Consider the following 103,303-nt stretch of genomic DNA (forward strand, 5'->3'; position numbering starts at 1 on the left):
GGCAATTTGAATGTGTTCCTTTTGGGTATATATCTAAATATTCACTGTCAAATGTGAGACTATATCTAGCTTCAAAAAGTGTAAGATTTGCATTTTGGCAGCTTTCCTTCACTGCAGTTAAGCTTTGCATGTATTTAAGTGTATGCATCCACCAACGCAGACGGAAAAAATACATCAAGAAAAACATCCAAACAGATGCAAATATTTTTTGAATGAAAGCATCAGTCTGATTTAATGAGCATATTTGTAACAGCAGTAGCTTTCCCTCTTTCTGTGTAGAAAAGGATCCTGTCACGATGAGAGGCCCAGGTACAGAGATGAAGAGAAATCACCAGCTGCTCTTCTCAGCTTTGTCATTGCCTATGCAAGACAAGTAAGAAATAACAAAAGGATATGTGATGATAAATAACCTGTCAATGACCACTGTTTTATTCTTAAAAATTACACCTGTGTGATGATTTCAAGGCTGCTCAGACCTCATGTAACTAGCAAATATTCACATAGCTGTGATCACATAAGAAGTAGTAAATTTTCAGATAATGTCCATGATGAAAAAAAAGCTGAAGATAGTTTATTTCAGATGTATAGAGCATTTTTTATTTATTCTTATTTCACAATTATGAGTTAAAACTCATATATTCTTTAAGGTTGGAGGCTTCCATAACAGACTCAGTGGAAATACTGAGGATTGGAAAAGCAAGTGAACAAAGACACAGGAAGAATTTGGTTTAGAACAGCACATATGTAATTTACACTGAGAGCATTTATGGATGAGTTAGAATTGTCTGTTTGCATATAGGTAGTTATACTTTTAACTCCTGAAAAAAATGTCAACGGTTAGGAAAAATCATTTGACTAATTCATTCTTTAGACACATTACCTTCATTCCAGCATTACCCCTATAGCTTTCAAGTTAAACCATGCAGCTTTCATCTTCATATACAATATCTTATATGTTTTGCATATTTTTTGTTCAAAAAATTACCAGTCTTTCGAAGCAACATGTTACCAACACATTCAAGTGTCTGTGCACTGGCTCTAATGATTCTTGGCAATATTTCGGCCAACAAAAAGGATTTTTCTGTTTACATGGTGTTAACCAAGTGAAGTCGTTGGGCTGACTCAGATTTTTGGATTACTATCTTGTGAGAGTGTTATGGATCTCAATTTAAGAAGCTTGTATTCTGGAAAACTGAGAGCATAGATTCCAGACTGAGGTCACACATTTGGGTACATTGCTTGGAGGAAGAGACAGCAAAAAGCTATTAGCCAGCAGCAAGACCATACTGGATAGGTGGACCACAGAACCTTCTCTGGGAACGTTCTCTCAAATTGCTTCATTGGGATTTATTTGGAGTTATAAAACTGCATTTTGCTCTAATGTTTTGTATTTATGAGAGAAGGCTCATTGAGGTGACTACTATAGAATCTTTCATTACTGTTCACCTAGTTCAAAATATTATTTGCCTTATTGAATTACTAAGGTGGTTCTAAGGGATTCTGACTAAGTGACTCAGAACTCAGGGGTCAGTCTGGCTTTATGTGATCTGCTAGTCTCTTCCTTCACAGTCTGCCATTCACACTCCTCTTTCTCTCAGCCCTTAAGGAGTGAAGAGATGGTTGGCTGAATTTATCATCTTACAAGTGTGCTTAGTCACTGGAGCATGCTTCTGTGAATCTGACATAGTGAGCTAGTGGAAGAATGCAGCTGATTTAGCAATCACAACAAAATAATCTTTCAAGCCAATCATGCTATTCCTCTAGGCTCCTGTTTCCAGAGGATCCCAACTAGAGGGTTTGCAACAAAACCAAAGCAAATGTGCCTTGCCAGGATGCAAAGCAGAACACCCTAATATGGGTCAGTACATCCACCACCTCATGGCAGTGCTGGGGCTCCCACTGCTTTAAGGTGTGTACCCTTTTATGTACCAAACAGCTACTCTGATTAGATATTCTACCTTGTGTGGTGATCTTCATTTTCTTAATAGCATCCAGATGTATTTTCACATTTTCCTTGAAGCATTTGCGAGAAGGAAGGGGTAATATAACCAACTTTAAAAGCAAAATTTGGAGCGAAACATTATGAAAAATATTTTATTTTTCAGATCTGCCAGGTAAGACAGACTGTCTTACCTTAAGCAGACAGTCACTTCTTAAAAACTGTGTAGCACCCCATTACCAAACTTCAGCATGGATAATTAGGGAAGAGCTACTCCAAACACACTAATTCAGCTGAAATCGTGTCCTGAGATCACTTAAATACATTTCTATATGAACCTAAGCACATCTTTTAGCCTCTTCAGGGCTTGGGATAGAATTCTGACTTTGGATTTTTCATTTTTCTCCTGTTAACAGTGGCTAAGCTGGAAGGCACATAGACCTGCATTCTGAAATTCACCTGACAATACTGGCAGCTCAAGACTAAACATGATTCTGCTTAAAAGCTGATGAGCTTTTACACTTCTTTACTCAGATTTGTGTAAGATAGGAAAAGATCTCTACCCCAAGGCTCCTTATACACTAAGAATAAAAAAATTAACATAGGAGCTGCCATCTATCAGAAGAGAAAAAAAAAGTCCTTTATTCCAGCTGATGATTTACACAATAATCATGGATTCTTCTTTCTTGTTTTCACATAGTATAGGATTCTTCTTTTTTTCACATGATGTATAAGCTTAACTTTCTCTGTATTTTCAAATACTTTGAGGACCCTCTTGAATAGACAGGCGGTATTTATTGTGAAATACAAATGTATAGAAATAGAGCGGGGGGGAAGAGCTGGTCATGACTTAAAAGTAGCTTTCACTGTACTGTGGAAAGACCTGGTTCTGCAATTGGAAGAGGACATCTCCGTTTCCTGTTTTGGTCCAGGTATACTTCCTATCCATGTATGCTCCCCTGTGGTCTGAGGCCTCCGGGGTGCTGCTTTAAGCAGAAAGGCAGACTAAGTGACCTGCAACACCCTTTCTGACCACCAGCTCTGTGATTCTGTCTCTCTATCATATTATTCCTTACCCTCTTCACCCTAGCCAAGCTTCTATGGCAGATATTTAATTTTTAAATTGTCCTAGAGCAATTTCCTTTGTCTGTTGCAACTATTATCAGCTGGCTGAATTGTCCAGCTGTGCCAGTTTGTCATAAACTGGGCTGGTCAGCAAGAGCAGAAGCATTGATCTGCACTAAGGTTCTGTTCATAAAAGAAGACCAGGAGGCACATAAAGAAAAGAAATTTGAGAGGCCAAAAAGAGAGGTCTGCTATAATTCATGAGGGACCTTGTGCAGTCCACCTGCTCGTCCTAACAAAAGCCTAAGGAATGATATGACAACAGCCAGCCAACATTAAGACATCATGAAGTAACTAAGGTCGAGGCATCTATGATGACATCTGTTATTATGATAAACTGTCTAACTAGAATAATCTCACTTAGATAAGTCTGTCTGTGCCATGAAAACCGATCTGACAGCAATCCCAGTTACTGTCAAGAACCTCACCATAAGCCTGTGCAATAAAAAATCAGTCACTGTCCTCCCTGCCAGTGAGATAAACACTGCTCCTCCCTGCTCCAGAGGTGACCAGTGTAAATCAAGAGCTTGCTGTATCACAGATGAGCTGAGTGACTTTAATGAGAAATCTCGTTCTTATGGATTACTGTTCCCCTGCCACATCTTGTCAGCCATTCTTCAGAAAATTATTCTACCATTCCCAATTGCAAGGAAACAGATGGCACATGGAGGGAACCTCTCTGATGTGTAATGTCTTGGAAAAACAAGAATAAATAAATTAAAGACCAGAAGCCAACACTAAAATTGTCTTCTACCAAAGTACAGATTAACTAGATGTCTTGGGTTTGTGTGTCAAGGTTTTGGTAGCAGTGGCTACCAGCAGCAGGGGCTGCAGGGGTGGCTCTGTGAGAAGCTGCTGGGAGCTTCTCCCATGTCTGCCATGCCAGCCAGCTTCAAGATGGACCCACTGCTGGTCAAGCCTATCAGCCATGGTGGGGGCACCTCTGGGATAACTGATTTAAGAAGGAGCAGAAAAACTGCAGCAGCAGAGGAGTGCAGGCAGAGAGAGGAGTGAGAACATGGGAGAGAAACAACCCTGATGCCAAGGTCAGTGGAAAAGGAAGTGGAGGAGATGCTCCAGGTGTTGGAGCTGAGATTCTCCTGTAGCCTGTGGTGACTGTCCCCCTGCAGTCCATGGAGGTCCCTGATGGAGCAGCCCTTGGAGAACCCCAGGTCAGAGCAAGGGGATGCCCAAAGGAGGCTGTGACCCCTTAGGAAGCCTGTGCTGGAGCATATTTCTGGCAGGACTTCTGGCTCCATTAAGAAAGGAGCCCACCCTGGAGCAGGTTTCTGCTAGGACTTGTGACCCCATGGGGGACCCATGCTGGAGCAGGCTGCTCCTGAAGGAGTGTCTCCAATTCATGGGGCTCCATACTGGAGCAGACAAAGAGTGTGAGGACTCGTCCCCCTGAGAAGGAAGGAGCAGCAGAAACAATGTGTAATGAGTTGACCACAACCCCCATTACCCATCCCCCTGTGCCACAGGGGCAGCAGTAGGTAGAGAATTCAGAGGTGAAGTTGACCTCAGGATAAAGGGGGGGATGGGGGAAAGGTGTTACAGGATTCAGTTTTTGTCATCATCCTGATCTGATTTGATGGTAACAAATTAAACTAATTTCCCCAAGTCAAGTCTGTTTTGCCTGTGACAGTAACAGTGAGTGATCTCTTCCCAGATCTTGACCCATGAGAGTTTCATTATAATTTCTGAGAGGAGTGATAGAGCAGCTTTGGTGGGCTCCTGGCATCCAGCCTGGGTCAACCCCACACACTAGGTTACAATTATTTTCTATTGAGCACTTAGGTAGGACAGTCATTGTTTGATCCACATTTAGCTGATTCCTGCAATAGCTGCCTAAGCAATATATGCTGTTTTTACAATGTGGAACAACAACAATATAACAATCTACTGTAAGGTATAGAAACAGATGAAATAATATTAACAGGAATATATGAATTTTCTTGGATTTTCAAGTATCTGAACAAATACCAGGGCATCTATATTGCAGTAATAATTTATACACTGGCATATTGCATATGTATCTATGCATATGAAATCCATCCATGATATAATAAATACTCAGTAAAGCATATTTATAACCACTCTTGCTAGTTCAATGAATCCAAAACCTTGAGAAGTAATACAGCATGTTACAATAATGAATATCTGAGTAGCAGTGAATGGATACCAAATGAAGTCTTCATTTTTTTCCATGCTTCTCAGTTGTGTAACAGAAGAAAGAAGGGAAAATTTTCCTAAAGGCAAGAGTTATACACAAACTTGCAAATAACATCTTTAGCAACTTACAGCTGGGTAATAAGCAGAGAAATAGCATTTTTGGTTTTGAGGTATTACGTGAAAGTTCAGTATAACTACAGAGCGGCTTCCCTAGAGAAGTAGTTTATTCAAACATACTTGGCACAGTGTTAAACAATCATTACTTCTGCAAGCTGCATCAAGAAAAGCCTCTGAGTAAAGCAACTGTATAGATGTGTAATTCATGAACATTCTAATAAAGCCATCAAAAGCATGCCACCTCTAGTAAGCTCCTGGAATGGTTGCTATACTAGTATGCTATTTCTTTGATCAAAACCACAGTGCTGTGGAAGGAGACTGGGTACTGTTATAGGATAAGTAATAATTCAGAGGATGCCCTAAGAACCTGCACCATTGACTATTGTGTAGCTGGTGTTTGGTTCTTCTGAAAAACTCTGCACCCTTGTAGACAGTGAAAGCAAACCAAGTGCTGGTGCAATCTTGCAGACTTTCATTCCCTCTCCAGGAATTCTCTTGGAGCTCATAAAATTGGGATAAATATCTGATTTTCCTTTTAGAGGTATTTCTCTTAAAGAACTGACAAGACTTTGACACAATGTTGAGCTCCTGCCTGGCTTGGGCTGATTTTATGATACACTGTATTCCCCTATCGTCTGCCCCCAGAAATGGGCCCCGCAGCTTTAAGCTGGGTCCGAGGGAAAGGGGGGAAGAGAAGCCGGGCGAATTCTTCAGCGCGGTTTGTGTTCAAGGACACACACACTCCCCTGTGTTCTCACCGCTGCAGAGCCGAGGGAGCACCTTCCTGCTTTTAGCTAACTTGTAAGCTGAGGCAAGAGGTTTTCTCCCAGGACTGCATATCGGCACACCGAAATCCTCCGGTAACAACTTCTTCCTTTTCTGGAGCTGTTGGGCCTAGCTGTGATCCAAGAACCAGATCACCAGACCCCGCGGACCGGCGGGGAGGCTGCAGGGACACCGCATCCTGGCTTCAGACCTCAGGAGGGGCCGAGCCAGCTACACAGGCAACTCTAAATCCACCAGCTTTCTCCTCATTGAGGAGGTTTAATATTTTAACAGTTAGTCATTTTTCCTGTGCCCTGCTGGCACTTTGTTTGTTAAATAAATAGTATTTTTCACTTTCATCCAAGAAATTCCTTTCACATCAGTGGGGGAGGGAGTGCTGAAAACCTGTCTTTGGGGGAGATGTTCATTCCAGAGCGTTTTCCTCCCAAACTTGTCTCAAACCGAGATACTGCCCCTCTATGCAAGCATCTCAGCAGGTATAGCCAACAACCTCCAGCTGACATAGCTGTCATTGGAAGAGTTCAGGTTCCCCAGCCAGTGGCAAGAAAAACAAAACAAAAAATACATTTGAGACACAAAAGCCAAAAAATGGGATACAAAGCTCTATCTGAAGTCTGCCAAAGCAGTGTTTATCTCACTGGCAATGCCACAAAAGCCAATACCAACTAAACCACACATGCCACCATGAATTCACTAGAAAAACTCCTGGACCTGCACAGACCATACACTAAAGAAAAAGACACAGCTTCTGCTAGAACCAGCCCAGTAGCCTAGCAGTTGTCATTAAGCCTGTGAAAGCTTTGATGAGAGCAGACTGTTTGCTCTTTGTGAAAAATGAACAGTTTTGATGCTACCTTTCATATTTTCATAAGTTTTAAATGAAGTAATTACATCCAGTCTTGCCTCCTATGACACAATCTACTACTTTTCACCTAAAAACAGGTCTGCTGACACCTTCAGCACATCAAAGAAGTTATTCTGGTGGCAGTTAAGATGACCATTACGTTCTTTTTTTTTGTGCTGGCTAAATGGCAGCTGCTATGATGCAAACCACCACTCGTCTTGCAGAGCCTTGCAGAGGATATGACTCAAGGCTTTCATACAGGTAGTTTATTAGTCATGACCACAAGACCATGGTTTTATGCTATGATAAGCTCTGACTCCTGCTATTCCTATTATGCCCATCAGTTTTTGAGGATGATACATGGGAACAGTCAATAGTGAATGAGAACAAGGTGCCCTCTACTGAGAAATTATCTGCTGTACTACTGTGCATTTCACAGACGGATTTCCAGAAGCAGCTGAGCTTTTCTTTTTTCTGACGTACATAATGTTTGTGACTGCAGGTGTCAAAGATCAGTTAATATGTAACTGAAATAAACATCATACAGTTCCCCTCCTACCTGTATATTGCTATCAACACTGGTGTTGGCCCAAATATGTCCCAGAAGGCATTCAAACTTGACTAAAGATACCAAGAGGTAGAGAATCCATCACTTTACTCAGTATTTTACTGTATTTGGCTCACTTTAATTTTTAAAGTTTGTTTCCAGTTAACCAAGTCATTGATTATTCTATCTTTCCTCATCAGGTCTGGATGAAGATGTGGGATAACAATAGCTTCAATGTCACTGTTGAGTTGTGTTCTACTGCCAACAGATCAGAGAAATTTGTTCTCCTCTTCCAGGAGCTGACTTTTGTTGAAGATTCCTAAGTTTTAATTGATACATTTGTTACCAAGAAATTGCAAAAATAAAGGAAGATCTTATTTGTGCCAATATTTATGACAAAAAAAAAGTACTGATAGCCACTATATTTATATCAGTTTACTGATTCTGCAGAAACTTAAACTTTCTACTCAACTTTACCCTTGACCATGGATTAGAAGGAAAGTGCATTAGGCAAGTGCACACTTAAATCTTTAGGGGTTTTGAGCAGATTATGTGTTAGGATCATTTGGCCTTTGGTCTATAAATTAGATAGACAGATTAGACAATTTCTCCTAAAGACAGTAAATTAATTTACTAGGCAATACACAACTGATGTCAATATTTCTTCAGATTTCACTCTATTGTCTGAGTGAGCTCAAAAAATCTGATGAAGGTTTTTATATAGATATGTAAAAAAAACCTGTTATTCTGATTATTTATAGTTGGCTTGAACTGCTAGTCTAGTACATTCAAATACAAGTAGCAGATTTAACAGAATTATTATATATATAATATATATATCCCCATAATGCAAATAATCATACCATCCTTAGATCAAAACTTAATGACTTTTATAAGAGAAATTGTATGAGCACAGTTGCTACTCAGTGGTTTGAGCTCTTCCTGCCACAGCAAGTCTTACTCTATTGACCCTATGTGACATACAGACAGATTTTTCTGAGGAGCCTTTTAGACTGGCTGTATATAAACTCTCATGCCCTGATACAGTTTCTAACAGCATCTTGGAGCGCTACAGCTACATGGTCAAGCAGAGACTTCACCAGAAAGGCAACATTCTTTAAAAAAATCAAATAGTCCAGATGTTCCTACTTGAGAAAGCAAGGAAGCAAATAAGAGCAGAAAGCTTACATCATTATTATATTATTCATAATGCTATGTATTATTGTACCTAAAACATTTTTGTACATTACTGTTATTAAAAAATCTGTAACATTTATTTGGATTGTAATGATTAAGATCGTAAATGATCTGTAAGATGGACAGCACTGATCTCAGCTGAAAAGGTTACACTTAAAAGATATGTCACTTTCTCAAATTGTTTCCACAGAAAGGATTATTCTCTAAGGGTTGTACTTGAAGAATATCAAGATACGGTGACAAGTTCTCTTCTAGGGAAGAAACAGCAATATAAAGAAATATAAATAGTCATGTATGAGCCAGCTAAAAAATAATACACAATGTTTTATTATGTGGCACATTTTAGGGAAGGTATATTATCTTTAACATGCCATACTTTATCATCTCAACTGCATATTTCTACTGCCCTCAAAGATGCAGTGCATAAGGGATTCTCATATCTTCCATTTGTTATCTAAAACTGAAATAATTGTAGATTTTAATACTTTTCACAGCAATCTCTGATTTTCTTCATTTAACAGAACAGAACCAGTTTCATAATTGATCTGTTATCTAAACAATGAACGTTTTAATACTTTCCAGTGTTGATCTGAGCCTCACCCTTAAGCAAATCAATCATACTGGTCCAAGTTTCCTTACGTGTGGAAAACAGTTTTTCAAATACAGTAGTTCAATGTACAAATTTACAGACTATATTCTTCAAATGGCAATAAACTGAAAGAACTGGAATATGAAGATGGACAATGAGATAATGAAATGTTTGGTCATGTTGTAATCCAAGATTTCTGAAGGTGAGAACATGTTCTCCTAATCTCTCATGACATAATAGTACTCAAATAATTAATATGCAGTTTTTTGTGAGGTTCCCACTTTCTGAAACATACACCATTCTTTAAGGGACTAGCTGAATTAGGCTAACATGATTTTATTCCCTGAAATGGAAGATAAAAAGATACTTGAAAGCTCACCTTTTAACTCCACTGTTTTAACCTCTCTTTGTATTTCCAGAAGAAGTTACAACAAATTTCTCATCCATTAACTTTTTTCCAAATTTACCTTTCAAGGAATGTGGAATGGCATAAATCTCAGTACACATAGTATCAAATTGTTTTAATTTTATGATCATAAAAAATTTAGCATATTGCAAAATAGAAACTAAGCAATTCATAAAGCACAAAACTACTTTTTGAGGACATGATTCAACACTTCTGTGTATTTAAATCTGACAAAACAAACACCTGTACTTTTGGAAAATGTTGGTAGCTAAGGAAGACTGATTGGTGATTGAAAGTTTTTATCAAGAAAACATCATACACCTTTACCAGTAACATCCATTGTTGGACCCTGCATTATAGACCCTTCAGCTTGAGCTCTACGATAGAATCAAACATTTAACAACAGCTACATTGCTTAGGCTGGCTAGGAACACTACGTTGGGTTGATAATTAATTACTTCACTCAGTATTCCCAGGAAAACCTTTAAAATAAGGAACTATGGTAACCTTCTCTCTCTAACAGTCATTGAAGTGCACAGAGTCCCAGGACACCAAACAGCCTATGGAAAGAGGGGTCCTGTGCAGCCCCCAACGTCTCTCGCATACTGGCTGCCATGGCCCAGTGCTGAATTAAGTGCCAAGGTATTCTGCAGATCTTTCATTCCTGTCTGTTCAGACCCTTCAGTCTGTGCAAGAGGTGATCTTTTAGGTAGCCTCATCATTAGTACCATCAAAGATACATTAGTACATTTCTATTAGTAACAGAAAAATATGGCATAAAATCCTCAGGAAGTCATTTTCAGCAGACTGTACCCTATCTCATCTGTTAATTACCTTAAAAGTTGGGCCCTTTAATAATAAATACTAGTATTAGTTGAAATTATTTTTTTCAATAGCAAACAACCCTGTAATTCACTTTAACAAAAAAAAAAAGTTATATTTTGCAGAATTTCCACAGCACGTACAAAAGAGTCTTCGTGGTTCAAAACGTTCTTCACCCTGTGGTCCCGAAATCACTGGCAGACCAGAACCCGCCCTAAAGTACTTTGTGAAAAGAATGCAAAAGAAACTATGCATACATATTCTCACATGTGCAAGGAAGCAAGCAAAGAAGCATAGGGAACAAACAAACTTAATAAATATTCATAGTTCAGTAGGTTGTGGCCATTATACAGAAGATACTCCAGTATGAAGAGAACAAGTTACTGTTGCACACTTTTAAAATACCAGCATCAAAATACCAATGTCAAAACAGCCATGGGGCAGGAAATCACTTTAGTTCCCAAACCCAACAGACAGTGATTAAGCCATTACATGCTGATTAAATCTCATTTTAATGTCTAATATCGTACAGATGGCTTTGTACTGGCTTTTCTGACCGTTGCAGGATGACCCTCACCAGGTAATGCCTTCAGTCTCTTTAGTTGCAAATTCTTTACTGGCAGAGCTAACTCAAAAGCTGGTCACTGTAAAATTTGTTTTTAAAAGGATCCCTAAGCTTTTAAATTCAAAACCAAGAAATATATTTGCTTCCACTCTTGTTTTGTTTCAAAATGCCAGAATACCCTAAAACTACAGTGAGGGGTTCTGTATAAGTAATGATGTCTGACTGTTTCAAAGGGTAAACAAAGGTGATAGGAAATAAAGCAAAGAGTTATATTTATATAATTGGGAAAGTTCCAGTTTTGGACTTCATTATGCTTTGCACTCCACGGGCCTTCGCTTGCACTGTAAGACATTGAAGGGACTTTCCTCTGGTACGGGATGTGTCTGTCCACCCTGTGTGAATCTGTTGTGATACATGACAGTGGCATAAATAGTCCTTTCCTACCTCTTGGAGCTTTGTGCTGCACAACTTGGCTGAACCTCAGAATCCTGCTGTTGGCATTCATATGGCACTGGAAACCATATCACACTAAACGGCACTGCTGTGTTTCCTGTGCTGCTTTAGAATGTCAAAGGAATCTTTTTATCGTTTTGTGTCTGATTGAAATGAGACAGGGAGAACTCTAAAGGTTTTATCTTGTGTTCTGTTCACAATGCTGACCTCCTTACCTCTTTTCCACTATTAATAGATTTGCATTCCTTAAGACAGTAATAAATTAGGCTAGTCTTGTAAGGGGAGTAGTATCTTTTAATAGCTGTACTGAAATAATGGAAGAAAACAGAGAAGCTTGCAGACCCTAAAGGAGTGGGTTGTATGCTGAATACTCCTCTGTTTTCTCCTGCTAGAGTAGTGGTCTAATAAAAATAGCACAATGTTACCACTCACAACTTATGCTTCATTTGTAGCTCCAGATCATTACAGCTGCAACAAATCTGCTTTAGACAGGTGACAGTTGAGGAGCCAGTTTAAAATGGAGAGCAATGGCTTAATACAAAGATGTATCTTTATCTTCCAGTTACACTGCAAAGTTCCTCCGGTTATTAAACAAATAAAATCCTTTCTGTAATTCTTTAAATACCAACTGATTCTAGTAAAAAAAATTGTAATTCAGATTTTCAGTTGTACCTTTAATTAAAGATGAGTTTTAGCTAGTTTTATCCTTGAGACTTCCCACAGTTCATCTATAGTGATAAATCTTAGTAACACTATGAAATCAAACTCTTTATATTAAAAGCCCATAATTTCCATTTTTTTTTTTGTTTTCAGAGGACGAGATTTACCATAACTGACTTCTGCCATCCACAAATTAGAAATCCTAAACTTACCTCATTGCCTGCACTCCCTGGTAAAAGAATACACAAATATTTTACTAGAATGACTGATTTGTCTCAATGCCTAAGACAGGCACTCACAACCATCTGCTGAAAGAGCCTCTCTCTTCTCTTGTCTGACCACACAAGAAGCCAAGACAATTTGTTTAGACTATGGACTAAATTCATGGGTCTGGTCCCATGTGAGATGCCCTAATATAACCACTGTTGCCCCAGAAGAGCAACAATTTGCCTTAGGTCCTGTATCATACCTGCCAGTGCTATGGCAGGACCTTAGGGCCTCTCAAATGGCAATACAGGTCTGTTTAGGCAACTGATTACTGCTACAGATATCTAACTAAGAGCAGCTAAAATTAAATGATATTTCAGCAACAGGAAAAATCAGTGAACTTAGTAATGTTAAAAGATCTTCAGGTTAATGGTGTAAAGATGAGACAGAGAAAAGCACAGAAAGCAATCAAGGTGGCTCCTTTTTTTTCTGCTAAGGCAAAAGGCCTTTTTCCCCTACCACGTTTATGCTTAAACCTGCCTTTCACCCCAGCATTACCTACTTTGCATTCTAAGGAAAGAGCTTTCCTTGTTTCAACCTGCTTTAACCAGGGTCAAACCAAACAGAGGAATGCCATTAATTTCACAGGGTTAGGACAAAATTTGTTTGTGTCCTGCAGCAGTCTTGCTGTCACTGCAAGTGGTTTCAGACACTTTACATTTGCAAATCCATAATTCCACACAAAGCCTTTGTGAGGCCTGGCCACTCCACCACAATCAACAGCATGTTTATAATCACATGTAATCAGCTGACCTTATGTGAATACACATGAGATGGCACATTTGCCTCTGCACTTCCAATTGCTTTCAAGGTTTACTTTTAGAGCAGGATTTTGCAAAAACACAGGATTGTGTACACAGTACACAAAAAAAAGAAGTACTGTTAGAATAATAAATAGTTCACATTTGCTCTGTTCTCTAAGAGGAAGAAGCATGGATTGATTGCACATTGCTTTATTTGAGAGCTTCATGGATGTACACTTCATGACTGCAGGAAGTTGGGTTCAGAATAGATTTCTTTTCATACTTTGGATACACATCTTGATTAGATTATTCTACATCTGCCTCATTTTAAAAGAGGTGTTAAACCCACTATCGTATTTCCAAATCTGGTTCACACCCTTTGGTATTCTAAGAATTTTAATATGTCTCACATTCTACACTTTACTGTAAGCATTAACAAATTTTGCACTCAAAATCCATGCTTGTTATAAGTATGTGATTTAATACTGAAAGAGAGAACTGTTCTATATCATTTTACACAGTATGAGCCATACAAGAAACATTTCTGCCCCAACTGTATCAGAAAAATCTGCTTTTACTCACTGAAACATGAGTGTTTGAGGGCTTTGGGATTATAATCCCACTTTTAGACCACGTTTATCTGAAGATATATTTCTTTTCTAATATATAAGAATGCATTAAATCTAACAGATAGTAAATAAAGCAGATGTGAACCATGAACATTTGCTTAGAAAATGTGACATGAGGTTGGATGAGATTATGCTATCTGTAAAGCTTCAGGCACACTTGCCCCAGATTAAGGATAGATGTTTTAAAATGCAAGAATTTGTTCTAAATTACTTGGTCCTCCTTGATCCTCAGACAGATTTAACTGCAGTGCAAACCTTTCATATGCCTCCATATGCTCTTTTAAAGCTAGCTTTACATCTGATGAACAGTACAGACCTGCTCCATTTGCGTAGTTGGAACATCTAAAATGTGAAAATCCATATTGAGCAGTAACAGGACAGGCAAGCCACCCACCAAAGAATATGTCCTTTTTGCCAAGAACAAAGAAAGTCTTATTTGAAATAGATCATGTGACAAGAGGGTCACAGGAAGGCACAGCACATAGATTTAGCCAGGCCACGTTTTCCCTCCAGAATCACACCTCCCAAGGTGAAATCAGAGCAGATCATTTTTTACCACAACTGTGCTCTAGAAGCAGTAACAACTACAAACTGACATTGGCAATGCACATATGGGCTGTTATCTGGTCAGCGAATATATTCAAAGTTAATGCCGATGCATCAAATACCTTCAGGCTCCATTACCCTTTCCTTTCACCCAGCTGCTGTTTACAGACAAAAGGAATCCACTCTGTTTTGCTGAGCAGATCAAAGTGTAACAGGCTATATATGGCCTGCAGTGGAAGAAAACAGTGACATGTCAAACCACTGCACTGACGTAAGGCCATTACACGCAGCGACACTGACCCATTGACTTTTGCACCTATTGCAACATTTTAAGTCTCTTTCCACCATGTCATCAAGTACAGAGTTCAGCCACCAACAGCCCCAGGCAAAATATGCCAGTGCCAGCCAAAGAGGACTGGGACACTGGGGACAACTCTAGACATGGACTTGCAAGCTGAGGTCTGACTCAGCTCTGCCTGGGCGAGTGACTGACAGGTAAGGATGTGCTACCAAAGAAAACTCAACACCCAGTAGGACACAGAAAGGAGAAACAGCAAGTTTCAACCATAGTTTACTGTTGATAGAAAACTTGTGTAAAATCCTCCCTTTGCAAATGGATTCTTAAAACACATATATTGCATGAAAGTTTTTAATTACTCTCAAAAATCCTAAATTTCTCAATTTAGCTAGTTTGGGTACTGCCAGAGTAGAAAGAGAACTGCGCTCAACTCTATGTCAGGTTATGTGAGCACAGAGGAGGAGGTGATTTATCCCACTTCCCATATCCTCATCCTGAAAGCAGAATTCCAAACTCTTTATCAGGCCTTGCAAAGCACAGGAGCAGACATGAAAAATCTACTGCTTCATCAACTATTGTCAGTGTCTTTCAGAGAAATAAGCAAGAAATATTTAGTTCACGGGCTACTTCAAACTCTTTCCTATAGTCCTGTGGGATAAACAGCACATCTTGGGAAGACCTGCTGTGGAAATGGAAGTGAAATTAAGAAAATTCACAGGAGTAAAGAATTTTGACCTGCAAATTTTCTGTTACTGAAGAATTATGAGGCATCTGGACTAGAGAACATGGACCATATGCAAAGTTAGCTCCGTAGGGGTGGGTTCACTCTTTTACTATTTGTAACTCAAAGATGGCATGGTAGTCAGAAATGATCATTACACTGCTGACACTTTACTGTGCCATAAATCAAGTCTCTCCTGATGGGAGAGAATTTACTGAAAGTCCTTGCAAGGAGTTTAAAAGATAAAGCAAGACGTCTTCTGTAGTTTCAATGCTTCTAGATAGTTGTTTATTAAGTCTTATCAGAGGAACTGAGCCACTAGCGTGACCCAGGTACCGCATAGAAGGAGGAAAAGTAGGAGTGAGAGCAAGAGAGAGCAATTATCAAGATTTACACAGCCTTTTAAAGACATTTTAACCAATAGTTACTAAAAACGTACGTTATTTTCACTTTCTTACCAATTATTCAGTAACATGACTAGGAACTGCGGAATGTTCTATCCAATCAATCCAAACTACTTTTACTGCAAAATATGGAGTAGTAGAAGAAGGAGAAGAAGGTCTAGAGAACAACAACAATCCTCCATTTTGATATTTTTTACTCTTATCTATTTACTATAAAGAGAAGCCTAAAACCTCTAAATTTTTCATCCTGTGACAATCTTACATAGTAGTCTATCACCTAATTCACACCACTGTATTTTCTAGTTCTTGTCTGACTGTTGGTAATTTTTTCCAAGGTTTGAAGCCATGCCAGTGTTGTTCAGGGGGGTAAAAACCCTTAAAAACAGGCAGAGAAATATTCTCGGCACTCTGGGTTCCTACACACTGCAAAATGGAATTATCCTCTTCCTTTCTTAAGGTGTTATGCTAATCACTGAGATACGTGACCCTTGCGCCTTTCAGTATAATTCTGTGCATGAATTATGGAAGTGGTTTGTTCATAGTCATGAGTATCATAACAAAAAAGTGTAACTGTTTTGTGCTTCATTTCATTTTCACTGGAAAGTCCTAAAACCTTGGGTCTACAGATTTAATGGAACATTATTTTATTAATTCAGTCCTTTTCAAATTTTTTTTTCTCCGCATCTGACCTGTCTTCCTGTCTTTTGAGGCTGGAACAGACTGTCATAATATGAAGCTCTCTTTAACAGTTGGACATACTAGTTTTGCAGTGGCAAAAAGCACTCACAACCACTGTGCATAAAGAGGGTACACTGCACTATTCTTTTACAATTACACCTGGTCCCTTCCTGAAGAGCATAAAGAAAAGTATTGTTGGCTTTGGAGAAGCCCAAATATGCATAAAGGAACAGAACTGTATCAATGAAGGTGAACCAGTATATACTCACCTGCCTAGAAATGCCTGAAAGATTTTAAAATACTTTAAACCTACCGATTTTTTTTTCGTTAGCACTGAATCTAAGAGGAAGAAAATATTTTTGATGATGATATCAGTAGATAGAGACACAGTTACTATCTAATGAGTTTCCCATCAGAACATTCAGGTTTTTAGGAACTGATCCAGACCACTCCCATGTATTTCTCATGATTTCCTATACTGTAAGGTACTGTGCTTTAACATGGTTCTTTGCAACAGTACCCAGCTTCTGCATATGCCTTCCATAAACAGAATATAACAGTTACCTACAGAAGGACAAGAATGTCAGAAGAGCATAAAAAAGGTGCAATAAAACAAAAGATGGGATGTGAAAAACACACCTCTTGAGGTGAAGTAGGCATTACTTTTAGATTTAGATCACTGGAGAATAAAGCTAGGCTAAACTCAGTGTCATTGGAAGCTAGTTAGCACACCCCATGCAGAGAAACATTGTTTTATAGACTGGCTTATGATTAATAACACTCTAGGAATGGTACATTCCAGCTGACATGCACAACTCCAGCTTAAAAGATTACCTTTTTTTTTTCCAGTCATCATTAGAGTAAAAGTTTATGTTAGTCAAGCTAGCATAAAGGAAAGAGGATTTGTTTTAAGGGAAAAAACCTCTTGCACGATGAATGTTTCAGAATGTTTCAGCTTTCTGTGTTTGATCTACATGACTGGTTTATAAACTGCTTTTAAAACTGACAAACAAATCTTGTCAGAGAATAATACAACACACCACTAAGCTGTAGCAAATGATTTCCCTTAGGGTTAGGTTTTGCTGTGTGTCTGGAAAAGACCAAATAAAAACATGTCCTTGCTAAAATAAAGCAGTTTTTCAAAATTCAGCATCCTTTCCATACACAAAGGTTTAAGTTTTTGTAGCAAGGCTTTGCTGTCTTCTTGGTTTATGTGCAGCATATGGCTTTCAACAAATGTCAGCAAGAACAGAGCAACTTCACTAGACTCCTCGGAGAGTGTTTCACCTGGCTGTGTAACAGCTGCATTTCCGTGAAAGCTGAGAAGCCCTAGGTTTATGATTAACAGTTTAATGTTAGTTACATCATGGGAGAGGCACTTTGTGCAATCATCTTACAAAATTTACTGTATACAGTACTAATTCCAGCGTGAGTTATAAGTCATCCATGAGTAAGTCCTGAAAAATTAGAAGAAGCTGTAAGCAATACACAGGAAAGCCTGACAACAATGGGCATTTGTGATTCGTTAATGACTGGATATTAACCTTTAATTTTTGGATTTTCAATTGCTACATGTAATCGTCAGAAACCTCCAGACTGATGTAATCTCTCACATTCCCAAGTTGTAAAATGGGCCTTTCAGACATTTTTTTTCCAAACTGCTTTCTTGTTAGTGCTTGCTGCAGAAAATTACTATGAAAGCATGAATATCTTTTGATGGCAGAACAATGAATTTCTGGCAAACCTGGTGTTTTGCATAATCATGATCACCATCACTTTATATGTGGGAATGATCTCATTTGACTCATCATTTGTGACTTCTTACTCTCACTCAACTGGGACTACTTTTATCTTATATATGTAAGGTTGCTAGCGCATTTGGACGATTGAAGACTTCATTGAAATTAGTAGTTTGCAGTGACATTCATAATACTGCAGATACTTCCTAAGCATACCAGTCACAGTCTATGCTTCATGAAGTTTAGTGTATGGGAACGGTACAAATAGAGGTAGACAAAAGAAAAACAGAATTTCTCAATTGCAGGAGTTGTGTCAGAGGCTTTCAGAGGGCTTTTGAATGGAGGGTTGTTCATGAACTGAGGGAGAATGATCCACACTTGAGGAATATGATTGCAAGACACAAATGTTTGCTATCAGAAATAAAGCCAGTAAATGTACCATTCAGCAAATCTGGGCACCTCTAATACAAGTGCAAAGCTTTAGCAGTTACTTCCTTTGAAAAAACCAAAAAAATTCTCACATTCCATCCCACATGCAGAGGACACGCTCCTACAGCCTCTTCCACTCATAGGCATGCACATTTTTTTGCTACTAGGTTTTGGATACACTTTAAATTACAAACCTGATGGAAGTAGGAGCTTCCTTTATCTCTGCTTACAAAAGGTGAATTACACATAGCAGTATCATAACTGCATTATATGCCTACTATATATAATGTGTTAAACATTACACTATAGCAGAGAAAGGCAATCTTTCCATTTAAAACCTGCAGGGAGACTCCAAATATTACTGCAGTTTTTAAATAGAAGCAGGAATAGTCAAAGTTGTTTTGATCTGTTGTGCCCTCTTCATCCATGAAGTTCTTAATTCAAGCATCTCTTTTCACACCAAATTTATCAGACCCTGGGGATCCCTTTCGCATCAGGAATCCTGGCTCAATAAAGCAATCAAATGGAATGGAAGAACTGGGTCACTGATCAATTTGTTCTCTGGGATGCTCAAAACATCCAGAAGTCTGGTGAATTTGACTGAGTGATCTCTGTTGTATAGAGGGAATTCTCAGAGGACATGGAGCTGCCAGAGTAGCTTCTTTCACCATCTCCTGCAACGAGCCTCTTTTCTAGCAAGAGGCACAGCCAGGAGCGGGCAATGTCACTCCCTGCTGGCACAGATCCCAAGGGCTGAGGCTGTTACTACGTGTGCTGGTGACCAGCCTGACACTGGGACGGGCACAGCTCTGCAGCCACAGAGTGGAGCTTTCTGCCAGCTGCAACCAGACTCTGGACTGCCCTGCTGCAACATCTGTGCAAGCTGCCTAACAGACAGTTCTCCTTTATACCCGGTCAATATTAATCATGGCAGGTGGGATTGTCAGGAATGACTTATGGCACACCTGCACAGCCAGAGTACAGTGACAGAAATCTGTACATGAAAAGGTGGCATTGAAGGTGTTTTTTTCAGGAAGCTCCAGATTGTCTGTGTATGGATCTATTTTTACATAACTACTTCAAATGTATTTTTTTTGGAAGAAGTTGCTACACACTGCAGCTACACACTGTGTTTCACAAAACCCAAATTCTGATTTGATAATTTTGCTCAATTTTCCACTGCCTGTTCATTGATCTATGTCTTTCCATATAATTTCTCTTAAAGGCTTAATGCACTTGTGATTTTACAGTATGTCTATTTCTACATAACAGTGCAGGTAGTGGAACCTCAAATGCATGCAGCAGAATATTCCATACAGGCATACCTAGAACACATGCACATATGCTAATAGCAGAACCAGGCATAGAATATAAGCCCTAAGAATCACAGCCAGGAATAAGTGATTGTATCAGTATCAAGGGGTCACACAGCCAGGCTTTGTGGTGGAGGAAGACTATATGACCACATTCAATGTTTTTCTTTGAAATGGCCTGATCATTATGGCAGAGATAGAAAACGGTCATCTTAACTTCTAACAGAATTAGATGCAAAACCTGCATCTCAAGGAAAGTATAAGCTATGTTCTTAGTCTACACTCCTGTTTCCAGTGGATCCCAAAGGCCATACGATATTCAAGTAGGACTTGTTCTTCTCCTGGGCTTGAAGTAATTCCCTATTTTGCATAAAAATGGCCTTTGTGAGTCTGAACAACTTTACTTTAGCATTAGTAATTAAGCAAGTGAGGAGACAGATAAGGCTACTACAGGTACAAAACATGTATGTGTTCTCTATATCTCCAGTGTACCTAAGACATTTAATTAGCTTTACCCTTATTAATAATGATGAGAAAAAAATAAGTTTGATAACAGATCCCCACAGCCACAAGTGCTTTCTGACCTACTACTGCAAGAGTTCCCTTCCTCATTATTTTGAACTAGGTTCTTTCCAAGTGATGTTATTTCTGTCCAGGCTCACAACATATCAAATGTGTAAGTGAGGAAATTACATGCTGTTTTATAGAGTGCCATTTGGAAAAATTTGATTTGGTATGTAATTTCAAGCTTATGGAGTCAACTTGCCATGTTCATTCTGGATTCATAAACACTGCCTTAGGTTTGGTTAATGTGGTTTTGTATTTTAATACAGAATAGAACAGTAATGTAGCAGCTCTTCCTGCGAGAGATTTAAGACTTAACCAGAAATTCATGCTAAAGAAATTCCCCATGGTGCAATGTGAGGCCACCTGGGCTGAGTAAAGATAATAGCCAGGATTCTGTAGAGCACCTTAATTTTGGGATGTCAAATTTGAGACATCTTGAAAAGCCTGGGGTTTCAAAGGACAAGTGTTCCACTGTTTCCAGAAAGAAGGTAGCTTGAGTGCCACTAAAAGCAATGAGCCAGTAAATCTTGGGAAAAGTGCTTTATTCCAGGAAGAAAAACTGTTCACTTTAAGGACAAATATCCTCTTTCCATTTTGCATTAGGTACTTGAAAACCCTGCCAGCATTTGCAAAACATGTGATTTAATGATTGTATGAGAAAAGGCAGCTGTAAGGAAACTGACAGCTATGATATCCTAAAGTAAATTCCATATAAGATACCTTTGCTAGTAGCTGTAAACTTCTGTATTTAGAGGACACTCTCCCTTGCTGTGTCCATTGAAGTAGACAGAAGTTTTCCTAAAGCTGCCTTAGAATCATGATATAGCAACAGCTACAGTGGATGTCACTAGACCTACACAGAGGAGGATACTGTTATTCCCCTAGTTAGTTCATATGTCCTTTCTGCTGTACTGCACCCAGTTATTGTGTGCAACTAAATAAAATACATGTAATCAAAGATCTCCTCGGTGATGGTGTTAAAAAGGTACGTAGTTCATTGGAGGGTGGGGAGGGGCAGGGCAGGCTGAGGGGTTCAAGCCACTTCTAACATCTTTCTAAGATAAACCATATTTACATTTCCCCAGTGTCTGGTGTGCAGTGACCTTGGAGCCTGACTGTTCTCACAGTAACTGTGTTAGGTATGACAGCAAATGTACTCAGATAGCTGCACTCTCTGCTGCAGCAAGATAGAAAGCAAAGGAGAGTATAGGCATCTTTCACTTTTAAGAGGATAATATACACATCACTTTGGGTCCATGCCTTTATTCTGAACCTCTTACTCCTTGTACAGAACTGCAAAACTGCTTAGGAGTGCATTGTCATCCACAGCTGTCTCATTGTCTCTGTGTCCCACCTTTCCTCAGATTCTAAATCACTCTTGGTATCCCTCTGAAGGCCTATGGAAATCTGAAGTTTCATGCGTCCTCTATTAACACCCTCCACTACCTCTTCTCCCTCAGAAGGACTTTTTGCCAATCAGGTATACATTTGTGAATGTAATGGCAAGAATATGAAATCTGTGCTAACCATTAGGAAGCTACCAGTATGCCGAGAGCACTTCACTGAAACGGTAACTGGAAAAGAATGCAAAGGGATTTTCTGTCTCTCGGCTTAAGGTTTAAACTAATTTCTTTTAGCTACTGTACAAAGATAGCTGTGTGGATACTGTTGCTAGAACTGGCCCATTAAACCCTGAACTCCATGCTGAACAGAATTTACAAATCACCCTTAGAATCTTCTTTGGACTATCTAAACATTGCCTTTCTTGTGTATTTATGAGTATCAAAATCTTTGATGCATTTCAGCATCTTACTGCAGAAAAAAATACCACATTTTCTTTCTTGTTGTACTCTCTTGCTTTGCAAGATACAACAAGATGCATAAAGCAAATATATTTGGCTCTTCTGTGACTATGCAAAGAAACAGTCACTGTTTCATAGGATACAGCCAAGGTCCTGGCTCCCTCCCCCTCTGCCTTCCACCTCAGGAAGAATGTGAACAGGGGGGTTCTGGATTCCAGCCCCTGTGTTCCTGAACACTTGGGCAAGCACTCAGCACATTCTCATACCTGCCAGAGACCCAGCTGCAGCCAAGAATCAAAGACCAGGTCTCTTTTTTTCCTTTTAATGCAATGTTCGAAAACACATTCAAGAGCCTTCCCTTCATCTTCCTCCCTTTTCTTCTCGCCATGACTGTCAGTTCTTTTGACTGAGTATCATATCACTGGGATTGATTGCACAAGAGTCACCTGAATACCAGTCACAATGTTTAACCTTCCACTCACCTGCACGCTCTGAGACATATGATCTTCTTCAAACACTCACCCTATGATTTACAGCTGGGGGAAAAGTGAACACTGAGGCAGCAAAATGCAGGGCTTAAAATGAACTTAAATGAAATGTTTCATATATGCAGGCATTGCTAAACAGTGAAGTCCTTGTTTATGATACACCTTATTTCACCTTCAACCCACAGTGACTTTATCACACTTCATTTGTAAACTCTGGGTATAAATTCTCACAAGCCCAATGTATTTCATTTATTCATATTGGTAAATCTTTCCTTAAGGAAGTTGTCCTGCTAAATCTGTTAGGGCTGAGACAATGCCATCAGCTTAAATAAAAGCCTTAAGAATGGGCCAGTTTTTCCCACAGAACATGGACAGGAAATCAGCACCACACATTTCCAGGAAGCCTACAGTGTTCCAGCACCAAAAGCAATGTAACTACATTGGCCCAAGACAGCATTTGAGCTAATGGCAACTGGAGCCTATGGCAGTACCCTTATTAATACCTAAACTACTTGGCAGGCTGCTGCTGCTGCTGGACAGAAGAAAAAAAGAAGGCTTTATCTATTATGCAGCAGAGAAGTAAGACGCAGCATATTTCACAGAAAACCAGGCTAGTAAGAAAATAACACTTTAAAAAACAATCCCTCTTATGACATGACACTTTCTTTATATGCACATACCCAGTACCACCCTAATATCTCACCATTTCAGCCTATGCCAGCTGTTGAGCAAGGTTTAACCATGGTGCAGACACTATTAGATCCCCAGAAGATGTGAACATGAAATTGTATCTTCCTCAGCTGTGCTACTCACAGATCTATTTGTAATTCAAGAGACATAAACTAGACAAGTTGCCCTGGCAGATCCACCAAAGTTCACACTTTCTTCCTTGGTAGCCTTCTAGTTTCAAAAATTACAGTTCTCTTCTCTAGGCATTGAATACAGCATCTACTGAAGACATTGAGTTTATCCAAGATACACATTCCATACAAAAAATCCTCATGCTGCAGAATTTATCAGATTTACAATAATTTGTGCCGTGGGATTTTTTACTTTCATTGCCTCATTCTGCCACTAAAAAGTAGATATGAATCCCTATTATTCTCAATATCCAGGTAGCAGTGTCTTTGCTTTTACTTCCCATCAGGATCAAATATCAATGAAAAATATTAAGAGTGCTGGAAAGGTCAGAAATACAGCCTAAGAACTAAAATATTTTCAGATGAGTGCATGTCCTCTGTGAATCAAGTTTTGCAGTCACCAATCACAAACTGCTGTTTACTTCTCTAACAGCCCAGATTAATACCAAAATACAAATGCCCTTGCCAGGCAATTCAGAAAGTCAATCATGTCACTAAGGCTACAGCTTTTTTTTTTTTTTTTTTTTTTTTGCCTCACAGATCAACTTTGGACTAAGAAAAGAAAAAGTAATCCATTTTCCACAAAACAAACCCGAATTTAAAAATAACCTGGCTTTTAACTATGGATTTTGTCAAGTTTTTCTACTTTATTTTCTGTCCTTGGGAGCCACAATATGTAACAGTACAAGTGCTGTGATAGAACAGATGACAGGACAGATTGCTGTGTTATCTTTTAAAAGCCAAAATAGATTCAGGGTTAGAAAGAAAGGACACTTTCTATAGTCTGAAGTATTGATGCTGATTTCCTATCGCTGCCTTGTTGCCAGGCTAGGACCTTGCAATTGATTGGCTACCAGTAACAGGGTCTCTGACCTGTTGATGAGAGGAGGAGTCTCAGAATGAGACCCTGCAGAAGTGCTGCTTCTCTGCACTAGGTAGGGAAAGTGCATATCACTGCAAGTTCAAATCCCTTTCCACAGAACTGAATCTTGATGCCCTGTAGGTGCTGCTGGGGATTGTAGCATCAGGGATGCCTGGTCCTTGAAGCTTGGAATCTGTGTGTTGAAGATTCACTGACAGCCTTAAAACCCCTTTGGCCCTGTGACTCGGTTTTATTTAGGGAAACTGGGATAACTAAGAGATATGCAGATAATTTGTAACAATTCCTCATAGCACCTCTAGTTGCTGCCATCAAAACTGGTGGGATGCTTCTTTAAGGTTTCTCAGCACAGGAAAGACATGGACCTGCTGGAGTGGGTCCAAAGGAGGGCCACAAAAATAATCAGAGGGATGGAACACCTCTCCTATGAGGAAAAGCTGAGGTAGTTGTGGTTGTTTGGTCTGGAGAAGACAAGGCTTTGGGGAGATCCTTCTGAAGCTTTTGAAAACTTAAAAGAGATTTATAAGAAAAATGGGGAGAAACATTTTAGTAGGGTTTGTACAATAGGACAAGGGGTAATGGTTTTAAACTAAAAGAGGGAAGATTTAGACTAGATACAAGGAAGAAATTTTTACAGTGAGGGTGGTCAAACACTGCCACAGGTTTTCCAGAGACGTGATGGATGCCTCATGCCTGGAAACATTCCTGGTCAGGTTGGACAGAGCTCCCTTCTAGTGCAAACTATTCTGTGATTCTATTATTTTGCCGTTTCAGTATTTCTGGCCCCCGTATCTTCTGTGGATTGGTTAGTGGCTCTGTGTACACTCCCAACTGCATAAAATAGTGCACACTTGCGTTGAGAGGCACAAACATCCATTTATCCTTTTTATGCCAGTGGATTGTGTTAACCCTAAACACTGACAAGTGCCAGGGTACAAAGAGTGAGTCACATCACAGACAGTGTTCTGCACCTTTAGAACATGAAAATACTGCCAAGAACTCTTTATGGAAGTTGTCAAGAAGTTTTCAAAACTCGCATTCTTCATAATAGACTCTAATTGAAGGGGCAAAAAATACTTAGACATTTATCACTAAATGTATAGAACTCCCTAAATGGAAAACAAAACAGTTCATAGTTTATGAACTACATAGAAATACCAATATAATACTCAAAAGTTCTTTGAATGATTTACATATGTTCTAAGCATGTCATGGACAAGGAAGTATTAGCCTATAAAGGCTGAACCAAACTATCAAGTACTTATAAAGATGTCTATTAACTCTTCATAAACTGTTGAAAGCACCTGCTTAAGAGCAAGTAGTTCAAGTAACAAGTAACAACATTGCCTACACCAACTGGTTGGCTCCATTCTCAGATTTCAAGATGTCTGGATTTTCCTGAACCATTTCAAACTATGATTCTTCAAACACTCTGGTGTCTTCTGAAAGTTCTAGCAGAAGAGCAATTAGTTTCTAGAAACTCTGATGGATCACTGACACTGATTTATCTTGTCAGAGACAATGGAAAACTTTCTTGAGTTTAGTGCCATATGCAGTCAGTCTGAAAAGAGTACGTAATAGGTAACAAAGCACAGGACATTGCCAAAATTTTCTATCTGTACTAAAATTTTTTCACATTTTTCTTTTTTTGAGCTACAGGAGCTAGTTATGTATTCAGAAAACAACTTTCCTACGGTTACCAAGACACATAGATCTTAAGCCCAAATGAAGATCTGCAGATGAAATACTAGTTTGGCATCATTTAATTAAATATTTCCATTAAAATGTAAGTCTGAAAATTTGAAAGCAATACTCAATTTTTCCCTTTATTTTTTCCTCATATTTCCAAATTTTCCAAACTTTTTAATAGGTTCATTTAAATGTATCTGGCATATCTTCAATGTCTCTCTGTTGGAAAACATAGAAAAAGTTTCCTCATGCAGTATACACAATCTTCAAATGTAGAGGCAATATAAAAATCATAATTCTCTTTCTTGATTCTCTTTAGCTCTCCAGCTCCACAAAGAATTAAAATCCAGACCATCAGATCCAACATCTTGCTAGAACAAAGAAGTCAGAATCTGAATCCAGACACAAGGATTATTTACTGAGACTGCCATTGTAGCAGACCTCTTATTTACAGTGAGACAACTTTGATCTCCACTAGTGATACACTGCAAGGTGATAATTCTTCTCTTAGGGTCTCATAAGCTAACAGCACAATAAGGATTCCAAGTGCACATGGAGCAAAGGAGAAGGCCTGCTCAACACTCTGGTCCTCTGTGGTCTCAGAAATGGTTTTGTGCTGTGTTGACTTTGGTTTCTGAGGAACCACGGTGCTTACAGCCCATGGCAAAACCTGAGGTCTGAGTTTGGGCCTCTTTAGCAGCAAAAACTTTTGTTGAAAAGTTTTATAAAAGCACCTACATTTTGTTTTAGCTGATAAATGGGAGACAAAACAAAGAAGTGAAAACAGACAGTAAGTAAACAGTATGAAGAAATACTACTTACAGTTAAATATGCTTTTATGGATGGCAGCCTGTTACCAGGTCTGGAAAAAGATGTTCACATGAGATACAAACACCCAACAACTAAGCATACCGACAGTGACATATTGGACCAGCTTGAGAACTATCAAAATTGCCAGTGTTGCCATTTCAGATATATGTGTGCATCCATTTTTGCATGCACATCATAATCTGAGCTAGCAGAAGGCACTATTTTTCTTTTTTTGTAGTTATATAGACTGGCTAGTTTTGGCCAAAGTCCCTTGGTACTGTAAGTGGTACTTGTGAGCATAGAAACAAGGAGTTCTTTTACAGCAGCCAGCACTTGAACTGATGTATAAATCACCACAGAAAGATATGCTTTTTGAGTGTGATGCTTGTGAGAGACTCCCACACACACTACACAAGAGGAGTTTGGGCCTAGATGATGGAGATTGGAAGTGGTGTGCTCATTCTATCTTCCACACTGGTCCAGACTTCAACATCAGGAGGGAAGAGGAGGGGAGGGGAAGGGAAAGGAGGGGAGGGCAGGGGAGGGGCGAGGAAAAAGGCGAGGAGAGGAATCTTTTGGTCAGTTCTTGTTCTGCCTCAGTTTTACATCTGAACATAAGGATGGATAAGCTTCAGACAGTTTAACACTCTACATTACTTCATGATCTCTTTTTCCTGGATCAATTTTGTGTAATTATGAAGTCATACAAGCTTTCCTTGATGAATTTTGTGCCTTACAAAAGACTAGTTCAGTGTGGCTAAACATATTCACTACATTTAATAAAACTGAAAATAAATGAGTGGAAAGGTTTGTCCTTATCCTTCTTCCATGGCATTGTTGTTCTTTCCAGTGTTCTTTGGAGGGTATTCTTCAAAGGCTTGTCCAAGCTGGTTGTAAGCCTTTTTATTTAAAAAGAACGAACTGTATGAAGACATGATTTTGAGCAATGCTGGATAAACAGGAACTGTCTATCAAAACAGTGTTAAAAAATATTTATTTGTTAGAACCACTAGACATCAGGACCTCTGCCGTCACTTCACTCCTGATATTTCTGAACCCAAAGCAATGGGAGATTCAGGTAGGTTTTCCAAATCAGGAATGGATTCCCTCTGCATTACTTTTGTATAGTATAGATTTGACATTTCCACAACCTGTTTCTCCTCAGGATAAAATATTTCACTGTTACAAAAATTTGCCAGTGAAATCCTTCCTCTCACAGTTTCCAAGTAAGTGTCTTTACCCAGACAAACCTTTGCCAGTCTTACGTAGGTTAGTCTAGTATGAACACAATGTGATTCATGGTGGTGATTGCTTCAGTGTTTATAAGATTATTTTTATAACAGTCTATAAGGATGAGGTAAAGCTTCAGCAGAAGGTTATAGCGTGCCTCCTGATATTTTTACTCTTGCTCTGCTCACAGGGAAGAACTAAAACCTCTCACTACTCTGATTCATTGTATTACAGCTTGAAGATGTAATAAGGCCTTCTAAGAAAGACTCTGAAAGCCCTCAGTGGCTAAAATACTGTGATTATGATGTCTCAGGACAAAGAAGCAGCCTTCAAAGCCAGCACAATCTTTGCCACACATAGATGTGGAGAACAGGAGCTCCACCTGCCCCAACACCAAATGACAGGGAGGAGGAATGTAAGCTAGAGCTGGCCACAGCCTGCTGAAGACTGTGGGCAGAGCCAGAGAATACTCAGCAAGAGAATGCCACTATCTGAAGCCTGTTCCAGGACAATGTGACAGGAAAGGGCTACAGTAACCACAGTCATAACCCTAAGACAATAGAGGATAAAACATTAAAAACATTTCAATAAATTCTAGTATAATGAGCCATTGGCTTCAAAGCCTGTCTGGAAAGGCCTGAGACTTTCTCATTGCCATGTCCCATATGCCCTCCCATGTCACCACAGTCCACTTGGCAGAACTGGGGACATGAACACTCCCTGCTCCACCACAGCACAAAGGTCTATGCTCCATTCACTGCTGCTGACACCTATTGCTTCAAGGCACTGGTCGAAAACAGCTGAGAGGACTTTCAGAAAGCTCACTGTCTACCTCCCTCCTATAACATGTAATGAGAACTGAAGAGTAAAAATCCAAATCTTTTATCCTTTAAGAACTCAGAAACGTAATGAAATCCATGAATCACCTGGAGCTACTATAGTCAGACTAATGTAACTGCAGCTTGATAATGGTGCAGCAATGAAAAGACTTAAAATCATAAACATTTTTGTCACCTTGGTATCTTCTGTGAATAAGGAGCAATCACAGTCCTGACATCATGACTGGTATCAGTCTGTCTTATGTCTGGGTTCAACAGATGTTGTCATAAAAGTTATACAACTATTCTTAACAGGAAATTTAATAAATTGTTTTGGCATCCATTCCTGGAAGCCTAGAACTTACATAGCTTCTCCTCATCTATTCCATGTGCACTTGGAAGGATAATGGCACTCCATCTCTGCTCATAGATTCAACACCTGTAATTTTGCAAAAAAATAAGCTCAATATGAAAAGCATAAATTAATTTTTCAAAAATCAATAAGGACTGTAAATGAAAGTTGGTGGAAAGAGAGCAAGTGTTCTGTGAAGATCATTAGCTTTCCATAGTACTGCCTAATTAATTTAAGGCTGAAATGAAATTATCATACTTTAAAGGGTAGATGATTTACTAAATACTTTTTTTTTTTCTGATTTAAACGTACAGTCTTAGTATCCAAGGCATAATGAAAATATCCTACACCTGTAACTACAGAGCAGTGAAAAAATAGGAAATCCTACTTTGCTGGCATAAGAAAGTAAGTGAATAGGACTATCCTCAGACTAGCAAAGTCTCCTCTCTGGTACAACTGAGAAGCTTCCTTGTGTCGGACACAATCTGGGATTAAACATGGGAGTTCAATTTCCAAAACTGTCAGTCAAGAACCTTTCAAACAACCTAAATTCATTTTGAAGTGCTACAGGAAATACATGAAATAGAATCAAGCCTTTCAGTGTTCACAAAACAGAGCTGATTTAAAGCAAACTCTGTAACCTGTGGCGTGGGTGGACTTTTATCTCATGTGGGTTTAGTTAGCAGAGCTAAAAATGTTAGCCAATACAAGGTTGGAGGCTGTCCTCTGAACAGATGCAGATGATAACCCTTGTGAGCTCAGCTGTCTGCTCCAACTGCCTTGCAAATGATAGTGTGTTTCCAGCACAAATTACAGGAATTTAGACAGTTTGTTTGTACAGAGTGAAATTGCACAGCTCTACAATTCTACACGCAAATACTGTGGAAGCACAGTGGAGGCTTCCTTTTTGGGGCTCTAAATATGAGTTACCAGAACTCTGAATAAACTCTTCTCAAACAAAATAATCCTTCCAGTTCTGGGGAGTAACTGTGGCCTAGCAATCTTTCTTTGTCCTTGGTACCACATATGCAACAAAGGTCATTATCTCTCAGTCATTTATTCTAAACTTAACATTTAGCCAAGTTGCTAACAGTTTCTGTCCACTTAATGAGGGGCTCACAATACCAAGTGTCAATTATTTTAAAGGCTCAGCTCCTGGAATCCTGTGATCAATCTCCCACATTTCTTTTACAAATGTAAAGCACAGGGTATGCTAGTGTTTGACAGTATCTAAAGCTGATTTATGTGCTCAAGGCAGTCTGTCCATGGCAGCACAGAGCTCCACACAGGCTAATTCTCCTCGCTGCACAGTTCAGCATACTGATACAGCATGCATGTACATTGCACTATTGATACAGTATACAGCAGGTACATTTCAAGCTTTCATGACTCCACACGGAAGTACATGAAATAAAAATCATCAAAGAAGAAAGAAGATTCAATGAACCCTGCTTCCCTTGTGGTTTTCATGATCTGGGGGCTAGGTTCATTAGTTCTGCAATGACTGCCCGATCTCTGCCATTCAGATAGGAGAGCAGTTTGGCTGCGAGCCCAGCCTGCCTCTCTACCTGCAATACTGCCAGCTCCTGCTGTCCTTAGGCCCTGTATCTTAGCCCTTTGCCTCTCAGAAGGGTTGTGTTGTCAGAAGCTCCCTGTAACCAACATTAAACATCACCAACGTGAAGCACTGGCACAAGAGCTGGGTACCCGGCCCCGTAGTCCTCCCAAATCCTCCTCAACAGCACAGGATGACCCAGGGTGGAAAATTGAGTCCAAGACCCTGAGTAAGCAGAAAATTCCTTTAACACCAGGCTACTAGGCTGTTCCTCAAATTTACGTAAGCGTTTCAGCAATATGTTCTACAACCTTTTAAAATGCCTTACGGAGCTGGATTATTTAAGGTGTCCCACTACTGTTCTTTTTAACGATTTCTGTTAGTGTATTATTGATAGAGAGGTCAGACACCCTGAGGACAGCGCAAATGGAAAGCATCCTGGGCGGAAAACGGGTTTAACGTTGTTTTTTAGCTACAATTCAGCATGAAAGTTCTGTGTCGGGAAACTGAAACGAGCAGTGCGGTGGGAATTACTCGTCAGACAGCAATGCTAAACACAGGAGTATTCACAGTTCAGGGAGGCGCACACACCTTGATCCCACCGTCGGATTCCACATTTCATCGCGCGGATGCTCACACGGAGCAGGGAGGAGGCGGCTGGGGACCCCACCCTCCCGCGCGCGGAGGTGATGCCGTTGCGGCCGCTCCCCGCACGGGGCCCCGCAGGATTTCCTGCCTCCGCAGCCCCTCAATTCCTGGAAACGATCTCTCCCGAGGGCAGGAAGGGCGAGCGCGTCGCCGCCGGCAGCCGCACAGCCCCGCCAGGCGACCCCCGGCCCCTCAGAGCGCAGCAGCGCGCGCACCCCCCCGCGCCCTTCTCCGCGCGCGCTTCCCGCCGCCGCCGCGCGCGCGCGCGCTGCTGTAACGGCCGCGGCAGTAGCACCGCGTGCCGGGGCGCGCTCACGTGACGGCGCTGGTTGGCTGGGACGCGGCCGCTCCGCTCCGCGCCGGGCACGGAACAGCACGGCACCGCACAGCACAGACCGGCACAGCACAGACCGGCACGGCACAGCAGGGCGGGACGGCACCGCACCCGAGGCACCGCCCCGCCCTCCGCACCCCGCCGAGCGTCACTTCTGTCCTGTCCCCAGCCGCTCCCGCTCCGCGTCCAGGTGAGACGCTGCGGCCCCTGTGGCGGGCGGGAGTGAGCGAGGGAGGGAGGGCGTGGGACGGGCAGACGCCGCCGCCGGTCGCTGTCGGTCGCTGTCGGTCGCTGTGGGTGACCCAGCGGGGCCGGACGCCGTGGGAAGCTGCGCCGGAGGAGGGAGCGGCGGGCGGGGGGCACCGCGGGGCTGGGACCGGCGGGCCGGGGGCGCTCCCCGTTCCGGAGCGCCCGGATCCTGCGTCAGGAGGGTCTCCGCACCTGCCCGCCTCGCCCTGGTGTCCTGTTCCCTTCCACGGTAAGGCCAGAAATGCTGACAGCTCACTTGGGTGTCAGGCGGTGCTGCTGCAGCGCTCCTGAGCCGTTCCATACCGTTAGACGTGTTCATTGTTTCTCTGGTTTCTCACGGTGCAGGCAGGGCGCTGGGGTATTTATCACTACACCTGGCATGACTTTTACTCGCTCGTGCAGAGGGCTTCTTTACAAAATTCATCCTGGCTAACCCCTGTCTGTGAAAACTAGATGGACAGAACTAAAATCTGTTAGTATTTCACTTTCTGGATATTGGTTTGGCACATTTGCCATAGAAATGAAACTTTCTTCTCATATAGAATCTTCAGGCACTTTCTGAATGCACTTTGTTTGAAAAGCAATTTGCTGAATTAACATAGCATGCACAAAGATAACTTGAGTTGACATACTAGCAGAGTACCATCTATCTCGTGAGCAAAAATGGAATATTCCTGCCCTTAGGTTCCTTTTTAATCTTAAATTATTAATGGTTCTCTGCATTACAAGAATGAAATTTGTAATTGGTACAGAGTGCAAATGCATGTAGGGAACTGAATATGAGAGGAGCTGGTTATAAAGAAGGATATGCCTACCAAAAAGACCTAGCAGGAGAATGAAGAGCCCTTTCTCTACAGTTGTTGAGAACCTCTGGGGAGAAGCAGTGGGCCATACCCAGCCCAACTCTTTTGCAGCTCTCTGAAAAAAAAGGAATGAGAAAAGAGAGAAACTTTTCCCTGCTTGGGGAGCAGAGGAAAGTAGAGCTTTACAGTTACTTGCACTTTCGTTTAGCAGCTGTTTAACTGAGTTGTTGTGGATGCTCCAAAGATAGGGTTAGTGACAATCATAGAATCCCATCTTCTTTTAGAACCTGATTGTCAGTTTCACACCAAATGTTGTCATTTGTACTTAGTTAAATTGATCTAATTATATCACACGTTATCATGCTGTTGTCTATGTAATCAATACAGGTAAAATTTCCTTTTTCTCTGAGAGAGACCCCAGGAAAAAAGCATACTTGCCTAAACTGAAGTAGAAAGGGCAAAACACTTGCATTTACTTTGGATTCAACAATGTTAAAGGTTTGAAAATATGTTGAGAGGAAATGTTGGTTTAGGTATCAATGGGAAGTAACATTTCTACTGTCTGTTCAACCATGTAATGTAGAGCAAGTGAGGTGTGTCATAGTAAAGATTACAACAGTGAACTAAGGTTCTGCTCTTTTTTTTACTTAAACTTCTTCCAGTATTTGAACTTTTAGAGGCAAAAGTTTGAAGTGAGACCATATTAAGCAAGTCAGAAACATAAGGATTAAAAGCAGTTTTCTTCCATGTAATCCCTCAAAGTTTGTTAGAGAGATTTGGGGCAGATGTACTATGAATGTGTGGTGTTACAGAAACTGAAACCAATGCACAGAGGTGATGGGCTAGTAAAAGGAAACTCACAGAAAACTTGAGAGGAGAAAATTCTGCAATATTGTTAGTTTGGTAATAATGATAAAACCCCCCAACAAACCAAACAAAATGAGTGGAGCAAAAACTGGATCAGCTAAGGCTTCTGAACAACGCAAAGGTGAAGCTGAGGTGGGTTTGAGGGGAAAACTGGGCTGAGTTTTCTTGAGTTTTCTCTAGTACCAGTGTGTTAGAGGAGTGTCTTGTGCATCACAGAAGAGGCTTCTAGACCAGATTAGACATGACTGTTGGCCTGAAGTAGTCATCCAGGGAGCCTAGTGTTCTACCTGGCCTCTTCTGCATTCCTTCTGGGCCTGCTTTGCACTGCAAATGTTTCGTCTGCCAACCTGCAGCAGGTGTTCCTGTTCCTCACCTTTCTGCCTATTTAAAAGAAATTCCCCACTTTGGAGAATTAGATCATATAAGTACATCCCTCACTGAGTTACTCTGTGTTCCAGCTGGTTTTAGTTTCCGTCAGCCCACGGTGACCTTGCTGCATGTCCTGCCCACAGTATCACGGTGTGCTAGCTGTTGTGGGTGGGCATTAGTTCAGGTAATGCCTGCCTGGGTGTGGAGCAGAGGGGAGAGAGAAGGAAGTGCACTGCCATGGCCACAACTGATACTCTCTCTGCAGGCACACAGGGTGAAAGTCATGGGAAGCCAGCTCTCTTCTCAGCTGTGAGCTCCTCAAGGCTCTGATAAGGAAGGTGCCATGTAAGGTTTAGCTGCTCTATTTTTCTGAGTGCAGATCATCATCACAGAGAGAGATCTGCTTCCACTACCATGGCATGAAAGATGTTTGTATTTTGGAGTCATAATAGGGTAGAACAATGCTAATTAAGAATTATGCCTTTATTTTGTAGGCTCAGCTATCTTCAAAACTAGAAAGTGGAAGACTGAGGGGCAGGGAAATGAAGGCCATAAGCTTTTATCTGTGAAGTGGAACTTTTAGGCTTATGCTTTAGTAATGATGAAAATCAGGTTTAGCTACATTTCTGTCTGCTTGCATTCTTCAAACAACTGGTCTGACTTTACAGTATAACAATTTAAAAAAATCTCAGCAAGCAAGAGAGTCTTAATGTGGTCTTTACTAGGACAATAATGTAAATGATTAATGATTGATAAAAAAGAATTGTGAATGAGCTTGTGGAAGGGCTTTGCATGTCTGTTTGAGAGTAAGAAGGATCTTGAAATATCCTTGGAGGTCACGTCTGTAGATTTTAATGAGGGTGAAGCAGAGAAAGGCTGTTAGAAGTGAATGAGATCTCAGTGAAATAAAAACATAGAAAGCTCTGGTTTATGATCAGATAAACCAGATCCATTTTTTTTAGTTTGGTTTTTTTGAAAAGGGTTGTTCTGAAAGAAGCTGCAAGTAACTTCTAATCAGCCACCAATACTCAGGAAACAAGTAAACAGTTATGAATGGTACAGTATCACATAAGTAGCTATTTAAACAGTTTTAGAGCCCTGAGTGTGCTCATGTCACTAATTAGTAATTTGGGGGGTTGTTTCATTGTGGGTTAAGGCTGTTTTTTGTAGGGCTCACAAAGGGAGCTGTATGGGCCTGCCTTGGAGGAAGTAAGGGACACTGTAGGAAAGACGGTGAGAAGATTCTCCACAGTTGTAGCTGCATGAAACACGGCAGTTCAGGAAGACTGATATGTCTTTGCCTCTAAAATGCTTATTGATAAATAGCAAAGGGAAGGGCAGGACTTCTAGAGGGTATAAACATCGTGCCTCTAGCTCTAGGATCAATTCTTGTGGCTTGCATATTCCACAAAGGTGGAATGAAGTTTTATTTCATTTTCTGTTTGCTCTCTCTGTTGTGTTGTGCTGGGTATCTACAGAAGGTGGGAATTTTTGTGAGAAGTTAATTTCAGTCCTACATTGAATTTTGAAATGATCCTGATAAGAAGGGAGAAATGCCTAGGAAAGCTAAGTGGGCCACTGCTCTGTTCATTTGAAGACTCTGCATTTCACTGCTGCTATTCAAGCTAACATGGACCCCTGAAACCTACTTGTGCCATTGAGCATTGCTTTTAGGGCAGCATCTGAGGTGAAATACATGTTGCTCCCACCTTTGGTTCTTGGAAAACCTCTGCCTTGCTCCTGGATGGGAACCAAGCCACAATAATGCAGGCATTTACCAGACCCAACAAAGGACATTTATAATTAATTTCATTTGTTACCAAAGGGGAAAGCAACACAGAACTCCCAGTTCATGTGTCATCAGGCTGTCAGCTCATATTTTAGAGTCTTGTCACCTGCTTGAAGGTAGGCAAAAAAACCCTCCTCAAAGTCTGTTGCCTAAGAGAGAGGAGCTGGTTAACTGGGATTCAGCAGCATTTGGTTCTGACACCTAAGGTGGTTTGTGTTTTTTTAAATCTAAATCCAGAGGGAAATTATTCAAGAACAAGCTTCATTTGGCAGAGCTTTGTTAATCTCCAGTTATGCTCAAAAGCTCATCGAGCTACCCATGATTTCTTCAGTGCTTTGGAGCAAAGAGTGTTTTAGTAAAGATACACAGTTTACCTGTTTGAAACTTTGAAAGACTGTTTTGTTGACCAAGCAGGCCTGTTTTACCATATAAAATAGATCATGAAAGATGTTGTTGCTGTTGCATGTGTTGTAATTTTAGGTTGAAAATAGTAAGGTTTATTCTCTTTTTTTTTTTTCCCTTTCTTTCCTCCTTAGGAGTGCCACAGTAAGAGAAAGATATGAAGTATTTTTAATGGAATTCTGCTTTTGATCAAGCTGCTAAAAATGGATGTGAACATTTTCTCCTGTGAGGTAAGTATCGACAGGGAGAAACAGAAGAAAACCTGACTCATTTCACTTAGTGTTGCCTGTCACCACTGCTCTTCTGACCAGCAGGTTTTTGGTCAGGTATTTTAGAGTTATAGCATCTGTGTCTTGGCAAACTTCGTACCAAAAGTCTTAACTGAAAAGTCACACAATTAATCGTTTCATTTACAGGATTAGTCAGCTTTGTTCTGCTATTTCAGCAGATAAAAACAAATGTGTAAAGGCTTGGTGTTGCAGGGTTGGTAATGAGCAGCTTCTGCACAGAGTAGCTTTTGACCCAATGTCAAGCTTTTTTTCAAAGCATCAAAGAAAAGGAAGCTGCTAAGTCTGATTTTCAAGAGTGAATACTTACACAGACTAACTGCAGGTGCAGGAAATGAGTGAGATCCTGGGATGAAGAAAGAGTTTGTACCACAAATATGTAGGTACTTTTCCATGCATCCAGGCAGCTTTCTGAGTTCCTGCTCTGTGCAGCCTAGTGAAAAGTGGGGCTGTGGCCAGCCTGAGTTGCAGTTGTATATTTATATTGCTTTTGTCAAGTATCACAGCCAGATCTTCACGGTTCCTGCAGTAAGTTTGTAAGTTAGTAAAACCAAATATGTTCTTAATTTAGGATCATGGGAAAAATCAGGTTGTAAGGAACCTCAGGATATCATAGAGTCAAACCCTCTGCTCACAATTCGGAGTAGTCAATGAATTAGGTCATTTTCACCCATTGGCTTTCTCAGTCTGTTACATGCTCAGAAGTATTAACAAAAGATGGATTTATAGCTTGCCATATGTATTGAATGTACAATATAATAATGCAGATAGGAATATAAGATGCTACTAAAATTTGTCAGAAGGGCGAATGTTTTAATTAAGACAGGATTGCACAGGAATGGTCTGTTTCTCTGAACAAAGGAAACAATAAATCTCTGATGTGTTCATTTCTTGCAATTGCAAATGAAACCTCCACAGGTCAGCTAATGCAGTGACATGCTGACAGTATTTTCAAGACGGGTTCCCTGCAAGAATTACCCCTTCCCAGGCATCTCTGGGGAATCTATTTATTTACTTCCTTCTGTAAGCAAAATTGCTTTCTCATAATAAAAGGAAGGGAAGTGAACACGTTGCTTATCCTGTCTGAAACATGTTACTGAAACATTTCCTCTGAAGTATAAATATTTGTTCATGGGAAAACATAGTGACAATGTGAATAAAAATAAGCATCTTGTCAGGAAGCTTAGGGAGCAGTCTCTCCCCTGGGCTCTAAAAGTAAACACACACCAAGCATCCCTCCTCCCCCCATCATTATGTACTACCAAGCAGAACATTTTGTGAGCCTAGGAGTAACTACTTCCACTGTTTTGGCCAGGGAGGGTTATACAATGAAAGGGTTAATCCTGTCAGGAGAAAGGCATTTTAGCATTCAGAGCCTCATGGGAGGGTCAGTGAAGTGAAGAGACACTTGGTTTACTTTGGATTTATGCTTATCTCAATGTGCTTTGAATTGATCCCTCAAAATTGGTAATTTAATAGCTTTAATAGTTACATTAGTAATTTAATGAGCCCCTTTCAGGACATCATCAAAGGCAAACATATACTTTGTGAATAAAAATAGAAGTAATTTTATAGGTAATGCAGTTCCTTAAAGCTAGTATACAATATTACACATATGCAAGTTGTGATTGTTGTGAGTTAACCCCAGCCAGGAGCTAAGTACCATGTAGCTGCCTGCTTATATACCCCCAGTACAAAGGAGGGGAAGAGAATCAGAAAAAAGGTAAAGCCCATGGGCTAAGAACTATTTAATAATTGAAATAAAATATAATAATCATCGGAATGAAAAGGGAGACAAAAGGGAGAGAGAAATAAAACCCCAGAAAAACAAGTGATGCACAATACAGTGGCTCACCACATGCTGGCTGAGGCCCAGCCCAGCCCTGAGCCACAATTGGCAGCTCCAAGCCAGTTCCCCCAATTTATATACTGGGCCTGACCTTTTAGGGTATGGAATATCCCTTTGGCCAGGTTGGGTCACCTGTCTTGGCCCTGCTCCCTCTCGGCTTCTGGTGTACCTGCTCAGTGGCAGAGCATGAGGCACTGAAACATCCTCAGTTTGGAGTGAGCACTACCAAGCAACACCTACAACATCAGTGTGTCACCAGCATTCTCAGAGTGAGTCCAAAACACAGCACTGTACCAGCAACTAGGAAGAAAATTAACTCTATTCCAGCTGAAACCAGGACAGTGATGCTGTGAATTATTTAATATGCACTGACTGATCTCACCATCAAAAAGTACCTATTGAAAATGGCACACCCAAGAACCCCAATATCTCTTTTCACCTCTGCTCCCAGTGTCAAGTCTCGCTTCCCAGCCTGTTTTTAAATTAATTTCTGAGTAACATGTATAGCTAAATTATAGAACAATATTCTCAGAAACTTGCTGTTTCCACACTAGTTGCTTCTCTGATTTGGTCTCACTTCTTAAAGAGAATATATCTGCAGGTCTGAAAAAAAGTTAACTTGTGGATTGGTGTGTGCTTGAGTCAGGAAATCCTACATCTCTGGAAGGTGTCTGCAGAGGTGTTATTTACTCCTTAATATCCCAGTCATAGCTTATTTGCTTATGGGCTTCTGTGTCTCTTGAGGCATTATGAGACAAGTAGTAGTAAATTTAGCTCCCTGGGTAAAGAAGCTACTGCTCTCTCAGAGATTACTGTCTTCACAGGCAGTGGAATAAAATAGCTATGTGTGTGATTGCCTCTACAGTGCAATCTGGCACTTGAATTTAGCTGACAATTCAGATTGGTAAATACAAAGTTCTGGACTGTGCAAAGCCAGCAGAGGAGTGTGTGTGTAACAGTAACCTTCAGCAGAATTAAATTTATCAGAGGAAATTGTAAATTTTAAAGCTGCTTGAACTAGTTCTTCTGAGGCTTATGATTGTTTGTGACTGGAGATTAGAAATGTGGGGGACTGCCTTGTGTGGGTGGTTCAGCTGTGAGGGGAAGGGCACTGTTGCTGTTTGTTGTTTTTAATCTTTAAATTTATGTTCTCTAGCACTGTGTATCAGACTGTTGAAATCTGTTTCTAACTTCATCATGAGATTTCCTGTGCTTTACATAAAGGAGAATGAATGATTTTCACAACACCTATGTAGAATCAGAAAGAATTTGTTATTGTGCTTCTGCATGGGCTCCTAGATGTGCTCAGTATGGGCAGGTGTTCCAGTAATTGCCCTGAGCAACAGGTACAGTTTACACTTGAGATGGACGTACATGTTGGGGCCCTTATGGCTGTCCCATGTTTCAGTCCTTGATTTATGGCTGTTGCTTAACACTTGAACTTCTTGAATTTGGCTCTTCAATTTCAGAGACATCTTTTTGACTGTCATGTGAGTTTATGACAGTGATGTAGATTATTGGTCACTAAATACAGAAGACTACTTCCATAAAATACTTTCCAGTCTTCTAAGGAAAATACCAGTGGGTCAGGCTTTTCTTGAGGCAATCCAGCTGTCTCATTGAATTTCTCCAGGGGTGAATTTTGTTCTTTTCATTCTCTTACGTGTTTGCAAAAGTGCTTCCCACTGGCAACACTGTAATTAAGGAACTTCCAATATTTCTCTTACAATAAGGGTACAATAGTAGTTTAGCTGTAGATGTGAATTTCAGCTAGAAGCCTAATGTAAAAAATTGGAATGGTGGAGAAATGTTTATCTTCTGTAACAGATGCAGTTTGATGACATTTTATTGGCAATTGCTTCTGTAAATAATTCATACCTTTTCCTGAAAGAATATTTTGGGGATGAGGTGTGGGAGGAATTTAAATCTCTTGAGGATTTTGTAATGCTACAAAATGCACCCTGCTCTAGCAATTTTGTCAATATGTTTGGGAGTAAATAAAATTAATACCTTTGTATTTCTTCTCTTCTACCTTTAGCTAGGAAAAGAACTCTTGCCTGACTCAGAAAAGACTGTAAAAAAGTTTAAAAATAAAATGCTACATGTCTTGCTACTTTAATGAAAGAGAAAAAACCCTGCTCATAGAATTCATGATGGTTTGGCAATATTACTTTCGAGCAATGAGTGGATGCGAAATTTCAAGGCATTGGGATATTTTTGATTTTGTTAAAGCTCCCTGAATGGCTGATTAGCTTCAAAACCACTGCTGCTGGTTCTAGTTTGTTTTTAATTTTACAAAGGTATATTCTGTTCCTGACATATTTAAATGCTGCACATATCAGTGTATGTGTAATTGGAAAGTGATGTCTTTTTCTAGTACTTTGTAAATTACACAGTATACACACACTCCTTTAAGCCCTCTGATTTATGCCTAATCTGTAGTTCAAACCTGTAACAATGATACCTTGGCAGGTCCTGGAAGTAGTGTCCTACACTTTCTGTGAAAACTGCAAATATGTGCAAGAAGTATGTGATTTCATGGTTGATAGGTTTTGAATGGTAGCATTTAAAAGAACAGAATCCTTCTTGGTAACTATTCCTAATAAGCATAATTAGGGAAGTCTCATCAAGCAGCCTGTGGTGAAACATGCAAACTGTCTTTATTGCCTGCTTCTTGAACTTGGAATCACTCGTGTGTGTTCTCTTGTATGAATCACTTGTGTGCATTCCTCTGCAATTTCTGCAATTACCGTTATCCTTCAGCTACACCATTTTGCTAGAATTTATAGGAAGTGTTTCAGGGAGTGAAAGATACCCATCAGAACCAATATGGTAATATTCTTTCTGGATATGATTTACAGCCTTAACTCATTGGCGAAACAAAGAAGTGGTAACTAGATTTGTTTAGACATATTGAAGTAAACCACTAAAATACGTGAGTGGTGTTTGGACAGTAGAAACCTCGTGTTGATATAATCCAGTCTAACCCACTGAATTTGTTGTGTTGCAAAAACACAGGCTTTGCAAGGCAGTCTTTGCTAGTGTGACTAAATCATGTCAGTAAACTGGTGTAAGGTGGTGGTAAGAGGCACAAGGTCTTACCTTCCTGGAAAAGCTTTCTCTTTCAAAAAATGAGTGGTTCCAAGGTATAGAATGTGGAGGATGTAACACAGTTTGAATTTTGGTCTTGAATGAGTAAAATCCTACAGTGTTATTACTGTGCAGAATCACACTGTTCAAAATGAATGAAGAATTGTACTGTAATCTTGAGGGGGATTGTAATCCAAATAAGTACACTCTTTGAACAACCTAGTGATAAAATATCAAAGTTACAGGTGCTTAATTCATTTCTGTTTTGTTTCAGGTATTTTAAGTTACCATCTTTCTAAGACAGGCATGTAGCAACTAATTCTGTGTGGACTTTCTCTTCTTGAATTACTCCCTGAATTGAAGCCCAGAGGAATCCCTGGAAGACTTTCCCCAACAGTTCCAGTAGGATTTATATCATGCTCTTAAAACCATAATTGGGTCTTACTTTCGTGTCTATCTCACCATGGGACAGAGATGCAGAAGAGTAAGTTGTAGCTAATAAGGCTATTTCTCTAAGATCAGTGATTATGAGATTAAGATGCCTTTGATTCTTCTATTTAATCCTGCTCTGTTGGTTTGACAGCCTATAAAGATCAGGATATGGCTGTTGGCTGCTGTTCCTGTATATAAGCATTGATTCAGAGACCAGTAAGACTAGGCTTTGGCAACTGTGAAAAAGGTGACAAAATCCACTTTGTTTCTCTTCCCCTCACCACCCCTACCCTACATTTTTCAGTTCCTGTAGCTGGAGATCTGTGTTCAAGACTTGTCCTCATGATCTCATTATACCACCGATATAAGCAACTCTGAGCAGGGGTGGCACATTGTTGCAATAATCTCTATTTGTGTATTGCTCCTATCAAATTTCTGCAATCTTTGACCAAAATTTTAGCTTCTAAAATTTGGTCTACGTTTTATATCCTCCTGCGTATAAATCTACTAGGCCTCTAATAGGTAATTTATGCAATCCTCAAAAGGCAGAGAGAGCATTCATATTGCTTGGAAGAATAAGGGCTGATCCATTTATGTATGGTTTTTAAAGCTCAGTATCTTAGACCTAGAGTGAGAAGCAAAGACTGTGTACGTCATTGAAAACCTCCTGTAGTTGTAGTATAACGAGGTTTCAAGTCTCTTAGAAACTCAGTACTCAGAGACAAGTGAATTTTGACTAATCTACATAGAGATGGAGACTGACAGCTAGCCACAAGGTCAGACAGACAGAAAATCTTCCCTGCTGACTGTTTGCTATGACTCTTATTTTGTTCCACAAAGGATTTCTTTCCGTTCCATTAACATCTGATTAGATGGCAGAAACATTTTAAGAAGCTCTGAACAGTTATGCAGATACCAGCACTATTACTTCTAGATTCATTCCCTTGCCAAACAGCAAAATGACACAGTCAAGAACAACTCCTCCTACTAGTCAGTGTTTCCTATTTAGTTTTTGTTTGGAACTGTTGTTATAAGCTGATTAAATCTTTTGTATCCATGTTGCAGTTCTGAGGAGCTAGAAGTGTGGAATATAGCAAATACAAGCTGTTGCAAAATTGCTCCCATTAGAAAAGATTACACATGTGATACAAAACTGCCATAGAACCAATTCTTGATATAGCCTTGTCCTCTCTGGGTTGTGAATGCAGTGAGCCATAACTCTGCCACTTCTTCCCTTGGGAGACTCTTATGTAACTGCTCAGCTGTTTCTCTTGCTGTTCTTCATATTAAGCCAAAATTTTGTTTTGCTTAATTGTATCCTGGTACACCTAACATTGCAAACTGGGGCTGTTCGAGTGAATCGCTCCCTTTTAAGACCCAACCACGCAGGAGCAAAGGCAGTATTGGAGTTTAAGGGGTCCTGAGAGAGACTATGACAGCGCAAGTGAACAGGCTGGGACATACCTGGCTCAGCTGAGCGTCCTTCCAGCAGCGGGGCTCACCCACATCCGGGGCTGCCTGAGGTTGAGTGCAGCGAGGAGGGTGAGGGCAGGGCTTATTCCCCTCTGCCTGGCACTTGGTAGGTGGCTTCTGAGGAGCTGTGCTCAGTTTCAGGCTTCACAGCTCAGAAGAGAGATTGACCAGCTGAGGAGAGTGCAGCCAAGGGCCACTAATACTGTGGGGAAACTGAAACACGAGATGTACAGAGACACTGAGGGAGCTGCTTACCTGGCCCGGAGAAGAGAAGGTTAAGAGGGCATCTAATTACTGCTTCAGGTACTCACAAGAGGTTATGGGGAAACCAGATCCTCTCACCATTGTGCAACAAAAGAACAAAAGGCAGCAGTCACAAGTAGCAGTAAGGTGGGTGTAAAGAAAAACATTTTCTCACTGGTTGTAAAAAAAGCCATTTTCATAGTGAGTGGCTAAGCAATGGAACAGGTGGATTGGAGAATGTGAACTGACTGTCCTTAACCTGATCAAGCTTTGAAGTTAGCTGTGCATTGAGGAGGAGGTTGAACTAGATGACCTCTGGAGGACACTTCCCACCTAAACTGATACTCTGTTTTGGGGTGAGGTGGAGAGAATGAGGGTGTCATAATAGATTAAATATGGAAGCAGGGAAATGCAAAAGCCAATTTCCTACACATAATTAGACAGAAAACTAAAGCGTTGTTGAAATATAACCATCTGAAAAAAAATGTAGATATTGAATTTTTATTCCAAATTATAAGTATTGGCATTTTCCTTCTGTAAACGGTTCCTTTCCTGTTTATTCAGCCATTCAAAATGTATGCCTATATTAAGCCTTCTATATCCCTTTTCTAGTGAAAAAGAATGGGGAAATAGAATTCATAAGGCAAACCACTGGTGCTCTATATCATCCACAGAATGCTCTAATAAAATCTGGTGCACTGCAGGCTTCTTAAGCAATTATGGTCTTGCACTATATTTAGCATTCAGTGAATAACTGCAAAAAACCCCTAACAATACATGCATACGTTAGTGTCTAATGAACACACTGAAGGTATCATTGTGTGTGTTACATGTCTCCATCTCTGAGCATTACAACAAATGTGGGATTGTAGGAAAAGGGATGCAACCGGCCAAATCAATTTGCATTGCTGGCTGAGAGTAGATGCTGACGTCACTAAATAGAGACACCTTACGTCAAATGCTAACCAAAGAGAAGAACAGACTGGGCACAATGTACAATAGTTTTGAAAAGAAAGCTAATTAGGAATGCATGAGCATTTGGCAAGGGTACATTGCAGCCCTGAATGCAAACCTTTTAATACCAAAATTGTATTGACAGGAAACGAGTTGAATTTTATTTCAATGTTTATAGAATATGTTCTTACATAGTTCTATTCAAGGCATTTGTTCTCTTTATGAATTTTTAATGGATAAAATCTAATGAAATATATCCTAATCTATTACAAAAGTAGCTAGAAATTATTTTGATCTACCCACATCGTTACAGTCTCTAAGCCGAATTGCGGGGGAAAAGTAGACTTCAATGACAGGAGCTGGGTAGTTCTGATATTTTAATTCGCATGCTACCAGTTGGCTGAGACTACATATATTGCATACAATGGGTGGATGGTGAAGTCCTTAACTGAAGTACCACGTTTCCTTATTTTGGTTGTACAACATTCACTCATGTTCTCTTTGTATTGTTGAAAGCAAATTTCCTGGACTGTAGAGAGCACCTTCTATCCCTGTGAGATTGCCACATGCAATGTGGAGCCCATACAGGACAATTTAACTTACTTTGTTTTACTTAATTCCTTGTGCATTTATATTATTTTCACTAATGATTTTTTAATCTAAACATGCTCCTAAAGTCTTTTAATATGAAAGGCCCCTGCATTCAGGGATAAGGGAGAGAGAGAAACTCTAGGATGTCCTATACTACTGAGTTTTGGTTTTGGACAGTCCTAGGCAGTCTCTGCAATGTCAGACTTGCCCTCTTTTAGTGAATAAGCTCAGTTCTGTAACTGTTGCTGCTGAATCTTGTTGGTGTAGCATATCATAGGAAACTGCATTTGTGCTTGGTTGTTACTACCTAAAGGAGAAGGGAAATAATCTCAGTTGTCCTGAATTAAAAGCTTGAGTGGGTCCTCAGAGGGAGCAAAGAGCCACGTCACTACATTTCTTTATTTTTTTTTTTTAAGCAGACCGTACCTCTACTACAGGGAAGAACCTCTTGCTTCCACATATCCCTTGGATCTGGGATGTTGACTTTGATAAACAGAAATATAAAATCTAAACCCCAGAGTTACAATGCTTAGACTATTATCCTTCTGCAGACAGAGCAGACTTAGATTATGATGGGGTGGTAAGAAGCATGGGCTAGTCCATTTCCTCCCCTTCCGGAAGAGTTTTGTCAAAGAAGCTGAACCAAGTGCTTGTAGTCCCTTCTTCCTGCACGTCCTGTTATCCTTGACTGGTATTTTTTCAACCTGTCTCCTCCTGAGCCTTTCTCTGGTGTCTGGGGAGTGCAGAGGATGGAAGGGCCTGAGGGCTCTGAGCTTCAGCATTTCTGAGCTGGTAGAAAGTTCCTTAAGGAGTTCTGCTAACACTGTGTGTCAGAGCAACCTCTGGAGTTAAACCAACTCTCGAGATCCAGAAGTAGAAAGGTTATTTGTAAACTCAGTTACAGTCTATGCACAACTGATGCTCTCTCCTGATGTTTTTAATCATCTGAGAAATAAAGTCTCGAAACCAAAAGGTTAGTTTAGCCCCAGAGTAACAAATAATATATTTGAGCATATGGAGATGTGAATTTACATTTGTGCTTTCAAATGGATTTTTTAATTTAGCAAAACTAAGATAATTCTAAGTAGAATTCTCTGTGGGAGTAAATGCATTTTTAAATTATTGTTTTAGTCTTTTTTTATCCAGTTGTTCTCTCAGCTGTGAGATAAGTGTTTAAAGCACATAACGGAGCTGCAGTGACAGAGCTCACTTGGCAGCCCATAAACATGTTTTGGAAAGCTGTATCGACTTGACAAAAGCAGACTCTGTGGTTAAATGCTACCATGGTCCAATGCCATGTCCTTTAGGATTGCTTGCAAAGACAGAGCTTATTTCCTTCTCCCTTTCCCTCTAGCTGTTATTCCTCCCTGAAAACAAACAAATGAAAATGAAAAATCCAAGCTGGCTACCTGGAATATTTAAACATCTAGTTGAGTAAAACTTTACCATTCATGTATTTTTAATGCTTATGCAAAGTCAGTGGGAATACTTGTGGTTTATTACTGTGCTTTCTTGTACCAAAGCCTAGAAACTGTCAGTTGCTCTACACTCTATTAGAGATGCATTCCAGCCACTTCTCCATGTGTCACTCAAGTTTATGGTCAAAACTCAACTGTTTGTTTTAAAACTTTGGGAAAATGTAAATACGCTTCAATACAGGATTATGTATCAGAGAAAAGAGAACTTCTGGTTGTCCTGGGGTTTTATTCTACACTTTGCTGGAAAAGCTGCAATCTAAATTTTGTAAGAAGTTTTACATTTGTGGTGGGAAAGCACTGAATGGTAAAAGTTGCTGTGGATGATCATTAAAATGGAAAGGATATAGTAGCATGTACCTATTTCCACAGCAGCAGAAGCCTTTATCACCCTTTGATGAAACAGGAAAATAGAGAGAAACTTGAGAACTTTTCTTTATTCCCATCAAAAGCAGGCCCTCTTTTTCCCCTTTTAACCTCCTGACAAATCGTTGTCATTGCTGTATTCTGCTAAATTTACTATTGTGCACTAAAAATAATACTTTCTTCCTGTCTTCTTCCCTTTTTTTCTGTACAAAAGCTCTGTAAAGAGCTGGCAAACAGATCTAAACGTTTGTGGGGTTTTTATTGGCTTGGTTTGGTTTTTTTGGTTTTTTTTAATTGCAGTCCAATACTTCTTGAGTCAGTATCAGGACAAGTCTGGTTGCTTTGTATCAGTTTTCTCTCATGTGTTGCTAACTTCCTGTTCTCACATTAACATTCATTGCTTGCAGCAGTGATAGTCTAAGTATTTTTAATAGAGACATGGGTTCTAGCTCTGATTTGTCTTCAAAAAGTGATCATTTAGACTGTAGAAAAAAGGTACCAATAAAGAATTAAAAATTGCCATACTGAAACAGTTCAGTAAAAGGAATTCCTTTCATATAACACTGCTTTGCTCAGCCTCCTGAATTGAGTGGGATGAACATGAGTTTTTTTGTTTTTGTAAAAATTGTGTGTCTGAGAAACAAGTGAATACATGGGGTTGTTGTTCTTGAACAGAATGAAAATTTTTAGCCCTCCTCTGTGGAGAAGTTCCCATAGAACTTGAAACTTAAAAAACAGAAGGTTATTATACTATACACTTTAAATCTGTTGACTTTTTTTTACTTTTTGTTGCCTGCATTATCAACTTGATATTTCTCTGCTTGTAAGTAGATGTCTGAGTGAGAGTTGTTTTAGTTTCTGATGCATTCGTCTTGTCCATCCAAACTGTGCAAAGCTAGGAGAGTAACACTTAGTATTTGCCATGATGCAAGTTGTTCTTCTGCTCCTATTAGCCTCCTTTTATATGAAGTGCAAACTGTAATTTGTCCTGACATAGATGTACTCAACTGAAAATTGTTGCAGTCTGACCTGGTTAATGTGAGTTTGGCTTCTGGGTATTTGAAAAATGTAAGTAATTGACTATAACCAAATGCAGTTGGATACTGTTAACCTGTTATTGGTACAGTTAACTATTCTTGTAAGTGGGGTTTTAAACAACTTTATAATGTTTTCCAAAAAATTACTGTCTTAATGCTATGAGATTCTGCAATGTGTGAGTCCAGGTTGCTGTAAGAGAATATTTTTTGAATAGTGACTATTTTTAAAATAGTCACAGCTATGTCAAAAACTGCCCTTAGCTGCAGCAGTTGTGCCCATGTCCCATACTGGTTATTGACAGTTTTGTTGATGTCAAGTGGTAGAAGAAGAGCCAGAGACTGCTGTTTTAGCAGGGAGCCAGGTCTGGATTGTAACACACAGGGCCTTGAGCTGTTTTCACTGGTTTGAAAATGCCAAGTCTAGATTGTCACTATAAGAGATGGGGAGGTTGTGGTTTAATTATGACGTGTGTGTTTTACAAGAAGGCTTCAAACAGTGAAAATAGAGACAAGTGATTTCAAAAGATAGCAGCAGCACCTGCAGTAAGAGATCGCGTGCCCAACGTAGGGCATCATCCAGGGAGGCCTTCAGGACCTTTTAACTGTGTATGCATTAACAGTATTTGCAGTGTATACGTACAAAGACTGCGTATGGAGGGTGTTGCTTTGTTTTCAAGTTGTTTCGTGTTCGAGTTTTTCCCGTGCGAGGCCGTGGCAGAAAGACTCCGCTGCGGGCCGTGGGGCAGGGGATGCGCCCCGAAGCTGCCCCACTGCGGGTGGCGGGGCAGGAGAAGAATGCGCCCCGTGTTCCCCGCTGTGGGCCGTGGGGCAGGGGCGGGATGCGCCCGGCGTTCCCCGCTGCGGGCCGTGGGGCAGGGGCGGGATGCGCCCCGTGTTCCCCGCTGTGGGCCGTGGGGCAGGGGCGGGATGCGCCCCGTGTTCCCCGCTGCGGGCCGTGGGGCAGGGGCGGGATGCGCCCCGTGTTCCCCGCTGTGGGCCGTGGGGCAGGGGCAGGATGCTACCCGGAGCTGCCCCGCTGTGGGCCGTGGGGCAGGGGCAGGATGCTACCCGGAGCTGCCCCGCTGTGGGCCGTGGGGCAGGGGCAGGATGCTACCCGGAGCTGCCCCGCTGTGGGCCGTGGGTCGCTCCGCCGGGCGAGCGGGCGGGCGGGGGCGGCTTCGTCCGCCGCCCCTTTACGCGCGGCCGCGGTTTCATGAATGAAATCCAATCGCCGCGCTAAAAATAGACCGCGGGGCTGGCGCGTCACGGCTGCCGCCGGCCCCGCCGCCGCCCGAGTCAGCGCCGCGGGGCGGGCCGGGCCGGGCCGGGCCGGGCCGGGCGGGGACCCCGCCGCGGGGCCGGCCGGGCGGAGCAGCGCCGGCGGCGATGCTGCCTCCCTGCCGAGCCGCGCCGGCTCCGGGCGCTGCCCCGCCGCAGTGAGGAGCAGCGGGAAGGGGGCGCGGCGGCGGCAGCGGCCGCCACCCCCTCCGGGGCCGCGGGGCCGGGGCCAGCCCCGCTGCGCGCACGCCGGCTGCCGGGCATCCCCCTTCCCGGGTAGGTCCCGCGTCGCCCGGGCGCGATCGTGCTCCGAGCTGCCGGTGTGCGGCTCCGCAGGGGGCGGGTGGCGGTGCCCCGCGCGTCCCGTTTGCCCGCAGGTGCGCTCCCGCCTCGTCGGGAGAGAGCGGGAGGTGGTGGCATCCTCCCCTCCTCAGAGGACAGAGAGGGCTGAGTCCCTGATGAAGCAGATCTGTCTGGCTTCCTTTTCCAGCGAGGCCACGAGGTGCAAGGCAAAAATAGAGGGGTATGATGTGTACGGGAAGCACAAACCTCCTGCCGCTTGGTACGTCTGAGTGTCATTAGTAAAAACCCGAAGGATTTCTTTCCCCCTGCTGTGTCTGTGGAGTCTGTTGTGAGTTGCTGTGACAACAGCGGGAGGCTGTTGGGGGTCTTGCGGCACAGATTATCAGGTGTCTATGTCGGGACCTATTTGTGGGCCATAGAAAGGGGCTGCAGAGACAAACAGTAGTAGACTTTTATTTTGTTTAGTCAACCTTTAGTGGGTACTGTGGCATCCAACATCTAGAGCAAAGAGAGATCAGTCACTGGACATACCGAGGCAGACTAGGTGGAGAGCTCCAAGTTGCCGTCTATTGGTCAAGGCACTACTCTGAAGGCAATATACTTGTTTAAAAAATGATAATAATAAAAGAAAGCCCTTGAGGCTCTGCATATGGTCACAGCAAGAGCAAGGAAGTGATGCCAGAATAGTCTCAATGACTTTGTTCATCCTCAGTTTGTGTACTATTTCAGGACACACAGCTGACTTGAAGCCAAATGTTCAGCTTGAGCTGTAATAGAAGCTGAGGTGGAAATTAGCTTTTCCAGTGTGCTTAAGGGGAGTCCTTTAGCTGGTGGTCTTTCTAGGCAAAAATAATGCATGTGCAGAGAAACCCACCATTGTTAGGACTACATTGAAAAGTTGTCATGACTGCTCAGTGTAAGCAGCAATTGAATGGCACGTCTTTCAGTAAGGGGTGTATTTCAGGATCAGGAGTCACACTACATGGAAATGGAATGCCTTAATTTCTTTTCAGTATTTTTCTGAGGTCCTCTTACATTAGGATATGGTTTTCTTTCTATGCATGTTGCATTTGTACACCTGATTCTATGTCTCAGATATACAATGTATCTACACACTATAACAGAAGGAAAAAATGTGAGTTCAGTATTTGTACTAGGGTTCTTTATCTAAGTGACATAAGGAGCATAAGATCTGGGACAGGCTCAGATACACAGAAGTATTTTTATCCAAGAAGAAATAAACATCAATTTTAGCTCTGGGGAGCTTTCTAAAACTCCTGCCCTTTTAAAACTCCAAGCTTCATAAATGCTGTAAAGCATTAGGCTGAGAGGAAGAGCTGATCACTTGACCAGTAAATCCTGATGTTTGATTCTTTACTAATACATTTTATTTGCTGGAAAAATGCTTAAGTCCTCTATCCAGATGTTACCCTGTGCTGAAGGAGACAAAAGGACAGACAAGCCTTGAAGGAGGAGAAGTAAAGGAGCAACAGGTGTTTGACATGCTCCTCCCTTGCTGCCTTCTATGCTGCCAGAGAAGTATACAAACACTGTAGAGCAAAGTATGTGCTTGGGTAGGAGGAAAAGGAAAAGCTGAGGCATCCTTGCTGCATACAGCAGACTTGCAGAGCAGCTCAGAAACTGAGTGAATGTACCCTTGGATCGCTGATTGGGTTTCCATAAAAGAGCTCAAAACTTAGTGCTGAAGGAGCGAGGATTGCATGAGCTGCAACTGGTGCCCCTGCAGTGCAGAGCTGGGGCTCTTTGTCATTACAGACAGGTCATGAAATAAGAGTATGGATTCCCTTTGCTTCCCATCCAACACCATTCTACTTTTCTGTTTTCCTCTTCTTTCTGTCTGACCTGAGACACAAGACAGCAATTTCTTTCTTCTTTTTAAATTATTTTTTTCTTTACAAATGATCTCTGTGTGGCACTAGACATGACAAGTAAACCCTCCTGCCTCCTGCACTATTCTGTTAATGTTGCTGGATTTGCATTTGAGACATAAGTGCAGAACTTAACCGATGATCTGAAAATAGCATTTACCTGGTCTGCCATTGTGAAGTGTTTGCTATTCCAGTCAGTGTTTAGGTCCTTGGGTGGGGTTTTCCTGCTGTCATTATGAGCTCTTACTCTCCTTTGGTAGTTTCCTTGTGGTAATAATGTCTGGGAATGAATAAAATCACGTATAATGTCTTTCTAAGATCACTGATTAACAAAGAAGAGAATGGATAAGAAATGTCACATAAAGTTCAAGAAGCAAGAGCCTGATTCTATCTTTTGGAAAGAGAACAGAAAGTGAATTCAACATCTCTCTGTGCTAGAAGATCACCAGTGTCTCTGGAATATTCTTTGTTTGTAGCTCTAGCAAAGCTCGATAAATATTTACCCCACAGAAATACACAAAAGTTGTGAGAATACCTTATTTGGTGATTATTGTTGTTACTCCTCCTTCAGTACTGTTGGGAACACTGCTTAGGAACAGCATACAGTGTCAACACGTGTTTTAAGTGGGTACAATCACTAATAACCTCTGCTACAGTATCAGGAGTTTAATACTGCACGAGCAGCTTAATTGCGTAAGAGTGAAATCAGGTGTTTCATGGAGTTTCTTACCATGAGACCTAGTAGTGTTGAGTCAGGCTTTTCCAGCAACCCATCTTCCTTTAAGCTTTGAGTTTTATATGTTATCCCAGATAATCTTGGGCATGGCAGTCACTAAGGATTCAGCTGCAGCTTTGCCCTAGTTATGTTGATCCAAATACCAAAGCAGGAGTCAGAGCACCTGATGCTCTATATACATTGATGGATCATGTGATGCAGTAGCTGGGGACCTGGGAATGAAAAAAATTGGTGCTGAGGACCCAGTGTCCACAATGCACATGGCTCAAGGACAAAGGGTGTTATTTCAGACTGTCTTTGAGCTGGTCCCATGGACTGAATGCTTACTTATCACTGGGGGGTGGCACACCTTCCCCTTCAGAATTCAGTTTGTGCACTCTGGCTGCACCTGATGTGAACCAAAGCATGGAATGTTTGCTTCAAAAGTGTATTCTTGAGCTGACTTAAAATGCTATTAGCAGTGCACCCTTATTCAGCTCCTGCAGCATAATCTTTTGTTGCAGAAGGAGGACTAATCTGAGGACTTTGTGCATTTTATGGGTGGCTGCTTTAAAAAGTGCCAGCTGTTTGGTGATGGTTATCACCATCAATGGATATTGTCCATTCTTCAGGTGCTTGGTTCTCAGCCACTTTTATTCATGTCAGCCATCGTTAATTTCGGTTTGTGACAGATTACGACCCACAGCAAAGCCAGATCTTGGTCACTGCCTAGTCCCTTGTGTCTGCTATGATTATCTCTGGCGAGTGGGAAGAATAGTCAGTTGTAGCCAGGTATATCTGGAATCCTCACAAAATGCATAAATGCATAAAAGCTAAAATGCCAGCCTTAAATCAGGCATGTGCCAGCTGTAGGGATGTTTCCCTCTTTCCAGGGGTGGGTCCATTATGGTCACCCTTTTCCACATCTCTCTGCACACCAAGAGATAAGAAGCAAAAAGGGGCACAAGGGACTACCTTGTGTGGTGGCTTGTTCTTGAGGTAGACTCTGGAAAATCGGTGAAGGGAGGAGTGGCAGTGCTGCAGGCTCTGCCACAGTGCAAAAAACATTCATCCCAGATTCTCACGCATGAGGTTTCTGAAATGGTTAAAGGTCCTTCACCTGCCATGTGGATTAATTTCTAGGTCAATGATCTCATCACAAAGGCTATCCCAAGGTATGTCACAGGTCAAAATAATATGTAAGCTGCTCAATGTAATCAGCTTGTTGATTTCTGCCCTTCAGGTCTTCCAGAACTTGTCAGAAAATTGACATAGCTTAAGTCTAATGCTGAACTCTGCATTTGGGTCTCTATTTGGTCTGATAGACTGAGTGTGTATAACACAAAAACAGGTCCTTGTGAAGTGCATGTTTTTTGAGGAGGCTCAGGAGAATCTGTTACTGTACCTAAAACTGAATGTTTTCATTCTCAGCTATTGTGCTTCAGAGCAGTCTGTTTTACACATTGTTATGTGGGAAGAATCTGTGTTTTACTAGTATCTCTGATTTTTGGGCACCTGAGGAAATGCTCATTCTTACTGATCAGAAGTTTTTGTGTCATCACAGAGGTAGGTCGGGCTTGACGAATAGATGCTGATAATTAACAGGAACAAACAAATCTGGAGTCATGCAGACAGAGAAAGAGCAGAGTGACAGGCTTCTGACACTGCCAACCAGGAATTATTATTCCTGGTCTCTACAATTTCTGTGAGGGTTGTGGTGATCGTTTGACTGAAGTTTTCTAGCAAATTTAGAGACATCTGTTATGTCTTCAACTTCACATCATCATTAGGGGCTGCTCCTTTCATTTCTGTGTCAAGCCATGGTCAATTTTTCAGTCCCTTTAAAACTTGAGGGATAGAGTAGGGATTATGGCAGCTGAAGGGAAGCTTCTGAGAACTTCTTTCTTTAAAAACTAAGAGGTAGCATCCAGAAATAAATCTGATGCTTATTGATCAAAAGCTGACATGAAAGAAGCTGGTTCAGGTGAGCCAAGTGGAGTGTCTCTTGATGACAGCCTCAGTGTTTAACTTTTCCAGCTATATAAAATTTTAGCAGCACTCTGAGGGATTTATTTCTGTGTTGATACTGGCCCTAAGCTATCCCAGGACAGAAGAAAAAGGGTAGAACCATGTTCTACCCTTGTGGAAGATAAAGGTGTTTCTGTTGACCTGCACTCTTGTGGGCAGCAACAGCCAAGGTTATCTCATTTATCACCTCGTGCAGTGAAACATTGCCATCAGCTGCCCTTCTCTTTCTGCCCATGGGAGAGCCAAGGGTCTCACATTTGTAATCAGGTCAGCTTTGAATATAAGGGTTTTTCTCCTTCCCCAGTCATTGGCTGTATCTGTTGTTTTCTTCTGCTGATGGACCAGGTAGGATAAGTAGGTGATAAATTCTAGAGTTAATCTTGAATTTCTTCCTTTTGAATCAGTCTCCTCCTTTTCAGTCTTTCCATGTAAACTGCCAGAATTTTAAATAATGGCAATATGGTTATGTTACTTCATCCTGGACAAGAATCCAGCCTGGTAAGCATCATGCCCACCTTTGTCCCCTGGTGACCTAGTAATCTGACCCCACCTTGAGACTTACTACCCTTTGTTGCCAGTTAGTTCTTCAATACTGACTAGGAACAGTTTTCCTTTTGAAACCAGTCTCCCCAACAGCCCTCTTATGATTTAGTACAGTATTAATATTAATGTACACCTTGTAAAAAATGTTTTGTTATGGTCTTTCAGCAGCTGGTATAGTTTATCTGTTACTTGATCCCATGTTGTGATTTACTTCACAAATATACTTGATGGGGCCCTAAATTCACTGATTGAGCCGAACCACAAAATTAACCTTTCCCCAAATCAGAGCTGTCTGTGAATTCTACTCTCTTGCACAAATGAACACTAAGTTCCCCCTGCTTTGTCCCCTGGCATTTCTGTGTTAATCCATTAACGATTCTGAAACACCACATGGCAGGTTATATATTGAGAATGAACATTTCACACGCTTGTTCTGGCTCATGTGCTCGTTGGTCCTTGCCAGCGTGCTGGTGCCTTGGGATTCTGCACTGCAAGGTAGTGATTTCAGGGCCTGAAGAACTTGGCATTTTGTATCTTCTTTTCTAGTTTCCATGGTAGCAAGTGGTAATTTTGCAACTAGGGGATGGAGGCAAGAGTGTTGCGCAGTCTTGTAAATTTTTTTATATTCTTTTTGACGTGTTATTGCCTAATGGTCCTGTGAAGGAGTCACTCCAAAACTATACTAAAAAATACATCTCCAGAATAGATTGAAATATGGAGAAGCTACAAATGCACTTCCATTTAGTTTCATGAAAGTGTGTTTTTGGGGATAAGTGTTGATGATCTTACTGGCTTACTGGTGGGCTGAGTTTTTCAGATAATTCCCATGCCCACCATTCATATTAAGTCATGTTAGGCTTTGGTGTCTCTTTCCATTAGATTTCTTTAGTAAAATTGTGACATTTTAATTGTGGTTGGCACCCCCTTTGTTTGAAGGAGTTCCTGGTTTGCATGTTTGGTCAGATTACTTGACACAAGTTGAAATCATTAATTTTTTTTTTTTTTCCCTTGGAATAACTTAAAGAAAAACTCCACTATCAGACAAGGTTCTTACATGCTGTCATTTTGAACTGTCATCTGAAGAGTTTGCTCTTAGCACAAGAACTAAGTAAAATGTTTGCTTTGAGGGGTCCTATCTCAGTCTTACAGGATGTGTTTAAGTACAGAGCTAAGAAGTAAATGCCTGCAGGATCACCCCATAATCACTGATTAATGTAGACACTCTTAGTGATTTGTTTGTGGTGTTTGTCATTTGTTTGTGCTGAAGAGAAAATAGTTGATAATTAGCTACTTTTCTTTGAAAAAAAAATCTTGGTTATGTTCTGTATATGCTAAGTGAGGATATTAAACACCTGGACATTTGAAAGTGGGCATTTAGAGATCCATAGGGGTGGATTCCTGATCCTCCACAGGCAACTCGCCATTGGGTTTGGATCTTCATCCACTTTGTTTCTAGAAGAGAAAACTGCAATTACAGCTTTAAATATATTAAACTGCATTTTTAAAACAAGTTCATGGTTTTGATCTGGTTATCTATTGTATATAAATACACCTATACTAATACAGAGAGTGAGTGGGATTGTGTGTGTCTGTTGTGTTTAATCTGTGTACCAGTGGACTCAATAATCAAGTGATGTGCTTCATCTACAGATCTTTTGGAAAATTTCTCTAGAAAGGGAGTGTTTCATTATTGAGGCTGACCATGCTATGGCAACCACAACTGTTTTATGGTGATAATAATAACTCATTTAGCAATGAGGAAAAACTAAATGAAAAACCAAGCACTCCACAGCAATTTCAGGTGAAGCAACAAAGAAAGAAATTGGCAGCATAACCATCTGCAAGCCGTGATTCAAAATAGTAGCCTTCTATTTCTTTGGAAATAAATCAGCTTTATTTGGAATATTTCTTAACTCCTTATCAAGTGAATGAATTAAATGGCTTTATGTTAGATCTTGAGTCTGCTCACATCTCTTGCTTTTTTGGCTGCCTCTGTCTTCTCTTCATCTGCAAACAATCACAGGTGACAATGTGAAAATAGAACATCCTAAGAGATTTTTGAGATCCTGTGTTATTCTTACGGGTATCTTTTTCCATTTCCGTCCATCTGCTCGTCTTTCTTTAGAACTGGATTAAGCAGCTGAATTTTGTGCTCCTTTCTTTTGGAAGCAGCAATTTCTGATCAGACCTTTTCCCTGGTAGGTTTCTTCCTGCCCCTCCTTTGATGGCCTTTGTCTTTCTCTGGCTTTTTTGTCAGTGCCCTTTCTGGGACTGGTCACATTTCCAGTAACTTTCCTCATAGTTTTACCCTGCTTTGTTTTGCTAGTAAACTAAACTAATGCTGGTTGTAGGTTGGTTTTAGCAAGTTTTTCGTTGATCTTGGAATGTTATGCCTTTTTAAAAATCTTTATATACGCTGCTTTGTTCTTGTCTAACCAGTTCAGTTTCAGTTCCAGTTGGTCTTCCCAGATATTACCAGACTTTCAGAGCTCAAATCTAGTTGTTGTTGTTTGGGTTTTTTTAATATTTGTTTTGTAAATACATGTTTAGCATTTTAAATCAGCATGATTATATAATAGGTTTAGCACCAGCTTAACCTAGAGGCTACTTTAAAAAGAACTAACTGTGGCTGTATTTTTTAGATCTTGTATGTATTTCTGGCTTTAATCATTTCAGTAGCCAGAAGGCATCTGGCTACATTTGTAAGCATTTAATCAACTTTTTTTGCTAATTGTTTATGCTATAATTTGTTGTTAGCATCTGGTTTTACTTGAGGTGTCTAAATATCTATCCAGGCTTCTGTCTGTCAGTCTCTTGAGGAGCTATTTCTGCTTTAATCCTTTCCTGAAAACTGATGAACAATATTAAAATGATCTGCATTTTTAACACAGAGTTAGATTGTAGATACTGGAGGGTGTTAAAGGACTTTCCTTAACATAGCCACAGAGCTCTGCTTTTGTTTTTATTCCCAGTTTATTTTAATTTCTGTCCTGTACAGTATTGAGTCATGCTAAAAATATCTTCATTAGATTGTCATTGATCTACAGCAGGGCATTCAGGCATGCTGTGTCTGAGTCCTGTGATAACTTTGCTTTAATTAAGTTAGTAAGTATATTGGAAAATTAAAACCCCAGTAATTTTTAAATTTTGTTTTCATGTGTTCCTTTTCTAGGATTCTCAGATAGTTGCATTGATTTATCTAGTTACTTTTATGTAGATTTTCCTGTTAATTTTAAACTGGCTTTGTTATCCTCTTGGAAATTTTTTTAAGATTCCAGACTCTGTACTTAATGCATATTTTGAGACTGATTGAAGCACATTTTGCCGAACGACCATTTAAGAACTTTGGAGGAATTTTAAAATCAAACTGTTATATAATACTACAGCTAATCTGTGTAACAGCATTTTAATGGAATATTGGGTTGGAAGAAAAAATTGATTTGGCATCTCTGCTTGGTAGTTTAAAACCAACCAGACACACTGGCTAGCCATCATGCTCCTTCATTTTGTTTTCTAGCCTTGTAAACATTTTCACATTCCATCTGTGATGTCTAGTCCATGCATGAATAAAATATGAAGTAATTTAATACCACATAATATGGCAAGAGGGTTGCTGTTTATTCTCAGACTTGAAACTTTTTAAGATCACGTGCTGAAACCTCTTGGGGTTTTGCTATTCATTTGGGGTGCTGCTGTGAGGCCATGGTATATGAAAATGCCACATTCTCTGTAGTGTGGAGAAAAAAAAGTACTGTTTTTGTACTTTTATTTATGTCATGACTGTATCCTGCCCAAGGATGCTGAGGAGGAACAAGGAGTTAGCTCTCGGCTCTCTTCTTGTGTTTGGAGGGGTACAGAGCCCATGGCCATCCCAGGTATCAGCCTCATGAGAGCTTGCATCCAGCAAGCAGCTGGGGCTGGATCACAGAGAGGGAGCTGGAAGCCTCTGGAGTGCTTTACCTCAAGACTAGTAACCTCTCAGGATGCAGGTTACAAGCCAGGTGAAGGGATAAAGGCTGTCCCTTAATAGCTTTGTGTCCTTGTCAGTTCGAAGCCCTGTGCCGATGCAGCAGGTTGGTGTCACGAGGCCGTGAGGCTTCACGTGTGGTCGATCCTCTGTGTGTGTGCTCAAAGCCGTGTTGTTTGCTCTGCATCTGGCAGGTTGCAGAGCTCTGCTTGTGCAACAACGCACTTGTGCCAGGATGCAAAGTGTCTGGGCCCACGTTTCCATCCCAGGTAGGATAACTCCAATGTGTATTCTCATGTGCTAGGCTGTGCTGCCGCATTTCCAGCAGCATTCAATGTCTGTGGAAACATCAGTGTGACACACTAGTGGCAAAAATCACTCTTGCACCTCGTCTGTGTCATCCCTAATTCCTCCCTCCACATGTAAATAAAAATTACAACTGTGCCTTAGCCATTACAGTTATTAGCACACAGTCCTTACCAAAATTTTATCTAAATGGGTAACCTTGAGTTCTAACAAGGACTTTTGTTTCTTGGTGTACATCAGTTTAAATAATGAAAGAATACAGGTAAAATCAGTGTTTGAATACTAGTTACAAAACATGATTTTTCTTAAATCAGAACATAATGCCTCTGACAGTGAAAATTGGACACCAGAATAGCTTGAATCTGTTATTTTAAACAGCCTGACAGCTAATATATATTCTATATTTATGTGTGAATGAGATGTGAATATTAAAAAAGGTATTAAAACAAATAGTTGGATTTCTTTATCTGTAGTGCTTTCTTCTCAGGAAAAAGGACACCATTACTCCAGATGATGACCTGTGTTTTGTCAGTTAAATTGCTGTAGGTTCCTTGCTGAGATAATTATTAGGCAAGCCTTCCTGAACAGGTTTGTGACTTGCATTTTTCCTTTTCTCCCTCCTTGATTACAATTCCCTGGCAGAGACCAGATTGCTCAGCAGACTGCTAGACATTAGAAAACCAAATTCAGATATATCAAGCTATGATCCCACGTATGAAAATGACAGACTGTAGTAAACATGCATGAGTTGGTTTTAGTTTTTCAAATACCCATTTTTCCCAGCTTGCATTCATATCCAGGCATTTGTTCAGTATGTTGCCATAGAATATTTAAGGAAATTGTTTCAATAACAACTTTCCATGAGGATAGTATTTTCAAAAAACTTCTCTCTGTTTTCCATTTCATGTCAAAAAGAATTTCTAGGTGTAGATGACCATATTTGGAAATTCCTGCTTGGCTCTTGGTTCCATTTTAGTCCATGATCTGTAAAACTTCTTGGACAATTAAAAGTGTGCGATACATGCAGGATATAATGGGAATGGTTTTGTAGCAAACAGTCTCTGGAGTCGTCTTACAAGTGAGTTTTATTGTGTGCTGAAGCCATCTGTGTGACTTGCTGTTAGTAATATTGTTTGGGCAGCCCTAAATCAAATCCTGAATGGGCAGGATTGCAGAAGGCAGGTTTATACTGGTATCCTTCAGGTTAAACCCACTGATGCCCATGCTTTTTTTCCTCCTGGCATAAAAAGTATTAGCAAGAGGTAAGTTTGTGCTAGCTGTCCTTGTTTCACCAAGATCTATCTTCTGCAAACAGGCTTGTGTTTACAGAAACCGAAGTGAAAATAGCATGTGAACAGCATAAAGCCACTGCAGTCAAAATAGTTGTGTATTTGCATAACCGAGCAGTATTTAAAGGACTGGCTAGCTTACTTTGGGACAGTTTACTACACACTTTTCCTTAAGAGTTTGTTGTCTCCAGGGATCTCTCAAGAAGTGGAAGTAAAAGGCTCTGATTCTAAATAGCACTGTTTTCACACAGGAGTAGAAAACAAGTTTAACTGTCTTGTTCCAGTTTTCGATAAATGGACATTGACATGGACTACGAAAGACCCAACGTTGAAACTATCAAGTGTGTGGTGGTTGGAGATAATGCAGTGGGGAAGACTCGTCTGATCTGTGCGAGAGCCTGCAACACAACCTTGACTCAGTATCAGCTGCTGGCAACGCACGTGCCGACCGTCTGGGCCATTGATCAGTACCGTGTCTGCCAGGAGGTAAGGACTGCAGGGGTGCACAGTGTGCAGCACATGCTGCGAGGTGCTGCTATTGTTTGTTGGCAAGCCTTACCCTGCCAGGATGCAGCAATGAGCTCACAAGTATTTTATGAGTGATCTCTACTGCAACCATGGTCTGAAACACCTCTGGTTCTAAAGTAGTATTTTTATCAAACCTATTTTTAGCAAGATAAATATTCTGCCTGTTTTTTAAGATGCATCATTTGGTAGAAAACTATATGGGATAGACTCTTGACCTGATATGCTTTGGACCTTTTGATGGGGTCAAATTTTGATGAATTAGATACGTAATTGTCTGATGGAGAGAGACAATGTTTTGTGTGTTCTGTTCTAGGTCCTTGAACGCTCAAGAGATGTTGTGGATGAAGTGAGTGTTTCCCTCAGGCTGTGGGATACATTTGGGGACCACCACAAAGACAGGCGCTTTGCTTATGGAAGGTAAATTGATCCAAGCAAAATTTTAAGAAATACTTGTGTTCAAATTTTAGGGCAGAAATAAATTGCAAATCTGAATTTTGAAAAACAAGGACTTAAAAACAATCACGGGTATTCATGTTCCTGCCCACTGCAAAGAGGATTATCTGCTGTAAGGATTAAAAAGATATAAATATTTAAAAAGCAGCATAGTTTTACTACACTACATTTCCTTCAACAGCCTGCTAAGCTCTGTCAACAACTGTTGTCCTATTTTGAATTTTAAAGAACATTCTCCAAAATGAGATCGTAGTGTTACAAAATTGAACATTAGCATTCTCTGCCTGTATAAGCAGTCAATGATATAATTGCTTAACAAGTAACAAACAAGGAGAGATGTTGGGAGCTATCACTCTTACTCAATGAAATATTTATTTTATTAAAACCTGTGATGTTGAATGGGCAGCTAACCTCTTGAGAGCAGAGCCAGATTCATGAAAGATGAGGCTCTTCTGTATTTCCTTAATTAAAGCTGAGGTTTTTCTCCTGTAAATATAAAATGTCTATTAGTGAATCGAATTAACCCTGGAAATTCTAAAAAATACATATATAATAAATACATATTTAAATCAACATGATCTACATTTTCCAGCATGTATTATATATATGTGTGTGTGTGTGTATATATATAAATATATATATATGTATGTGAAAGTTCAGCATAGTTTCAACAAGGACTGAAGCCAGTGATAGTCTTTCTGATTTGTTTAATTAGATCTGACCTTGTGGCAGTACAGACAGCAGAACAGCTGTATTAGGCAAATACTGAGCTGAAGGTGGGTTTTGGACCTATATTTTCATAACTCATATTTGAGAGGACTCAGTCCTCACCCATTTTTCACCTTGTCAGACTTTTTCATAACCTTTTCATATCTGCTTCAGTTGCTGCAGTTGGCCAGACTTTCATAGGCAGACACATTTTTTTTTCCAGCTAGGAATGCCCTTTGTAGAGTGTCAGCCCCAGCTTTCTATTCCATTTGGTCAAAATGTACTGTCTTGCTGTTTTTCTTCTCTCTGTGCTGCCTGATGACACAAGTGACTTTGAAGGAGGATGGTCTTTTCTATTCTCTACCCCTTAGAAATTCTGTAGAGGGTTCTGCTGGTTGAATCCACCCATTAAATTTTCAGGCTGTAGAACTCTGTATGTTTGTACAAACCCTCCTTTGTGTATAGCACTGTGTTAGTTGAGTTTTCACAGAGTCATGAATTACCTGGAATTTTCTGTCAGGAGCCGAAGTGGCAACACATCTGGGCTGCACGACCTGTACCATTTGTAAATAAGCTTTGTGAGAGAAGTTGCTGACTTTAAGGTAATATTTACCTTAATATTTACTGCTACTGGAATATGTCCATAGATACTGTTTTACCTTTTGGCAGCATGTGGAGCTTGCATTGATAAATTTGGATGTAACTTCATGTTTTCACTCACTGCTCCACTTTGATGTGGCTTCCCGATATTCTGCAACAGATACTGTGTCACTGAGAAGATTACTGGAGATTAGGAGAACAGAATCAGGCATGTTCTGAACCCTGATCCCACATTTACTGCCAGGATGGGAGAGGGAGGAAACGACATACTTAGATTCTAATCCTGCAAACGCCAAGGAGGACGTGAATAAGTTGAGATCTTGAGGATTAAGCATATGAACACAGTGATTCATTGTGATGTTAGCAGAACTGAACTTGTGTAGAACGAGGTTTGCTATATCCTAATTAACTTTAAAAGACTGTTCTGGAAGCCTGCTCTCCTGTTAGTGGCTTTTCTGCAAGTCTATTAATGAAGAAAGTAACAGGAAACTCTAAAGAAATACTTTTTAAATAGAATTTCAGTTTTAAAATGTTGTGATTGTAAGCACTGCTTAGGTACTTGGTTGTTTTGCAAATGCTAATGTTGCATTTAAAGCAGACTGTTTAGTGTTTTATCTGGGTTGTTTGAAAATGCTAATGTTGCATTTCAAGCAGACTGTTTATTATTTTATCTGGGTTGGCTTTTTAAAAAGCTTTTCAATGCTGAATGTTCATATTTATAGGAATTTATTTTAAATCACCTCTGTACATTGAGCTACAGTCTAGTCAGCTGTGTCAAATCTTGCAGTACAGTGAAAGGCCTATTTTATGCCAAACTTCTCAAGGTTACACCTGCCCTGTGTTTTGGTTGTCTGAAGGATTTGTATAATAATATAATCCTTTGGTTCTGTTAAAAAAATTCTGTGCATCTGCACCTTATGCAGGGGAAGGCTCACTCCAGCAAACATTCAGCCAAGACCTCTAATTGTCCTAAACCTGGTGTAACAAGAACCAGCAAGTCATTAACTCACCTGCTGCTCGTTGGGAAAGTTTGCTCCATACAGTTTTAGAAAATGTTACATAAATAAATTATGCTATAGATGACAGGGTGAACAGTTAATAGTACTTGCAGCACAGATAAATCCTTCCCAACTCTTTATTTTTCACAGGTAGAAACCTGAAAGGAGAATGAGAAAAGGAATCTTTTTTCCATTATTTTTGTGTGACTGAGAGAAACATTTAAATGCCACTGGGGATGGAATAGTTAATGTTTCTACTGCCATCCCTTAATGGGAGTACGGAGAGTGAGATCAGCTTGCATTTTGCTCTGTGGTGTTTAGTTTAATAATCACACTCCTCTGGGAGCTTTGGGAAACAGTTCCTGACAGCTTAAGGGAGTGAGGGGGATGCGGCTGCAGAGACTTGTGGAAATATGTGCTGCAGTTTTACAGGATGACATTTCCCCCCCCCTTAGACTAAAGTGTTTGCTTTAGTTTTGGGAATATTCTGTTCAGTTCACCTTAGGCAGTATATGATGCCAATCAGCCATTTATTGATAATCTCCCATAGGGTTTCATTTGGTGCACAATCATCCCAAAATGCTGTAAAATGATAATGTCTTGGTTATGATTTAGTGTATTGATTTCCAGATCCCAGGCACCTCTTTGTTTAATAACAATATAATCTCGGTGCTATTGTATTCTCTAAGCCTGCAGATAAGGTGTGAACTTCATTTAAAGCCCAAGTTGTTATTCTGTAGCAGTTTCTCTGGAGGCAAGTGTAAAAACAAGAAAACATCTTAATTTACATTTCAACTTGTCAGGATTCACTGTCTTCCATCCTCCTGTCCAATCTGGTTTTGAATGAGAGTGTCAACATACCATCACGTTCAAACTAATTCTAGAAGCTGGCTTGCACTTCGTTTTCTTGCTTTTTGCATCCTTTTCTTTAGCCTCCCTCCCCTCCCCCCCCAGGTAAGCATGTTTGGCTAATTTGATAAATAGCCTCTGTATCCTGTGTTTTTTAACATGCAGCCCTAGTATGTGTAAGTATGAGCACAAACCTGCAAAGAGTTAATTCAGTCCCAATCAAATATTTATTCTCGATACCATGAATGGGGGTTGTCAGCTAATCCAGCCAGGATGATTTATTTACTTGTAACCTAAATATGAGCTGTAGACCAAACAAAATCTGTTCATACCGCATGGACAGAAAACAGCTTTTTCCTCATGACTTACAAATGTGAATGAGTCTTGCTGGGAGACTGCTGACAGAGCCTCTTAAAATATGTTTAGAGTATTTCCTCTGTTGTGCATGGATTTTGTAAGCCTTGTGGGTATTGTATGTACACAGAGGAACACATGCATTCGCCTTCTTCTGTGTGATCACAATTCCCTTCACCAGTTACTTCAATGTAATTGAATCCCTAAAAATATACTCTCTGAATGCTGCTGAAAGAAGTCTATGAAAACAGGGCTTTATCACTGATATTTGAAGACTTCCACCAACCTCTTTCTGATTTTTTTCCTCAGGGGACAATGATGATGATATTTCTGCAAGAATAAAACCAAGGTAGCTTTGATGTAAAATGGTATTTGCATTCGTCAGATTCAGTGAGATGAGGGTGAGGTTCGTGACTTCACGGAGTTACTTGATCTGCTTTACTTTGATCGGTGCCCTCTATCATGGAGCAGCTGGTGCTTAAACTGAGACTGGGCCAGCAGCTCCTCTCCTTTCTTCAGAGATGGTCTGAGGTTTCAGAAGTGCCTTGTGAATGAAAGCTTACACATTTCCTGTGCCTCGCAAGCCATTACTGTCCTGGCTTGGAAGGGATCCTCAGAGGAATCTCTTTAGAGCAGAGGTACTTAACAGACACAGGACAGTGATCTGCTTTGTTAGCAAAGGGTCAGCTGATAGGGAATCCAGTTATTTTCAGATGTCTCTCACCTTGCCTGCTTCCTTTTGCTGTGTTTTCTGCCACAAAAAAAGTGATAGGCAGTATCTTCAAATCATCTCCAGCCACCTGAATTTGTGAGCCTCCCCTTCTACTTTACAGTGGTTTATAAGCTATTCAGGTTCTTCATTGTATGACCATGAAGAACTGTAAAAACCAATTTTTATAAGATATATATATATATATATATATATGTCATGATTTTTCTCTTTTGATTTTGACTTAGGCTCAAGAAAGACTGGAACAAGCAGAGAGGTTCACAGAGAAAGCTTTCTCAAGTAACTTTATTCTGATATGCTGTGTGTATGCACTGTTTTGTTACCTACATGAACATTTGAGGCTTTTTCATTCAGCTGATGGGGAAGTAAATGCTTTATACACTTAAGCCACTGAAATTAATGCAGATCTATTTTTTCCCTCTGCATCCCACTGTGGTTCCATACTGGGAGTAGAAAGAGGTTGCTATGGAATTTCTGTTAGGAGTCCTCCCTTCATTAGAAAGGTGTGTGCCAAATGGCTGTCGGTGGGCTGATGCTCGGCTCGATGTATATGCAATTTATCTATAATAGAAAGACACCTCCAATGCTTAAAGCCTTCCTTAAGGAGTCAAAAAGTACATGGCAGTTGTTATTTGTGGTCTTACATCATTTCACATTTTGCCTTGCTTTCCTCAGTAAGGGGCTGGGTGGAAAGAGACCATTTGGGCTCTGCACTGAAAACCTGCGAGGCAACATCAAAACCTTTTGGAAATTATAAGCCTGGGAAGCTACTTTCTGTCAAAATCTTGACCTTAGTGAATTATTTTTTTGGGAATAGGTACTAGGTGGATTTCTTGTGCTGTCTTCCACTCCAAGGGTCTCAGGATCGCAGTCTCAAACATGTCAGACTATGGAAAACAGTCTGCACAAACAGTTACCACTGTTTTAAACTGAGTTCTCAATAACTTTGCAACATCAACTTGCCAGTTAACATGTCTTGATAGTTTAATTTAACTTTAAAAAGAGAAGGAGGCTGGTTTTGCTGATAGCCCAAAGAAAGCAAAAAATATAAAAGTCCATATTTTCTCTGCAGAGAAAGAGATGCATCTCTTAATGTTCAGTATCTGTGCCTTCTCTGACTTCAGAAGCCCCTCCCATACTGGATGCAAACCAAATCCTATAATTCTTTCAGCTTCTCTGGGTTTTTCCCTCCTTGGCTTCAGCAGTACTTTTAAGGAATTATGCTTTTAATGAATTTTGGCATCTAACTTTGGACCTTCCTTCTAATTTTTTTTTCCTGTTCCATCCTTACATCACTCTGCTACCTGGAAATATTTTTTTTCTTCTAAACATGCTGCTTCAGCTGATGCTTTAACTAAATCTCTTCTTACCTTTTTTAAACTCAGTGTGTTTTTCTGATTGACCATTGGTTCCTAGGGTATTTTTAGATGATGGTGCCAGGAGTGAAAAAATTGTTGATTTCTTCTTTCATTTATTCTTTTATAGTGTCTTTGGTGAAAGTTAGTTGGTTCTCTGTAAAGAGTTATCACGTAGTTCTCATCTGTAAGCTGCCTCCTTAAAATAACCAAAAATAAGATTGGAATGCCCACCTTTCCTTGCGTTTCTGGTTTCTCCATTGTTTTGTGAATTTATCTCTCATTATTTTGTTTTCTGACTGTAGTCTGGAGACAGCAGTCAGCTGATATGTTACAAGTCCCTTTGTATGATATTGTGTATTTTGCTGTTTGCCCTGAGTTGATCAGACGTGTTCCAGCTGGCCCTGTACCTTCTCTTGCTCCAGCATTTTCTTTCATCCTTCTCCATTGATCTCAGGCTTTATGTCCTGCTTATATAAACCCTAATGAGGCATGTGATACCCAGAATATTTCAGTATTACAGCCTCAATTAACTGTCTAGGATTCTATTTGTCATAGAATTCTTATTCCTGGGGTACCTTGCAGGCAGTCTGTTTCAACTGCAAGGTCCTATTTAGCACTAAGCTGGAATTCTTCATATGTAAATGTTGAATCAGACTTATGTGTGAATTTACTTCATGTAGTCACCAACAAAATAAACCAAATTCCAACACTGTGTAAGCAGTCCTTTAAATCAGTTTTTTGTTTGGTTTTCTCTTGTTACATAGTTCCACATAACTTTGCCATTCTTTTTAGCATTATTGCTGGTCAGCCATTTGTACTACAAGGGTAGCTCTTACAAGCTTCTGCAAAATCAGCTATTTTAATCATTCTTTGTGATATCAAAACGTTTTTTGTCATCCTCTGTAAAAGCACCAGTGTTTTCCCACGAGTACTTCAAAGGACACAGAACAGATTTTAAAATGGTTAACTTTTAAGAATGACGTATTATTTGCAAGGAATATACGGGAAAATTCTTTCCACTTTTGAAGCACAGTCTTGATATAGGCAATTTTCTTAAAGGTAGCTTTTTTTTATTTTTGTTGTTGTTGTTGCCAACTGAAAATGACATTACAGAAATAGACCTGCATGCTACTCACAGAATACATCTGAATGTATTCCAGGGCATTTTGACAGTTTCCCACATTACACCAGTACTTAAGAAGCTTCACTGCTGTAGGTGAAGTATAGAACTAATTGATTCTCCTGTTCACATCCAGGGCACTGCATGGTCTTGCCCTGCCTTACCTGGATATCTTCAGTTCTTCACCTGCCAGGCACCCCCTGCATTTTAGTTTTCCTAGCCTCTCCTCTGTTTGGAGTGTGTGCACATAAATCCTGTGTCCTGAGGTAATTTTATGTTTACTTAATGAATTTTTTCTCATCTCATGTGACGGCTGCAACTGCGTTTACTAAAATCTGAGTCCACTTACGCCCATGTCAGCCTTGCTTATCTGCACAATTTTTTTTTCAGTTTGTTGAGATGCTTGCATGAAAAATGTTGTCTAACTGATTTGATCTCTCTCTTCAAAATGTACTTGGGCTGACATGGAGATGTAGCAGGTTTTTGCTCAGCCATAAATGAGGTTCTCAAATTAATTCTGAGGTGGCCCTCTAATTCCCAAACCTACTGTGTTTGGGAACTTGGGAGCTGGTATTTGCACTCAGGCTGCTGCACCACACAATCTTTCCTTTCAGGGGGTTAAAGGACTGTGCAAGAAGACAGCAGAGACAGCTCTTGTCAAATTGTCTTTGTCAGTGCTGTACCACCTGCTTTTTGGCAGTGGCTTGGATGCTCACTGTACATCTGATCCAGTTCATAACTCACACACTGGGAGCTCACAGGGTGGCAGCACACCATGTGCTCAATCCTGCCAGAGATTCGGCTGTCTAGAGGGTTTCTTTTCATTCCCTGACTACCCCTAAAAAGGGGTAGTAGCTTCCATCAAAAGTTCTTCTTAGCCAAGTTTGGGAAAATATCCTTGAATGCCTTGGTAGTACCTGCATTAGGTAGATGTGCTGCTTCTCCAGGTAAAGGTAAGGTTCTTTCTTTGCCCACAGGAATCTCCTATAGAAGGAAGGCCATAGCTTGACAGCGAACTGTGCCATAAATCAAATCCCTCCTGATGGAAGAGAATTTTCTAAAAGTCCTTGCAAGGAGTTTCAAAGATGAACTGAGACTTCTCCTGGAGTTTCAATGCTGCCAGATAGTTGTTTATTAAGTCTTATCAGAGGAACAGAGCCACTAGCGTGACCCAGGTACAGCATAGAGCACAGAAAGCAGGAGAGAAGTCTAGTTATCAAGATTTACATAACCTTTTAAAGATAATTTAACTAATAGTTACTAAAAACCTGTATTATTTTCACTTTCCTACCAATTATTCAGTAACACGGGCAGGAACTGCAGAATTCTCTATCCAATCATCCCAAACAACATTTAGTGCAGAACATGGAGTAGTAGAAGAAGGAGAAGAGGGTTTAAAGAGCAACAACAATCCTCCATTTTGATATTTTTTTCTCTTATCTATTTACTACAGAGAAGCCCAAAACCTCTAAATTTTTCACCCTGTGACAATCTTACATAGTAGTCTATCACCTAATTCACACCACTGTATTTTCTAGTTCTTGTCTGATCGTTGGTAATTTTTTCCAAGGTTGGAGGTTAAAACAGTGTCGTTCAGGGGGGTAAGAACCCTTAAAAACAGGCAGAGAATTATTCTTGGCACTCTGGGTTCCTAATAGCTATGTTTAGACCACCTTGGGTTGACTTCAAATGTGTATAATTGGCATTAAAAATGCAAAATTCTGTGACTTCGAGGGGAACATTTTAAGTACTCTTATACTGTTCTTATTCTTAATGTGAGATTCCAGTGCAGGTGTCTGGTCAGCCAGGAGGTGACAAACATGGCAGTGGTGGTTGGTTTGCCTACAGCTGAAAGGATCTGCTTCCCTTTCCCCTGCCAAGTCCCATACATCTGCATTGTGTTCTTCCCTGTTTGGAGCCTCAGAGAGCAAAAGGAAACCTGTTTTCTTACACTGGTGATGCAGAGTGTTTCACTGGTGATTGATCACATGCTAGAGTAAGTCACCCAGAAATTAGGGGGTTTTGGTGATGCTTAAGTAGGTTCAGAAGCTGAAATAAGAATAGATGGTTTGCAATTTTTTTCTGATAAACCTATGAAAACATAGAATGTAAGAATAAACCAGCTGTGCATTTCCAGCATATACCACAGAATCTACAAGACAGTGTGTTGGATATCCAAGCTCCCATTTCTGTTTGCTGAGTTATTTACAATGCTTTCTTTCTCATGATGTTTCAGTATCAAATAACAGTATTCCAATATATATATTTTTATACATTTGTAGAATTTAACAAAGGTGGATGCACACAGTGCCTTATCTATTTTCCATCTCCATTGGATGGTGCTCCAGGAGGAATGTGATGGAGAAGTTCTAAAGCATTTGCTGGAGAGGGACCTTTTGCAAGAGCATGTAGTGACAAGGCAAGGGGGAATGGCTTTAAACTGAAAGAGGTTTAAAATAGATATTAAGTGTTTTACTCTGGGTGTGGTGAGGCCCCAGCACAGGTTGCACAGAGAAACTGTGGCTGCCCATTCATGGAAGTGTTCAAGGCCAGGCTGGAGGGGGTTCTGAGCAACCTGGTCTTGTGAAAAACCATGGCAGGGAGGTGGAAAGTGTTGGTCTTTAAGGTCTATTCCAACCCAAACTGTTTTTTGATTCTATAAAGCACTTCTTGGTGTCCAAGTTTATAAAAATGTTTCTTGAATTGTTCCTGAACTTTACTGGGAAACGGCAATGAAATTTTGTTTTTAGATTAAGTGCAGCTTGTATTTATGAATACATTGCTGCAGAGAGAAAGGATAAATTGGGTTTACTTCTGTTTTCTTCTTTCTTGTTCTCCAGGTAACCAACACAAAACGTAACTGCACAAAAATGGCAATAAATTAGGTCTATTTTAAAAATCGTAGCCTTTTACATTCCCTGAGAATACTAAAATAACATTGGTAAATTTTTAATGTTTAGGAAATATTAATGCATTATTTTAACCTGACAGGTTCTGGTTTTTATGAACAAATGTCAAACCAAACTTTATACTGCAGTGTTAGCAAGTTGTAAATGTGCCATTAACATTAACAGGAATTGTAGGTACTTTAATTAAAGTTTCCAAAGGACACGTTTCCCCAAATGCTCACAGTTCTATGTAGATGGTCAATCTTCCTCATACATTTCTGTCTGCAGTTTTTACTGAGTGCAAATTGTGCTTATGACTTGAATGAAAACTTAATTTATTATGATAGAATGGCTGTATTTTATGAGCCAGCAGAGCCAGCTGTGGTCCTGGTTCAGTGTATGAACTCTGCCACTACCCAGGGATTTCTCATCCATCCTGTTTATGGCACAGAACCATTAATACCTCTCTATCCAGTGCAGAACTCTCAGGAATCTTTGTTTTATGGGGAAGTCCAGGTTTTAACACAGGATAAAGAATATGAAAATCACATTTTTTACCTCTTTTTTCTGTTTTTCCCTTCATGTGGAAGGCAGTAAGATGAGAGTGTCCTGTTAGTGCAGTGCAGTGAGTTTTGGGAAAAGAACCCAGCTTTGCCCAGCTCCGTTTTACGGTTGCCCTGCAAAGGGGAGGAGTTGCTCAAGAACCATGGTGGCAAAAACGTGATACTCCCTTGGCAAGGGCTGTAACACATGCAGGGCTGTGCTGGGCCAGCCTGCTGGGTGCTCTGGGCCTGCCCTGCCCAGGGACACAGCTCACCCCTGGCTCCCCCAGGAGCCCAGACTGTGCCCAGCCCAGCATCGGGCACCTGGGGGAACTGGCGTGTCCTGCCTGTGAAGGCCTGCTGGAGTTCTTTCCTTTTGGTTTTCTGGGAGATGTGATGTGTGTCTTGTGGCTTGTAAAGTCAGGAGGGTTGGATACTCGTGACTGCAATAACTGGGCTTAGGTATTAATTTCTGAAGGACGCTGGGCAGGCTGTCTCTAGGATGCTTAGTTGTAGTTAGGAGCCAACGCTTGCCACTCCAGCAGTCATCATGGCCTTGAATTAAACAACAATTGACCATATTAGAATATATGTAACACAGACTTTTCTGTATCTTAGCTGTGCACTGATTTCTCTTTCTGGAAGCTAAGCAAATGTCTGCTGGGGTTTAGGTTTTACTCTTACCTGACCTTGAATAGAGCAAGTTTGAGTTTAAAGCATGTTTGCCTCAGCTATGCAGCAGACCATTGTGTTGGCTGCTTAGCCCTTCATTATTTACTAGGTAACTATCCAGTTTGAAAAGGCCTTGTTCCTAGGTATGACAGATGTGTTGCAGTTTATGTAAGATAGAAATTTGGAGCAGGAGCATTTCTCTTGCATTAAATTGATGCTCACAGCGGTCCCTGTATTGTGTGCAGCTATCTTTAGAAATAGCTGGATATATCTATGCCTTCAGTGAAATGTAGAAAGCAGCACTACTGAGGAGGTATTTCATTATTTAAAAGGTGAATGTTAAGATTCACTGCTGCTGCTGCTCTATACATGACACAAACTGCAGATACAACACATTGGTGCTAAATTAAAGAATAATAGAACTGAGATAGAGATGGTATTGCTGAGCTCATCCTGCTGACAATTCTGTAGCAGTAAGTTGCCTCCTCAAAATGTCCCTTCTCCTCAATTTTTCTCAAGAGTTTCAATTCAACTTTTTTTTCTTATTTTCTTTTTTTTTTTTCCTATAAGAGACCCAAGAGCTTGAGAACTGCTTGTTTATAAATAATGAAATTGCCCCTAGTTAGGTATGCCCTGAGACAAGTATTCAATCATTTCTCTGCCTTTGGGTGCAGCTCTGACAAGAGTTAGGCAGTGGTTCAGTGGATGAGCTGTCAACATTAATCCTCATACTAGAATTTATAAAGCAAGTTTATTTAGTGAAGTAGTTCCTGTTTTCTTAGAAATCTTTAAAAGCCTGCAAATATTGTCATGCTTACTCTAATTTAAGCCGCTGTCCTATTCTGCACTTTACTGACCTATTTTCACCGTAATGTTTATTTTTGCTGATATTGTAGAAGTGGTCATTCTGCAGTAGTTTGCCCTTCTAACAGGTTATTTATTAAAGACATTAGAGAATTGCTGTGCAAAGCACATTGCAAAGGTGACCACCTCAGTACTTCAAACAGTGCAGTAAAGGTATTTCTCCAAGACAAGTTCAGGAGTGATCTGTGTCTGCCTGTGTGGCTGTTCTGAAGTTTTGCACAGCTCCTCCCTAATTCCTAAGCACCAATGACATTTGAACTGCAATTTAGGCATCCAGTCAGCAGAATTACATCTGGAGCAATGGCAGCCTGTGAGTAACTGTTGTGTAAAAGTAGAGAATGGAAAGCCTGACCTCTCCTCTTACTGCTCCGCTCACACGTGCAGGGATCATCTCAGCATAGAGGGGCAGTGCTTCCTAGGTATGTGGCTTTGTGCTCCCATGCTTTCGTGGTGAAATACGTAGCTTCTCTCAGACCTCTGCACGAACAACATGTATTCTGACATTGGGTGTCAGCACATTTGTCAAAGAGCAGAGCGGGGTAGCGATGGAAATAGGTGAAACTGCAGAGAAAATCATTCGTGAGGTTTTCATTGGGTATTTTCTTGTTGCCTTCCTAGATCCGATGTTGTTGTTCTGTGCTTTTCAATTGCTAATCCTAATTCCCTGAATCATGTGAAAACAATGTGGTATCAAGAAATCAAGCACTTCTGTCCTCGCACACCTGTCATTCTGGTGGGCTGCCAGCTGGATCTCCGCTATGCAGATCTCGAGGCTGTTAACAGAGCCAGACGGCCTTTGGCAAGGTAAAGTTTAAACAAAAATAAGAATTAAAAAAAAATCTTGGTAATCAGGTACAACACTTTCAAAAGAGAAATTGGAAAGCCTAGTTTCCTTTTCTTTTGTACAATGAAAATATATGTGCTTTCTTCTTTTTCTAATTCTCTTGTCTGAGTTGGTTAGTTCTTTAACACAACCAGTTATTAAGTTTCCCACAATATTTTTGCATTGGACATTTAAGTGTGCTTGGGTGACAGAACACTACAGTAAGATAGAGATGGTAATGATTATTGAAAGTTTTCTTATGTAACTTTCTCTGTCTGAATATATGTATCGTGTCCTGTCTTGTCACTATTGTCACTGTTCTAAACTGACAGATTCTACTTGAATTTTCTTAATTCTCATTTTTTTTTAATTTGTAAGTGTAGTCCTGGATCACAGCAGAAAATAAAATGGTTGCAAATTAATTTTTTTTTTTTTTAAGTTCTGAGATTAAAAGAGAGTTTGGGGGTCATTCTAGAGAAGCTTTGTTTTTCCCAGATACAAAATACAACCATTCACATATTTGGCCACAACAGTCCCGTAATAACTGGCTTGTTTCTAATTTATTCCTTTGATGGGAATTTGAATGAGATCAGATTCATGGAAATAATATCCATGATTGTGTAATTGATGACTGTATTGTAACAAATTTCCATAAAGAGATTGAATTAATATTTTGTGGGCCCTTAGAAAACTTTGCATTGCATTGCAGTCAAACTCTTGACTTAGCAATATGATTTTCATAGGTTTATTTATGTATTAAACATTTCTTCATTGTGAGGGTGGAGCAGGCTTTTTGGTTGACTCTTTAAAAGGAAATGGTCTTTTTTCAAAACTCTTCTTCTGCCCTAATCCTCCTCCCTGATTTCACCATTAGTAAGTTTGAGTCAGAACTCTGCGTGTCTAGCACACTTGTGCCACCTGAACTGGTTATTTATTAGCTGGCACTCACAAGCTGTTGTCTGGGGCGTGTTCTGTCTGTGCCAGCTCGTGTCTGCCCAATATGGTGTGCTCACAGAACACACTCTTGGGTCGTGTCTTCTGGGGAGGTGATTTTTTTGCTGGGAGCATGGATCCTAGCCCAGACTTTTTACTGGTTTGTTTACCCTGCATCATGTACTGGAGCTGTTCTGGAAATCATGCATTCCCACATAATGCTTCTATAGCCAAAACAAGCCTATCTCTTGCAGTGTGTGTTCAGTTACTCTTTTGTTTTAGACTACTGTGATTTTCTTTAAAAAGCATGACCTTAAGAAATATTTCCATTTCATATTTAGCTGTATTTCTGGTATTTTTATGTAATGAGAGTTTCCATTTGTGTTTAAATGATGGATACAAAGAAAGGTTCTGACAGAATATCTGAGTAGTAAGGGGTGGTAGGAGGTTTCTTAGATAATGGGAGTTCTCAAGTATCCTATCAAATTTTTTTACTCTAAATTTCACTTTAATAAAGAGGCAGCTCCATTTTGCATAAATGATTTCTACATATATTTAGTAACATTGCAAAGACACCACCAAACTTAAATGAAATTACAAGTATGTGCTATTCTAAAACTCTTTGGAGTCATGATTGTAGATTTCCAAAGGGCTTTGTGGGCTTAATTTTATATTTTGTTTCATTTGAATGATAGTTATGTCGGATTTAGTGCTGAATATTTGGTAAAATTCAATGCTTTCTGGAGTAACTTTGTGATGATCATTATGTGTGACAAGGTTTATTTTTTGTTTAACCCTAGGCCGATAAAAAGGGGAGACATTTTGCCACCAGAGAGAGGCAGAGAGGTTGCCAAGGAACTCGGGATACCATACTATGAAACCAGTGTGTTTGACCAGTTTGGGATTAAAGATGTGTTTGACAATGCAATCAGAGCTGCCCTGATCTCCAGAAGACACCTGCAGTTCTGGAAATCTCATTTGAAGAAGGTCCAAAAACCTTTGCTTCAGGCTCCATTTCTACCTCCAAAAGCCCCTCCTCCGGTTATCAAAATTCCCGAGTGTCCCGTGCCGAGCATGAATGAAGCTGGATATTTATTGGACAGCCCGCTGTGTGCAGATGTCATGTTTGTTCTCCAGGAGCAGGACTGCATTTTTGCTCACAAGATTTACCTAGCTACCTCCTCTTCAAAGTTTTATGACCTTTTCTTAATGGAATGTGAGGAAAGTCCCAACTTGGATGAAACACAGTGTAATAAAGAAAATACAAATAAGGATGTTCTGACAAGTCACCTTGAGACAAACAGTGACAGTGATGAGGCATCCTTGAAATCTCCTGATGTTAAATTTCCCCCAGAAACGAGTGACTCTTTAAACACTCTAGAACCTGAATCTGGTGAAACAAACTCTGCAGCAAGATCTCTGGCATCCTGGGGTAAGGGGTTTGTTAGTGTGAATAAGGAAATGCAAGTGAATCCTGTCTCAAAGCGGACGTCTCCTGTAACTGTGGTAAAAATGGATTCGTCTGTGCAGGCCGGACCTTTTAAAACTGTTTTGCAGTTTTTATACACAGGCCAACTGGATGAAAATGAAAAAGACCTCACCAGACTGGCTCAGATTGCTGAAATCTTGGAAGTATTTGACTTGCGAATGATGGTGGAGAATATTATGAATAAAGAAGCCTTCATGAATCAAGAGATTACTAAAGCATTTCATGTCAGAAAAGCTAATCGGATAAAAGAGTGCCTTTGCAAAGGGACATTTTCTGGTGAGTAAATACCTGCTTAAGCAGGAAGAGCACTACTTTCTTTCTCATCCATGTTACTGTCACTTCATAGCCTTCAAAAACTGTGACAGCTTACATTGTTCTGAGAGGAGGGATGACCCCAAAATTGTAGTGTTACTCAGGCCAACTGTTCCAACCTGGGATTCTGTAGTTTCATTTCACAAAATCTACTCACAGCTTTTAAATAAGCGACACAATTCTCAAAAATGTTGAACATCCAGTATCCCCCTTTACAAGTGAGGTTTTTCATTTAACTGTTTGAAAGACAAGAGTTATTTTTGGGGTGAGATCATGGGAAATGAAGGAAGCCCTTGGTTAACAGCATGCAAGTGAAGCACATTCATGAGACAAGGTTACTCCTGAAGCACAGACTTGCAGCACTGCTGTGCCTTTGTTCCCTTGGCAGATGTGACATTTAAATTGGATGATGGAAGCATCAAGGCCCACAAGCCACTGCTGATCTGCAGCTGTGAGTGGATGTCTGCTATGTTTGGAGGATCATTTATTGAAAGCTCCAAGAGTGAGGTATTTGTCTGGTTTTGTCTGTTTTGTTTACAATGTCTGATGGGTTTAGGGTGATGGAACATCATCTATTTGAAAGGTTGCAACAATCTGTAGAATCAGGGATTTACTCTTCCTTGCAAACCTGGGATGCTTTTCTTCTTAAGGCATTAAATGAGGTTGCCCAAGAAGACAACATACTTTCTCCAAGGCATGAGTCTTCCTCCAGCATGGGAGTGTGTGTTTAAACCCAAAGTCCTGTAAAATATTAAATATAGGGAGAGAAATTAAGTGTGAATTTCTTTGAAATAATTTTTTAAGTTTTTTAAATATATATTTATACAATCAGAAGCCCTACAAAGAATAGTTGGGGCAGGGGCATTGATAAAGGAACTAAAGATAAAAAAGGTTAAAGAACATAGAGTGTTAAACCAGAAAAGGGAGCTGTTTTCACAGTAGAAACTGAGCTAACTTTAGGAGAAATTCTACTAACTTCAGTAGCAACTCAGCACAGATTCTGCAATGCATTATCTTGTCCTTGGAGTAAAGCAGGTATGCAATACAGTTTAAAAGATCTCAATACTTTGAATAAGATTTTGCAGAATAAGCCTTGTATTTTTATGTGCCTTCATGGTCTGTTTTTCAAATTCCAAACACTCTGCTAATATTTTTTCTTGTGCTTTATCCATATCTAGGCTTTTTATTGTTTTGGTTTTCTTGTTGCTTTCTATACTCATATGCTCATATGAAGTGTTCACATTTTTTGTATTTAATATTCTGATAGATATTTTTCTACTTAGATTTTTCTGGCTTCTTCTAATACAGCTGTAAACATAATTCCTTTCCCAGAGGCATACTCAACAAGTGGTTCATTAAAAATACATAGTTTGATTCTAGTGAGCAGCATTTGGCAATGAAGAATGTGCATTTATTTTCTACCGGCCTATTTTTAATGATTAGCTTAACAGTCTTCGCTCATCTTTCCAATTCTTTCCAATTTAAAATATTTAGCTTCCATTTTGTAGAGTTTAAAGCATTCAGTAATGCTTTTGGAAGTTTTAAAATATAGGTAGATATGAATTGAATGGTTTGCAAAGAATAAAACTATCTACTTTTACATATTACCTTTTCTGTATTTGGGGCAAATTTTATAAACTCACTCATTAAATTTACAGTTCTCTGCATTAACAAAAATATATCAATAATGAATGAGTCTCACAGCTAGCTGCTCTCACTTGGAGAACTGAGCTGCTTCCCAGAGTGGCTGATGAGCATGAAAGGTTCATGCTTTAGCATGAGAAATTAGGCAGTTCTTGTCCTAGTCTTGGTAGCTTAATTCCATGCTCGTTACACTCATTACATGTGTGAGGCAAAAAGGGCTTACATTTCTTTTTCCTCATTTCTTCAGTTCTCGGTTCCTTCCCAGCCTTGTTTACCTGGATAATTTGGTTATTTACCAAAAGACTGAGGAGGGTGGTTTTATTGTTATCCTTTGTTTTCTGCTATTCTCAGAATCCACAGAGTTTTCCTTGCCAGGAGCAGATAGATTGCATTCCTCAAGGAGTCCACCAAGGGAGGTTTGGCGTGGGAAGTGCTCAGTGACTTTTATGTGTAGCTGTCCATTTGCAGGCTAGAGAGCATTGAACAGATTCCCTGTTTGATGTGGATCCAATTCCAGCTTGGATATAACCTGGCAAAGGATCTGACTCTGGAGCAATGCTTACCTGTTGGTTCTGTTTTGGAAAATGTTTTCCCTGCATTTCTGAAATAACTTGAAGAGAAAAAGAGACAGTCCAGCAAAGTGAGAGAAGTGAAATATAGCTGCTGTATGAAAGTCCCTTAATGATTAGAAACTTTTTTCTTAAATATCTTTTCCAGGTAGTTCTTCCCAACATAAACAAGACATCCATGCAAGCAGTTTTAGATTACTTGTATACCAAGCAACTGTCCTCCAGTCAGGAACTGGACACACTTGAGTTAATTGCATTGGCAAATAGGTTTTGCCTTCCTCACCTGATTGCTCTAGCAGGTAAGAATTTGTGGCCTTGTCTGATGCAGTGTTTTTTGCAACAGCTGAAATGTGCTTTAATGGTTTTTTGGAACACATAAGATTTTCTCAAGTGTCAGAGAAAATAATTATTTTTTTTCTGAGAGGGATATTTTAATGCAAATTGATATTTTTACACAGAGAAATGTATTTGCCTTTCTCCTGCCTTTTTTAGTTTTGTGCTAAACCAGCTCAGACCACTGAAGTTTTCTATGCTTTAAAAACAGAAAGAGTAAACTTTAGCATTGAGGATAATGTCTGTGGATTGTAATATCCATTTTGTTGTTGTTAATTTACCTGAAAACAGGAAGGACTACAAGTTTTCCATTACGTAATGAAGTGCTCTACTTTACATTTCTGTTCAAAGAAAGTAACTGAGCCAATGCAAAACTGGTCTAGATGATCATGTTTTTAGAAATGCTGCCTAGATCCCTTTTCACTACATGGGAATTGATATTTTGGTATATACATGGGGATTCAACTCTCATTTCAGGAAGAAAACCTTTTTAATCCCATATTTAGAGAAAAATTACAGGTTAGAATACCACTAAAGTTTAAAAATTAAATCCATACACATCCCAGACCTCTGGGGTTGTTTGGGTTTTGTTGTGTTTGTTTCTCTCTATTTCAGTAATTTGGCATTGTTCTGATCACATGACCAAGGCCAAAACTCAGGGACAGATGAAATAAAGCTACACCTACCTACAGGACTGCATTTAGGCAAAATATTCTCGCATACCAAACCCTGGCTCTCCTTCAGTTGTGCATCAGGACTGTGTCTCTTGTCTTTACTGGTTCGGACAGACCAAATCTTTATTGCCTGATTTTATATGCACATTTTAGCTGAAGTTTTGGGTATTTTTAACGTAATTGCAGTGTAAACATCCTTACAGTATTAAGAATATTTCATTCTGTTTAATTTTTGGTGAAATAATTTTGAGTCCAAAGGCTACTGCCGACAACTGAACCCAGTAGAATCAAACCACCTGACAATGTTTCTCAAAAAACACTCAGACTTTTAAGATTATAGGAAATGGTTCTGGGAAAGGGTTGAGGAGAATCTTGAACTTAGGTGATTGTTGGGGGTGCTGGTCAGTCTTCATCTGAATCTCTAGGAACAAGTGATCTGAAAACCTAAATAGGGCCTGAAGTGACCTTTTCTCTATCACTGCTGTGTGTATACTCATTAACAAATCCACAGTTCAGTGGCAAGTGCACTGTTGCTTAAAAACTTTGTATGACCCAAAGGAGACAGCTGATCCATATTTCTCATTTATACTGAATATTGTACCCATGCCAGAGAGGACTAGTGGCTGCTGACCCTTGTCCTTCTCTAAGTGGTTATGAACCACATCTTCAGCCACAGCTCTAAGGGTCAGAATTTGACTTCCCCCAAATGTGAGGTTGCTACGGTTATCTGTGTGAATATGACCCCTGCCCAATGCTGGTTAACACCAGGAGGAGGGAGAACATGCTGCCTTGGTTCTTTGTTACCTGTAGATGCTGTGACCTTGCAGTGTGACTGTTTCCCCTGTGAGTGATGAGTTTTCTCCCCTCACAGAGCAGCATGCAGTGCAAGAGCTGACCAAGGCCTCCATGAGTGGCATTGCTATAGATGGAGAAGTCCTCTCCTATTTGGAACTGGCACAGGTCAGTATACACAGCCTTCTGAAGATATTCTGGTCAGCTGCAGGACTTGCTTTTAGCTCCTTACTGGTGCTGAGCATTGCTTCTAAGTGGCTCAAAGTCTGCAGTTCTGAGGAAGACTGATGATAAAACTTAGTTTTATCTTCTATTTTAAAGAAGGTTTTCCATTAGTTCAAAGGTAAAATATCCTTTTAAGTAACCTCAGAGGAGTTGTCTTTCAAATATATATTTTGGTTTGTCTTGATTGTGGAACTTCCAAGCTCCGTGTTCTCATGACCATGGTTCAGTAACATGGAAAGCAATGTAATGAAGCTGTTCAGCTTTGTAATGGTGATTGATTCTTGCATTTCTTTCACTTCAGTTCTTGGAATGTCTTTGCAGTACAGGTCTAAATATAACATTTTTTGAATACTTAACTGGCTACTCAGAGTCAATCGTCTGATAATTCAGAGTATGTGCAAATCCTCTTTATGTCCAAATGCATCTCAGTATTTCTTGAGTCCCGTAAGTAATTAAAAGAGAGTGCCCCCAGCTCACAGTTAAACTGCACACATCTGTTTCCCAAAATGCAGAGGACTCCCAGATACAGTAGAACAAGCTAAACATTTTATTATTCTTGATTTCACACTAACAATGAGTCAGCTGCAGCTTGGCTTGAGGTAGCACTAAAACACTGCACAAGCTGGCCACCATGCAAGATTTCCTGCAGCTGTTTACAAAGGCCTCTCTGCAGTACCTGTAATCCTGCTTCAAAACCAGAACTGAACCCCTCCCAAGAGAAAGCAGCTCGTTTCACTTCATTTTGATTGTAAGAAGGGCAATTTTTCTTTTTTTCCTTCTCCTGGTTAAAGACAGAAGCAATATCTCTAACTACTGTTAGAATATCCCATGTGGCCAGTACCTACCCCACTATGATGTGTTTATAACCCGAGATCAGAGCAGGCAGTCAGAATGAACACTTGGGGGAGAGTACGGCCAGGTACCATCTGCTGGGACCATTCTAGCTTTAGCTGTTAATAGGGGCTACAAAATGAATGATAACCCCAGGAAATGGAATAAGCTCTTTGTTTTTCTTCACAGTTTCACAATGCTAACCAGCTGGCAGCTTGGTGCTTGCACTACATCTGCACCAATTACAACAGTGTTTGCTCCAAATTCCGCAAGGAAATCAAAGCTAAATCTTCAGGTACGGGCAACTTCCCCCCCTCCGTTTTCATCAGGTTTTCCCTTCTTTCTCCCCACCCAGCTGATTAAACATAAAGACAAAGATGAGCTCACGTAGCTAAGCTAGGAGACTGAACCTCTGTGCTATCTTGAACAGCATTCATAAATTCTTACCTGCAAAGAAAGGTCATAATCATTAGCCTGATTGCTGGGCAAGCATCATGTTCTTTACCTAATTCAGTGATGCTAAAAGGAACAGAGCTCTTTTCAGGCTCTGCAATGAAAAATACACTCTGTAAAGGCCTTGCTTTTTTTATAGTTTTTGGTGGATTAATGTCTCTTGTGTGTAACCACTTTCAAAGTCTTTTCACACTTAAGGCGTTTGAGGAAACTGGGTGAATCCTTGATAAGCAAGCCAGCATAGAGAGTGGATAAATTATTAGCTGCATAGCTTTTTGCAAGACATTTCTGGGATTTGTGTATCTTACTGGCGTCTTTGGGGATTTCTTTCATTGTTTCTTTTCAATCAGATAATCAAGAATATTTTGAGAGGCATCGGTGGCCGCCTGTGTGGTATTTAAAGGAAGAAGATCACTACCAGCGAGTTAAAAAGGAGAGAGAAAAGGAAGATGTTGCACTGAACAAACATCATTCAAAGCGGAAGTGGTGCTTCTGGAATTCCTCTGCTGTAGTTGCCTGAACAAAGCAAATAAGTGGAAATCCATAGCCAGAAATTAGTCTTATTGTTAGAAATAAGATGTAGTTCAGGTTTTCGGGAAACTGTGTTCCACGTGTGCATTTATTACTGCTAGGGTCAAAAGCACAAGCTCACTCAAAATGAGCCTGGAACAGCTCCTTGAAGTCATCTGTATATTTTTTGACTGGTAAGCAGATAAATGTCAACCATTATTACATTACTTTTTATACAAAAAAACCCAAATCCAGCATTAATGTTTCAATCTCCAGTTGGGAAATATTTTTATACTGTCTGGTGTATTTTGGTCAGATAAAATTCTGGATACCGTTTTATTTTACAGACACAAAATAATCATGTAGCAGCTTTGTAATTAGATTTTAACTATTTTTACTATGCGAGTACAGTGAAATAGACAATCTTCAGTCATAAGAGACTGCTTTTAGAGTATCTCATAAAAAGTCATCTTAGGAAAAAAATCTAGTTGCCTACTATAGGTTGTCTTTTTCAAACTAAGTACTGTGCACTGGTAATATAATTAGATGGTTATTTCCCCTTTCTAAAGCAAAGGGTTAGAATAAGATCCAATAACTGCAAGATGTAGAGTGCTTGATCTTTGCTCAGCTGAATAATAGACAGCATAATTACCTGTTCAACTGCAGGCAAATGTATTTCTAATATTTGCCATGTAAGTGCAAATAATTATGACTACGTGGGCCATGTGAAATCTAGTGATTCTAAGTATTCAGAGGTTTTATATGTCTAGATCAAAGAGGATATTTCTAAAATCATTTAGAAGGGCTTATTAATTTATATCCTTATACAAGTATGGATCTGAATGCAAAAAGCAGTTTCACTGCTTGCATTTGAATTACTGCATGGCAGTTACCTTGTTCTGCAGGATCTTCACCATGCAGCAGCCGTTCCTCATGCTGAATTCCTTTTTGCTTCAGTGCAAGCAAATGAAAGGGCTGCAAAAACAAGTAGATGTTATCTAGTGTTCCAGCATTTTGTAAGTGAAGAAGGGTCTTCACACAGAAGATTACTTCAGTTTGATCCAAATTCTTTTGTAGCTTTTCCCAAGTAGAACTCAGTTTTAGGTTATTTTTAAGTAGGTGATATATTTCCCCTGGAAGTAGATGTTCCCAGAATGCTGGGGGCAAACTCATGGTAAGGCAGGAGTTCTGCACAAGTGGTGCAAGACAAGAAAAAGCTTCCAGTGTTTCCAAATAGCCTGTGTGTTTATGACTTTTTATCAACCATTACTCTAAAGCTGCAGTGTTACACTAGATTGCATAAGGATGAGAACATTTTTTAAAAGACCAAAACTCAAATACATAGACTGTAGAACATACACATGCAATCCTGTGCAGTGTCTCAGGCACAACTCTGTAACCAAGGTAGTATTGTGTATTAGGTTTGTTAATCCTGTTCTGTGCTGGCAGCTCAGCACACCAATGTGAAAAGCTGTTTGTTTGTTTGTGGTTTTTTCTCTGTATCCAAAGGCAAGGCAGTACAGTCACCCCCCAGAACTGTAGGTCAGGAAAGGCTTTGGCCTGAAAGCCATAAACACCTCGACATATTTGCATTCTGCATGGACTCCTGCTGAGCTGAGGCTACCACAGGATGGTAGGAGCCACCCAGCACAGGAGGAGAGGCTGCTCTACAAACCTTTGTGAGGAAAGCAAGTGAGAGATTCCTACCCCTCTGAGATTTGTCACCGCATGGTGATAAAGAAGGGCTATAAATGGTGGTTGCAAATATGTCTCCTTAATTCTTGGTCAGTGACAAGGTGAACAAGAACATGGAATGAGAGAAGATGTGTCAAGACTGAGATAAATAGCTGTTGTCATAAAATGTTAACCAGTCACATTTTAAGTAAGTATTGCTACTAGGTTTTACACAACCAAAGCTACTGTATGATTGTAATCTTGCCAAACTGTAATGGATATATAAATGAACCTGAGGTATATGCAATAATATCCAGTTATTCTAGTTATCAGCTACTATAACCAAGTGGCTGGTTCATTTGGTTAATGCTGTCTATGGCCTTTAATCTTGGTGGTTATTTTGTGTTTTTTATTTTGGAAAAAAAAACTCAATAAAACTGTTTAGTTACAAATTGTCTCCTAGCTCTTTGAAGAAACTTCCTTAATTTTGAATTGCATTCTTCCCTTTTTAGTGCTGCTTGTAAGCATTTAGTTGTGCTATCATTCATTGAATTTTACTGAACTTTTACATATTTGCATAGCACATTAGGATTTATGCTTGGGAATGTCACAAGGAAATCCTACAGTTTGTATATTATATTGGAAGGTTGGTGCTGGTCACTTACTGTTAAACTGCACAGCAAAAAGAAAAACAAACCTCTTGCCACTTTTCCCCATGGTTTCTAATATTTAATTAGCATGATATTACCCAAGGGACATGAAACTAATTGGTCATGACAGACACAGGGAGGAAAAATGTAGGTAAACAGCAGGATGTCTGTGAGGTTTTCAGTATGCACTAAACTTTGTACAAACACTGTTTTCCCTGCTTTCTCACTGCCTTAGTTGCCAACCATCTTACAGAATTCCTCATTACCTGTTAGCAAATGCTCAGCAACTACCTCCCTGAATACAGCTTGTTTAATTGATAGATGTGTAAACCTGGTACTTTTCCTGAGAATTTTTGCAAGATATCACACAAAGAATGCCATGTTAAGAGCTTTGAAAAAAATCACAAAGCAATGCCAAGGGCAGTGAAAGTACAGTGTTCATTTGTTATTCAAGTGCTAATTTATGAAAATGTTACATATCTAATTTACTTTTGGAAGCAAAATTTTATTTCTTTGAACTTACCATTAGTAAAGATAATGGGCTCAAAAGAAAGAGTGGTGATGTCAGGTGTAAAAATGTTTCTCTTGTTTATGATAAAAGCAGTAGCGTGGAAGGAAGGAGCAAATCAGAGGCATTGCTCTCCAAGGCATTCTTTTTTAAAGACTAAGACCGATGTTAAGAAGTTCTTTGTTTCTGGGGAGTCTCATTCATCTTACCTCTTAGAAACAATGTTTTTCTATTTGTTCTTTAAGACAGAATTTCTGCCAGCAAGTTTCTCTGCACCACAACACAAACCAGTTTCTGTGGCCTCCTACCCACAAATAGCCCACCAAAGCCAGAAATAAGAGGTGTTGTGTGAGTAAGATGGGAGTGGCCAGACTTCAGCCACAACTCCCTGATTTCATTCACTGAAGACCTTCTCCTCACAGTCCTTTAGTCAGATCAGGCCTCAAAGTGAGCAAAGGTAAGCTAGACAGTACTAAATATGTGGGTGTGTTAAGAAGGGTTGCCTTCTAGAAGAGACTAATCTGGAAATCCTTTCTGAGCACTGAAAGCATGGTTCTACCAGAGGGAGTAAGGAAAAGCACAGTGATTTCTTGCCCTGATTCTTCAGCAGCTTGCCTACAGATAGCCCTCAAGAATAGTTTATGCCTAGAAGTGTTTGATTTGTAAAATTGGGGGATTTCTTTTACCCATGTTCAAATAACAAGCACTGATAGAGCAACTGAAGGCATCTTGGAAATCCTTCTCTCAGGGTCAAGTCTTTCATCCTCTGTACAAAGAGGTTTAGATAAAGATCTAATGTACTAAATAGGATCAAGTTTGGTACGCAAACTCCAGGATGGTGACATATTTCAATTCTTCCAGACTTCAGCATTTACAGTCTGGTGAAGAGATTTGCTTTGTCAGATGGAACCACGGTTTTGTCCCTATTCTGTCCCTTTTTTTCAGATCACAGTGTTTCTACTCTTGTCACTGGATAGGCCAGCATTTATTTACTCTGGGTTGGATTCCAAAGTACGTACTATGCACTGAGATGTCTTTAAGGTGTCTGCTTGCCACTCCTGAATCCCCTTAGATTTTTGGTCTATTAAAATGATCTAACAGCATTTGCATGAGTTTACTTCTCCTGCAGGCAAGATTCGTATTGAAATGGATGAGGTACTACACACACACACTTCGGGCTTTGAGGTGCCGCCTAATGAATTTCCATGTTACCGCTTGCCTGTGTTCCAAATCTCCCAAAGAAGTTTGCTGTGTGTACTGCATGCAGGATAAGACAGTGTGTCAGCAATGACAATCCCCATCCTGAAGGCTCTGCAGTAGGATAATTCATTGTCAGTTAACTTATGCCTTTGCCTTTAGCTAAGAGAACACAACCCATGTCACGGATTCACTTTGCACTAGCAGCCGGAGTAGTGAGACCGTTGTATATTTATATATGCAAACTAAACCCCTCACTGCTGCTAACATAAAAATCTTGATTTCTGGTATAAATATGAAAAGCTTTTGGATCAAGGCTGCAGGAGGCTAAGATGAAAATTTGAACATTAGAAGATGCAAGAATGGTTATGCTAATGTACCCCAGCTCTCAAGAAAATCAAACTGAGAAGGTAAAGCTGTGATTCAGAGTGAGTCAAGCATGGGACAGCAGAGTTGTGATGGCTCCTTTATAACTGTTCAGCCTTGCCAGCTGGTTTGTAAGCAGGCCACATAGCTACAACATCCCACTGGGATGTTCTGCAGCACCAAATGTTCCCAAGAGGCAGGTCCTGCATCCCACCCACCCCCACAGCAGGGGGGGCACAGGTTACAGTGAAAACATTACATTGCTAATTCATCTCAAGTCCTTTACTGTACAGCACTGGTACCCCATAGTCTGTCCTTTGGCCTGCAGAGGAGCCCAGAACCACCTCCTGGACATCATATATCTGTTTTTGTCCCATCTTGAAGGATATTCCAGAAAAACAAGGATGTTACCCCAACACAGGAAGGATCTCCAGCCAGTTTCCTTCACTGAGACAAAAAGCTCTGGGGCAGCCAGGTATTGGCCTGTTTAGAGATTTCAAGATAAAAAAAATATAAATTAACAACTTTGCAAAAACACTCCAAGTCAGAGACTGAGTGACTGAGCACACAGGTATGAGCTGTGTGATTGCCTGGACGAGTATTTAAGGTACCATTTAAAGATGCTGAACTGGGAGGGGCATGTTCCCTGGAGATAGCAGCTCTGCTTTTCAGCTGTAAAGAAAAGCAGCCTTCACCATTAGATAGAATTAGCAAGCTGGGTGCCATCCCTCTGTATTGCACTGGTCTGAGGCCATGGAGGGCTGTCTCACCCCCCACCCCCACACTTAACCTAAAGTTTTAGATAAGCAGCCAGGTGATGACACTTCACAGTGAAGATTTTCATAAGAAATTTTATTGCCTTTGACATTAAAAAAAAAGAAAAAGGATTCTTTAGTCGCCATTGGGATTAATATTTTTTTAACTTACGGATGTATAATAAGGATTACATGGCATTCCAGGTATTAGTACTGAGTATTCAAATTATTCTTACAGGTTATAAGAAAACCCCCTACAATTAACAGCAGTTTATGAGTATATGATTAAATTTGCATCTTAGTCATTAAATATAAGCTGATCATTCTGACTAGATGATCAGATGTAATTACCTCCACCACCCAATATTTTAAATATTAGTTATGCACTACATATTACAAAGAAATTTCTTTACATTCTTCTCCTGGGTCCTCAATTTTAGCTCCCTGTAAAATTTTGTGGATCCCTGTGCTCTTTGTATCACACTTACATTTTTCAATTATAGAGTATCTGGGGTTACTTTCTAAATAATTGGCAGATCTCATTACGTGATGAAAATCAGTTAGATGATGGTGCTTTTTGCCACAAGCACTCTAAAGAAAGGGGGTTTCTGAGGAGCCCCTGGGGACTCTCTGGGGTGGGGAGATCTCTGTGAATCCTTCCTGCTCCTGCAGAGGAACAGGACAGCTCTCCCTGCAGAGGAAGAGCTGCATCAGCTTGTAGGGGAGGTGATTGAGTGTCACCAGTCCTGCAGTCTGTGAGACATCCCACAGCACTCTGAAACAGCTTCAGCCGAGTGTGACTACTTACACACTTCCTGCTCATCCTGACTCCCTCGGGCTGTTCTGCTGAGGCAGGTCCTCCCCAGCTTTGCTCCCCCTTCCTTTTGGCTGGCCAAGGACAGCAAAGCCCGAGCACGCAGAGGTGATTTCTGGCCTGCTGAGCACAGTGCAGCTCTGGCAGGTGCTGCAGCTCCCACAGCCCTGCCATTCTCAGCTCTCCGGGGTAGGAAAGGTAACGAGCTGTAGACTGATGTCTGCCCTTAATGGGGTTTTTTATCTGCTCAGGGGGTCTGTTTGTTTGTTTGTTTGCTGTAGTCACAGCAAGGTTTGTTTTCTGGAAGCTATTTGTTAAGAAGATAGGAGGAATAAGAAGTGAAAAATGACTGTATCCAAAGATAATTGGGTGATTACCTCAAGATAATTGGGTAATTAAGCTAAAGACTTGCTTTCCTTTCTGCTTAGGCCTCCAGTATGTCTGAAGGTGAGGAGGGGACTGAAGGTCAGTGCAGGGATTGCTGGGCAGGATTTTCCTGTTAATAGAACAGATTGCTCCTCTGTAGCTGAACAGAGAGGCAAGGAGGCTGGTGCCCAGGAGTTTGTTGGGAGCCATGAAATTATTCACCTTCAATTTTTTTTGCTACTTATTGCAAGGCACTACAGTAGGTGCTGAAGGGCTCCAGGTGGTGTTCTGTGCCCTGCACTGAGTGGGGCTACTGTGAGCACATGTGCTGTGCACCTGTAAAAGGCAGGCACTTGCTGCAGCTGTAGGGGCAGAATTTGATGGCCTTGCTGCTCTCTTCTGGATCCATGGCTTTTGTTTTGACACTGCACACCTGCCCAGCCCATTAACACAGAGGCTTGGGCCAGGGAGTGTCATCCTAGAACTACATTATCCCCTTGGGCTTCAGAAGTTTGTTTCCTTAAACCTGATATCCAGACACCCAAGAGAAATCCAGCAGTTTTACCCTCTGCACTTCCAGCCCTTCTAAGCTGTTTTTCAGTCCCCATCAGCCACCCTTGCCCATGCAGAGCAGTCAAGGTGCAGAACTTACCACGTGACACTGGGGGTGTGAAGAGCTTGGGTTTCCAGGTAACTTGGAAAGGTTCATGGATGACAAGTTTACTGAGAGTTAATAAATACATAGAAAATATGCCTGACTGAGCAATTTCCAAAGTCAAACAAAGAGCTGGGGCTTTGCAGAAGGGGTGTTGCTAACTGGTCATGCTGTTTTTTGTTTCTCTGGGCATCAGGTTTTGACCACTGTCAGAGGCAGTGTAAGGGACAGACACATCCTTGGTCTGACCCAGTAGTGCTCATCTCTGTGCTCCAGAAAGGCTGGGATGAAGAATTCAGTGCAAGGGGGAGGCTTTTCCCACCTAACCATGTGCTCCTTTGCAAGGAGCCTACCTAAGAACCCTGTCCAACAGAGTTCTTTCCATGCCCTTTAGCTGATCACCTTTCACTACTGAAAGTTCTCGTGATCCTCTAATGCTATTGTTGTAAATGCTAATAATAAATCCAGGTGACACTGATGGCAGCACTTCAGTGTGCCTTCACTGCACCACCTGCACTGAATGGAATTACTGCCCATTCATTCACTAAGTCACACCTTGGCAGGCTGTCCAGCATCCACAAAAGCCCATAACCATGCCAGCACACTGCACCGCTTGGATGTTTATCCAAAAGTTGCACTAGACTGGTCTCTGGATTGTTATCTCTATTATTCAGCAGAGTTGAAACAGAAATGGTTTTGCCTGGGTCGTGCAAATGATGAAGACCTGCCTCTGATCTTGCTCCTTTAGGTGCACAGCTGATCATAATCAATGCTTGAACCGACTGTCAGGTGTAAGCTACAGGCTCAGCTGCTCTCTCTGTGGCTGCTTCATCAGTTATTTTCTTTCGGGAACATGTAAGTATAAGATAGATCTCTTTGAAATTCCCTTTTGGCCTCAATTGCAATACCTAGGGAGTAAAATGCAGCCACCACATTTTCCCCTTGTCCCTTCAGCAGTCAGCTACACCATCATCTTCAGGTTTGGCATCAGCTGAGTGAAGCACTAACCAAGCCAAAACCATTTGACACAGGCACTTGGCATTTCCTGAGCATCCTCATTCTTTGACAAGGCTTTAACTGGGCACAGGGAGGGCAGACTGGCACAATCTCTGTATTAGTTCTGACTTGTTTGTGCGCTGGCATACTCTAGCAAACCAGCAGGCTCCTCAGGAAGAGTTAGCCCTTCGAGCCTGCCAAGAAAGCAGGCATCTGTAGTACATGGAGGGCTGTGTTCAGGCTGAGGTGGAAACTGGAGAAGCCCAAACTTATGGAAGGTGGAAAGGCTCTCAGGGAGTAGCTAAACATCCAACATGAAAGTTGGATGGCCTCATATGAAACTAGCATAAGGCAGATTCACAACCAAGAGCTCTTCCTCACACCATTGTTAGCTGAGCTGCAAAATTTCTTGCCAGAGAACACAGGCTGGAAGGTCACACAGATCCCAAAAGAAACCTTTAGGGAGGAAACCTGTCAAATGCAGATCATCACCTCTACTTCAGATGTTAAGCCAAGGCATTCAAAGTTGGAAATACACTACCAAATATCATTTTGTGCTTACCTTTGCTTTATGTTTCCTGGAGCATCTGCTGTTGGCCACTGTCAGAAGCAGGAACCAGGGCTGAGCAGACCTTTGGTCACCTGCTTGTGGCTGTTCCTGAGATTGTGATTAAGGACTCTCCTGCTTCACTGCAGAAAGACCCAAACCTGCTGTTCCCCTCTCTGTGCTGCAGCAGAGCCCCTTGTATTTGTACAGGTTGGTCTTCTATTGGGCATCCGTTCAGGAGCTCATTACCTGCCTGAAGGCAAGTGCAGATTCAGCCCAGGAAGGGGATGAGGGAAAGCAAAGGGATTTATCCTTCATCTGTTCCTGGAATATTGTAGTGTTCCTACACTGTTGTGTGCCAAAAAGGAGGTCAGAAGAGGTCAGATCCATGAAGTGGTTGTGTGACTGCAAGACTGCAAAACAGACGCCCCTTTGAGCACAGGAGCCAGACCCAGGCATCAGCTCCTGGGAGAGAGACACACTAGTCCTGCCCAATAGTCTTAATGATGGAACCTGGCCTCAGACTTCAGTGAATGCTGGTTTTTGTTCTGGATGATGCTAAATCACATGGGGATACACAGCACAAATACAGTGTCTGTCAGGGATTTTAAGTCATCTTGAATCATTTTGCCCTAATCAAGCACCCTAAGTGACTCTGTAGGATTCAGCCCTTGTGATCCCCAGGGTCACCTACACGACCCTGCTCTCTAGGAATCCCTTTTGCCTGTTGGGAATTAATCAGTTTCCAATTCTAGAGCTGCACAGTAGCATATTAAAAAAGAAATCCCTGCTGTGAGCAGTGATAGTAGGGAAATAGGGAGATATGTCTTGCCTTAAGTGTGTCCCTGAGCCTGCTGCTGGCTGCAGAGAGCCAAGGTAAATATGCGTCCAGCATCACTTCTGCCTGCCCTCAGCCTTGCCTCTCCCTCACTTGGCTGATTTTCACAGACAAAGCACCATCACTTAGTGTGATACACATTCCTTCTATTGCACTGGGAATAATCTTTCATTACTATAAGCTTTTCCAATTTTCTTAAGGCCTTTTACTACTTTGCCAGCATAGCATAATTTATTTTGTTGAGTGGTTTACACATTAAAGTGTGTGAAGTTGTATTTATATGTCTCTGATGAGTTCTTTCCTGGCTAGTGGATCGGTGTTGTGGTGGTTTTTTTACTGTAGCTTTCTGCTTTCACAGTGCAATTTTTCACCTAAAAATCAGACTTCAGACCTGCTGACTTCTGCCACATCACACCAGTTCAATTCTCAGCTCCAGCAGACACAGTGACCCTGGCACCTTCCCTGTAGTGGGAGCTTCTCACTTTTGTCCAGAGCAGCTGAGGACCCTTCAAGCAGCAAACTGCAACTGTTCCTCTGAGGTGCTGTCCTTGGGTTTTCTGGCTTCATGCCCTTAGTTTAAGTTATATATGTTTTTCCATGCATTTCTTACAAATAGTTTTAAAAGTTTAGGCTCTGTCTACTCTTGCCTTTAAAACTAAAGTGGTTCTTTCCTCCCCATACATTCTCCTCCCTCTTGGAACATAAGCTTTTTGTAAGCTACAAGGTGTAAGCAACAAGTGTGATTAAATCTAGCTGTGGGTGTGCTCACATCAGAGCACAGGGAAAATGAGCTTGTTTTTGTGCAAGTGCCATCAGTGACTGAGAGCTTGTGCAGCACCTCAGGCAGGACAGAACAAGGCACAGTCAGAGCCATCAGACACTGCCCAGTCCTCACTACCTTTTGTGAAAGAATGAAGAGGCAACACACTCCTCCCAGAGCTGCTGATAAACAGATTTCGCAGTCACAGCACATCACTTGATCTGCCATAAATGCCTTTCGAGAAGTGCCCAGGTTCAGCTGAGAGCCATGTTATGTGAGGCTTAGGAGTAGGGTTTTTTAATTGACACCCAAACCTTAGAGAGAATGCCTATATTTGTCAATGGAGTAAATATGGAGTCTATTGATACTAAACTAATCTGGTTAACAAAAACCACAGCTTTTCCTAAAGACAGATTCAGAGGATTTAAAGTTCAGGGAGAATAGCATAATCTGTCCTTGCCCTGCCTCACTGGCATCCTGTTTGGCAGACTAGGCCCTTGGTAGTACTGTGCCACTTCACTGCCTTTTGGACTGGTAAGAGGAAAAAGGAATATTTAGAGGAAGCTGAGGAGTTCATGGTAGGGAACAGGAGGAGAAACCAGGCCTTGTTGTTAGATGCAGAATCATCCCCATGAGTGGGTTCATCTGCATTCACCCCAGCTGAGAAGGGTCTTTGCAAGCCTCATGCACACACTCAGCTCCAGGGTCCTCCCCCTTGTCCCATCACCCTCTGACCTCCAGCTGCAGGGAAGCACTGGAACAGCTCATTAGGCAGGGCCACAGGTGAGGCCTTAGGACAACCTTCAGACCCTTCCCTTTGGATGAGTGCCACCTGCACAGATGGCTTCCTTTGGGCTCTGCTTTCTGCTGAGTTGTAGGTATTGGAGCCTGCCTCAGATCATGCATGGCTGGCTAGAACAGAGCTCTGTGGCTGGCTGTGAAAGGGCATTATGGTCCCTCAGAAACATGAGGCTCCCTTCCTGTTTTGGGATATTTTACCTGTTTATTGAGGGTTTTGAGGACTGCCAGGAGAAGAGGAAAATATGTCAAACAAAAAATGCATTACAACATCCAAAGAGGGTAAAATAAAACCTGAATGGGCTGTTGGAAGCCTAATTCAAGGAATAGGAGTGGCTGATCATTAACTTGCATAGTAGAGCAGGCAGTGCTATAAAAGCATGTTGCTAGGATTAATTAATTTAGCACCACAACACCTCTTAAGTAGGTGGATTACCTCCCTGAATAGGGAGAAAGTAACAGAATTATAACAGTACTATGTGGAAGTTAATTGTGAGTACATCAGCTGCATGTAGTCCCACACCTATTTGTCCTCACTCGTATAAAACTACAACAATACCCTCTTACAGCTTTGAGCAAAGCATTTGCCCTCCTACTAGTGACCAGCTGGGATCTGTGGTCAAGATATCCCACATAGCAGCTCATCTCTACAGTTATTAGATGTTTTACTACTTGTTCCTTAATTGAACACCTCTTTCTTTAACACAATAGTGTAGTATAGCAGCAGGGAGCAGGGACTGAAGGCCAAAGATGAAGGGAATTTACAACTATTTTCTTACCAGAGGCATCCAGCAGTGTTATGAACAAGCCAACCCCAGTAAAACCAGGAGAAGGCTTGGATTACAGAACTGGACAGAAGAAGCTGTAAGGAACCCTTAGTTCAGTCTACAAGCAAACATACAGGTTAAACAAACACAGATCTAAACTGCTAAGAGCACGCAGCCACTGAAGTGCCATGGGATGGAAGATTTTATGCAAAGGAAAGAGGGTTCCTATAGGTTTTGGAAGATAAAAATCTCCTTTTCCAGTTTACACTTCTTATGTAATAAAAGAAAAGATCTGTTTAAGCCCAGTAAGTGTGAAGCAGTTTACCTTCTACTTCCTTTAGCTCCGAGCACCCTTCTCTTGCCCTCCAGCAACAAGATCCGAGTGGGCACCTCTGCTGCTCCTTCAGCTTTTACAGCCCTCCTGTTACTCAGGAGCCTTTGCAGCCCCTCCCCTCCTCTTCCTCCTCCCCTGGGCTCCTAGGTTCAGCATAGGTTTTAATTGTTATATCCATCTTCTTCTGCTGAAATTGTGTTCTAGTAAGTGCAATAATGTCTTATTGCTTTCATTTTGCAAGGAAAAGAGTTTTAATGAAAAAATGTTTTTACATCCTAGCATAAACCTGCTCATAAGCTTTGACATGTTCTTCTGTTGTGGAGTCATGTGCTACAGCCCTGTCTAAAATTTGGAGCTTGGATCTCAAAGAGGGCATCTCAGAGGATCTTGAGGAATAAAGGTGAGAGAATTCCGCTGATCATGAAAGAAAGAGATAGTGGTGTTTAATCCTTTTGCGTGTGTTGCTGCTTTGCCTTCAGTCTGCAGCTGGAGTTCTCCTGAAATTGCTCAAATATAACCTTTTCTCCTTGGTTCCATCAAGCAGCAAGGCCCGAGGAAAGATTTCAGTGTTTCAGTGCTGTTGTCCTTTGCACAACAGAAGGCAAACACTCCTCTGTGGCTGCTCCCTGGCCTCCCATAGAGGTGAGGGATTCACCTGTTCCTTGGAGAAGCCTTTCCTTTGATGCTTTATCTGCCCATGTCATACACGCTGCATTTGGAGACAGCCTGTGGGTTTGTAGGGAATAGGGGCGCGTGACTAAATATATGAAGGAATTACTGGGATACTGGCATGCTTTGGATATGTCCATTTGAGACTCTCTGGAGCTGTGTGTTTACTTCAGCATGATGAAGCTCTTGGGGATGCTCTGTCACTCTGTTCTGTGGCCCAGGTAAACACTCCTTGTGCTGTAATTTTACCTGCTGTAGGGAAGATGCCTCCTGGCAGGAAAGTGATGGGTAGTTTATAAAACAGATGTGGGTCTGTTCCCTTCACCTGCTCCTGCCAGCTCTTGTGACTGCAAGAAGGGTTTGCCCATTGGGGCAGTGACCTCCCGAGCCCACCGCTGCTGTCGGACATGGGACAGTCCCAAGTGGCCTTCCAGTCCTTCTGTGAGGCTTAGAGGCTTTAAAATCACAGCATCTTGGAATATGCTGAGTTGGAAGGGACCCATCAGGACCATCGAGTCCCAACTCCTGGCCCTGCACAGCACCATCCCCAAGAATTACACCCTATGCCTCAGAGTATTGTCCAAACACTTCTTGAGCTCTCTCAGGGTTGGGGCTGTGGCCACTTCTCCGAAACAAGAAGCCTTTTAAATGAGAGCAGACACACTGATAATCCCCTGTAGCCATAGGACATTAAGCCTCCCATACTGATGTCTCAGTTTGACTCTTTTATCTGGTCAGAAAGTCTTATGGGACCAATCCAGATCACATAGCTCGTAACTTTATAGCCAGAAATTATTAAAATAATAACAATAAAGTAATAATAATAAACCTTCACTTACTTTAATGACAAATCTTTATGACTCTGACAATTCCTCCAGCTTGGATATAACTCCCATAGCCTGAAATTCTTGTGAATGAGTCCCATGCTCTTGTTCCACAATCCCACTGGTAAAATCTGAAAAGCTGACTTGAACTCAATAGGTGAAAGTCTTTCTGGGCCCTTATAAGACATTTCATTGAATAGAAGAATCTTTCCTTTGGAAGCCAATTTATTAAAATGGCGAAGTCAAGGACTGTCACAATCATGGCAAATACTTTGTGCCTGTTACTTTGAAATTGATGAGAAACCTTCCTGCTGGTCAGGGAACTTTCTGAATGCTCAGTTACTTAGACCAGACTGTTTTGGGGGGGCGGTTTAAGTATGTTTTCTGTGAGAACTAAACTTGGATTACCTTCCATTTGTCATAGGCTAACAGCACATATCACCTGGTACAGGCCAGCTGCTTCAGGGTATCTCAGAATAACCTTTCCATTTGACCATGCCTTTGGTAAGGCAAGGAAACCTGTGAGCTTATTCCTTGTCCTGTGCTCCTCCTCAATCTTAGCAATTGCAATGCAGTCACACATTAGTTTTGTTTTGTATGGTTGATTTTTCCCCAGGAGACCTGAAGCAACAGAATACTTTCAGTACAGGGCTTTAAATCCAGACAGCAGGACAGTCCCTGTCCCAACAGGAAGAATGACTAAAAAATAACCAGTGCTGGATGTGGGCTGGCTACTGGATTGAAAACTGCCTGGGGTATGCCCAAAACATGCTCTGAGACTGTTCAGAATTTTGGGGGCTTGGTTTTGTTTATCTGGTTGCTGCTGAAGTTTTCCTTTCACTGGTATTTTAAAGGCGAGTGTTGTGACCTGTCACTTGCTAGATTTGTTTGATGTGAAATTTGAGTCTGGCCATGGAAAAACACACTGCAGGAATGTGTTTATTTTGCTCTCTGCTGGAGATAACACTTAGTTTCCAGTTTTCTTGAAGTTTTAGCTGAGTGTTGTGTTGTAAATGTAATAATCACATTCAGGAGGAAAACTGGCATGTGCGATCTACAAATGGAAGGCCCAGAGCCTGCAACTTTGCTTTAGCTTCTCCCAGGCAAACAGCCACATTCACACAAAACTCATTGCAGAAATGGTGCTGGAAACACCAAAGTTCAAATTCCCAGACACAAAGTCACATCTGCTGAGCCTGTTGGCTTCATCAGCTGGGAGATACCCTCCATATTTCAAAACATCAAATAGATTTTAAGGCCATTTACTCCTGTCCTAAGAATTAAAGAAATCCAATCTAACAAGCAATGGAACCAAAGCAAAACCATTTTTAATGCTGCTTGGCTGCAGAGAGATTGTCAAACACAATAATTTGCTTTGCAAATGCTCCCTGTTTACAGTAATTGCTACATGTATGCAGAGAATGCTCCCAGTTTAAATGACAATATAAAGGTGTTGAGAGCTAATTAAAACAGTTGATACTTGTTCAAAGCTTGAAGAAGGGAAAACCTGGGCAAGCACTGCTTTGTTTTGTCCATAAACTTGTCTTATCCCAAGTCAGGGCTGTTCTTAACTAGGAAAACATAACATGAAAAAATTATTTCACAGGTTTCCTTGTCTTACCAAAGGCATGGTCAAATGGAAAGGTTATTCTGAGATGTGACATTACCCTGAAGCAGCTGGCCTGTACCAGGTGATATGTGCTGTTAGCCTATGACAAATGAGAGGTAATCCAAGTTTAGTTCTCGCAATAAAATGCTATTGTATAATTTTTTAATTGCAGCAAACCAAAATGTCAGAGCTATTTTTTTTATTCTTGCTGACATGACAGCAAATTAAACTCTACCTTATTTCTCTAGTTTTTTAATTCAAAGGGACCAGTCTAGTTTTAATTGTACATGGCAGGAGCCTACTGAGGACTCTAGTTAGGATATATCTAATAATTTTCTAAGGGAAATAAAAGAGCATCTTCCATAGATTTATTTCCTGTAGTGTCTCAGCAAGAAGTTGAATGCTATCTCAAGCTTCCCCAGCACAGGGTCATTCAAGAACTGCAGCGCTTGTTAGCACCTCTCCTGCATCTGTGGGTGTCTGTGTGTGTGTGTGTGTGTGTGTTGCATTGCAAGCCACCCTGAACCTCCTGAACACGAGGTTCAGCATTCCTGGTGCAAAGGAGTGCAGCCTGGCTTATGGGCCGGGAGGCTGACGATGTACAGTAAGAGTTAAATCACAGACTGAGGCCCTGGCAGGGTTTCCAGGAGTTGAACAATGATGTATGGGGACTCTCAGAGTTAAGTCAATGACAGATTCTGCTAAAGACTCTCTTTTCCTTTGTGCTCAATCTCTGTCTGTAAAATTAATGTTACTTATGGAGATGGGTATGTTATGTGTGATTTTTACTTCTCTTCAAAAATCACTCCATTAGAAAGCAGCAGCATTAGTATTTTTCCCCACTTACCAGAACAAGTACTCTGACAGTCCACATGGCATAAGAGAGGACACGTGCTGTGTATTCACATTTATTTATGCTCTTTGACTGTGTGTAAAATGGAATTTTACCTAGACCATATTATGAGCAGTTGAATGAGAACTGGGAAATTATTAGTGTGTTTTTTCATTCCCAAGAATAACTATCAAAGTACAGCTCCTACACATTAGCACTTGCATTTCTGCCTCAAGCAGCTCAGTGAACAGAATTATTAGTGTAAACTTATGGTGGTTATTTAGCTGTACGTCACTCTGTACATTGAGAGGAGAGAAGAAAATCCTAATGCTTCATGTACCAGCACTGGGGTGAATTTTACCAGGCATGTGACTGTATAATCCCATGGCTCTAAGAGCACATCGAGTCATCTGGGAAGTATTTGACATAGTTCTGCTTTTAGCTTTTGCATTTAGGAGAACACATATCAACAAGTAAAAACAAGACCTTATATTTGAAGTCAGTGTTGAGGACCAGATTCCCAACTGCTATAAATGTGACTCTGTTATTTTTATTTTTATTGCTATTATTTACCAGCAGAGAATCTAGTCAAGCTTAGGAAAGGTACTTAAAAAATGACAGACTGCAAAAAAAAACCAAAAACAAAAACACAGGCACAATTTTGCACACACGTATCAGATCCAGAATTGAAAATCTGGAGATTAAGCATACAGACCTCAAAAAAATCCACTGCAAAACCGGCCACTGTGGACAATTGATAGCGATTTGAGAGACTGATTATGAGCCTGTTGTAGTTTAACTATATTGACTGGCACTCGTGTGAGAGTTGCTTTATTAAGCATAGTCATTTTGATCATTAATTTCAGCATGAAATGGTTTTTACAGAGGCTTTTGTGCATTAGCCTAAGCGATTCTTCACTAAAGAAAGAAATCAGTATGTCAGTACGGTACTGGACATCTTTGAAGTTTGCAAAATTTAACTGCCCAGATGTTTCATGAAAGGCTTTCAATTCAGATAGTATTTTCAGCCTGGCTGCCTACCAGAAAATAAATACCCTTCGATTTTTCATGGAGCCAGGAGAGACTGAGAGAGTTTTTCTGCTCTTCCCTGCCCCCCCGCCTGGCTGCCAGTACCGAGATGCCAGAGTGACACCGCGTGGCCAAGGGAGAGGCAACACAAACTTTAGGAATAATAAGAGAATGTAACTTTTATACCAAATACACATCAGGACTTTACCATTCTTGTTGCAGTTCTTAAAAAATAATCTCTGCTACAGTTCCAATGTTTTTATTTTCATACGTTTGTATATTAAGCCCCAACACTAAGAAAGAAAATAAAATTTATTAATTACTTATCTAGGGAAAAGTACCAGATTTACACCTGGAGATTTAAAAAAATAATAATTACGCTTTCCTAAAGTCTTTTAAATTTTATTTTACTATTCATGATAATTTCTCTGACAATTTAAGAAAGACTTTTTTCCTTATAGAAACTCAAAATAGTTTAAGCTTTCTCATCCATCTGCCAATTTTATGTGTTCTACACTGTTTTGGTTCCTCTTTTTATCCTTTTGCCTGTCACCAAAGGTTGCTGAGTAGCTTCCCAGGAATTCAGTAGTTCCAGTACACCTCAGGAAGAGATTCTGAGCTGGGTGAGGTAATAAATAGAAGTTGTAATTCCTCGTCCTCAGATTATAGTTTTAAAATCAAAAAATATCAAGACAAATCTAATAGAAGTGAACCCCTCTCCTTTCTGGCAGCCAGTGAGTTAATAGACATTTCAGAACAAATCTGGATTATGGGGAGACAAATTGACAGGTATCAGGCACATTTGTAATACAAGATATTACATGCTCAGAGCCCAGATCAAACACAGTTCAGCAAACAGCTGGGAAATATTTACACTCCTGTCCACAGCTGACATGGCAAAGGGTTGAAATGGAGCACGGAAAGTCAGGCCTTGCTCACGCTGAGTGAGTGCTGAGATAACACAAAAAAGGCTGAGATCCTGTGGGGAGCTACCAAAGATGACCCACCAAGAGGGACACTAAGAGACAGGGTCTTTTCCCTGCTTCCTTTAACCAGCTAAACCCTTCCTGACCCCCACAGGGGTTGGAAGGCCTGCCAGGCCCCAGCAGGAAGCTGCTGCAGCATGATCCAAACCTACAGGGGGGAAAAGCACTGACCCTTCCTTTCATCCTGCCATGCCACCGATTGGGAGCATTTTAGAGCCCTCTTCTTATATGAAAAAATCAAGGTGGGACCACATCAGGTATTGGATAACTCTCCTCATTGTCTCTAGTCCCTGTTGGAAGCAAGACATGCAGAGCCAGCCCTTGGCTAGGCTGTGATGTGCTTCCTCTAATCACTGTCAAGGAGAACAGCCTCAAAAAGGTCCATCTCTGATGCCTCATAAGGCAATAGATGAGATAAGAGAGGAGAAAAATAGCACTGAAGGGTAGTTGGAGGGAATAGCAATGAGGACTGTTAATGATACAGGCACAAAATCTCTCTTTTTTTACACAAAAAACCTCCACCCTCTCCTGAAAGACCAATAATTGGCAGGAAAAGTGATAGTTAATGTGCCTTGTGCAAAGAAAAGCAGTAGGTGCAGAGCAAATGAAAAAGAGGACAGCTCTTTTAGCCCCACTTGGATTAGAAGGGCCCATGGGCCTTGCTAAGCAAATCCAAGCTATCATGGCAAAAACATGTTCCTCAGGCCCAAGGATCCATGCTGGAAATTATTCAGATCTCAGGTTTTGGTTCTCAGTCAAACACATTGCCTCACATTTGGCCAGGTATTTTGTGAGTTGTAGGCAGGGTTTTTTAAGAATTCAATAGGTTGCCACTTTAAATAGTTGGGGAAAATATTTTCTTAAACAACCCCCTCCGAGAGTCTGGTCTAAACGCTCCAGAGGTCAGCAGAAAGGTTTTCACTAAATTCAAAGAACTGAATATAACTATTCCTGTAAAGCCACTAATCATCCCCCAGGGCATAATGCCTGTCACTTTAGCAATTTGGAGAGACCAGCTCTCACCTCCAATTCTTCCATTAAGGTCAGCCAGCCACCTCTACTGGAGATATATGTTTGAGATCAGTCAATTAATCTGTTAGCAGCAGCATCAATAGCCTGCTATTGATTCAAACACAACAAGAATATATTGAAATAGCCAAGGCTGACGTAAAATATGCCCAACAACAGAGGAGAACACCCAGTACCCTGCTGACATTTACACATGAGGAGACAATGCTTTATACAGGAATACAGTGGGAACAAAATCAAAAGCCATTACCTGGAATGAGCCATTGACACAGCAGATGTAAACCAGAGCAGCTGGTGGTCAAAGCAATGGGAAATTCTTAGATTACTCCACAAATTGATGCAGCTTGTCAGAAAATAAGGCAAAGAGCTTGGTTGAGAATAAATAGTCAGTCTTAATGAAGTAGGGCCTGTATATCAGTGTTTCCTTATTCCCACTCAGGCTTTACAAACCTGATACAAAACAGAATCAAACAGAGCCAGCAGTAGTGCTGTGCCTTTGTGCAGGGCTGTGGGCACCCAGGAGGAAATGGTGCTGTTCAAAACTGGCTGTTCAGAAGTAACCCCAGATATCAACATGGGAATGCTGGTAAGTTCCCACTCAGTTGCTGCGGAAGTTTGATTTGCTGCTTAAAAATAATTTTAAGTGTAGCAAATGCAGCTGCAGTCTGACTAAATAGGTATCTTCTGACTCTAGCAGGTACATTTCCCATGCCCTCTGGACCAATATAAAACTTACCCCACGCTTCAGCAGCCTGCTAGCACTTGGCAACTTAAAAAAAACCCAACACCAAAACCCCAGTTTGATCCTGTGTAAAATTCTATTTTTGTATACACAAAAGTTTTTCACCTACATTACATTTTAATGGGATGGAGGACAAGCAAGTGAAGTCAAGCACCAAGTTTATCATTTTCAGCTGGGGTTTACTTGTGCTCTAGTAGAAGACAAGATACTGACCAGCCAGAGGCAATGCTGATGCAACATTACATTACAGAACTTAATTTTGGACAAGGGCAGATTGCTTTTAAATAAAGTGATTCCATCCCCAGCTCTTACAACATTCAGAAGAAAGCTACTGCAATAGGTGCCAATAAATATGTCTGCTGATTATCACCCACAGTGGCTTAAATCCCCAAAGTGCAAGGCACACCCAGTTTTCACTGGAATAAAATTGAGTTTTAGGTGGCCAAAACTTGAACATCAGAAACCTTCCACATGCTAGGTGCAGGCAGCAGGGCAGTTCCCAAGGGTAAGGATGTTATTTTCCCTAAGGGAAGCAATCTGCCTCACTGATAACTTGGCCTCATTGATAAGAGGGGAGCTGTGACAGTGAGTCAGGTGTCTGGGTATGATATTCAGCACCTGATCTCACCTGAGGCACAAATGGACAGCGTTGTGTGCCCCTGCCCCTCCCCTGTGCTAGGAGGAGCA

The 103,303-nt window shown here is 40.7% G+C and overlaps 1 protein-coding gene and 1 long non-coding RNA gene across 4 annotated transcripts; one reads left to right on the plus strand and one right to left on the minus strand.

Annotated features, from left to right (window-relative positions):
• Positions 1-230: 230 nt before the first annotated feature.
• On the minus strand, positions 231-31,952 carry LOC138112278 (uncharacterized). The gene is made up of 3 exons (XR_011151633.1): positions 31,635-31,952; positions 29,502-29,575; positions 231-360 (listed from the first exon to the last, which is right to left on the minus strand). It is a non-coding gene; the product is annotated as an uncharacterized lncRNA (long non-coding RNA).
• A 61-nt stretch (positions 31,953-32,013) lies between these two features.
• On the plus strand, positions 32,014-84,997 carry RHOBTB1 (Rho related BTB domain containing 1). 3 transcript variants are annotated; one of them, XM_069019091.1, is made up of 11 exons: positions 32,014-32,215; positions 36,639-36,734; positions 60,904-61,105; positions 61,461-61,564; positions 73,902-74,087; positions 75,840-76,804; positions 77,229-77,347; positions 79,202-79,352; positions 80,932-81,020; positions 82,098-82,203; positions 82,712-84,997. In XM_069019091.1, exons 3-11 carry the CDS (start codon positions 60,914-60,916, stop codon positions 82,879-82,881), a joined length of 2,082 nt encoding a protein of 693 aa, XP_068875192.1. In that variant the 5' UTR covers positions 32,014-32,215; positions 36,639-36,734; positions 60,904-60,913; the 3' UTR covers positions 82,882-84,997. The 3 variants fall into 3 exon arrangements, with proteins under 3 accessions (XP_068875192.1, XP_068875193.1, XP_068875194.1); XM_069019092.1 differs by lacking the exon at positions 32,014-32,215 and adding an exon at positions 32,430-32,503; XM_069019093.1 differs by lacking the exons at positions 32,014-32,215; positions 36,639-36,734 and adding an exon at positions 49,783-49,855.
• The last annotated feature ends 18,306 nt before the right edge of the window (positions 84,998-103,303 follow it).

Source organism: Aphelocoma coerulescens, chromosome 6 (assembly GCF_041296385.1).
Source record: "Aphelocoma coerulescens isolate FSJ_1873_10779 chromosome 6, UR_Acoe_1.0, whole genome shotgun sequence".
Classification (NCBI taxonomy): Eukaryota; Metazoa; Chordata; class Aves; order Passeriformes; family Corvidae; genus Aphelocoma; species Aphelocoma coerulescens.

Bases quoted from the DNA above. Each gene is read 5' to 3' on its own strand.
- RHOBTB1 (XM_069019091.1), top strand. From the start codon at position 60,914: ATGGACATTGACATGGACTACGAAAGACCCAACGTTGAAACTATCAAG. The intron at 79,353-80,931 runs GTAAGAATTTGT...CTCCCCTCACAG, and splicing joins TCACCTGATTGCTCTAGCAG to AGCAGCATGCAGTGCAAGAG. The intron at 82,204-82,711 runs GTACGGGCAACT...CTTTTCAATCAG, and splicing joins AATCAAAGCTAAATCTTCAG to ATAATCAAGAATATTTTGAG.